The sequence below is a fragment of the Gobius niger genome (assembly GCF_951799975.1).
Source record: "Gobius niger genome assembly, contig: SCAFFOLD_31, whole genome shotgun sequence".
NCBI lineage: Eukaryota > Metazoa > Chordata > Actinopteri > Gobiiformes > Gobiidae > Gobius > Gobius niger.
The window spans coordinates 322,141-457,922 of NW_027639303.1; the positions used below are offsets into that span (position 1 = coordinate 322,141).

The 135,782-nt window shown below is 44.7% G+C and overlaps 3 protein-coding genes across 3 annotated transcripts in view; 2 read left to right on the plus strand and 1 right to left on the minus strand.

Annotated features, from left to right (window-relative positions):
- Positions 1–9,617, plus strand: part of LOC306982601 (uncharacterized protein) — a gene marked incomplete at its 3' end in the record, with an annotated part of 16,323 nt that extends 6,706 nt beyond the window's left edge. Inside the window, exons 2-4 of the mRNA XM_079583069.1 lie at positions 6,381–6,665; positions 7,144–7,258; positions 8,113–9,617. Of these exons, the coding sequence (XP_079439195.1) occupies positions 6,411–6,665; positions 7,144–7,258; positions 8,113–9,617 (1,875 nt within the window). The 5' untranslated portion in view covers positions 6,381–6,410. The remainder of the gene's footprint in view (positions 1–6,380; positions 6,666–7,143; positions 7,259–8,112) is intronic.
- Positions 9,618–25,313: 15,696 nt separating this feature from the next.
- Positions 25,314–59,541, minus strand: tmprss15 (transmembrane serine protease 15; the record flags this gene model as incomplete). Its single annotated transcript, XM_079583070.1, has 28 exons — positions 25,314–25,426; positions 25,514–25,568; positions 25,654–25,793; positions 25,895–25,993; positions 33,748–33,929; positions 41,374–41,704; positions 41,912–41,955; positions 44,491–44,583; positions 44,843–44,957; positions 46,686–46,796; positions 46,877–47,020; positions 47,380–47,505; positions 47,792–47,878; positions 48,292–48,433; positions 51,588–51,735; positions 52,115–52,220; positions 52,353–52,502; positions 54,104–54,244; positions 54,351–54,460; positions 54,528–54,630; positions 54,731–54,850; positions 54,940–55,107; positions 56,937–57,079; positions 57,960–58,078; positions 58,270–58,391; positions 58,700–59,155; positions 59,204–59,341; positions 59,433–59,541. The coding sequence occupies 28 exons, from the start codon at positions 59,539–59,541 to the stop codon at positions 25,314–25,316; spliced, it is 3,915 nt and encodes a 1,304-aa protein (XP_079439196.1).
- Positions 59,542–67,441: 7,900 nt separating this feature from the next.
- On the plus strand, positions 67,442–118,158 carry LOC306982603 (arf-GAP with Rho-GAP domain, ANK repeat and PH domain-containing protein 1; the record flags this gene model as incomplete). The annotated part of the gene is made up of 29 exons (XM_079583071.1): positions 67,442–67,502; positions 68,152–68,537; positions 68,791–68,903; positions 78,219–78,302; positions 78,467–78,525; positions 78,646–78,721; positions 78,806–78,987; positions 79,057–79,131; positions 81,744–81,840; positions 81,910–81,996; positions 82,699–82,866; positions 83,347–83,407; positions 83,972–84,092; positions 84,157–84,421; positions 86,735–86,937; positions 87,079–87,161; positions 89,422–89,604; positions 92,412–92,480; positions 92,543–92,642; positions 97,872–97,928; positions 97,994–98,117; positions 98,369–98,468; positions 106,709–106,892; positions 108,357–108,402; positions 109,851–110,095; positions 110,777–110,986; positions 116,133–116,238; positions 116,953–117,094; positions 118,039–118,158. 29 exons carry the CDS (start codon positions 67,442–67,444, stop codon positions 118,069–118,071), a joined length of 3,720 nt encoding a protein of 1,239 aa, XP_079439197.1. The 3' UTR covers positions 118,072–118,158.
- Between the last annotated feature and the right edge of the window lie 17,624 nt (positions 118,159–135,782).

Here is a 135,782-nt window from a genome sequence, read left to right on the forward strand (position 1 = left end):
CAGGTTATGTTTGAGTGAATAACAGGTTATGTTTGTGAATAACAGGTTATGTTTGAGTGAATAACAGGTTATGTTTGAGTGAATAACAGGTTATGTTTGAGTGAATAACAGGTTATGTTTGTGTGAATAACAGGTTATGTTTGTGAATAACAGGTTATGTTTGAGTGAATAACAGGTTATGTTTGAGTGAATAACAGGTTATGTTTGAGTGAATAACAGGTTATGTTTGAGTGAATAACAGGTTATGTTTGAGTGAATAACAGGTTATGTTTGAGTGAATAACAGGTTATGTTTGTGTGAATAACAGGTTATGTTTGTGAATAACAGGTTATGTTTGAGTGAATAACAGGTTATGTTTGTGTGAATAACAGGTTATGTTTGAGTGAATAACAGGTTATGTTTGAGTGAATAACAGGTTATGTTTGAGTGAATAACAGGTTATGTTTGAGTGAATAACAGGTTATGTTTGAGTGAATAACAGGTTATGTTTGAGTGAATAACAGGTTATGTTTGAGTGAATAACAGGTTATGTTTGAGTGAATAACAGGTTATGTTTGTGTGAATAACAGGTTATGTTTGTGTGAATAACAGGTTATGTTTGAGTGAATAACAGGTTATGTTTGAGTGAATAACAGGTTATGTTTGAGTGAATAACAGGTTATGTTTGAGTGAATAACAGGTTATGTTTGTGTGAATAACAGGTTATGTTTGTGAATAACAGGTTATGTTTGAGTGAATAACAGGTTATGTTTGAGTGAATAACAGGTTATGTTTGAGTGAATAACAGGTTATGTTTGAGTGAATAACAGGTTATGTTTGTGTGAATAACAGGTTATGTTTGAGTGAATAACAGGTTATGTTTGAGTGAATAACAGGTTATGTTTGAGTGAATAACAGGTTATGTTTGAGTGAATAACAGGTTATGTTTGTGAATAACAGGTTATGTTTGAGTGAATAACAGGTTATGTTTGAGTGAATAACAGGTTATGTTTGAGTGAATAACAGGTTATGTTTGAGTGAATAACAGGTTATGTTTGAGTGAATAACATGTTATGTTTGAGTGAATAACAGGTTATGTTTGAGTGAATAACAGGTTATGTTTGTGTGAATAACAGGTTATGTTTGAGTGAATAACAGGTTATGTTTGAGTGAATAACAGGTTATGTTTGTGAATAACAGGTTATGTTTGAGTGAATAACAGGTTATGTTTGAGTGAATAACAGGTTATGTTTGAGTGAATAACAGGTTATGTTTGAGTGAATAACAGGTTATGTTTGAGTGAATAACAGGTTATGTTTGAGTGAATAACAGGTTATGTTTGTGTGAATAACATGTTATGTTTGAGTGAATAACAGGTTATGTTTGAGTGAATAACAGGTTATGTTTGAGTGAATAACAGGTTGTGTTTGAGTGAATAACAGGTTATGTTTGAGTGAATAACATGTTATGTTTGTGAATAACAGGTTATGTTTGAGTGAATAACAGGTTATGTTTGTGAATAACAGGTTATGTTTGTGTGAATAACAGGTTATGTTTGAGTGAATAACAGGTTATGTTTGAGTGAATAACAGGTTATGTTTGTGTGAATAACAGGTTATGTTTGTGAATAACAGGTTATGTTTGAGTGAATAACAGGTTATGTTTGAGTGAATAACAGGTTATGTTTGTGTGAATAACAGGTTATGTTTGTGTGAATAACAGGTTATGTTTGTGTGAATAACAGGTTATGTTTGAGTTAATAACAGGTTATGTTTGAGTGAATAACAGGTTATGTTTGAGTGAATAACAGGTTATGTTTGAGTGAATAACAGGTTATGTTTGAGTGAATAACAGGTTATGTTTGAGTGAATAACAGGTTATGTTTGAGTGAATAACAGGTTATGTTTGAGTAAATAACAGGTTATGTTTGAGTGAATAACAGGTTATGTTTGAGTGAATAACAGGTTATGTTTGAGTGAATAACAGGTTATGTTTGAGTGAATAACAGGTTATGTTTGAGTGAATAACAGGTTATGTTTGAGTGAATAACAGGTTATGTTTGAGTGAATAACAGGTTATGTTTGAGTGAATAACAGGTTATGTTTGAGTGAATAACAGGTTATGTTTGAGTGAATAACAGGTTATGTTTGTGAATAACAGGTTATGTTTGAGTGAATAACAGGTTATGTTTGAGTGAATAACAGGTTATGTTTGAGTGAATAACAGGTTATGTTTGTGTGAATAACAGGTTATGTTTGAGTGAATAACAGGTTATGTTTGAGTGAATAACAGGTTATGTTTGTGTGAATAACAGGTTATGTTTGAGTGAATAACAGGTTATGTTTGTGAATAACAGGTTATGTTTGTGTGAATAACAGGTCATGTTTGTGAATAACAGGTTATGTTTGAGTGAATAACAGGTCATGTTTGTGAATAACAGGTTATGTTTGAGTGAATAACAGGTTATGTTTGAGTGAATAACAGGTTATGTTTGTGTGAATAACAGGTTATGTTTGTGAATAACAGGTTATGTTTGAGTGAATAACAGGTTATGTTTGAGTGAATAACAGGTTATGTTTGTGAATAACAGGTTATGTTTGAGTGAATAACAGGTTATGTTTGTGTGAATAACAGGTTATGTTTGAGTGAATAACAGGTTATGTTTGAGTGAATAACAGGTTATGTTTGAGTGAATAACAGGTTATGTTTGAGTGATTAAAGGTTATGTTTGTGAATAACAGGTTATGTTTGAGTGAATAACAGGTTATGTTTGAGTGAATAACAGGTTATGTTTGTGTGAATAACAGGTTATGTTTGAGTGAATAACAGGTTATGTTTGAGTGAATAACAGGTTATGTTTGAGTGAATAACAGGTTATGTTTGAGTGAATAACAGGTTATGTTTGTGTGAATAACAGGTTATGTTTGTGAATAACAGGTTATGTTTGTGAATAACAGGTTATGTTTAAGTGAATAACAGGTTATGTTTGAGTGAATAACAGGTTATGTTTGAGTGAATAACAGGTTATGTTTGAGTGAATAACAGGTTATGTTTGAGTGAATAACAGGTTATGTTTGAGTGAATAACAGGTTATGTTTGAGTGAATAACAGGTTATGTTTGTGAATAACAGGTTATGTTTGAGTGAATAACAGGTTATGTTTGAGTGAATAACAGGTTATGTTTGAGTGAATAACAGGTTATGTTTGTGTGAATAACAGGTTATGTTTGAGTGAATAACAGGTTATGTTTGAGTGAATAACAGGTTATGTTTGTGTGAATAACAGGTTATGTTTGAGTGAATAACAGGTTATGTTTGTGAATAACAGGTTATGTTTGTGTGAATAACAGGTCATGTTTGTGAATAACAGGTTATGTTTGAGTGAATAACAGGTCATGTTTGTGAATAACAGGTTATGTTTGAGTGAATAACAGGTTATGTTTGTGTGAATAACAGGTTATGTTTGAGTGAATAACAGGTTATGTTTGTGTGAATAACAGGTTATGTTTGTGTGAATAACATGTTATGTTTGAGTGAATAACAGGTTATGTTTGAGTGAATAACAGGTTATGTTTGAGTGAATAACAGGTTATGTTTGTGTGAATAACAGGTTATGTTTGAGTGAATAACAGGTTATGTTTGAGTGAATAACAGGTTATGTTTGTGTGAATAACAGGTTATGTTTGAGTGAATAACAGGTTATGTTTGTGAATAACAGGTTATGTTTGTGTGAATAACAGGTCATGTTTGTGAATAACAGGTTATGTTTGAGTGAATAACAGGTCATGTTTGTGAATAACAGGTTATGTTTGAGTGAATAACAGGTTATGTTTGAGTGAATAACAGGTTATGTTTGTGTGAATAACAGGTTATGTTTGTGAATAACAGGTTATGTTTGAGTGAATAACAGGTTATGTTTGAGTGAATAACAGGTTATGTTTGTGAATAACAGGTTATGTTTGAGTGAATAACAGGTTATGTTTGTGTGAATAACAGGTTATGTTTGAGTGAATAACAGGTTATGTTTGAGTGAATAACAGGTTATGTTTGAGTGAATAACAGGTTATGTTTGAGTGATTAAAGGTTATGTTTGTGAATAACAGGTTATGTTTGAGTGAATAACAGGTTATGTTTGAGTGAATAACAGGTTATGTTTGTGTGAATAACAGGTTATGTTTGAGTGAATAACAGGTTATGTTTGAGTGAATAACAGGTTATGTTTGAGTGAATAACAGGTTATGTTTGAGTGAATAACAGGTTATGTTTGTGTGAATAACAGGTTATGTTTGTGAATAACAGGTTATGTTTGTGAATAACAGGTTATGTTTGAGTGATTAAAGGTTATGTTTGTGAATAACAGGTTATGTTTAAGTGAATAACAGGTTATGTTTGAGTGAATAACAGGTTATGTTTGAGTGAATAACAGGTTATGTTTGAGTGAATAACAGGTTATGTTTGAGTGAATAACAGGTTATGTTTGAGTGAATAACAGGTTATGTTTGAGTGAATAACAGGTTATGTTTGTGAATAACAGGTTATGTTTGAGTGAATAACAGGTTATGTTTGAGTGAATAACAGGTTATGTTTGAGTGAATAACAGGTTATGTTTGTGTGAATAACAGGTTATGTTTGAGTGAATAACAGGTTATGTTTGAGTGAATAACAGGTTATGTTTGTGTGAATAACAGGTTATGTTTGAGTGAATAACAGGTTATGTTTGTGAATAACAGGTTATGTTTGTGTGAATAACAGGTCATGTTTGTGAATAACAGGTTATGTTTGAGTGAATAACAGGTCATGTTTGTGAATAACAGGTTATGTTTGAGTGAATAACAGGTTATGTTTGTGTGAATAACAGGTTATGTTTGAGTGAATAACAGGTTATGTTTGTGTGAATAACAGGTTATGTTTGTGTGAATAACATGTTATGTTTGAGTGAATAACAGGTTATGTTTGAGTGAATAACAGGTTATGTTTGAGTGAATAACAGGTTATGTTTGAGTGAATAACAGGTCATGTTTGTGAATAACAGGTTATGTTTGTGTGAATAACAGGTTATGTTTGTGTGAATAACATGTTATGTTTGAGTGAATAACAGGTTATGTTTGAGTGAATAACAGGTTATGTTTGAGTGAATAACAGGTTATGTTTGTGTGAATAACATGTTATGTTTGAGTGAATAACAGGTTATGTTTGAGTGAATAACAGGTTATGTTTGAGTGAATAACAGGTTATGTTTGAGTGAATAACAGGTTATGTTTGAGTGAATAACAGGTTATGTTTGAGTGAATAACAGGTTATGTTTGAGTGAATAACAGGTTATGTTTGAGTGAATAACAGGTTATGTTTGTGAATAACAGGTTATGTTTGAGTGAATAACAGGTTATGTTTGTGTGAATAACAGGTTATGTTTGAGTGAATAACAGGTTATGTTTGAGTGAATAACAGGTTATGTTTGAGTGAATAACAGGTTATGTTTGTGTGAATAACAGGTTATGTTTGAGTGAATAACAGGTTATGTTTGAGTGAATAACAGGTTATGTTTGAGTGAATAACAGGTTATGTTTGAGTGAATAACAGGTTATGTTTGTGTGAATAACAGGTTATGTTTGTGAATAACAGGTTATGTTTGTGAATAACAGGTTATGTTTAAGTGAATAACAGGTTATGTTTGAGTGAATAACAGGTTATGTTTGAGTGAATAACAGGTTATGTTTGTGTGAATAACAGGTTATGTTTGAGTGAATAACAGGTTATGTTTGAGTGAATAACAGGTTATGTTTGTGTGAATAACAGGTTATGTTTGAGTGAATAACAGGTTATGTTTGAGTGAATAACAGGTTATGTTTCAGTGAATAACAGGTTATGTTTGTGTGAATAACAGGTTATGTTTGTGTGAATAACAGGTTATGTTTCAGTGAATAACAGGTTATGTTTGAGTGAATAACAGGTTATGTTTGAGTGAATAACAGGTTATGTTTGAGTGAATAACAGGTTATGTTTGAGTGAATAACAGGTTATGTTTGAGTGAATAACAGGTTATGTTTGAGTGAATAACAGGTTATGTTTGAGTGAATAACAGGTTATGTTTGTGTGAATAACAGGTTATGTTTGAGTGAATAACAGGTTATGTTTGAGTGAATAACAGGTTATGTTTGAGTGAATAACAGGTTATGTTTGAGTGAATAACAGGTTATGTTTGAGTGAATAACAGGTTATGTTTGAGTGATTAAAGGTTATGTTTCAGTGAATAACAGGTTATGTTTGAGTGATTAAAGGTTATGTTTGAGTGAATAAAGGTTATGTTTGAGTGAATAACAGGTTATGTTTGAGTGAATAACAGGTTATGTTTGAGTGATTAAAGGTTATGTTTGAGTGAATAAAGGTTATGTTTTCTGACAGTAGTGAGCTGTTGATGGTGTGAGCCTCATCATGGACGAGGACCTGGAGAAGTTCGCGTTCTCGAACTGGAAGTACGCGCAGTATTTCGAGTTCCTCTCGGCCAGAGCCAAGAACATCGTGGTTCGCTGTCGTTTATGCGCCGGAAACAAGACTCTGTCCACGGCCAAGAACTCCACCTCCAACTTACTGAAGCACCTGAAGAGCCGGCACAAAGCGCTGAAGCTCCACAACCAGCCCAAGCAGAGGAGCGCGGCCCGGCAGGCGGCGGCGGACCCCACACGCCAGGTCAGGAGGCCTCACAGGGATCAGGGACCTGCAGGTGCTCAGAGCTCTGGGTCCAGACTGTAAAGTGCTTTATAAGTGGAGACAGTAACAATGTGTGACCTGCAGGTGTTCAGAGCTCTGGGTCCAGACTGTAAAGTGCTTTATAAGAGGAGACAGTAACAGTGTGTGTGTGTGACCTGCAGGTGTTCAGAGCTCTGGGTCCAGACTGTAAAGTGCTTTATAAGTGGAGACATTAACAGTGTGTGACCTGCAGGTGTTCAGAGCTCTGGGTCCAGACTGTAAAGTGCTTTATCAGTGGAGACATTAACAGTGTGTGTGTGTGACCTGCAGGTGTTCAGAGCTCTGGGTCCAGACTGTAAAGTGCTTTATAAGTGGAGACATTAACAGTGTGTGTGTGTGACCTGCAGGTGTTCAGAGCTCTGGGTCCAGACTGTAAAGTGCTTTATAAGTGGAGACATTAACAGTGTGTGACCTGCAGGTGCTCAGAGCTCTGGTGACGCAGCGTCTGACGGCGGCGGCTGAAGACATCCTGGTTCTGTTCGAACAAACCATCACGGAGCTTCTTCACAGCAGCTCCCTGCGACTGAACACGGGTTAGTCACGACAACCACACACTCACACCACTCCCATTTACTTGTATTATACTGCTTTTATTGTGAAAATCCCCATTTACTTGTATTATGCTGCTTTTAATGTGAAAATCCCCATTTACTTGTATTATGCTGCTTTTATTGTGAAAATCCCCATTTACTTGCATTATGCTGCTTTTATTGTGAAAATCCCCATTTACTTGTATTATGCTGCTTTTAATGTGAAAATCCCCATTTACTTGTATTATACTGCTTTTATAGTGAAAATCCCCATTTACTTGTATTTTACTGCTTTTATTGTGAAAATCCCCATGTACTTGTATTTTACTGCTTTTATTGTGAAAATCCCCATGTACTTGCATTATGCTGCTTTTATAGTGAAAATCCCCATGTACTTGCATTATGCTGCTTTTATAGTGAAAATCCCCATGTACTTGTATTATACTGCTTTTATTGTGAAAATCCCCATTTACTTGTATTATACTGCTTTTATTGTGAAAATCCCCATTTACTTGTATTATATTGCTTTTATTGTGAAAATCCCCCATGTACTTGTATTATGCTGCTTTTATTGTGAAAATCCCCATTTACTTTTATTATGCTGCTTTTATTGTGAAAATCCCCATTTACTTTTATTATGCTGCTTTTATTGTGAAAATCCCCATTTACTTTTATTATACTGCTTTTATTGTGAAAATCCCCATTTACTTGCATTATGCTGCTTTTATTGTGAAAATCCCCATTTACTTGTATTATGCTGCTTTTATTGTGAAAATCCCCATGTACTGGAGGTGATGAGTGATTGATATCTACCACTGAACTTCACTTACTCCATACGTTCACGCTGTGTCCTGCAGGTGTCCAGATCCACATCAAACAGGAGCTGGAGGAGGAGCAGCTGCAGGAGCCGTATGATCAGCTGCAGGAGGAGCCGGAGGAGGAGGAGCCAGAGGAGGAGGAGCCGGAGGAGGAGCCGGAGCTGCTGGAGCTCGGCTTCGCCCCCGTCTGCGTGAAGACAGAAGAGGACGAGTGGGAGCCTGATCCCCGAGCGGCTGAGGAGGACGGAGCGGAGCCTCACAAAGAGAAGAAGGAGGTCCTGGAGGAGGACAGCGAGGAGCCCGGCGACAGCTCCGACACCGACCGCTCAGAGGACTACAGTCGGACCCAGGCTCCGGTCAAACGGAGCTACGCCATGATCAGCCCCGAGCGCAGACCCTCCAGCCCCGAGCGCAGACCCTCCAGCCCCGAGCGCAGACCCTCCAGCCCCGAGCGCAGACCCTCCAGCCCCGAGCGCAGACCCTCCAGCCCCGAGCGCAGACCCTCCAGCCCCGAGCGCAGACCCTCCAGCCCCGAGCGCAGACCCTCCAGCCCCGAGCGCAGACCCTCCAGCCCCGAGCGCAGACCCTCCAGCCCCGAGCGCAGACCCTCCAGCCCCGAGCGCAGACCCTCCAGCCCCGAGCGCAGACCCTCCAGCCCCGAGCGCAGACCCTCCAGCCCCGAGCGCAGACCCTCCAGCCCCGAGCGCAGACCCTCCAGCCCCGAGCGCAGACCCTCCAGCCCCGAGCGCAGACCCTCCAGCCCCGAGCGCAGACGCAGACGCAGCTCCAAGGACGCCGAGTGGGTCCCTGAACAAACCAAACCTCCAGGTCCAGACGCCGCCGCCGCCGCCGCCGCCGAACCCTGCGAGTGCAGACCTTTCAGCTGCTCCGACTGTGGGCGGGGCTTCAAGAACAAGGCGGACCTGCGGCGCCATGCGGCCGTGCACACGGGCGACCGGCCGCACAAGTGCTCCGCCTGCGACAAGACCTTCAAGGACAAGTGGAACCTGAAGAAGCACGAGCGCATCCACACGGGGGAGAAGCCCTACAGCTGCCCCGTGTGCCCCGAGCGCTTCTGCTGGAAGTCTCTCCTGAACTTCCACATGACCCGGCACCTGGGGAAGCCTCTGGAGTGCGGGGTCTGCCAGAAACGCTTCACCAACAAGCAGGGCCTGGACACCCACATGAGGACCCACAGCGGGGAGAGGCCCTTCAGGTGCTCCGTGTGCAGGAACGACTTCACTCAGAGAGACCAGCTGAGGACACACATGATGAAGGAGCACACGGAGCTCAAGACACACGTGATGAGGGAGCACACGGAGCTCCAGACACACGTGATGAGGGAGCACACGGAGCTCAAGACACACGTGATGAGGGAGCACACGGAGCTCCAGACACACGTGATGAGGGAGCACACGGAGCTCAAGACACACGTGATGAGGGAGCACACGGAGCTCCAGACACACGTGATGAAGGAGCACACGGAGAGAAGCCCTTCAGGTGCTCCATTTGCAGGAACGACTTCACTCAGAGAGACCAGCTGAGGACACACATGATGAAGGAGCACACGGAGCTCAAGACACACGTGACCAACCCTAACCCTAACCCCAAACCTAGCCCTAACCCTGAGCTCCAGACACACGTGACCAAGGAGCACACGGAGAGAAGCCTTTCAGGTGGTCCGTGTGCAGGAATGACTTCAGTGAGAGAGACCAGCTGAGGACAGAGAGGAGGCGGAGACAAAGACAGAGGGGAGGCGGAGACAGAGAGGAGGCGGAGACAAAGACAGAGGGGAGGCGGAGACAGAGAGGAGGCGGAGACAAAGACAGAGGGGAGGCGGAGACAGAGAGGAGACGGAGACAGAGGGGAGGCGGGGACAGAGGGGAGGCGGAGACAGAGGGGAGGCGGAGACAGAGGGGAGGCGGAGACAGAGAGGAGGCGGAGACAAAGACAGAGGGGAGGCGGAGACAAAGACAGAGGGGAGGCGGAGACAGAGAAACATTCTGCTGTGACTTCAGTAACGCTCTTTTGTTTTGTGTCGGACTCAGACTCTGCTCCGCCCCCGCTCATCGAGGCCTGTGATTGGCTGATCCATTTGCACCGTGAGGAAACTGGGACAAACTCCTTCCTGTGAGGGCGGGGCCATGGGCGGGACCATGGGCGGGGCCACGCGGACCAACAGTCACATCCCCTCATGTTTACATTAGACATCGATGTACGAGATTTATCCCCATGTTTTTCCTCTAAGTCAGAGTCAAATACCAGTGTTTTTTATACATGTGTGTTTGTATTTACCCCATTTACTGTTAGTAACTTTCAGTTTTTACGTTCTGGGGGGTCAGCTGTGAGGGGGGGGGTCAGCTGTGAGGGGGGGGGTCAGAGGGGGGGGGTCAGCTGTGAGGGGGGGGGGGGGTCAGAGGGGGTTCACTTTTTTATGTTACTAAAATGTCCTAAAGAAAATGTATCATCATGTGACTGTAAACCAGGAGACAGAGCTAGCAGATGCTAACATGTAGCATCATGTTATTCATGTATTTATGGGCTGTTGAACCTCTTTGCTCCTCCCCATGTCTTTGTATCTTTATTTAGTAGACACTATATTTATAAATCAGCATTTGTTACAGTAGTTTTTGAATAATTAGAGAAAGTTTAGATTTTTTCCCCCTGAACTGTTTTCAAACATGACCATATATGGGCGACTCCAGAGATGTGTCTGTATCTGTCAGTATCTTCACCACAGGTTATTCAGACGACGTGCCACAGCAGCACAACATGTACAATAGGTTCATGAAAACGACCTCAGCGCCGCCGTTTCCCGCCGCTGCTCCTGAGTCAGAACTCTGTGAGTAATAAATGCTACTTCCTGTTTGAAAGTGACGTCTCTGTGAATAAACGTGCTTCACTGACACTGCTCTGCTTCGTCCTGAGAGAGAAAGAAGAAACTCTCTGATCTCAGTGTTTGAGCGTCTGCAGGATCAGGTCAAAAAGTCTCTGATCTCAGTGTTTGAGCGTCTGCAGGATCAGGTCAGAAACTCTCTGATCTCAGTGTTTGAGCGTCTGCAGGATCAGGTCAAACACAGAAACAGAACACGAACAATGCAGACGTGAAACTAATCATGTGAACTATAAACAGAACTGTGATCGAACATTAGAGCCGGAGGCCGACGGGAAACAAACACAAATACAACAAATACAACAAACACAAACACAGCAAACACAAATACAAGGATCTGTTTGGACCACACGTCAGTTAATAATCAGGTTAGCCTGGTTAGCCTGGTTAGCCTCGCAGTGACGCGGCCGTGGCTTTTGTCACTTTTTCATTGTGTTTTCGTCTCTTGTTTCTTTTTTTTTCATGTTATTCTACATCGCTCTTTTCATTGCTTTGTCGTCACGTTTTCGTCACGTTTTTGTCGCTTTTTTGTTGCTTGTCCAGCACATTTTTGTTTGTAGAGTTTTGTTTGATCTCCATCTGTGAGATCAATAAAGTACCATCTTATCTCTTATCTATCTTATCTTTTCTTTAAGCTTTTAGATTTGGGTAAAGGTAAAGTGAGAGGCCAAACCAGTGGCCCTTCTGTGCTCTTCCAGCAGAGATAAAGGCTAACGGCGCAGCAGCTACGCTAACCCGGGAGTATTAGCTTTAGCAAATATTACTGTTTCAGCAGCTACTCTAACCCGGGAGTATTAGCTTTAGTACATATTACTCTTTCAGCAGCTACGCTAACCCGGGAGTATTAGCTTTAGTACATATTACTGTTTCAGCAGCTAAGCTAACCCGGGAGTATTAGCTTTAGTACATATTACTCTTTCAGCAGCTACGCTAACCCGGGAGTATTAGCTTTAGTAAATATTACTGTTTCAGCACCTACGCTAACCCGGGAGTATTAGCTTTAGTACATATTACTGTTTCAGCAGCTACGCTAACCCGGGAGAATTAGCTTTAGTAAATATTACTGTTTCAGCAGCTACGCTAACCCGGGAGTATTAGCTTTAGTAAATATTACTGTTTCAGCAGCTACGCTAACCCGGGAGCATTAGCTTTAGTAAATATTACTGTTTCAGCAGCTACGCTAACCCGGGAGTATTAGCTTTAGTACATATTACTGTTTCAGCAGCTACGCTAACCCGGGAGCATTAGCTTTAGTAAATATTACTGTTTCAGCAGCTACGCTAACCCGGGAGCATTAGCTTTAGTAAATATTACTGTTTCAGCAGCTACGCTAACCCGGGAGTGTTAGCTTTAGTAAATATTACTGTTTCAGCAGCTACGCTAACCCGGGAGTGTTAGCTTTAGTAAATATTACTGTTTCAGCAGCTACGCTAACCCGGGAGTATTAGCTTTAGTACATATTACTGTTTCAGCAGCTACGCTAACCCGGGAGTATTAGCTTTAGTAAATATTACTCTTTCAGCAGCTACGCTAACCGGGGAGTATTAGCTTTAGTACATATTACTGTTTCAGCAGCTACGCTAACCCGGGAGTATTAGCTTTAGTAAATACTACTGTTTCAGCAGCTACGCTAACCCGGGAGTGTTAGCTTTAGTAAATATTACTGTTTCAGCAGCTACGCTAACCCGGGAGTGTTAGCTTTAGTAAATATTACTGTTTCAGCAGCTACGCTAACCCGGGAGTGTTAGCTTTAGTACATATTACTGTTTCAGCAGCTACGCTAACCCGGGAGTGTTAGCTTTAGTACATATTACTGTTTCAGCAGCTACGCTAACCCGGGAGTGTTAGCTTTAGTACATATTACTGTTTCAGCAGCTACGCTAACCCGGGAGTGTTAGCTTTAGTAAATATTACTGTTTCAGCAGCTACGCTAACCCGGGAGTGTTAGCTTTAGTAAATATTACTGTTTCAGCAGCTACGCTAACCCGGGAGTGTTAGCTTTAGTACATATTACTGTTTCAGCAGCTACGCTAACCCGGGAGTGTTAGCTTTAGTACATATTACTGTTTCAGCAGCTACGCTAACCCGGGAGTGTTAGCTTTAGTACATATTACTGTTTCAGCAGCTACGCTAACCCGGGAGTATTAGCTTTAGTACATATTACTGTTTCAGCAGCTACGCTAACCCGGGAGTGTTAGCTTTAGTAAATATTACTGTTTCAGCAGCTACGCTAACCCGGGAGTATTAGCTTTAGTACATATTACGGTTTCAGCAGCTACGCTAACCCGGGAGTATTAGCTTTAGTACATATTACTGTTTCAGCAGCTACGCTAACCCGGGAGTGTTAGCTTTAGTACATATTACTGTTTCAGCAGCTACGCTAACCCGGGAGTATTAGCTTTAGTACATATTACTCTTTCAGCAGCTACGCTAACCCGGGAGTATTAGCTTTAGTACATATTACTGTTTCAGCAGCTACGCTAACCCGGGAGTATTAGCTTTAGTACATATTACTGTTTCAGCAGCTACGCTAACCCGGGAGTATTAGCTTTAGTACATATTACTGTTTCAGCAGCTACGCTAACCCGGGAGTGTTAGCTTTAGTACATATTACTGTTTCAGCAGCTACGTTAACCCGGGAGTGTTAGCTTTAGTACATATTACTGTTTCAGCAGCTACGTTAACCCGGGAGTGTTAGCTTTAGTAAATATTACTCTTTCAGCAACTACGCTAACCCGGGAGTATTAGCTTTAGTAAATATTACTGTTTCAGCAGCTAAGCTAACCCGGGAGTGTTAGCTTTAGTACATATTACTGTTTCAGCAGCTACGCTAACCCGGGAGTATTAGCTTTAGTACATATTACTGTTTCAGCAGCTACGCTAACCCGGGAGTATTAGCTTTAGTACATATTACTGTTTCAGCAGCTACGCTAACCCTGGAGTATTAGCTTTAGTAAATATTACTCTTTCAGCAGCTACGCTAACCCGGGAGTATTAGCTTTAGTAAATATTACTCTTTCAGCAGCTACGCTAACCTGGGAGTATTAGCTTTAGTACATATTACTGTTTCAGCAGCTACGCTAACCCGGGAGTGTTAGCTTTAGTACATATTACTCTTTCAGCAGCTACGCTAACCCGGGAGTATTAGCTTTAGTACATATTACTGTTTCAGCAGCTACGCTAACCCGGGAGTATTAGCTTTAGTGCATATTACTGTTTCAGCAGCTACGCTAACCCGGGAGTGTTAGCTTTAGTACATATTACTCTTTCAGCAGCTACGCTAACCCGGGAGTATTAGCTTTAGTAAATATTACTGTTTCAGCAGCTACGCTAACCCGGGAGTATTAGCTTTAGTACATATTACTGTTTCAGCAGCTACGCTAACCCGGGAGTGTTAGCTTTAGTAAATATTACTGTTTCAGCAGCTAAGCTAACCCGGGAGTATTGGCTTTAGTACATATTACTGTTTCAGCAGCTACGCTAACCCGGGAGTATTAGCTTTAGTACATATTACTGTTTCAGCAGCTACGCTAACCCGGGAGTATTAGCTTTAGTACATATTACTCTTTCAGCAGCTACGCTAACCCGGGAGTATTAGCTTTAGTACATATTACTCTTTCAGCAGCTAAGCTAACCCGGGAGTATTAGCTTTAGTACATATTACTCTTTCAGCAGCTACGCTAACCCGGGAGTATTAGCTTTAGTACATATTACTGTTTCAGCAGCTACGCTAACCCGGGAGTATTAGCTTTAGTACATATTACTCTTTCAGCAGCTAAGCTAACCCGGGAGTATTAGCTTTAGTACATATTACTCTTTCAGCAGCTACGCTAACCCGGGAGTATTAGCTTTAGTAAATATTACTGTTTCAGCAGCTAAGCTAACCCGGGAGTATTGGCTTTAGTACATATTACTGTTTCAGCAGCTACGCTAACCCGGGAGTATTAGCTTTAGTACATATTACTGTTTCAGCAGCTACGCTAACCCGGGAGTATTAGCTTTAGTACATATTACTCTTTCAGCAGCTACGCTAACCCGGGAGTATTAGCTTTAGTACATATTACTCTTTCAGCAGCTAAGCTAACCCGGGAGTATTAGCTTTAGTACATATTACTCTTTCAGCAGCTACGCTAACCCGGGAGTATTAGCTTTAGTACATATTACTGTTTCAGCAGCTACGCTAACCCGGGAGTATTAGCTTTAGTACATATTACTCTTTCAGCAGCTAAGCTAACCCGGGAGTATTAGCTTTAGTACATATTACTCTTTCAGCAGCTACGCTAACCCGGGAGTATTAGCTTTAGTACATATTACTGTTTCAGCAGCTACGCTAACCCGGGAGTATTAGCTTTAGTACATATTACTGTTTCAGCAGCTACGCTAACCCGGGAGTATTAGCTTTAGTAAAGATTACTGTTTCAGCAGCTACGCTAACCCGGGAGTATTAGCTTTAGTACATATTACTGTTTCAGCAGCTACGCTAACCCGGGAGTATTAGCTTTAGTACATATTACTGTTTCAGCAGCTACGCTAACCCGGGAGTATTAGCTTTAGTACATATTACTGTTTCAGCAGCTACGCTAACCCGGGAGTATTAGCTTCAGTAAATATTAGTCTTTCAGCAGCTACGCTAACCCGGGAGTATTAGCTTTAGTAAATATTACTCTTTCAGCAGCTACGCTAACCCGGGAGTATTAGCTTCAGTAAATATTACTGTTTCAGCAGCTACGCTAACCCGGGAGTATTAGCTTTAGTACATATTACTCTTTCAGCAGCTACGCTAACCCGGGAGTATTAGCTTTGGTAAATATTACTGTTTCAGCAGCTACGCTAACCCGGGAGTGTTAGCTTTAGTAAATATTACTGTTTCAGCAGCTAAGCTAACCCGGGAGTATTGGCTTTAGTACATATTACTGTTTCAGCAGCTACGCTAACCCGGGAGTATTAGCTTTAGTACATATTACTGTTTCAGCAGCTACGCTAACCCGGGAGTATTAGCTTTAGTAAATATTACTGTTTCAGCAGCTACGCTAACCCGGGAGTATTAGCTTTAGTACATATTACTGTTTCAGCAGCTACGCTAACCCGGGAGTATTAGCTTTAGTACATATTACTGTTTCAGCAGCTACGCTAACCCGGGAGTATTAGCTTTAGTAAAGATTACTGTTTCAGCAGCTACGCTAACCCGGGAGTATTAGCTTTAGTACATATTACTGTTTCAGCAGCTACGCTAACCCGGGAGTATTAGCTTTAGTACATATTACTGTTTCAGCAGCTACGCTAACCCGGGAGTATTAGCTTCAGTAAATATTAGTCTTTCAGCAGCTACGCTAACCCGGGAGTATTAGCTTTAGTACATATTACTGTTTCAGCAGCTACGCTAACCCGGGAGTATTAGCTTTAGTAAATATTACTGTTTCAGCAGCTACGCTAACCCGGGAGTATTAGCTTTAGTACATATTACTGTTTCAGCAGCTACGCTAACCCGGGAGTATTAGCTTTAGTAAATATTACTCTTTCAGCAGCTACGCTAACCCGGGAGTGTTAGCTTTAGTAAATATTACTGTTTCAGCAGCTACGCTAACCCGGGAGTGTTAGCTTTAGTACATATTACTGTTTCAGCAGCTACGCTAACCCGGGAGTATTAGCTTTAGTACATATTACTGTTTCAGCAGCTACGCTAACCCGGGAGTATTAGCTTTAGTACATATTACTGTTTCAGCAGCTACGCTAACCCGGGAGTAATAGCTTTAGTACATATTACTGTTTCAGCAGCTACGCTAACCCGGGAGTGTTAGCTTTAGTACATATTACTGTTTCAGCAGCTACGCTAACCCGGGAGTGTTAGCTTTAGTACATATTACTGTTTCAGCAGCTACGCTAACCCGGGAGTGTTAGCTTTAGTACATATTACTGTTTCAGCAGCTACGCTAACCCGGGAGTATTAGCTTTAGTACATATTACTGTTTCAGCAGCTACGTTAACCCGGGAGTATTAGCTTTAGTACATATTACTGTTTCAGCAGCTACGCTAACCCGGGAGTGTTAGCTTTAGTACATATTACTGTTTCAGCAGCTACGCTAACCCGGGAGTGTTAGCTTTAGTACATATTACTGTTTCAGCAGCTACGCTAACCCGGGAGTGTTAGCTTTAGTACATATTATTGTTTCAGCAGCTACGCTAACCCGGGAGTGTTAGCTTTAGTACATATTACTGTTTCAGCAGCTACGCTAACTCGGGAGTATTAGCTTTAGTACATATTACTGTTTCAGCAGCTACGCTAACCCGGGAGTGTTAGCTTTAGTACATATTACTGTTTCAGCAGCTACGCTAACCCGGGAGTGTTAGCTTTAGTACATATTACTGTTTCAGCAGCTACGCTAACCCGGGAGTGTTAGCTTTAGTACATATTACTGTTTCAGCAGCTACGCTAACCCGGGAGTGTTAGCTTTAGTAAATATTACTGTTTCAGCAGCTACGCTAACCCGGGAGTATTAGCTTTAGTACATATTACTGTTTCAGCAGCTACGCTAACCCGGGAGTATTAGCTTTAGTACATATTACTGTTTCAGCAGCTACGCTAACCCGGGAGTATTAGCTTTAGTACATATTACTGTTTCAGCAGCTACGCTAACCCGGGAGTATTAGCTTTAGTACATATTACTGTTTCAGCAGCTACGCTAACCCGGGAGTGTTAGCTTTAGTACATATTACTGTTTCAGCAGCTACGCTAACCCGGGAGTGTTAGCTTTAGTAAATATTACTGTTTCAGCAGCTACGCTAACCCGGGAGTATTAGCTTTAGTACATATTACTGTTTCAGCAGCTACGCTAACCCGGGAGTATTAGCTTTAGTACATATTACTGTTTCAGCAGCTACGCTAACCCGGGAGTATTAGCTTTAGTACATATTACTGTTTCAGCAGCTACGCTAACCCGGGAGTATTAGCTTTAGTACATATTACTGTTTCAGCAGCTACGCTAACCCGGGAGTGTTAGCTTTAGTACATATTACTGTTTCAGCAGCTACGCTAACCCGGGAGTGTTAGCTTTAGTACATATTACTGTTTCAGCAGCTACGCTAACCCGGGAGTATTAGCTTTAGTACATATTACTGTTTCAGCAGCTACGTTAACCCGGGAGTATTAGCTTTAGTACATATTACTGTTTCAGCAGCTACGCTAACCCGGGAGTATTAGCTTTAGTACATATTACTGTTTCAGCAGCTACGCTAACCCGGGAGTGTTAGCTTTAGTACATATTACTGTTTCAGCAGCTACGCTAACCCGGGAGTATTAGCTTTAGTACATATTACTGTTTCAGCAGCTACGCTAACCCGGGAGTATTAGCTTTAGTACATATTACTGTTTCAGCAGCTACGCTAACCCGGGAGTGTTAGCTTTAGTACATATTACTGTTTCAGCAGCTACGCTAACCCGGGAGTGTTAGCTTTAGTACATATTACTGTTTCAGCAGCTACGCTAACCCGGGAGTATTAGCTTTAGTACATATTACTGTTTCAGCAGCTACGTTAACCCGGGAGTATTAGCTTTAGTACATATTACTGTTTCAGCAGCTACGCTAACCCGGGAGTATTAGCTTTAGTAAATATTACTGTTTCAGCAGCTACGCTAACCCGGGAGTATTAGCTTTAGTACATATTACTGTTTCAGCAGCTACGCTAACCCGGGAGTATTAGCTTTAGTAAATATTACTCTTTCAGCAGCTACGCTAACCCGGGAGTGTTAGCTTTAGTAAATATTACTGTTTCAGCAGCTACGCTAACCCGGGAGTGTTAGCTTTAGTACATATTACTGTTTCAGCAGCTACGCTAACCCGGGAGTATTAGCTTTAGTACATATTACTGTTTCAGCAGCTACGCTAACCCGGGAGTATTAGCTTTAGTACATATTACTGTTTCAGCAGCTACGCTAACCCGGGAGTAATAGCTTTAGTACATATTACTGTTTCAGCAGCTACGCTAACCCGGGAGTGTTAGCTTTAGTACATATTACTGTTTCAGCAGCTACGCTAACCCGGGAGTGTTAGCTTTAGTACATATTACTGTTTCAGCAGCTACGCTAACCCGGGAGTGTTAGCTTTAGTACATATTACTGTTTCAGCAGCTACGCTAACCCGGGAGTATTAGCTTTAGTACATATTACTGTTTCAGCAGCTACGTTAACCCGGGAGTATTAGCTTTAGTACATATTACTGTTTCAGCAGCTACGCTAACCCGGGAGTGTTAGCTTTAGTACATATTACTGTTTCAGCAGCTACGCTAACCCGGGAGTGTTAGCTTTAGTATATATTACTGTTTCAGCAGCTACGCTAACCCGGGAGTGTTAGCTTTAGTACATATTATTGTTTCAGCAGCTACGCTAACCCGGGAGTGTTAGCTTTAGTACATATTACTGTTTCAGCAGCTACGCTAACCCGGGAGTATTAGCTTTAGTACATATTACTGTTTCAGCAGCTACGCTAACCCGGGAGTGTTAGCTTTAGTACATATTACTGTTTCAGCAGCTACGCTAACCCGGGAGTGTTAGCTTTAGTACATATTACTGTTTCAGCAGCTACGCTAACCCGGGAGTGTTAGCTTTAGTACATATTACTGTTTCAGCAGCTACGCTAACCCGGGAGTGTTAGCTTTAGTAAATATTACTGTTTCAGCAGCTACGCTAACCCGGGAGTATTAGCTTTAGTACATATTACTGTTTCAGCAGCTACGCTAACCCGGGAGTATTAGCTTTAGTACATATTACTGTTTCAGCAGCTACGCTAACCCGGGAGTATTAGCTTTAGTAAATATTACTCTTTCAGCAGCTACGCTAACCCGGGAGTATTAGCTTTAGTACATATTACTGTTTCAGCAGCTACGCTAACCCGGGAGTATTAGCTTTAGTAAATATTACTGTTTCAGCAGCTACACTAACCCGGGAGTGTTAGCTTTAGTAAATATTACTCTTTCAGCAGCTACGCTAACCCGGGAGTATTAGCTTTAGTACATATTACTCTTTCAGCAGGTACGCTAACCCGGGAGTATTAGCTTTAGTAAATATTACTCTTTCAGCAGCTACGCTAACCCGGGAGTATTAGCTTTAGTACATATTACTGTTTCAGCAGCTACGCTAACCCGGGACTGTTAGCTTTAGTACATATTACTGTTTCAGCAGCTACGCTAACCCGGGAGTATTAGCTTTAGTACATATTACTCTTTCAGCAGCTACGCTAACCCGGGAGTATTAGCTTTAGTAAATCTTACTGTTTCAGCAGCTACGCTAACCCGGGAGTATTAGCTTTAGTAAATCTTACTGTTTCAGCAGCTACGCTAACCCGGGAGTATTAGCTTTAGTAAATCTTACTGTTTCAGCAGCTACGCTAACCCGGGAGTATTAGCTTTAGTACATATTACTCTTTCAGCAGCTACGCTAACCCGGGAGTATTAGCTTTAGTACATATTACTGTTTCAGCAGCTACGCTAACCCGGGACTGTTAGCTTTAGTACATATTACTGTTTCAGCAGCTACGCTAACCCGGGAGTATTAGCTTTAGTACATATTACTCTTTCAGCAGCTACGCTAACCCGGGAGTATTAGCTTTAGTAAATATTACTCTTTCAGCAGCTACGCTAACCCGGGAGTATTAGCTTTAGTAAATATTACTGTTTCAGCAGCTACGCTAACCCGGGAGTATTAGCTTTAGTACATATTACTGTTTCAGCAGCTACGCTAACCCGGGAGTGTTAGCTTTAGTACATATTACTGTTTCAGCAGCGACGCTAACCCGGGAGTGTTAGCTTTAGTAAATATTACTGTTTCAGCAGCTACGCTAACCCGGGAGTATTAGCTTTAGTACATATTACTGTTTCAGCAGCTACGCTAACCCGGGAGTATTAGCTTTAGTAAATATTACTCTTTCAGCAGCTACGCTAACCCGGGAGTATTAGCTTTAGTACATATTACTGTTTCAGCAGCTACGCTAACCCGGGAGTATTAGCTTTAGCAAATATTACTGTTTCAGCAGCTACGCTAACCCGGGAGTATTAGCTTTAGTACATATTACTCTTTCAGCAGCTACGCTAACCCGGGAGTGTTAGCTTTAGTAAATATTACTGTTTCAGCAGCTACGCTAACCCGGGAGTGTTAGCTTTAGTACATATTACTCTTTCAGCTGCTACGCTAACCCGGGAGTATTAGCTTTAGTACATATTACTGTTTCAGCAGCTACGCTAACCCGGGAGTGTTAGCTTTAGTAAATATTACTCTTTCAGCAGCTACGCTAACCCGGGAGTATTAGCTTTAGTAAATATTACTGTTTCAGCAGCTACGCTAACCCGGGAGTATTAGCTTTAGTACATATTACTCTTTCAGCAGCTACGCTAACCCGGGAGTATTAGCTTTAGTAAATATTACTGTTTCAGCAGCTACGCTAACCCGGGAGTATTAGCTTTAGTACATATTACTGTTTCAGCAGCTACGCTAACCCGGGAGTGTTAGCTTTAGTACATGTTACTGTTTCAGCAGCTACGCTAACCCGGGAGTATTAGCTTTAGTAAATATTACTGTTTCAGCAGCTACGCTAACCCGGGAGTGTTAGCTTTAGTAAATATTACTGTTTCAGCAGCTACGCTAACCCGGGAGTATTAGCTTTAGTACATATTACTGTTTCAGCAGCTACGCTAACCCGGGAGTATTAGCTTAGTACATATTACTGTTTCAGCAGCTACGCTAACCCGGGAGTGTTAGCTTTAGTAAATATTACTGTTTCAGCAGCTACGCTAACCCGGGAGTATTAGCTTTAGTACATGTTACTGTTTCAGCAGCTACGCTAACCCGGGAGTATTAGCTTTAGTACATATTACTCTTTCAGCAGCTACGCTAACCCGGGAGTATTAGCTTTAGTACATATTACTCTTTCAGCAGCTACGCTAACCCGGGAGTATTAGCTTTAGTAAATATTACTGTTTCAGCAGCTACGCTAACCCGGGAGTATTAGCTTTAGTGCATATTACTGTTTTAGCAGCTACGCTAACCCGGGAGTATTAGCTTTAGTGCATATTACTGTTTCAGCAGCTACGCTAACCCGGGAGTATTAGCTTTAGTAAATATTACTGTTTCAGCAGCTACGCTAACCCGGGAGTATTAGCTTTAGTACAAATTACTCTTTCAGCAGCTACGCTAACCCGGGAGTATTAGCTTTAGTAAATATTACTGTTTCAGCAGCTACGCTAACCCGGGAGTATTAGCTTTAGTAAATATTACTGCTTCAGCAGCTACGCTAACCCGGGAGTATTAGCTTTAGTACATATTACTGTTTCAGCAGCTACGCTAACCCGGGAGTATTAGCTTTAGTACATATTACTGTTTCAGCAGCTACGCTAACCCGGGAGTATTAGCTTTAGTAAATATTACTGTTTCAGCAGCTACGCTAACCCGGGAGTATTAGCTTTAGTACATATTACTGTTTCAGCAGCTACGCTAACCCGGGAGTATTAGCTTTAGTACATATTACTGTTTCAGCAGCTACGCTAACCCGGGAGTATTAGCTTTAGTAAATATTACTGTTTCAGCAGCTACGCTAACCCGGGAGTATTAGCTTTAGTAAATATTACTGTTTCAGCAGCTACGCTAACCCGGGAGTATTAGCTTTAGTACATATTACTGTTTCAGCAGCTACGCTAACCCGGGAGTATTAGCTTTAGTACATATTACTGTTTCAGCAGCTACGCTAACCCGGGAGTATTAGCTTTAGTAAATATTACTGCTTCAGCAGCTACGCTAACCCGGGAGTATTAGCTTTAGTACATATTACTGTTTCAGCAGCTACGCTAACCCGGGAGTATTAGCTTTAGTACATATTACTGTTTCAGCAGCTACGCTAACCCGGGAGTATTAGCTTTAGTACATATTACTGTTTCAGCAGCTACGCTAACCCGGGAGTATTAGCTTTAGTAAATATTACTGTTTCAGCAGCTACGCTAACCCGGGAGTATTAGCTTTAGTACATATTACTGTTTCAGCAGCTACGCTAACCCGGGAGTATTAGCTTTAGTACATATTACTGTTTCAGCAGCTACGCTAACCCGGGAGTATTAGCTTTAGTAAATATTACTGTTTCAGCAGCTACGCTAACCCGGGAGTATTAGCTTAGTACATATTACTGTTTCAGCAGCTACGCTAACCCGGGAGTGTTAGCTTTAGTAAATATTACTCTTTCAGCAGCTACGCTAACCCGGGAGTATTAGCTTTAGTAAATATTACTGTTTCAGCAGCTACGCTAACCCGGGAGTATTAGCTTTAGTAAATATTACTGTTTCAGCAGCTACGCTAACCCGGGAGTATTAGCTTTAGTACATATTACTCTTTCAGCAGCTACGCTAACCCGGGAGTATTAGCTTTAGTACATATTACTGTTTCAGCAGCTACGCTAACCCGGGAGTATTAGCTTTAGTAAATATTACTCTTTCAGCAGCTACGCTAACCCGGGAGTATTAGCTTTAGTAAATATTACTGTTTCAGCAGCTACGCTAACCCGGGAGTATTAGCTTTAGTACATATTACTGTTTCAGCAGCTACGCTAACCCGGGAGTGTTAGCTTTAGTACATGTTACTGTTTCAGCAGCTACGCTAACCCGGGAGTATTAGCTTTAGTAAATATTACTGTTTCAGCAGCTACGCTAACCCGGGAGTATTAGCTTTAGTAAATATTACTGTTTCAGCAGCTACGCTAACCCGGGAGTGTTAGCTTTAGTAAATATTACTGTTTCAGCAGCTACGCTAACCCGGGAGTATTAGCTTTAGTAAATATTACTGTTTTAGCAGCTACGCTAACCCGGGAGTATTAGCTTTAGTAAATATTACTGTTTCAGCAGCAGGTGCAGTACATGTGGCTCATGAGTCTGATACGTGAGTATGTTCAGTGACTCCGCTGAGTTTCACAAATATTCATGGTTGTTTTTTCTCACATATTTGCCAGTCTGCCTGTACCCGGAAGCGGAAGTCGCAATGCGCCGTCGCCCATAGCAACAGTTTTTTTATTTTTTTTTATTTAATTGTACACATACATTTTATTTTTCCTTTTTTTTTAAAGAAAAAAACAAAACAAAAACAAAAGGAAAAAAAGAACATAGCCAGGGGTTTACGAAACCAAACACTTGCAACACTTTGTCACATGTTTTTCTTTTCTTTTGAATACACATCTGGACCAGCAGCAGCACTATTTACTTAAAGGAAAAGATGGACTTTTTCCAGCTTTCCATCCTGTTATTCTGTCACTCCCTCATTAAAAACATGGCTGAAGTGTTGCCTTGGCACATTCACGTATTTCTGAGTAATCTGTAAAAACTCTGATGGCGGCCATTTTAGGGATAGGTTTGCCTGAGTCCTCCTAGGAACGCCCCCACCTCCTGGAGACGCCTCCGAGCTTTGGTCACCAGCCGAGTAACCAACCACTGCTCCTCAGCAGAACCCCCTCCCCACTGATGCCACAGACAGCGTGTGGAGGGGGCGTGTCTAAAGGCTCAGAGGTTCTTAAAGAGACAGAGGCCTATTTCAAGACATTCACTACAGCCAGTCGTAGCAAAACAGAAAAGGTATGAATTATAAAAAAGATCTTTAACATCAGTCACTGGTCCATCATCAGGTCCTCAATAAAAGAATCAGTTTCAGAGTTTGCTTTTGAAGGTTGGACGATTTGTTCTGCAAATAAAAAGGTAAGTATGGACATATTAACTTAGTTCTTTATTGGTTATATTTGTTTTTGTTTGTAGTTCGTTTTCTCCCTCATATATTTGTTCTTGTATTTGTCTACTTTAATTACCGTGTATTTTCTGTGTCTTAAAAAAAATGTACAATAAAAAAAACACATTGATTTTTGGATCGTTTCAAATAAAATTAAAATTAAGACCTCAGTGGTGCATTTATTATTTATTTACACATTAACCAGAATCATCACTTAATCCATTTAAAGGCATTTTGTAATTATACATTTCATTAATAATGTGCTTTATTTGACACCAAATCTCAAAGTGCTACAAGTGAAATGAAAACATTCATTATTTAAAATGATATAAAACATGTATCACTGACTGTGGCTAAATATGGATTAAAGTTCAATTCAGAAAATATATAGTTTTTCTTCCAAAATAATTATTAAAACATTAAAACAAACATTTAACAGATTATTATGAAACTCTGAGACTCTGCAGCCAGGGGGCGCTAGCTTCACTCAGGAAGGATTTCTGATAATAAACGCTGGAGCTGGGGAGCCGGGAGTTGTGGGAGTTGTAGTCCTGACACTGTGGGAGTTGTAGTCCTGATGTTGTGGGAGTTGTCGTCGTCGTCGCCCTACTCGTGGTGCGAGCGCCGGGTCTGGGCGATCCAGGCGCTGAAGGCAGACACCCGGGCATAGACCCCGGGACTGCGAGGGTTTCCACAACCGGCGCCGAATGACGTCACGCCTGAAAGAGCCAATCACAGCGCAGTAAACACACGGAGGAAACGACCATATATGGGTTCATGCCAGGACGCCATGTGGCTTCACCGACCAATGAGAGTCCAGTGTCCGTCCTGCTGCAGCATCAGGGGTCCTCCCGAGTCGCCCTGGAACACACGGCAGCGTCAGGAGGGGGCGCTACAGACACACAGGGGGCAGGAGGGGGCGCTACAGACACACAGGGGGAAGTACCTGGCAGGTGTCGACTCCGCCCTCCTCACGTCCCGCACAAACCATGAGCTCTGTGATGTTGTACTGAGGCAGCTGCTCCTGACACTGAGACCGAGGCACCAGGGGAACCAGCGCCTCCTGCAGGGCGTCCGGGGAAGAACCTACGACACACACGTGTTTAACTCCTCCCACTGACACCAGCGCCTCCTACAGGACGACTGAGAGAACCCCCCCCGCCCCGCCCCCCCCCCCCCCCCCTCACCTCCGCTCTCCAGTCGGCCCCAGCCGCTGATGGAGCAGTTTGTTCCTGGAGGAGGATCTGCTGCTCCGGGTTCAGGGAGACACAGCGGCTGCACGTGATCTGCACAGACAAGAGGCCCTAGTGTACATGTTTGTGACAGACCCTAGTGTACATGTTTGTGACAGACCCTAGTGTACATGTTTTAGACTCAGGCCCTAGTGTACATGTTTTAGAGTCAGGCCCTAGTGTACATGTTTGTGACAGGCCCTAGTGTACATGTTTTTGTCGGGCCCTAGTGTACATGTTTTAGACTCAGGCCCTAGTGTACATGTTTTAGACTCAGACCCTAGTGTACATGTTTTTGTCGGGCCCTAGTGTACATGTTTTAGACTCAGGCCCTAGTGTACATGTTTGTGACAGACCCTAGTGTACATGTTTTAGACTCAGGCCCTAGTGTACATGTTTTTGTCGGGCCCTAGTGTACATGTTTTTGTCGGGCCCTAGTGTACATGTTTTTGTCGGGCCCTAGTGTACATGTTTTAGACTCAGACCCTAGTGTACATGTTTTAGACTCAGGCCCTAGTGTACATGTTTGTGACAGACCCTAGTGTACATGTTTTAGACTCAGACCCTAGTGTACATGTTTTTGTCGGGCCCTAGTGTACATGTTTTAGTCGGGCCCTAGTGTACATGTTTTAGAGTCAGGCCCTAGTGTACATGTTTTAGAATCAGGCCCTAGTGTACATGTTTTAGACTCAGGCCCTAGTGTACATGTTTTAGACTCAGACCCTAGTGTACATGTTTTAGACTCAGGCCCTAGTGTACATGTTTTAGACTCAGGCCCTAGTGTACATGTTTGTGATGGGCCCTAGTGTACATGTTTTAGAGTCAGGCCCTAGTGTACATGTTTTAGAGTCAGGCCCTAGTGTACATGTTTAGACTCAGACCCTAGTGTACATGTTTTAGAGTCAGGCCCTAGTGTACATGTTTAGACTCAGACCCTAGTGTACATGTTTTAGAGTCAGGCCCTAGTGTACATGTTTAGACTCAGGCCCTAGTGTACATGTTTTAGACTCAGGCCCTAGTGTACATGTTTGTTACTGACCCTAGTGTACATGTTTTAGACTCAGGCCCTAGTGTACATGTTTTAGACTCAGGCCCTAGTGTACATGTTTGTGACTCAGACCCTAGTGTACATGTTTGTGTCAGACCCTAGTGTACATGTTTGTGTCAGACCCTAGTGTACATGTTTTAGACTCAGACCCTAGTGTACATGTTTTAGACTCAGACCCTAGTGTACATGTTTTAGACTCAGACCCTAGTGTACATGTTTAGACTCAGACCCTAGTGTACATGTTTAGACTCAGACCCTAGTGTACATGTTTTAGACTCAGACCCTAGTGTACATGTTTAGACTCAGACCCTAGTGTACATGTTTTAGAGTCAGGCCCTAGTGTACATGTTTTAGACTCAGGCCCTAGTGTACATGTTTGTGATGGGCCCTAGTGTACATGTTTTAGACTCAGGCCCTAGTGTACATGTTTAGACTCAGACCCTAGTGTACATGTTTTAGACTCAGGCCCTAGTGTACATGTTTTAGACTCAGGCCCTAGTGTACATGTTTGTGATGGGCCCTAGTGTACATGTTTGTGATGGGCCCTAGTGTACATGTTTGTGTCAGACCCTAGTGTACATGTTTTAGACTCAGACCCTAGTGTACATGTTTAGACTCAGACCCTAGTGTACATGTTTTAGAGTCAGACCCTAGTGTACATGTTTGTGATGGGCCCTAGTGTACATGTTTGTGTCAGACCCTAGTGTACATGTTTGTTGCTGACCCTAGTGTACATGTTTTAGACTCAGACCCTAGTGTACATGTTTTAGACTCAGACCCTAGTGTACATGTTTTAGACTCAGACCCTAGTGTACATGTTTAGACTCAGACCCTAGTGTACATGTTTTAGAGTCAGACCCTAGTGTACATGTTTGTGATGGGCCCTAGTGTACATGTTTGTGTCAGACCCTAGTGTACATGTTTGTTGCTGACCCTAGTGTACATGTTTTAGAGTCAGGCCCTAGTGTACATGTTTTAGACTCAGGCCCTAGTGTACATGTTTGTGATGGGCCCTAGTGTACATGTTTTAGACTCAGGCCCTAGTGTACATGTTTAGACTCAGACCCTAGTGTACATGTTTTAGACTCAGGCCCTAGTGTACATGTTTTAGACTCAGACCCAAGTGTACATGTTTGTGACAGACCCTAGTGTACATGTTTGTGATGGGCCCTAGTGTACATGTTTGTGATGGGCCCTAGTGTACATGTTTGTGTCAGACCCTAGTGTACATGTTTTAGACTCAGACCCTAGTGTACATGTTTTAGACTCAGACCCTAGTGTACATGTTTTAGACTCAGACCCTAGTGTACATGTTTTAGAGTCAGGCCCTAGTGTACATGTTTGTGATGGGCCCTAGTGTACATGTTTGTGTCAGACCCTAGTGTACATGTTTGTTGCTGACCCTAGTGTACATGTTTTAGACTCAGACCCTAGTGTACATGTTTTAGACTCAGACCCTAGTGTACATGTTTTAGACTCAGACCCTAGTGTACATGTTTTAGACTCAGGCCCTAGTGTACATGTTTGTGATGGGCCCTAGTGTACATGTTTAGACTCAGACCCTAGTGTACATGTTTTAGAGTCAGGCCCTAGTGTACATGTTTGTGATGGGCCCTAGTGTACATGTTTGTGATGGGCCCTAGTGTACATGTTTGTGTCAGACCCTAGTGTACATGTTTTAGACTCAGACCCTAGTGTACATGTTTTAGACTCAGGCCCTAGTGTACATGTTTTAGACTCAGGCCCTAGTGTACATGTTTTAGACTCAGGCCCTAGTGTACATGTTTTAGACTCAGGCCCTAGTGTACATGTTTGTGACAGACCCTAGTGTACATGTTTGTTGCTGACCCTAGTGTACATGTTTGGGACAGGCCCTAGTGTACATGTTTGTGACAGACCCTAGTGTACATGTTTGTTGCTGACCCTAGTGTACATGTTTGTTACTGACCCTAGTGTACATGTTTTAGACTCAGACCCTAGTGTACATGTTTGTGACAGACCCTAGTGTACATGTTTGTTGCTGACCCTAGTGTACATGTTTGTTACTGACCCTAGTGTACATGTTTTAGACTCAGACCCTAGTGTACATGTTTGTGACAGACCCTAGTGTACATGTTTGTGACAGACCCTAGTGTACATGTTTTAGACTCAGGCCCTAGTGTACATGTTTTTGTCGGGCCCTAGTGTACATGTTTTTGTCGGGCCCTAGTGTACATGTTTTTGTCGGGCCCTAGTGTACATGTTTTAGACTCAGACCCTAGTGTACATGTTTTAGACTCAGGCCCTAGTGTACATGTTTGTGACAGACCCTAGTGTACATGTTTTAGACTCAGACCCTAGTGTACATGTTTTTGTCGGGCCCTAGTGTACATGTTTTAGTCGGGCCCTAGTGTACATGTTTTAGAGTCAGGCCCTAGTGTACATGTTTTAGAATCAGGCCCTAGTGTACATGTTTTAGACTCAGGCCCTAGTGTACATGTTTTAGACTCAGACCCTAGTGTACATGTTTTAGACTCAGGCCCTAGTGTACATGTTTTAGACTCAGGCCCTAGTGTACATGTTTTAGACTCAGGCCCTAGTGTACATGTTTTAGACTCAGGCCCTAGTGTACATGTTTTAGACTCAGGCCCTAGTGTACATGTTTTAGACTCAGGCCCTAGTGTACATGTTTTAGACTCAGGCCCTAGTGTACATGTTTTAGACTCAGGCCCTAGTGTACATGTTTTAGACTCAGGCCCTAGTGTACATGTTTGTGATGGGCCCTAGTGTACATGTTTTAGAGTCAGGCCCTAGTGTACATGTTTTAGAGTCAGGCCCTAGTGTACATGTTTAGACTCAGACCCTAGTGTACATGTTTTAGAGTCAGGCCCTAGTGTACATGTTTAGACTCAGACCCTAGTGTACATGTTTTAGAGTCAGGCCCTAGTGTACATGTTTAGACTCAGGCCCTAGTGTACATGTTTTAGACTCAGGCCCTAGTGTACATGTTTGTTACTGACCCTAGTGTACATGTTTTAGACTCAGGCCCTAGTGTACATGTTTTAGACTCAGGCCCTAGTGTACATGTTTGTGACTCAGACCCTAGTGTACATGTTTGTGTCAGACCCTAGTGTACATGTTTGTGTCAGACCCTAGTGTACATGTTTTAGACTCAGACCCTAGTGTACATGTTTTAGACTCAGACCCTAGTGTACATGTTTTAGACTCAGACCCTAGTGTACATGTTTAGACTCAGACCCTAGTGTACATGTTTTAGAGTCAGGCCCTAGTGTACATGTTTTAGACTCAGGCCCTAGTGTACATGTTTGTGATGGGCCCTAGTGTACATGTTTTAGACTCAGGCCCTAGTGTACATGTTTAGACTCAGACCCTAGTGTACATGTTTTAGACTCAGGCCCTAGTGTACATGTTTTAGACTCAGGCCCTAGTGTACATGTTTGTGATGGGCCCTAGTGTACATGTTTGTGATGGGCCCTAGTGTACATGTTTGTGTCAGACCCTAGTGTACATGTTTTAGACTCAGACCCTAGTGTACATGTTTAGACTCAGACCCTAGTGTACATGTTTTAGAGTCAGACCCTAGTGTACATGTTTGTGATGGGCCCTAGTGTACATGTTTGTGTCAGACCCTAGTGTACATGTTTGTTGCTGACCCTAGTGTACATGTTTTAGACTCAGACCCTAGTGTACATGTTTTAGACTCAGACCCTAGTGTACATGTTTTAGACTCAGACCCTAGTGTACATGTTTAGACTCAGACCCTAGTGTACATGTTTTAGAGTCAGACCCTAGTGTACATGTTTGTGATGGGCCCTAGTGTACATGTTTGTGTCAGACCCTAGTGTACATGTTTGTTGCTGACCCTAGTGTACATGTTTTAGAGTCAGGCCCTAGTGTACATGTTTTAGACTCAGGCCCTAGTGTACATGTTTGTGATGGGCCCTAGTGTACATGTTTTAGACTCAGGCCCTAGTGTACATGTTTAGACTCAGACCCTAGTGTACATGTTTTAGACTCAGGCCCTAGTGTACATGTTTTAGACTCAGACCCTAGTGTACATGTTTGTGACAGACCCTAGTGTACATGTTTGTGATGGGCCCTAGTGTACATGTTTGTGTCAGACCCTAGTGTACATGTTTGTGATGGGCCCTAGTGTACATGTTTTAGAGTCAGGCCCTAGTGTACATGTTTTAGACTCAGGCCCTAGTGTACATGTTTGTGATGGGCCCTAGTGTACATGTTTGTGTCAGACCCTAGTGTACATGTTTGTGATGGGCCCTAGTGTACATGTTTTAGACTCAGGCCCTAGTGTACATGTTTGTGATGGGCCCTAGTGTACATGTTTTAGAGTCAGGCCCTAGTGTACATGTTTTAGACTCAGGCCCTAGTGTACATGTTTAGACTCAGACCCTAGTGTACATGTTTTAGACTCAGGCCCTAGTGTACATGTTTTAGACTCAGACCCTAGTGTACATGTTTGTGACAGACCCTAGTGTACATGTTTGTGATGGGCCCTAGTGTACATGTTTGTGATGGGCCCTAGTGTACATGTTTGTGTCAGACCCTAGTGTACATGTTTTAGACTCAGACCCTAGTGTACATGTTTTAGACTCAGACCCTAGTGTACATGTTTTAGACTCAGACCCTAGTGTACATGTTTTAGAGTCAGGCCCTAGTGTACATGTTTGTGATGGGCCCTAGTGTACATGTTTGTGTCAGACCCTAGTGTACATGTTTGTTGCTGACCCTAGTGTACATGTTTTAGACTCAGACCCTAGTGTACATGTTTTAGACTCAGACCCTAGTGTACATGTTTTAGACTCAGACCCTAGTGTACATGTTTTAGACTCAGGCCCTAGTGTACATGTTTGTGATGGGCCCTAGTGTACATGTTTGTGATGGGCCCTAGTGTACATGTTTGTGTCAGACCCTAGTGTACATGTTTTAGACTCAGACCCTAGTGTACATGTTTAGACTCAGACCCTAGTGTACATGTTTTAGAGTCAGGCCCTAGTGTACATGTTTTAGACTCAGGCCCTAGTGTACATGTTTGTGATGGGCCCTAGTGTACATGTTTGTGATGGGCCCTAGTGTACATGTTTGTGTCAGACCCTAGTGTACATGTTTTAGACTCAGACCCTAGTGTACATGTTTTAGACTCAGACCCTAGTGTACATGTTTTAGACTCAGGCCCTAGTGTACATGTTTTAGACTCAGACCCTAGTGTACATGTTTTAGACTCAGGCCCTAGTGTACATGTTTTAGACTCAGACCCTAGTGTACATGTTTTAGACTCAGGCCCTAGTGTACATGTTTTAGACTCAGGCCCTAGTGTACATGTTTTAGAGTCAGACCCTAGTGTACATGTTTTAGACTCAGGCCCTAGTGTACATGTTTGTGACAGACCCTAGTGTACATGTTTGTTGCTGACCCTAGTGTACATGTTTGTTGCTGACCCTAGTGTACATGTTTGTTACTGACCCTAGTGTACATGTTTTAGACTCAGACCCTAGTGTACATGTTTGTGACAGACCCTAGTGTACATGTTTGTGACAGACCCTAGTGTACATGTTTGTGACTCAGGCCCTAGTGTACATGTTTGTGACAGACCCTAGTGTACATGTTTTAGACTCAGACCCTAGTGTACATGTTTTAGACTCAGACCCTAGTGTACATGTTTTAGACTCAGACCCTAGTGTACATGTTTTAGACTCAGACCCTAGTGTACATGTTTTAGACTCAGACCCTAGTGTACATGTTTTAGACTCAGGCCCTAGTGTACATGTTTTAGACTCAGACCCTAGTGTACATGTTTGTGACAGACCCTAGTGTACATGTTTGTGATGGGCCCTAGTGTACATGTTTGTGACAGACCCTAGTGTACATGTTTGTGACAGACCCTAGTGTACATGTTTGTGACTCAGGCCCTAGTGTACATGTTTGTGACAGACCCTAGTGTACATGTTTTAGAGTCAGGCCCTAGTGTACATGTTTTAGACTCAGACCCTAGTGTACATGTTTTAGACTCAGACCCTAGTGTACATGTTTTAGACTCAGACCCTAGTGTACATGTTTGTGACAGACCCTAGTGTACATGTTTGTGACAGACCCTAGTGTACATGTTTGTGATGGACCCTAGTGTACATGTTTGTGACAGGCCCTAGTGTACATGTTTGTGATGGGCCCTAGTGTACATGTTTGTAACAGACCCTAGTGTACATGTTTGTGACAGACCCTAGTGTACATGTTTGTGACAGACCCTAGTGTACATGTTTGTGACAGACCCTAGTGTACATGTTTGTGACAGACCCTAGTGTACATGTTTGTGTCAGACCCTAGTGTACATGTTTGTGACTCAGACCCTAGTGTACATGTTTGTGACAGACCCTAGTGTACATGTTTGTAACAGACCCTAGTGTACATGTTTGTGATGGGCCCTAGTGTACATGTTTGTGACAGGCCCTAGTGTACATGTTTGTGACAGACCCTAGTGTACATGTTTGTGATGGGCCCTAGTGTACATGTTTGTTGCTGACCCTAGTGTACATGTTTGTGACAGACCCTAGTGTACATGTTTGTGATGGGCCCTAGTGTACATGTTTGTGTCAGACCCTAGTGTACATGTTTGTGATGGGCCCTAGTGTACATGTTTGTGTCAGACCCTAGTGTACATGTTTGTGTCAGGCCCTAGTGTACATGTTTGTTGCTGGCCCTAGTGTACATGTTTGTGTCAGACCCTAGTGTACATGTTTGTTCTCACCGCTGTAGCTGATTGGCTGCTGCAGCTGCATCAGGGCGATGTCGCCGCGTTTGGTTCGCCGGTTGTACAGCGGGTGCATGAAGACGCGTCTGATTGGCCGAGACTGGACCTCGGGGGCGGAGGCCTGTGATTGGACGGTCAGTCCCAGCAGCGCACGCCACCTCTCCACGTGCACGTTCTTCCTGAAACAGGAAACAGCTTTACCCAAATCTAAGCTTTACCCAAATCTAACGCTTTACCCAAATCTAACTCTTTACCCAAATCTAAGCTTTACCTAAATCTAAGCTTTACCCAAATCTACAGCTTTACCCAAATCTAAGCTTTACCCAAATCTAACGCTTTACCCAAATCTAACTCTTTACCCAAATCTAAGCTTTACCCAAATCTACAGCTTTACCCAAATCTAACGCTTTACCCAAATCTAAGCTTTACCCAAATCTAAGCTTTACCCAAATCTACAGCTTTACCCAAATCTAAGCTTTACCCAAATCTAACGCTTTACCCAAATCTACAGCTTTACCCAAATCTAACTCTTTACCCAAATCTAAGCTTTACCTAAATCTAAGCTTTACCCAAATCTACAGCTTTACCCAAATCTAAGCTTTACCCAAATCTAACGCTTTACCCAAATCTAACTCTTTACCCAAATCTAAGCTTTACCCAAATCTACAGCTTTACCCAAATCTAACGCTTTACCCAAATCTAAGCTTTACCCAAATCTAAGCTTTACCCAAATCTACAGCTTTACCCAAATCTAAGCTTTACCCAAATCTAACGCTTTACCCAAATCTACAGCTTTACCCAAATCTAAGCTTTACCCAAATCTACAGCTTTACCCAAATCTACAGCTTTACCCAAATCTAAGCTTTACCCAAATCTACAGCTTTACCCAAATCTAAGCTTTACCCAAATCTACAGCTTTACCCAAATCTACAGCTTTACCCAAATCTACAGCTTTACCCAAATCTAAGCTTTACCCAAATCTAAGCTTTACCCAAATCTAAGCTTTACCCAAATCTAAGCTTTACCCAAATCTACAGCTTTACCCAAATCTAACGCTTTACCCAAATCTACAGCTTTACCCAAATCTAAGCTTTACCCAAATCTAAGCTTTACCCAAATCTAAGCTTTACCCAAATCTAACGCTTTACCCAAATCTAAGCTTTACCCAAATCTAACGCTTTACCCAAATCTAAGCTTTACCCAAATCTAAGCTTTACCCAAATCTAAGCTTTACCCAAATCTACAGCTTTACCCAAATCTACAGCTTTACCCAAATCTAAAGCTTTACCCAAATCTAACGCTTTACCCAAATCTAAGCTTTACCCAAATCTAACGCTTTACCCAAATCTACAGCTTTACCCAAATCTACAGCTTTACCCAAATCTACAGCTTTACCCAAATCTACAGCTTTACCCAAATCTAAGCTTTACCCAAATCTAACGCTTTACCCAAATCTAACGCTTTACCCAAATCTAACGCTTTACCCAAATCTAAGCTTTACCCAAATCTAACGCTTTACCCAAATCTACAGCTTTACCCAAATCTACAGCTTTACCCAAATCTACAGCTTTACCCAAATCTAAGCTTTACCCAAATCTAAGCTTTACCCAAATCTACAGCTTTACCCAAATCTAAGCTTTACCCAAATCTAAGCTTTACCCAAATCTAACTCTTTACCCAAATCTAAGCTTTACCCAAATCTAAGCTTTACCCAAATCTAAGCTTTACCCAAATCTAAGCTTTACCCAAATCTAAGCTTTACCCAAATCTACAGCTTTACCCAAATCTACAGCTTTACCCAAATCTAAGCTTTACCCAAATCTAAGCTTTACCCAAATCTAAGCTTTACCCAAATCTAACGCTTTACCCAAATCTAAGCTTTACCCAAATCTAACGCTTTACCCAAATCTAAGCTTTACCCAAATCTAAGCTTTACCCAAATCTACAGCTTTACCCAAATCTAAGCTTTACCCAAATCTAAGCTTTACCCAAATCTAACGCTTTACCCAAATCTACAGCTTTACCCAAATCTACAGCTTTACCCAAATCTAAGCTTTACCCAAATCTAACGCTTTACCCAAATCTACAGCTTTACCCAAATCTACAGCTTTACCCAAATCTAAGCTTTACCCAAATCTAACGCTTTACCCAAATCTACAGCTTTACCCAAATCTACAGCTTTACCCAAATCTAACGCTTTACCCAAATCTACAGCTTTACCCAAATCTACAGCTTTACCCAAATCTAAAGCTTTACCCAAATCTACAGCTTTACCCAAATCTACAGCTTTACCCAAATCTAACGCTTTACCCAAATCTACAGCTTTACCCAAATCTACAGCTTTACCCAAATCTAAAGCTTTACCCAAATCTACAGCTTTACCCAAATCTAAGCTTTACCCAAATCTACAGCTTTACCCAAATCTACAGCTTTACCTAAATCTAAGCTTTACCCAAATCTAAGCTTTACCCAAATCTAAGCTTTACCCAAATCTACAGCTTTACCCAAATCTAAGCTTTACCCAAATCTAAGCTTTACCCAAATCTAACTCTTTACCCAAATCTAAGCTTTACCCAAATCTAAGCTTTACCCAAATCTAAGCTTTACCCAAATCTAAGCTTTACCCAAATCTACAGCTTTACCCAAATCTACAGCTTTACCCAAATCTAAGCTTTACCCAAATCTAACGCTTTACCCAAATCTAAGCTTTACCCAAATCTAACGCTTTACCCAAATCTAACGCTTTACCCAAATCTACAGCTTTACCTAAATCTAAGGCTTTACCCAAATCTAAGCTTTACCCAAATCTACAGCTTTACCCAAATCTAAGCTTTACCCAAATCTACAGCTTTACCCAAATCTACAGCTTTACCTAAATCTAAGCTTTACCCAAATCTAAGCTTTACCCAAATCTAAGCTTTACCCAAATCTACAGCTTTACCCAAATCTAAGCTTTACCCAAATCTAAGCTTTACCCAAATCTACAGCTTTACCCAAATCTACAGCTTTACCCAAATCTAAGCTTTACCCAAATCTAAGCTTTACCCAAATCTACAGCTTTACCCAAATCTACAGCTTTACCCAAATCTAACGCTTTACCCAAATCTAAGCTTTACCCAAATCTAAGCTTTACCCAAATCTAACTCTTTACCCAAATCTACAGCTTTACCCAAATCTACAGCTTTACCTAAATCTAAGCTTTACCCAAATCTAAGCTTTACCCAAATCTAAGCTTTACCCAAATCTAAGCTTTACCCAAATCTAAGCTTTACCCAAATCTACAGCTTTACCCAAATCTACAGCTTTACCCAAATCTAAGCTTTACCCAAATCTAACGCTTTACCCAAATCTACAGCTTTACCCAAATCTAACGCTTTACCCAAATCTAAGCTTTACCCAAATCTAAGCTTTACCCAAATCTAAGCTTTACCCAAATCTAAGCTTTACCCAAATCTAACGCTTTACCCAAATCTAAGCTTTACCCAAATCTAACGCTTTACCCAAATCTAAGCTTTACCCAAATCTAACGCTTTACCCAAATCTACAGCTTTACCCAAATCTAAGCTTTACCCAAATCTAACGCTTTACCCAAATCTACAGCTTTACCCAAATCTAAGCTTTACCCAAATCTAACGCTTTACCCAAATCTAACGCTTTACCCAAATCTAAAGCTTTACCCAAATCTACAGCTTTACCCAAATCTAAGCTTTACCCAAATCTAACGCTTTACCCAAATCTAACGCTTTACCCAAATCTACAGCTTTACCCAAATCTACAGCTTTACCCAATACTAACACTTTACCCAAATCTAACGCTTTACCCAAATCTAAGCTTTACCCAAATCTAAGCTTTACCCAAATCTAACGCTTTACCCAAATCTAAGCTTTACCCAAATCTAAGCTTTACCCAAATCTAAGCTTTACCCAAATCTAACGCTTTACCCAAATCTACAGCTTTACCCAAATCTAAGCTTTACCCAAATCTAACGCTTTACCCAAATCTACAGCTTTACCCAAATCTACAGCTTTACCCAAATCTAACGCTTTACCCAAATCTAACGCTTTACCCAAATCTAAGCTTTACCCAAATCTACAGCTTTACCCAAATCTACAGCTTTACCCAAATCTACAGCTTTACCCAAATCTACAGCTTTACCCAAATCTAACGCTTTACCCAAATCTAAGCTTTACCCAAATCTAACGCTTTACCCAAATCTACAGCTTTACCCAAATCTAAGCTTTACCCAAATCTACAGCTTTACCCAAATCTAACGCTTTACCCAAATCTAACGCTTTACCCAAATCTACAGCTTTACCCAAATCTAAGCTTTACCCAAATCTAACGCTTTACCCAAATCTAAGCTTTACCCAAATCTAAGCTTTACCCAAATCTAACGCTTTACCCAAATCTAAGCTTTACCCAAATCTACAGCTTTACCCAAATCTAAGCTTTACCCAAATCTACAGCTTTACCCAAATCTAACGCTTTACCCAAATCTAAGCTTTACCCAAATCTACAGCTTTACCCAAATCTAAAGCTTTACCCAAATCTAAGCTTTACCCAAATCTAAGCTTTACCCAAATCTACAGCTTTACCCAAATCTAAGCTTTACCCAAATCTAAAGCTTTACCCAAATCTACAGCTTTACCCAAATCTAACGCTTTACCCAAATCTAAGCTTTACCCAAATCTAAGCTTTACCCAAATCTACAGCTTTACCCAAATCTAACGCTTTACCCAAATCTAACGCTTTACCCAAATCTACAGCTTTACCCAAATCTACAGCTTTACCCAAATCTAACGCTTTACCCAAATCTACAGCTTTACCCAAATCTAAGCTTTACCCAAATCTAAGCTTTACCCAAATCTGACGCTTTACCCAAATCTAACGCTTTACCCAAATCTACAGCTTTACCCAAATCTAAGCTTTACCCAAATCTAACGCTTTACCCAAATCTACAGCTTTACCCAAATCTACAGCTTTACCCAAATCTACAGCTTTACCCAAATCTAACGCTTTACCCAAATCTAAGCTTTACCCAAATCTAACGCTTTACCCAAATCTAAGCTTTACCCAAATCTAACGCTTTACCCAAATCTAAGCTTTACCCAAATCTAAAGCTTTACCCAAATCTAACGCTTTACCCAAATCTACAGCTTTACCCAAATCTACAGCTTTACCCAAATGTACAGCTTTACCCAAATCTACAGCTTTACCCAAATCTACAGCTTTACCCAAATCTAAGCTTTACCCAAATCTAACGCTTTACCCAAATCTAACGCTTTATCCAAATCTACAGCTTTACCCAAATCTAAGCTTTACCCAAATCTAACGCTTTACCCAAATCTACAGCTTTACCCAAATCTAACGCTTTATCCAAATCTAACGCTTTATCCAAATCTAACGCTTTATCCAAATCTAACGCTTTACCCAAATCTAACGCTTTATCCAAATCTAACGCTTTACCCAAATCTACAGCTTTACCCAAATCTACAGCTTTACCCAAATCTACAGCTTTACCCAAATCTAACGCTTTACCCAAATCTACAGCTTTACCCAAATCTAACGCTTTACCCAAATCTACAGCTTTACCCAAATCTACAGCTTTACCCAAATCTAAGCTTTACCCAAATCTAACGCTTTACCCAAATCTAACGCTTTATCCAAATCTACAGCTTTACCCAAATCTAAGCTTTACCCAAATCTAACGCTTTACCCAAATCTACAGCTTTACCCAAATCTAAGCTTTACCCAAATCTAAAGCTTTACCCAAATCTAACGCTTTACCCAAATCTAACGCTTTACCCAAATCTAACGCTTTATCCAAATCTACAGCTTTACCCAAATCTAACGCTTTACCCAAATCTAACGCTTTACCCAAATCTAAGCTTTACCCAAATCTAAAGCTTTACCCAAATCTAACGCTTTACCCAAATCTAAAGCTTTACCCAAATCTAACGCTTTATCCAAATCTAACGCTTTATCCAAATCTACAGCTTTACCCAAATCTAACGCTTTACCCAAATCTACAGCTTTACCCAAATCTACAGCTTTACCCAAATCTAACGCTTTACCCAAATCTAACGCTTTACCCAAATCTAACGCTTTACCCAAATCTACAGCTTTACCCAAATCTAAGCTTTACCCAAATCTAACGCTTTACCCAAATCTACAGCTTTACCCAAATCTAAAGCTTTACCCAAATCTACAGCTTTACCCAAATCTAACGCTTTACCCAAATCTACAGCTTTACCCAAATCTAAAGCTTTACCCAAATCTACAGCTTTACCCAAATCTAACGCTTTACCCAAATCTACAGCTTTACCCAAATCTAACGCTTTACCCAAATCTAAGCTTTACCCAAATCTAAAGCTTTACCCAAATCTACAGCTTTACCCAAATCTAACGCTTTACCCAAATCTACAGCTTTACCCAAATCTAAAGCTTTACCCAAATCTACAGCTTTACCCAAATCTAAAGCTTTACCCAAATCTAAAGCTTTACCCAAATCTAAAGCTTTACCCAAATCTACAGCTTTACCCAAATCTAAAGCTTTACCCAAATCTACAGCTTTACCCAAATCTACAGCTTTACCCAAATCTACAGCTTTACCCAAATCTAAAGCTTTACCCAAATCTAAAGCTTTACCCAAATCTAAAGCTTTACCCAAATCTACAGCTTTACCCAAATCTAACGCTTTACCCAAATCTAAAGCTTTACCCAAATCTAAAGCTTTACCCAAATCTACAGCTTTACCCAAATCTATGACTTTACCCAAATCTACAGCTTTACCCAAATCTAAAGCTTTACCCAAATCTACAGCTTTACCCAAATCTAAAGCTTTACCCAAATCTACAGCTTTACCCAAATCTAAAGCTTTACCCAAATCTACAGCTTTACCCAAATCTAAAGCTTTACCCAAATCTACAGCTTTACCCAAATCTAAAGCTTTACCCAAATCTACAGCTTTACCCAAATCTAAAGCTTTACCCAAATCTAACGCTTTACCCAAATCTAAGCTTTACCCAAATCTACAGCTTTACCCAAATCTAACGCTTTACCCAAATCTACAGCTTTACCCAAATCTACAGCTTTACCCAAATCTACAGCTTTACCCAAATCTAAAGCTTTACCCAAATCTACAGCTTTACCCAAATCTAAAGCTTTACCCAAATCTACAGCTTTACCCAAATCTAAAGCTTTACCCAAATCTAAAGCTTTACCCAAATCTACAGCTTTACCCAAATCTAAAGCTTTACCCAAATCTAAGCTTTACCCAAATCTAACTCTTTACCCAAATCTAAAGCTTTACCCAAATCTACAGCTTTACCCAAATCTAAGCTTTACCCAAATCTACAGCTTTACCCAAATCTAAGACTTTACCCAAATCTAAGCTTTACCCAAATCTACAGCTTTACCCAAATCTAAGACTTTACCCAAATCTACAGCTTTACCCAAATCTAACGCTTTATCGACCCCGCGACCCCCTCTTTGGGAACCCCTGGTCTAGAACTGTGGCAAAAGGAGAACTGGTGTAAAAGTCGGGAAATATCCGAGATAAAACAAAATAAAAAGGGAAACATTAGAAAAATGGGGTAAAAAGCGAAAGGTTAAAGGTCAGACCCGTAGACGCAGTGGGCGGCGGTCAGGAGCCAGTCCCGGCCAATCAGAGTGGCCCCGCAAATGTGATTATTCGACCAATGAAGAGACACCATCCACGGCCACGCCCCTTTGTCCGCGTCGACTCCGCCTACGATCCTCCCCGCCCCTGAAACGCCGACCTCGCCGACCTCGCCGACCGCGCCTCCTCCGGGCTGTGATTGGCCGACCGCGCCTCCTCCGGGCTGTGATTGGCCGACCGCACCTCCTCCGGGCTGTGATTGGCCGACCGCACCTCCTCCGGGCTGTGATTGGCCAGACTCAGACGGGAGGTTGACCTGGCGGACTCCACAGGCTGAAAACAAAGACAGTGTATTTCTGTGGGGAGGGGGCAGCAGAGGGCGGGGCTTACTGAGGTCATGTGTGAGGTCATGTGTGAGGTCATGTGTGAGGTCATGTGTGAGGTCATGTATGAGGTCATGTGTGAGGTCATGTGTGAGGTCACGTACCTCCTGGACGACTGAGATCCCACTCAAACATATTTAACGTCATTTAGACTCACGTTTGTTGCTGCAGCTCAGGGACACCAGGCTCTCACAGCTCGACCTGCGGAGACACAGACAGCAGGGGGCGCTCTTACTCTGGTGTTATATTACAGTCACACACAGGGGGCGCTCTTACACTGGTGTTATATTACAGTCACACACAGGGGGCGCTCTTACACTGGTGTTATATTACAGTCACATACAGGGGGCGCTCTTACACTGGTGTTATATTACAGTCACATACAGGGGGCGCTCTTACACTGGTGTTATATTACAGTCACACACAGGGGGCGCTCTTACACTGGTGTTATATTACAGTCACACACAGGGGGCGCTCTTACACTGGTGTTATATTACAGTCACACACAGGGGGCGCTCTTACACTGGTGTTATATTACAGTCACACACAGGGGGCGCTCTTACACTGGTGTTATATTACAGTCACACACAGGGGGCGCTCTTACTCTGGTGTTATATTACAGTCACATACAGGGGGCGCTCTTACACTGGTGTTATATTACAGTCACACACAGGGGGCGCTCTTACACTGGTGTTATATTACAGTCACATACAGGGGGCGCTCTTACACTGGTGTTATATTACAGTCACACACAGGGGGCGCTCTTACACTGGTGTTATATTACAGTCACACACAGGGGGCGCTCTTACTCTGGTGTTATATTACAGTCACACACAGGGGGCACTCTTACTCTGGTGTTATATTACAGTCACACACAGGGGGCGCTCTTACACTGGTGTTATATTACAGTCACATACAGGGGGCGCTCTTACTCTGGTGTTATATTACAGTCACACACAGGGGGCACTCTTACTCTGGTGTTATATTACAGTCACATACAGGGGGCGCTCTTACACTGGTGTTATATTACAGTCACACACAGGGGGCGCTCTTACACTGGTGTTATATTACAGTCACACACAGGGGGCGCTCTTACACTGGTGTTATATTACAGTCACACACAGGGGGCGCTCTTACACTGGTGTTATATTACAGTCACACACAGGGGGCGCTCTTACACTGGTGTTATATTACAGTCACACACAGGGGGCGCTCTTACACTGGTGTTATATTACAGTCACACACAGGGGGCGCTCTTACTCTGGTGTTATATCACAGTCACACACAGGGGGCGCTCTTACACTGGTGTTATATTACAGTCACACACAGGGGGCGCTCTTACACTGGTGTTATATTACAGTCACACACAGGGGGCGCTCTTACTCTGGTGTTATATTACAGTCACACACAGGGGGCGCTCTTACACTGGTGTTATATTACAGTCACACACAGGGGGCGCTCTTACACTGGTGTTATATTACAGTCACACACAGGGGGCGCTCTTACACTGGTGTTATATTACAGTCACACACAGGGGGCGCTCTTACACTGGTGTTATATTACAGTCACATACAGGGGGCGCTCTTACACTGGTGTTATATTACAGTCACATACAGGGGGCGCTCTTACACTGGTGTTATATTACAGTCACATACAGGGGGCGCTCTTACACTGGTGTTATATTACAGTCACACACAGGGGGCGCTCTTACACTGGTGTTATATTACAGTCACATACAGGGGGCGCTCTTACACTGGTGTTATATTACAGTCACATACAGGGGGCGCTCTTACACTGGTGTTATATTACAGTCACACACAGGGGGCGCTCTTACTCTGGTGTTATATTACAGTCACATACAGGGGGCGCTCTTACACTGGTGTTATATTACAGTCACATACAGGGGGCGCTCTCACACTGGTGTTATATTACAGTCACACACAGGGGGCACTCTTACACTGGTGTTATATTACAGTCACACACAGGGGGCGCTCTTACTCTGGTGTTATATTACAGTCACATACAGGGGGCGCTCTTACACTGGTGTTATATTACAGTCACACACAGGGGGCGCTCTTACACTGGTGTTATATTACAGTCACACACAGGGGGCGCTCTTACTCTGGTGTTATATTACAGTCACACACAGGGGGCGCTCTTACACTGGTGTTATATTACAGTCACACACAGGGGGCGCTCTTACTCTGGTGTTATATTACAGTCACATACAGGGGGCACTCTTACACTGGTGTTATACTACAGTCACACACAGGGGGCGCTCTTACTCTGGTGTTATATTACAGTCACATACAGGGGGCGCTCTTACACTGGTGTTATATTACAGTCACACACAGGGGGCGCTCTTACACTGGTGTTATATTACAGTCACACACAGGGGGCGCTCTTACACTGGTGTTATATTACAGTCACACACAGGGGGCGCTCTTACTCTGGTGTTATATTACAGTCACACACAGGGGGCGCTCTTACACTGGTGTTATACTACAGTCACACACAGGGGGCGCTCTTACTCTGGTGTTATATTACAGTCACACACAGGGGGCGCTCTTACACTGGTGTTATATTACAGTCACACACAGGGGGCGCTCTTACTCTGGTGTTATATTACAGTCACATACAGGGGGCACTCTTACACTGGTGTTATACTACAGTCACACACAGGGGGCGCTCTTACACTGGTGTTATATTACAGTCACACACAGGGGGCGCTCTTACTCTGGGCTGGTGACGATGCTGTCGTTCGACACAGAGACAGAAATGAACGGTGCGTCCTCAGGCTCAGAGGAAACCGTCGTCCAGTTTCCGGACCTGCAGCAGAAACAGCCACATTTAGGAGGAACAGAGGCCCCGCCCTCTCACCTGTCTCCTAAGCCCCGCCCTCTCAGATGTCTCCTAGGCCTCGCCCTCTCACCTGTCTCCTTGGCCCCGCCTTCTCACCTGTCTCCTAGCCCCCGCCCTCTCACCTGTCTCCTAGGCCCTGCCCTCTCACATCTCTCCTAGGCCCCGCCCTCTCACCTGTCTCCTAGGCCCCGCCCTCTCACATCTCTCCTAGGCCCCGCCCTCTCACCTGTATCCCAGGTAACGGCAGGTGAAGTCCGACAGGGGGCGTGTCCAGTGGGAGGAGCAGACAGAGAAGTTTGAGGAGACGATCTGCATCTGGAGCCGATCCGAGTCCAAGAAAACTGAAACAGGAACAGGTTTAACCATCACGTACTCCTGGACTCCAACACATCTCCTGAGGAGCTCTGTTGTCGGGGGCTTTATGCCCCTGTAGGGTCTCCCATGTTAAACAGGTCCGAGGTGATGGGTCAGACGAAGAGCAGCTCAGAAGACTCTTATGGACGTACAATATATAAGGACCGATACGTGGTATATATATATTTATGGTGTTGCCGGGGCCCGAACGCGAGCGTCTGGTGGCCGGGTCTCTGCCCACGGGGTCCGGCCGGGCACAGCCCGTAGAGACGACCTGGGCCCGCCCTCCTGTGGACCCACCACCCGCAGAGGGATCCGTAGGGGTCGGTGCAGGGACTGGGGGGCAGTCAGAGGCAGTTGCCTCGATGACCTGGTCCACACGTGTTGGAGTTCAGCCCGGTGGACGAGAGGGTCGCGTCCCTACGCCTCCAGGTCGGGGACAGGTCTCTCACCGTTGTCTCGGCCTACGGGCCCAACATCGGTGCAGAGTACCCGGCCTTCTTGGAGTCCCTGGGAGGGGTACTAGATAGTGCTCCGACTGGGGACTCCATTGTTCTGCTGGGGGACTTCAACGCCCACGTGGGTAACGACAGTGAGACCTGGGAGGGAGTGATTGGGAAGAACGGCCTCCCCGATCTGAACCCGAGTGGTGTTCTGTTATTGGACTTCTGTGCTAGTCACAGTTTGTCCATAACGAACACCATGTTCGAGCACAAGGGTGTCCATAAGTGCACGTGGCACCAGGACGCCCTAGGCAGGAGGTCGATGATCGACTTTGTAGTTGTGTCGTCTGACCTCCGGCCGCGTGTCTCGGACACTCGGGTGAAGAGAGGGGCGGAGCTGTCAACCGATCACCACCTGGTGGTGAGCTGGATCCGCTGGCAGGGGAGGAAGCCGGTCAGACCTGGCAGGCCCAAGCGTGTTGTGAGGGTCTGCTGGGAACGTCTGGTGGATCCCTCTGTCAGTGGGGTCTTCAACTCCCACCTCCGGAAGAGCTTCACCCTGATTCCGGGGGAGGCGGGGGACATGGAGTCAGAGTGGACTCTGTTCTCCTCCTCCATTGTTGATGCGGCTGCTCGTAGTTGTGGCCGTAAGGTCTCTGGTGCCTGTCGCGGCGGCAATCCCCGAACCCGGTGGTGGCGCCCGGAAGTAAGGGATGCCGTCAAGCTGAAGAAGGAGTCCTACCTGGCCTTGTTGGCTTGTGGGACTCCTGAGGCAGCTGAGAGGTACCGGCAGGCCAAGCGTGCTGCAGCTCGAGCGGTCGCGGAGGCTAAAACTCGGGTCTGGGAGGAGTTCGGGGAGGCCATGGAGGAAGACTATCGGTCGGCCTCGAAGAGATTCTGGCAAACCATCCGGCGCCTCAGGAGGGGGAAGCAGTGCTTCACCAACACTGTTTACAGTGCGGGAGGGGGGCTGCTGACCTCGACTGGGGATGTCGTCGGGCGGTGGAAGGAGGACTTCGAGGACCTCCTCAACCCCGTCGTCACGTCTTCCAATGAGGAAGCAGAGGCTGAGGACTCGGAGGTGGGCTCGCCCATCATCGGGGCTGAAGTCACCGAGGTGGTGAGAAAGCTCCTCGGTGGCTCCGGGGGTGGATGAGATTCGCCCTGAGTACCTTAAGTCTCTGGATGTTGTAGGACTGTCTTGGCTGACACGTCTCTGCAACATCGCGTGGCGGTCGGGGTGTTTAAACTCCCCGGTCCAGTCGTACTCACCACACTGGTCCTCGTCGGCTCCGTCAGGACAGTCCAGTCGTCCGTCACACTCGGCGCTGGAGGAAACGCAGAGTCCGGAGCCGCACTGGAGCTGCAGGTCTGAGCACGGCTCTGCAACAACATTCAGACATGTGACCCCTGACCCCTGACTCAGACCCTGACCCCTGACCCGGACTGGTGTGGGCTCTGACCTGGTGACCCCAGATTGACCCCTGAGGTGAAGTTGGCCTTGAAGCCTCGCCAAGAGGTGGAGGCGTCCGTCAGGAACCAGAGAGAAATCTGATTGGTGGATGAGAAGAAGTCGTGGGCGGGACCTTTGTTTCCCGTGAAAACGCCTGAGGAACAAAGACAATGTTAGAACCTCTGACCCTCCTGAGGTCCAGAATCCTCCTCAGACTCTGACCCTCCTGAGGTCCAGCTCCTCCTCAGACTCTGACCCTCCTGAGGTCCAGCTCCTCCTCCTCAGACTCTGACCCTCCTGAGGTCCAGCTCCTCCTCCTCAGACTCTGACCCTCCTGAGGTCCAGCTCCTCCTCAGACTCTGACCCTCCTGAGGTCCAGCTCCTCCTCAGACTCTGACCCTCCTGAGGTCCAGCTCCTCCTCAGACTCTGACCCTCCTGAGGTCCAGCTCCTCCTCAGACTCTGACCCTCCTGAGGTCCTAGTCCTCAGACTCTGAACCTGTGACACACTGACCCAGCAGAGTGGAGTCTGGCTCTGGTCCGTCTCTGATCTCCAAAGTGTCGTAGGAAGATTCCAGATCGAAGTCTAGGAAGTGGAGCTGAAGGTTCTTCCCAACGTCAGCGTGAAGCCTCCACAGACCTGACGGGGGAACAGAAGATCATCATTCAGACAGAAGAACATCATTCAGACAGAGGAAAATCATTCAGACGGAGGAACATCATTCAGACAGAGGAACATCATTCAGACAGAGGAACATCATTCAGACAGAGGAACAGAGGAACATCATTCAGACGGAGGAACATCACTCAGACAGAGGAACATCATTCAGACAGAAGAACATCATTCAGACGGAGGAACATCATTCAGACAGAGGAACATCATTCAGACAGAGGAACATCAGAATGGTAACTCTTTAAACACTCACAGTTGGCCCTGTTGCCGTAGTAATCGGGGTATCCTGGCGAGCTGAAGGTGGCGCTGTGGAACAAATCAAAGGGTCCTCCACAGTCGGCTGAAAGACAACGATCGACCAATCAGACGACACCGGGGAGGAGCCGGCGTGACCTTAGGGGGGCGTGTCTTACCTGGGATGGGCGTGTCTTACCTGGGATGGGCGTGTCTTACCTGGGATGGGAGTGTCTTACCTGGGATGGGAGTGTCTTACCTGGGATGGGAGTGTCTTGCCTGGGATGGGCGTGTCTTACCTGGGATGGGCGTGTCTTACCTGGGATGGGAGTGTCTTACCTGGGATGGGCGTGTCTTACCTGGGATGGGAGTGTCTTGCCTGGGATGAGCGTGTCTTACCTGGGATGGGCGTGTCTTACCTGGGATGGGAGTGTCTTACCTGGGATGGGCGTGTCTTACCTGGGATGGGCGTGTCTTACCTGGGATGGGCGTGTCTTACCTGGGATGGGAGTGTCTTACCTGGGATGGGAGGGCGCGTGGTTGGGGGCGGGACGTTGGTGGGCTCTGGGGGGGCGGGGCCACAGGGCAGAGGCGTCAGAGTGATGTCATCGAGAGCGATGTCGTTCAACATCCCGCCTTTTTCCTGAGCCTCGAACACGATCTGCAGCAGAGGCCGTTAGTGACATCGCCATGGAAACAGGGGTGTGGTCACCTGTGTGTAGTCACCTGTGTGTAGTAGTCACCTGTCTGTGGGTGTGGTCACCTGTCTGTGGGTGTGGTCACCTGTCTGTGGGTGTGGTCACCTGTCTGTGGGTGTGGTCACCTGTCTGTGGGTGTGGTCACCTGTCTGTGGGTGTGGTCACCTGTCTGTGGGTGTGGTCACCTGTCCGTGGGTGTGGTCACCTGTCTGTGGGTGTAGTTCCGTGGGTGTGGTCACCTGTCCGTGGGTGTGGTCACCTGTCTGTGGGTGTGGTCACCTGTCTGTGGGTGTGGTCACCTGTCTGTGGGTGTGGTCACCTGTCCGTGGGTGTGGTCACCTGTCCGTGGGTGTGGTCACCTGTCTGTGGGTGTAGTTCTGTGGGTGTGGTCACCTGTCCGTGGGTGTGGTCACCTGTCCGTGGGTGTGGTCACCTGTCTGTGGGTGTGGTCACCTGTCTGTGGGTGTGGTCACCTGTCCGTGGGTGTGGTCACCTGTCTGTGGGTGTGGTCACCTGTCCGTGGGTGTGGTCACCTGTCCGTGGGTGTGGTCACCTGTCCGTGGTCACCTGTCCGTGGGTGTGGTCACCTGTCTGTGGGTGTGGTCACCTGTCTGTGGGTGTGGTCACCTGTCTGTGGGTGTGGTCACCTGTCCGTGGGTATAGTCACCTGTCTGTGGGTGTAGTCACCTGTCTGTGGGTGTGGTCACCTGTCCGTGGGTGTGGTCACCTGACTGTGGGTGTAGTCACCTGTCCGTGGGTGTGGTCACCTGTCTGTGGGTGTAGTCACCTGTCTGTGGGTGTGGTCACCTGTCTGTGGGTGTGGTCACCTGACTGTGGGTATAGTCACCTGTCTGTGGGTGTAGTCACCTGTCTGTGGGTGTGGTCACCTGTCTGTGGGTGTGGTCACCTGTCTGTGGGTGTGGTCACCTGTCTGTGGGTGTGGTCACCTGTCTGTGGGTGTAGTCACCTGTCTGTGGGTGTGGTCACCTGTCTGTGGGTGTAGTCACCTGTCTGTGGGTGTGGTCACCTGTCTGTGGGTGTGGTCACCTGAATGTGGGTGTGGTCACCTGTCTGTGGGTGTGGTCACCTGTCTGTGGGTGTAGTTCCGTGGGTGTGGTCACCTGTCTGTGGTCACCTGTCCGTGGGTGTGGTCACCTGTCTGTGGGTGTGGTCACCTTTCCGTGGGTGTAGTCACCTGTCTGTGGGTGTGGTCACCTGTCTGTGGGTGTGGTCACCTGTCTGTGGGTGTGGTCACCTGTCTGTGGGTGTGGTCACCTGTCTGTGGGTGTGGTCACCTGTCTGTGGGTGTGGTCACCTGTCTGTGGGTGTGGTCACCTGTCTGTGGGTGTGGTCACCTTTCCGTGGGTGTAGTCACCTGTCTGTGGGTGTGGTCACCTGTCTGTGGGTGTGGTCACCTGTCTGTGGGTGTGGTCACCTTTCCGTGGGTGTAGTCACCTGTCTGTGGGTGTGGTCACCTGAATGTGGGTGTAGTCACCTGAATGTGGGTGTGGTCACCTGTCTGTGGGTGTAGTCACCTGTCTGTGGGTGTGGTCACCTGTCTGTGGGTGTGGTCACCTGTCTGTGGGTGTGGTCACCTGTCTGTGGGTGTGGTCACCTTTCCGTGGGTGTAGTCACCTGTCTGTGGGTGTAGTCACCTGTCTGTGGGTGTGGTCACCTGTCTGTGGGTGTAGTCACCTGTCTGTGGGTGTAGTCACCTGTCTGTGGGTGTGGTCACCTGTCTGTGGGTGTGGTCACCTGTCTGTGGGTGTGGTCACCTGTCTGTGGGTGTGGTCACCTGTCTGTTGTCACCTGTCCGTGGGTGTAGTCACCTGTCTGTGGGTGTGGTCACCTGTCTGTGGGTGTGGTCACCTGTCTGTGGGTGTGGTCACCTGTCTGTTGTCACCTGTCCGTGGGTGTAGTCACCTGTCTGTGGGTGTAGTCACCTGTCTGTGGGTGTAGTCACCTGTCTGTGGGTGTGGTCACCTGTCTGTGGGTGTAGTCACCTGTCTGTGGGTGTGGTCACCTGTCCGTGGGTGTGGTCACCTGTCTGTTGTCACCTGTCCGTGGGTGTAGTCACCTGTCTGTGGGTGTGGTCACCTGTCCGTGGGTGTGGTCACCTGTCTGTGGGTGTGGTCACCTGTCCGTGGGTGTGGTCACATGTCTGTGGGTGTGGTCACCTGTCTGTGGGTGTGGTCACCTGTCCGTGGGTGTGGTCACCTGTCCGTGGGTGTGGTCACCTGTCCGTGGGTGTGGTCACCTGTCTGTGGGTGTAGTCACCTGTCTGTGGGTGTAGTCACCTGTCTGTGGGTGTGGTCACCTGTCTGTGGGTGTGGTCACCTGTCTGTGGGTGTGGTCACCTGTCCGTGGGTGTGGTCACCTGTCCGTGGGTGTGGTCACCTGTCCGTGGGTGTGGTCACCTGTCTGTGGGTGTGGTCACCTGTCCGTGGGTGTGGTCACCTGTCTGTGGGTGTGGTCACCTGTCCGTGGGTGTGGTCACCTGTCCGTGGGTGTGGTCACCTGTCCGTGGGTGTGGTCACCTGTCTGTGGGTGTGGTCACCTGTCCGTGGGTGTGGTCACCTGTCCGTGGGTGTGGTCACCTGTCCGTGGGTGTAGTCACCTGTCTGTGGGTGTAGTCACCTGTCTGTGGGTGTGGTCACCTGTCCGTGGGTGTGGTCACCTGTCCGTGGGTGTGGTCACCTGTCCGTGGGTGTAGTCACCTGTCTGTGGGTGTGGTCACCTGTCTGTGGGTGTGGTCACCTGTCCGTGGGTGTGGTCACCTGTCTGTGGGTGTGGTCACCTGTCCGTGGGTGTGGTCACCTGTCTGTGGGTGTGGTCACCTGTCCGTGGGTGTGGTCACCTGTCCGTGGGTGTGGTCACCTGTCCGTGGGTGTGGTCACCTGTCTGTGGGTGTGGTCACCTGTCCGTGGGTGTGGTCACCTGTCCGTGGGTGTGGTCACCTGTCCGTGGGTGTAGTCACCTGTCTGTGGGTGTAGTCACCTGTCTGTGGGTGTGGTCACCTGTCCGTGGGTGTGGTCACCTGTCCGTGGGTGTGGTCACCTGTCCGTGGGTGTAGTCACCTGTCTGTGGGTGTGGTCACCTGTCTGTGGGTGTGGTCACCTGTCCGTGGGTGTAGTTCTCGTGAATGTCCACCAGGCCGCGGTGCCAGGCGTCCCCGTAGTCGCCCTGTCTCTGGAACAGGACTCGCTCTGAGTCCAGGAGCACGAGGACCCTGAGGACGAACACGTCGCCTCCGAACATGTGGTACCTGAAACACACATGTGGTACCTAAACACACAATGAGGCGCAGGGGTCGGGCAGCGGCACATGTGCAGTGTGAGGCGCAGGGGTCGGGCAGCGGCACATGTGCAGTGTGAGGCGCAGGGGTCGGGCAGCGGCACATGTGCAGTGTGAGGCGCAGGGGTCGGGCAGCGGCACATGTGCGGTGTGAGGCGCAGGGGTCGGGCAGCGGCACATGTGCGGTGTGAGGCGCAGGGGTCGGGCAGCGGCACATGTGCAGTGTGAGGCGCAGGGGTCGGGCAGCGGCACATGTGCAGTGTGAGGCGCAGGGGTCGGGCAGCGGCACATGTGCGGTGTGAGGCGCAGGGGTCGGGCAGCGGCACATGTGCGGTGTGAGGCGCAGTTACCAGAAGGACAGGCAGGAGGCGCCGGAGGACGGTCTGAGGGGAAGACTCAGGATCCGGAAAGTCTTCAGCCACGAGCCCGGACTGAAGGGAGTCGACACGTAAAACCCTGAAACACCAGACCTGAGTTAGTCCTGACCTGAGTGAGTCCAGACCTGAGTGAGTCCAGACCTGAGTTAGTCCTGACCTGAGTTAGTCCTGACCTGAGATAGTCCAGAGTTAGTCCAGAGTTAGTCCTGACCTGAGCTGGTCCCGGTGGTGTGGTCCTCCTCGGGGCCGGTCTCTGGGGGGAAGGTGCCTCCTCTGGTCCTGATCCAGTCCTGGTCCTGGTCTGGGTCTTGTCTCCAGAGACACCAGCCATCCTCAAAGGAACAGCTGAGCCTCTGCTCGTCTACAAGACAGTCACGTGTGCTTAGCATGTACTTAGCATGAATGTAGCATGAACTTACCATGTGCTCAACATGAACTTACCATGTGCTTAACATGAACTTAACATGTGCTTAACATGTGCTTAACACGTACTTAGCGTGTGCTTAACATGTACTTAACATGTACTTAACATGTTCTTAACATGTACTTAACATGTGCTTAACACGTACTTAGCGTGTGCTTAACATGTACTTAACACGTACTTAACATGTACTTAACATGTACCTAACATGTTCTTAACATGTACTTAACATGTGCTTAACATTTGCTTAGCTTGTTCTTAAGATGTACTTAACATGTTCTTAACATGTATTTAATATGTGCTTAACATGTTCTTAACATGTACTTAACATGTACTTAACATGTGCTTAACATGTACTTAACATGTACTTAACATGTGCTTAACATGTGTTTGACATGTTCTTAACATGTGCTTAACATGTTCTTAACATGTACTTAACATGTACTTAACATGTGCTTAACATGTACTTAACATGTACTTAACATGTGCTTAACATGTGCTTAACATGTACTTAACATGTTCTTAGCATGTTCTTAACATGTTCTTAACACGTACTTAACATGTGCTAAACATGTACTCAGCATGTTCTTAAAATGTTCTTAACATGTTTTTAGCATTTACTTAGCATGTTCTTAACATGTGCTTAGTATGTTCTTAACATGTGCTTAGTATGTTCTTAACATGTGCTTAACATGTTCTTAACATGTGCTTAACATGTACTTAACATGGGCTTAAGATGTACTTAACATGTACTTAACATGTGCTTAACATGTACTTAACATGTGCTTAACATGTTCTTAACATGTGCTTAACATGTACTTAACATGTGCTTAACATGTACTTAACATGTGCTTAACATGTACTTAACATGTGCTTAACATGTGCTTAACATGTACTTAACATGTACTTAACATGTACTTAACATGTACTTAACATGTGCTTAACATGTGCTTAACATGTGCTTAACATGTGCTTAACATGTACTTAACATGTGTTTAACATGTTCTTAACATGTACTTAACATGTACTTAACATGTTTTTAACATGTGTTTAACATGTTCTTAACATGTGCTTAACATGTTCTTAACATGTACTTAACATGTACTTAACATGTGCTTAACATGTACTTAACATGTACTTAACATGTGCTTAACATGTGCTTAACATGTACTTAACATGTTCTTAGCATGTTCTTAACATGTTCTTAACACGTACTTAACATGGGCTTAACATGTACTTAACATGTGCTTAACATGTGCTTAACATGTACTTAACATGTTCTTAGCATGTTCTTAACATGTTCTTAACACGTACTTAACATGGGCTTAACATGTACTTAACATTTGCTTAACATGTTGTTAACATGTACTTAACATGTGCTAAACATGTACTCAGCATGTTCTTAACATGTACTTAACATGTTTTTAGCATTTACTTAGCATGTGCTTAACATGTGCTAAACATGTACTTAGCATGTGCTTAGCATTCATTTGTCATGATTTTTTACATAATAACATGTGCTTAAAGTGGGCGGGGCTTACCACTGACGTCTGATAAATTCACGGCGCTAAACGTGGCTCTGAAGCCCCGCCCCTTAAACAGGCCATCTGACACGAACTCCGCCGTTGATTGGTCGTTCAGCAGCCACACGTTTCCTGGAGGGGCGGAGCCTGAGAGTTCAGCTGAGAGAGAATCATCCAATCAGAGAAGAGCAGACGAATAATCCAACAATAGTTACATTTTCCAACAGTTTCTCTGTTTTCCTGCATGTTCGAGTCGAGCACGAACCAGTGAGCTTCCGGTCTGGCCCCACCCCCTCATACAGCCGCAGGAAGTCCCGCCCCTCTTCAGTCTGGAAAAACAGGATGTCGACTCTGACGGACAGGCCGCGCCCCACACTGGAACACACCGCCAAAATAAAACACGGCTGCAGACGCTAAAGTAAGAGCTTTTATTGTGACGGACCTGAGGATCCAGCGACAGGAAGTGGAGCTGTAGTTCCCGCCCACAGAGGAAGTGAAGGAGCCGTTTGGGCCGTGAAGCTGGAACTGACCGTCGCACGGCGTCGCTGACAGAGACAAACGGGGAAGAATGAAAACGTAAAGACAAAAAACTAAAACCATCTAAATGAGATAATATTTAAAAAAGAAAAACATGTTTATTTCTACCACATGTGCGCCCGTCCTCGTCAGATCCGTCCGGACAGTCGAGGAGCCCGTCGCAGAATCGTCCAATCAGAACGCAGGCTGAGCCGTCGGAGCAGGTCATGTGACCCTCGGGACAGGAAGCTGAGCAGAATGATTTCATAATAATAAGATCTAAATTCTTCATTATTCATTCATTAAAATCTGATGTTTGGGAAAAGCACGACACAGACCTGGAGAGGACGTCCCGTTTGGGGTCAGGGGCGTGGTCAGGGGCGTGGTCAGCGGCGTGGATGTCGGGCCTTGGCTGGAGGTGGGTCCAGGTGTGGGTCCAGATGTGGGTCCAGGTGTGGGTCCAGGTGTGGGTCCAGGTGTGGGTCCAGGTGTGGTCAGAACATTTTCTACAACACGTTTCCACTTTATTCTCATTTTCATATTTGAGTGATTTGCATTTGTGTATTTAATATATAAGTATTTGAATATTCTCCTTGAAGTCTTTAAAGAAGTAACTGAAGTAGTAAATATTCTTATTTAAATCATTAAATATGATGGTTGTTCCTCCAGCTGCCAGCAGGAGGAGCCCCTGTTACTGAGATGTTGTGTGTTGTGTGTTGTGTGTTGTGTTGTTGTGTTGTTGTTTTGTGTTGTTGTTTTGTTGTGTTGTTGTGTTGTTGTGTTGTTGTGTTGTTGTGTTGTTGTGTTGTTGTGTTGTTGTTTTGTGTTGTTGCGTTGTTGTTTTGTGTTGTTGTGTTGTTGTGTTATTGTGTTGTTGTGTGTTGTGTGTTGTTGTGTTGTTGTGTGTTGTTGTGTGTTGTTGTGTGTTGTTGTGTTGTGTGTTGTGTGTTGTTGTGTGTTGTGTGTTGTTGTGTGTTGTTGTGTTGTGTGTTGTGTGTTGTTGTGTGTTGTGTGTTGTTGTGTGTTGTTGTGTGTTGTTGTGTTGTGTGTTGTGTGTTGTGTGTTGTTGTGTGTTGTTGTGTTGTGTGTTGTGTGTTGTTGTGTGTTGTGTGTTGTTGTGTGTTGTTGTGTTGTGTGTTGTGTGTTGTTGTGTGTTGTGTGTTGTTGTGTGTTGTTGTGTGTTGTTGTGTTGTGTGTTGTGTGTTGTGTGTTGTTGTGTGTTGTTGTGTTGTGTGTTGTGTGTTGTTGTGTGTTGTGTGTTGTTGTGTGTTGTTGTGTGTTGTTGTGTTGTGTGTTGTGTGTTGTGTGTTGTGTGTTGTGTTGTTGTGTGTTGTGTGTTGTGTGTTGTGTGTTGTGTGTTGTGTTGTTGTGTTGTTGTGTGTTGTGTTGTTGTGTTGTTGTGTTGTTGTGTGTTGTGTTGTTGTGTTGTTGTGTGTTGTGTGTTGTGTTGTTGTGTTGTTGTGTGTTGTGTGTTGTGTTGTTGTGTGTTGTGTTGTTGTGTTGTTGTGTGTTGTGTGTTGTGTTGTTGTGTGTTGTGTGTTGTGTGTTGTGTGTTGTGTGTTGTGTTGTTGTGTTGTTGTGTGTTGTGTTGTTGTGTTGTTGTGTGTTGTGTGTTGTGTTGTTGTGTGTTGTGTGTTGTGTGTTGTGTTGTTGTGTTGTTGTGTGTTGTGTTGTTGTGTTGTTGTGTTGTTGTGTGTTGTGTTGTTGTGTTGTTGTGTGTTGTGTGTTGTGTTGTTGTGTTGTTGTGTGTTGTGTGTTGTGTTGTTGTGTTGTTGTGTTGTTGTGTTGTTGTGTTGTTGTGTGTTGTGTGTTGTGTTGTTGTGTGTTGTGTTGTTGTGTTGTTGTGTTGTTGTGTTGTTGTGTTGTTGTGTGTTGTGTGTTGTGTTGTTGTGTGTTGTGTTGTTGTGTTGTTGTGTTGTTGTGTTGTTGTGTTGTTGTGTTGTTGTGTGTTGTGTGTTGTGTTGTTGTGTTGTTGTGTTGTTGTGTTGTTGTGTTGTTGTGTGTTGTGTGTTGTGTTGTTGTGTGTTGTGTTGTTGTGTTGTTGTGTTGTTGTGTTGTTGTGTTGTTGTTGTGTGTTGTGTGTTGTGTTGTTGTGTTGTTGTGTTGTTGTGTTGTTGTGTTGTTGTGTGTTGTGTGTTGTGTTGTTGTGTGTTGTGTTGTTGTGTTGTTGTGTTGTTGTGTTGTTGTGTTGTTGTGTGTTGTGTTGTTGTGTTGTTGTGTTGTTGTGTTGTGTGTTGTGTGTTGTGTTGTTGTGTTGTTGTGTGTTGTGTTGTTGTGTTGTTGTGTTGTTGTGTTGTTGTGTTGTTGTCTTGTGTTGGGCTCTTTTCTCTCTCACCTGTGACGGTGACGCTGCTCGGGTCGATGACCAATCCCGAGCCTTGAACCAGCTGAAGCCCCTCCCTCAGCTGTAGCTCCGCCTCCCGAGCGCTGACAGGAAGTAGAAACCGCAGGTCAGAGGTCACCAGCACGCTGCCTTTTCTGAAAACAGGAAATACGTGAAAACAAACGGCTCGTTTTTGTTTTTACTGATGTTTAGGCTGAGTCCGAATGTCCACACTATTCACTATATACTGACTATATACGGACTATATACTGACTATATACGGACTATATACGGACTATATACGGACTATATACTGACTATATAGTGACTATATACTGACTATATAGAGACTATATAGTCAGTATATAGTCAGTATATAGTCAGTCGGACTATATACTGACTATATAGTCAGTATATAGTCAGTATATAGTCAGTATATAGTCACTATATAGTCACTATATAGTCACTATATAGTCACTATATAGTGAATAGTGTGGACATTCGGACTCAGCCTTAGTTTGTGTTTTTAATCAAACCTGAAGAAAATCACGGAGCACGACCTGAACTGGAGCCGGAGGTCAGTCAGAGAGAGGGCGGAGCCTACCTGCAGGTCAGAGGTCAGAGGTCAGAGGGAGGTCAGTGAGTTTACATGTACTCAAGTATTCAGGTCAGTACTCGAGTATCCAGGCCAGTACTCGAGTATCCAGGTCAGTACTCGAGTATCCGGGTCAGTACTCGAGTATCCAGGTCAGTACTCAAGTATCCGGGTCAGTACTCAAGTATCCGGGTCAGTACTCAAGTATTCAGGTCAGTACTCGAGTATCCAGGCCAGTACTCGAGTATTCAGGTCAGTACTCAAGTATCCGGGTCAGTACTCAAGTATTCAGGTCAGTACTCGAGTATCCAGGCCAGTACTCGAGTATCCAGGTCAGTACTCGAGTATCCAGGTCAGTACTCGAGTATCCATGTCAGTACTCGAGTATCCGGGTCAGTACTCGAGTATCCGGGTCAGTACTCGAGTATCCATGTCAGTACTCGAGTATCCGGGTCAGTACTCGAGTATCCAGGTCAGTACTCGAGTATTGGTTAGTAGTCAAGTGTCCAGTAGTCATATCAAGGATTTTCTTCTTGGCTTTACCCAAATCTAAAAGCTTCTTGAAAAAAGATGGTGAAAGTCACAGCAAAACCCAAAAGAAACGAGAATGAAAATGCAACAAATAAGCGTAAAAAACAACAACACAAAAGTCACCACAAAAGGATGCAGGTGCAACAGTTGTGTAGATTTGGGTAAAGCTGGACAGGCGGGTTAGTAGGTTAGTTCTTGAGAAACGTTCCTCAGCCTCACCAGGTTCTGCAGCTCGAAGGCCAGAGCTTTGAACTGAGCCGAGCTGGAGTTCAGGAGGTCTTCACTGAAGTCTGCTCCTCCAGAGATCTTCATCTGAGCCAGGAAGGACTGCTCCTCTGCGCCTGAAACACACAGTCTGTTACTGCTGTCTGCCCTGAACTCTGACCTTAACCCTGAACTCTGACCCTGACCCTGAACCCTGACCCTAACCCTGACCCCTGAGACCCTACCCTGACCCCTGACTGAAGGACCGCTCCTCTGCTCCTGAAACACACAGTCTTTTACTGCTGTCTTAGTGAGGACACTCATACACAACATGTGTTACCCGGACCCGGACCCTGACCCCAGACCCTGACCCCTGAACTCTGACCCGAACCCTGAACCCTAACGGTCAATAAGTCATCTAACAGTTACCTGATGCAGATGTTACCTGAGTCACTGATGCAGATGTTACCTGACTCACTGATGCAGATGTTACCTGACTCACTGATGCAGATGTTACCTGAGTCACTGATGCAGATGTTACCTGACTCACTGATGCAGATGTTACCTGAGTCACTGATGCAGATGTTACCTGACTCACTGATGCAGATGTTACCTGAGTCACTGATGCAGATGTTACCTGACTCACTGATGCAGATGTTACCTGACTCACTGATGCAGATGTTACCTGAGTCACTGATGCAGATGTTACCTGACTCACTGATGCAGATGTTACCTGAGTCACTGATGCAGATGTTACCTGACTCACTGATGCAGATGTTACCTGAGTCACTGATGCAGATGTTACCTGACTCACTGATGCAGATGTTACCTGACTCACTGATGCAGATGTTACCTGAGTCACTGATGCAGATGTTACCTGACTCACTGATGCAGATGTTACCTGACTCACAGATGCAGATGTTACCTGACTCACTGATGCAGATGTTACCTGAGTCACTGATGCAGATGTTACCTGACTCACTGATGCAGATGTTACCTGACTCACTGATGCAGATGTTACCTGACTCACAGATGCAGATGTTACCTGACTCATTGATGCAGATGTTACCTGACTCACAGATGTTACCTGACTCACAGATGCAGATGTTACCTGACTCACTGATGCAGATGTTTACCTGACTCACAGATGCAGATGTTACCTGACTCACAGATGTTACCTGACTCATTGATGCAGAGGAAGCTGATGACCCCCAGGCTGATGGAGCAGATGAGCAGAAGAACCACCATGAGGCTGAGGAGCAGCTCCAGAGACGAGAACTTCTTCATCTCCGCCGAGATCCGGCTCCTGGAGAAACATCTCAGAGGCTTCAGTGAGTCGCTTGTTTTGGCTCATGATCTTTGACAAACACTATGGAAGCTGCCTTCACTTTACTGTGAGTTAGCATCGGTAGCATCGAAGTTAGCATCGGTAGCATCGGCAGCTTCGTTAGCATCGTTAACATCCTTCTTATCGTTAGCATCGTTAGCATCGTTAGCATCGTTAGCATCATTGGCATCGTTAGCATCGTTAGCATCGTTAGCATCCTTGTTATCGTTAGCATCGTTAGCATCGTTAGCATCGTTAGCATCGTTAGCATTGTTAGCATCATTGGCATCGTTAGCATCGTTAGCATCGTTAGCATCGTTAGCATCGTTAGCATCAGTGGAATCGTTAGCATCGTTAGCATCAGTGGAATCGTTAGCATCATTAGCATCATTAGCATCGTTAGCATCGGTTGAATCAGTAGCATCATTAACATCGCTAGCATCGTTAGCATCAGTGGAATCGCTAGCATCATTAGCATCGTTAGCATCGGTTGAATCCCTAGCATCATTAGCATCGCTAGCATCGGTGGAATCATTATTATCATTAGCATTGTTAGCATCAGTGGAATCGTTAGCATCATTAGCATGGTTAGCATTGGTTGATTTCCTAGTATCATTAGCAGCGTTAGCATCGTTAGCATCGGTTGAATCCCTGGCATCGTTAGCATCATTAGCATCGGTTGAATCCCTAGCATTATTATCATCGTTAGCATCGTTAGCATCAGTGGAATCGTTAGCATCTTTAGCATCGTTAGCATCGTTAGCGTTACTGTGGGTTGTAGCAGGAGCTTTACGGTGAACAGATTCCTGTGTAGTTTGGGGGTCACTACGAAACAGCAGAATGACCTTTCACAGCATGAACTGTGATTTAAAGTTTATATTATTTTGTTTTTTTCTCACCATCAGATTTGCTTAATTTTCGGTTGACCAAACGTTCACGGCAGTTTGTGTCTCTGATGTTTTTTTTACTGATGATCAAAATGTGCTCATTAGGAAATAGGAATAATTAACATAAAACATTGGTGAACTTAAACAGAACAGGATCAGTCATGGAACAAAACATGATGGAAGGCGCCACCTACTGTCTGTACAGGTCAACTACAGGTCACAGCCTATTACAGCCTATTTCAATGAAAACTTCACCAAATATAAACGTGTATTTTTTAGAATATTGCATAAATATATAAATATCAAACTGTAATTAGAAACATCCTTAATCCTTATGATCAGACTGGCAGGTGTTGTTATGATGAGTTTGATCAGAACAGTTCCATGACATGACATCGGCTGCTTAAGAACATCTGCCGGACCAAGATGACGTCAGCGAAAAGACATCTGTCCTTTTTAAATCCACATCTGGACATTTGTCCTTTTTAAATCCACATCTGGACATTTGTCCTTTTTAAATCCACATCTGGACATTTGTCCTTTTTAAATCCACATCTGGACATTTGTCCTTTTTAAATCCACATCTGGACACATGGAAAGTTTCCCTGTTCAAACACAAACAGCTGAGCGGCAGAACTCACCTGGAGCAGTTTGAGTGTGAGCGTCCCGGAGGTCGGAGAGCGGCTGTGTACAAGTGTGTAAGTGTATAAGTGTATATGTGTATATGTATATAAGTCTATACAAGTATATAAGTATATAAGTGTATATGTCGATGTATTTCAGGAGCGGATCAGGGAGCGTCCGTCAGACTCACTGCTCCCTCTGCTCCTTCAGCTTTTATCCCTCACTCGTATCTGTGTTATCGAGAAACTGGCCCTAAAACAATCACAACAATCAGCACAAAGTGATAAATCAAACATCCGTCAATCATAAAGTCATAAACACGTCCTCCCGGAGGCGCCGCCAGGTCACGGAGCCGTGTTTTTAATGAACATGTGACACGCGTGTGGAGCGGAGGTCACAGAGGCCGAAGGTCAGCACTGAGAGTCACCAAGAGGAACTGTACATACATGTACATGAGTTTACATACATGTACATGTGTTTACATACATTTACATACGTTTACATACATGTACATGAGTTTACATACATGTACATGAGTTTACATACATGTACATGAGTTTACATACATGAGTTTACATACATGTACATGAGTTTACATACATGTACATATGTTTACATACATGAGTTTACATACATGTACATGAGTTTACATACATGAGTTTACATACATGTACATGAGTTTACATACATGTACATACGTTTACATACATGTACATGAGTTTACATACATGTACATGAGTTTACATACATGTACATGAGTTTACATACATGAGTTTACATACATGTACATGAGTTTACATACATGTACATACGTTTACATACATGTACATGTGTTTAAAATACATGTAAATGAGTTTACATACATGTACATGAGTTTACATACATGTACATATGTTTACATACATACACATGAGTTTACATACATGTACATGAGTTTACATACATGTACATGAGTTTACGTACATGTACATATGTTTACATACATGAGTTTACATACATGTACATGAGTTTACATACATGTACATGAGTTTACGTACATGTACATATGTTTACATACATGAGTTTACATACATGTACATGAGTTTACATACATGAGTTTACATACATGTACATACGTTTACATACATGTACATGAGTTTACATACATGTACATGAGTTTACATACATGTACATGAGTTTACATACATGAGTTTACATACATGTACATGAGTTTACATACATGTACATACGTTTACATACATGTACATGTGTTTAAAATACATGTAAATGAGTTTACATACATGTACATGAGTTTACATACATGTACATATGTTTACATACATACACATGAGTTTACATACATGTACATGAGTTTACATACATGTACATGAGTTTACGTACATGTACATATGTTTACATACATGAGTTTACATACATGTACATGAGTTTACATACATGTACATACGTTTACATACATATACATGAATTTACATACATGTACATGAGTTTACATACATGTGTTTACATACATGTACATACATTCACATACATGTAAATAGGTTTACATACATGTACATATGTTTACATGTGCATGTGTTTACATACATGTACATACGTTTACATACATGTGTTTACATACATGTACATGTGTTTACATACATGTACATATGTTTACATACATGAGTTTACATACATGTACATGAGTTTACATACATGAGTTTACATACATGTACATGAGTTTACATACATGTACATATGTTTACATACATGTACATGTGTTTACATACATGTACATGAGTTTACATACATGTACATATGTTTACATACATGAGTTTACATACATGTACATATGTTTACATACATGAGTTTACATACATGTGTTTACATACATGTACATGAGTTTACATACATGTGTTTACATACATGTACATGAGGTTACATACATGTACATACGTTTACATACATGTGTTTACATACATGTACATACGTTTACATACATGTACATGAGTTTACATACATGTACATGAGTTTACATACATGTACATGAGTTTACATACATGTACATACGTTTACATACATATACATGAGTTTACATACATGTACATGAGTTTACATACATGTGTTTACATACATGTACATACATTCACATACATGTAAATAGGTTTACATACATGTACATATGTTTACATGTGCATGTGTTTACATACATGTACATACGTTTAAATACATGTGTTTACATACATTTACATACGTTTACATACATGCGTTTACATACATGTACATACGTTTACATACATGAGTTTACATACATGTACATATGTTTACATACATGTACATGTGTTTACATACATGTACATGTGTTTACATACATGTACATATGTTTACATACATGAGTTTACATACATGTACATGAGTTTACATACATGAGTTTACATACATGTACATGAGTTTACATACATGTATATATGTTTACATACATGTACATGTGTTTACATACATGTACATGAGTTTACATACATGTACATAAGTTTACATACATGTGTTTACATACATGTACATGAGGTTACATACATGTACATACGTTTACATACATGTGTTTACATACATGTACATACGTTTACATACATGTGTTTACATACATGTACATACGTTTACATACATGTGTTTACATATATGTACATAAGTTTACATACATGTACATGAGTTTACATACATGTACATGAGTTTACATACATGTGTTTACATACATGTACATGAGGTTACATACATGTACATACGTTTACATACATGTGTTTACATACATGTACATACGTTTACATACATGTGTTTACATATATGTACATAAGTTTACATACATGTACATGAGTTTACATACATGTGTTTACATACATGTACATATGTTTACATACATCTACATGAGTTTACATACATGTACATACGTTTACATACATGTGTTTACATACATGTACATACGTTTACATACATGTGTTTACATACATGTACATACGTTTACATACATGTACATGAGTTTACATACATGTGTTTACATACATGTACATATGTTTACATACATCTACATGAGTTTACATACATGTACATACGTTTACATACATGTGTTTACATACATGTACATACGTTTACATACATGTGTTTACATACATGTACATACGTTTACATACATGTACATGAGTTTACATACATGTGTTTAAATACATGTACATGAGTTTACATACATGTACATGAGTTTACATACATGTACATAAGTTTACATACATGTGTTTACATACATGTACATGAGTTTACATACATGTACATGAGTTTACATACATGTACATGAGTTTACATACATGTACATATGTTTACATACATGTACATGAGTTTACATACATGTACATGAGTTTACATACATGTACATATGTTTACATACATGTCATTAATATTAAACTGTATATTTTGGGTCAATCGATTTGGATTTCCTTCACAATCGTTAGTGATTTTTGGTTCATTTCCTCCAAACAGAACTGGTGTCACTGAGACACATGTGGAGCCGCCTTGTGTGCCTATGCCTTTTCAGCTCTGGTACATTTAACCTGGACTGAGGTCAGGGAAAGTTTGTCTTTGCCCCCCTCCCCCTCCCCCACAGCATGATGCTGCCCCTCCCCCCCCCACAGCATGATGTTTTTTTTGGAATGTGCTAATGTGCCCTCTCGGTATATGACAAAGTTTTTGTCAGAAAAAAACAGTTTTTTGACAATACTGAGAACTCTGCTCTTAATTCATACATTATACAGAGAAATGTGACACCGCGTTCCACATTATTATGCAAATTAATTTTTTCTCTGATTTCCTAAATTGTCGACTCAAATGTGAGTCAGCGTCATGTTCAGGTCTTTCACTGGTCGAGGATCATTTAAATGTGGTGGAAAAAATCTCCCAATGAAAACAGTATTTTTGTCAAAAATAACTATAGTAAAAACCTCAAAATCCACTGTTCCAAGTTATTCTGCAACTCATCATTTCAATACATTTTAAAGCTTGTAATTAACTGAAAATGGTCATTTGTTGTGTTTGTAGCATTAGGAGGTCATATTTACTGAAATCAGAAGATATTTCAATCAAAAAAAATATTAACAGGTCAAGTTATATTTTACCATAGGACCTTCTTTGAGCAGCTTCAAAATTCTTAAATCCATTAAACTTGTGAGTTTTTGGACAGTTTCTGCTTGGATGTCTTTGCAGGATGTTAGAATAACCTCAGAGCTGCTGTTTGGATGAAAACTGCCTCCCCCCCTCATAGAAGTTTTTGTTGAGGCTCCAAAGGTTCTCAATAGGGTTGAGGTCAGGGGAGGAGGGGGTCCACATCATGAGTTTCTCTCCTTTTCTGCCCATAGCAGCCAGTGATGCAGAGGTTTTCTTTACAGCAGGACATGGTGCGTTGTCATGATGAAGAGGATCTTGTTCTTTTTGTACCATAGAAGAAAGTGGACCGACCAGCTCCTCTCACCATGATTCTGACTCCGCCCCCTCCTTACTGACGCCACAGCCTTGTTGGGACATGGTGGTCATTCACCTCCATCCACTCCTCCATCCATCTGACCATCCAGGGCTACACGGCCTCATCAGTGAACGAGACTGTTTGAAAATGAGTCCTCATGTATTTCTGAGCCACTGCAGCCGTTTCTGCTTCAGCTTCAATGATCAGTTTAGTGGAGGCCGGATAGAAGGTTTATGCACAACTGCAGCCTCTGGAGGGTCCTACACTTGTTCAGGAGACTCCAGAGGCACCAGCAGCTTCAAATACCTGTCTGCTGCTTTGTAGCTGCTGTTCTAATAATCTGATGTGTTTGTCTGGCAGAAACCGTCCTCATTGTGCCTTTATCTGCACAAACCCGAGTGTGTCTGAATCATCCACAAATCTCTTATCAGTTCGATGATTACGCTTCATCTTTCATGAAATATCGAAGGTTTTCATACCTAGACCAAGATATTCAACTATTTCACGCTTTTCATCAGCAGAGAGACCCTTTTTCTTTCCCATATTGCTTGAAAATGATGATCTGCTTAATAAAGCGGAACATCCTTTTCAGTAGTTTTTCCCTTAACTGGGCTTAACCTGAAAACTAATCATCCCAGGTCTCTGAGATTAATGTCAGTGATTCATAGAGCCCCAAGACACAAGACCATCCATGAGATTCATTGAAACTTTTTTTTTTAAACCTTTTTGACACAAAAATACAATTTGCATAATAATTTGGAGCGTGGTGTATGAATTTGTATCACACTATATCTGCAAACTGAAGCATATTTTTAAATTTTACTTAGGGTTGAAAATACTTTTAGTTGGTCCAAGTTCTTTGGATAGCCTTTGGTTTCTCACTTCTCTACATCTTCTTCACCAGGTTTTCCTCGGAGGAGATAGAAAAAGCACATGTTGCTGAATTATTGAGTTTAACATTTTTCCAGAATAAAATGGGACATTCTGGTCATCGCTACGGCAACACCGTGAAAAATATGGCATAGGTGTGATTGACTTTTCTGATCGGAGCGACTAAATAGAATTTTGTGCCAAATTATTTTAATTTTCGTAAAACTAAAAATTGTACTCACCATATAATTCCTATAGGGGGCGCTATCGTGCCAAATTAGAATTTTGCCTAATGAGAGTGTTCAGGACTGTGACTTTAACACCTGACAAAAAAATGATCTAAATCAGGCTTCATATGTGCGAATGGGAGCCATTTATTGTTTGCGAAAAATTGCAAAATACTTCGTCCAATTTGCGGCTTCGCCGCCTAAAAAACGCACAAGTTAGAAAAATAATTTGGATAACTTTTAAAGTTTTAAAGATTTTGATAGATTTTGTACGAAGTGAAAAATAGAGGCAGATTCCCGCTTCGCGGGCTGTCATCCAAAATGGCCGACATCTAATATGGCCGACGGCGTTGCCGTAATATTTTTTGCTCAACTTATGATGATGCACGTCTGTACCGATTTATGTGATTCTACGACAAACTTCATTTTTGCCCACGTTGTGTCTCGCAATGTTTAAAAAAACTGAGGTGGCGCTAACGCACCATTATTTTTATTTAAAAGTTTGGAAATAGTCAAAAGTTTCGTCGGATCGGGTTTGAATTTTGGGCCAAAATCTGTGACTTTTCGTCGATGTTCACTGGGTGAAAATTGCGACGGCGCGAAAGAAAGAAAGAAAGAAAGAAAGAAAGAAAGAAAGAAAGAAAGAAAGAAAGAAAGAAAGAAAGAAAGAAAGAAAGAAAGAAAGAAAGAATAATTTTCTCACACGAGAACAGTGTTTCCGCTTACGCGGGCGCCATAAACTATATATTTTCGGAAAGTGCTCGCGCATTCCTACCTCATGGTAGAGGTCCTGGGTCAGTCCGTCAGTGACCTGTCGCCCATTGACTTTTATGCGCTCTGTACAATTACAATGTTGATTTCTGCATTATACATGATGTGCACGGGACGTGCACGACAAGCAGAGTGCATTAGTGAGTGTTTGAGAGGAGGGGAGCGCTTCGCGCTCGTTTTTCTGTGCGCTCCGCGTTCTTGGGGTGAGTGTCTGTCCAATTACAATGTTTTTCATCTGATACATGTGCACGTGCACGGAACGTGCCCGACGAGAGGAGTGGGTTAGTGAGTGTTTGAGAGGAGGCGAGCGCTTCACGCTCGTTTTGTGCGCTATACGACTACAAGAGGCCCTTATCCAGCCCTGATGATGCTCGGGCCTGAAAACTCTTCTCTTTTGAAAATATAAATCATTGATAAAGTTGTGATTGACCTAAAAGACCTGGGCTTGTTTTTGTCCTTCACACTTTAAACACATTTGAAACAGTTACAGACACGAGTCTGAAGGTTCTGCTGACGGGACTTTAAATGACAAAGACGAGGCCCAGATGTTTCACGTCTCTGACCTGGTCCCAGATGTTTCACGTCTCTGACCTGGTCCCAGATGTTTCTCGTCTCTGACCTTTGACCTCTGTTGGGCAGATGTGGTTCTTCCAGAGGTGTGGATCTGGAAGGTGTTTTTGGAGACTCCCTGATAACTCTGACACTTTTATTGGACAGATGATGAGTCCAAACTTCAGGACCTGCTGTTTCCAGACCGAGTGGAGCCGCTGAGAGGAAATGCCAACGCCGCACGCCCACACGCCAACACGCCAACGCCACACGCCGCACGCCCACACGCTCACACGCTCACACGCCCACACGCCCACACGCCCACACGCCCACACGGCAACACGGCAACACGCCAACGCCACACGCCAACGCCACACGCCAACGCCACACGCCAACGCCACACGCCAACGCCACACGCCAACGCACCAACGCCACACGCCACACGCCCACACGCCCACACGCCCACACGCCAACACGCCGACAAGCCCACACGCCAACCCGCCAACGCAGCAACGCCACACGCCAGCGCCGCACGCTGCAGCAGGGCGGGCGCCGTCCGGCCCTCAGCACAGAACCTCAGGAGAAACATTATTTATTATTCCCTGTTAAAGTGTCAGTATTTTAAAATGTCCCGCTTGGTCATATATAATGTTAGTGATTCTCAACCGGGGGGTCGGGACCCTAAAGTGGGTCATGGAACCATTTTCAGTGGGTCGTGAGTCTATAGGGAACTTTTATTCAATATATTCCCTCTGGAACTGCACAGAAACACTGACTGTGTTATTGTGTTGTTTTTCTGTCTTAAAGGGAACGCCTCACCCTACAGGAACCACCTCGCACTGTAGGAACCACCTCACCCTACAAGAACCACCTCGCTTTGTAGGAACCAACACCTCCCCCTACAGGAACCACCTCGCATTGTAGGAACTAACACCTCACACTACAGGAACCACCTCGCACTGTAGGAACCAACATCTCACCCTACAGGAACCACCTCGCACTGTAGGAACCAACACCTCACCCTACAGGAACCACCTCGCACTGTAGGAACATACGCCTCACCCTACAGGAACCACTTCACATTGTAGGAACCAACGCCTCACCCTACAGGAACCACCTCGCATTGTAGGACCCACCTCACCCTACAGGAACCACCTCACATTGTAGGAACCAACGCCTCACACTACAGGAACCACCTCGCACTGTAGGAACATACGCCTCACCCTACAGGAACCACTTCACATTGTAGGAACCAACGCCTCACCCTACAGGAACCACCTCGCATTGTAGGACCCACCTCACCCTACAGGAACCACCTCACATTGTAGGAACCAACGCCTCACCCTACAGGAACCACCTCACATTGTAGGAACCAACGCCTCACACTACAGGAACCACTTCACATTGTAGGAACCAACGCCTCACCCTACAGGAACCACCTCACATTGTAGGAACCACCTCACACTACAGGAACCACCTCGCATTGTAGGAACCAAGGCCTGACACTACAGGAACCACCTCACATTGTAGGAACCAAGGCCTCACACTACAGGAACCACCTCGCACTGTAGGAACCAACACCTCACCCTACAGGAACCACCTCGCACTGTAGGAACTAACACCTCACCCTACAGGAACCACCTCGCATTGTAGGAACCAACGCCTCACCCTACAGGAACCACCTCGCACTGTAGGAACTAACACCTCACCCTACAGGAACCACCTCGCATTGTAGGAACCAACACCTCACCCTACAGGAACCACCTCGCACTGTAGGAACCAAGGCCTGACACTACAGGAACCACCTCGCACTGTAGGAACCAAGGCCTGACACTACAGGAACCACCCCCATTGTAGGAACCAACACCTCACCCTACAGGAACCACCTCACCCTACAGGAACCACCTCGCACTACAGGAACCACCTCGCACTGTAGGAACTAACACCTCACCCTACAGGAACCACCTCACCCTACAGGAACCACCTCGCACTACAGGAACCACCTCGCACTGTAGGAACTAACACCTCACCCCAGTGATGATGATTCCAGTGATGATGATGATGATGATGATGATTCCAGTGATGATGATGATTCCAGTGATGATGATGATGATTCCAGTGATGATGATGATTCCAGTGATGATGATGATGATTCCAGTGATGATGATGATGATGATGATTCCAGTGATGATGATGATTCCAGTGATGATGATGATGATGATGATGATGATTCCAGTGATGATGATGATGATTCCAGTGATGATGATGATGATGATGATTCCAGTGATGATGATGATTCCAGTGATGATGATGATGATGATGATGATAATTCCAGTGATGATGATGATGATTCCAGTGATGATGATGATGATGATGATTCCAGTGATGATGATGATTCCAGTGATGATGATGATGATGATGATGATAATTCCAGTGATGATGATGATGATGATGATGATGATGATGATGATAATTCCAGTGATGATGATGATGATGATGATGATGATGATAATTCCAGTGATGATGATTCCAGTGATGATGATGATGATGATGATGATAATTCCAGTGATGATGATTCCAGTGATGATGATGATGATGATGATGATTCCAGTGATGATGATTCCAGTGATGATGATTCCAGTGATGATGATTCCAGTGATGATGATGATGATGATGATGATTCCAGTGATGATGATGATGATGATGATTCCAGTGATGATGATTCCAGTGATGATGATGATGATGATGACGATTCCAGTGATGATGATTCCAGTGATGATGATTCCAGTGATGATGATGATGATGATGATGATTCCAGTGATGATGATTCCAGTGATGATGATTCCAGTGATGATGATGATGATTCCAGTGATGATGATCTTTCAACAATTGCTTCAGTTAAATTCTACATTTGAAGCGCTTTTGAAAAGCTCCACCAGGGGGAGCCACAAACCAGCATGAGCTCAGACTCTTTGTTCTCACACCTGCTGATCAGGTCCTTAGGGAGGTTTGTATAAATGATCCAATAAATCTCTTCAATTATCAACATATTGATTTGAACAACACTTTCAAAGGTCCTGTGGAGGGTCTCAGTGATGGTCTCAGTCTGAGTCCTGTGGAGGGTCTTCAGTCTGAGTCCTGTGGAGGGTCTTCAGTCTGAGTCCTGTGGAGGGTCTTCAGTGAGGGTCTCAGTCTGAGTCCTGTGGAGGGTCTTCAGTCTGAGTCCTGTGGAGGGTCTCAGTCTGAGTCCTGTGGAGGGTCTCAGTCTGAGTCCTGTGGAGGGTCTCAGTCTGAGTCCTGTGGAGGGTCTTCAGTCTGAGTCCTGTGGAGGGTCTCAGTCTGAGTCCTGTGGAGGGTCTTCAGTCTGAGTCCTGTGGAGGGTCTTCAGTCTGAGTCCTGTGGAGGGTCTCAGTCTGAGTCCTGTGGAGGGTCTCAGTCTGAGTCCTGTGGAGGGTCTCAGTCTGAGTCCTGTGGAGGGTCTTCAGTCTGAGTCCTGTGGAAGGTCTTCAGTCTGAGTCCTGTGGAGGGTCTCAGTCTAAGTCCTGTGGAGGGTCTTCAGTCTGAGTCCTGTGGAGGGTCTCAGTGAGGGTCTTCAGTCTGAGTCCTGTGGAGGGTCTTCAGTCTGAGTCCTGTGGAGGGTCTCAGTCTGAGTCCTGTGGAGGGTCTCAGTCTGAGTCCTGTGGAGGGTCTTCAGTCTGAGTCCTGTGGAGGGTCTCAGTCTGAGTCCTGTGGAGGGTCTCAGTCTGAGTCCTGTGGAGGGTCTCAGTGAGGGTCTTCAGTCTGAGTCCTGTGGAGGGTCTTCAGTCTGAGTCCTGTGGAGGGTCTCAGTGTGAGTCCTGTGGAGGGTCTCAGTGTGAGTCCTGTGGAGGGTCTCAGTCTGAGTCCTGTGGAGGGTCTCAGTCTGAGTCCTGTGGAGGGTCTTCAGTGAGGGTCTCAGTCTGAGTCCTGTGGAGGGTCTTCAGTCTGAGTCCTGTGGAGGGTCTCAGTGAGGGTCTTCAGTCTGAGTCCTGTGGAGGGTCTTCAGTCTGAGTCCTGTGGAGGGTCTTCAGTCTGAGTCCTGTGGAGGGTCTTTAGTCTGAGTCCTGTGGAGGGTCTTCAGTCTGAGTCCTGTGGAGGGTCTTCAGTCTGAGTCCTGTGGAGGGTCTTCAGTCTGAGTCCTGTGGAGGGTCTTCAGTCTGAGTCCTGTGGAGGGTCTCAGTCTGAGTCCTGTGGAGGGTCTTCAGTCTGAGTCCTGTGGAGGGTCTCAGTCTGAGTCCTGTGGAGGGTCTCAGTCTGAGTCCTGTGGAGGGTCTTCAGTCTGAGTCCTGTGGAGGGTCTCAGTGAGGGTCTTCAGTCTGAGTCCTGTGGAGGGTCTCAGTCTGAGTCCTGTGGAGGGTCTCAGTCTGAGTCCTGTGGAGGGTCTCAGTCTGAGTCCTGTGGAGGGTCTTCAGTGAGGGTCTCAGTCTGAGTCCTGTGGAGGGTCTTCAGTCTGAGTCCTGTGGAGGGTCTCAGTGAGGGTCTTCAGTCTGAGTCCTGTGGAGGGTCTTCAGTCTGAGTCCTGTGGAGGGTCTTCAGTCTGAGTCCTGTGGAGGGTCTTCAGTCTGAGTCCTGTGGAGGGTCTTCAGTCTGAGTCCTGTGGAGGGTCTTCAGTCTGAGTCCTGTGGAGGGTCTCAGTCTGAGTCCTGTGGAGGGTCTTCAGTCTGAGTCCTTTGGACGGTCTTCAGTCTGAGTCCTGTGGACGGTCTTCAGTCTGAGTCCTGTGGAGGGTCTTCAGTCTGAGTCCTGTGGAGGGTCTTCAGTCTGAGTCCTGTGGAGGGTCTCAGTCTAAGTCCTGTGGAGGGTCTCAGTCTGAGTCCTGTGGAGGGTCTCAGTCTGAGTCCTGTGGAGGGTCTCAGTGAGAGTCCTGTGGAGGGTCTCAGTCTGAGTCCTGTGGAGGGTCTTCAGTCTGAGTCCTGTGGAGGGTCTTCAGTCTGAGTCCTGTGGAGGGTCTCAGTCTGAGTCCTGTGGAGGGTCTTCAGTCTGAGTCCTGTGGAGGGTCTCAGTCTGAGTCCTGTGGAGGGTCTCAGTCTGAGTCCTGTGGAGGGTCTCAGTGAGAGTCCTGTGGAGGGTCTCAGTCTGAGTCCTGTGGAGGGTCTCAGTTTGAGTCCTGTGGAGGATCTTCAGTCTGAGTCCTGTGGAGGGTCTCAGTGAGAGTCCTGTGGAGGGTCTCAGTCTGAGTCCTGTGGAGGGTCTCAGTCTGAGTCCTGTGGAGGGTCTCAGTCTGAGTCCTGTGGAGGGTCTCAGTGAGAGTCCTGTGGAGGGTCTCAGTCTGAGTCCTGTGGAGGGTCTCAGTCTGAGTCCTGTGGAGGGTCTCAGTCTGAGTCCTGTGGAGGGTCTTCAGTCTGAGTCCTGTGGAGGGTCTCAGTCTGAGTCCTGTGGAGGGTCTCAGTCTGAGTCCTGTGGAGGGTCTTCAGTCTGAGTCCTGTGGAGGGTCTTCAGTCTGAGCCCTGTTTAGGGTCTCAGTCTGAGTCCTGTGGAGGGTCTCAGTCTGAGTCCTGTGGAGGGTCTCAGTCTGAGTCCTGTGGAGGGTCTCAGTCTGAGTCCTGTGGAGGGTCTCAGTCTGAGTCCTGTGGAGGGTCTCAGTCTGAGTCCTGTGGAGGGTCTCAGTCTGAGCCCTGTTTAGGGTCTCAGTCTGAGTCCTGTGGAGGGTCTCAGTCTGAGTCCTGTGGAGGGTCTTCAGTCTGAGCCCTGTTTAGGGTCTCAGTCTGAGTCCTGTGGAGGGTCTTCAGTCTGAGTCCTGTTTAGGGTCTCAGTCTGATTCCTGTGGAGGGTCTTCAGTCTGAGTCCTGTGGAGGGTCTTCAGTCTGAGTCCTGTGGAGGGTCTCAGTGAGGGTCTCAGTCTGAGTCCTGTGGAGGGTCTTCAGTCTGAGTCCTGTGGAGGGTCTCAGTCTGAGTCCTGTGGAGGGTCTTCAGTCTGAGTCCTGTGGAGGGTCTTCAGTCTGAGTCCTGTGGAGGGTCTCAGTCTGAGTCCTGTGGAGGGTCTCAGTCTGAGTCCTGTGGAGGGTCTCGGTCTGAGTCCTGTGGAGGGTCTTCAGTCTGAGTCCTGTGGAGGGTCTCAGTCTGAGTCCTGTGGAGGGTCTTCAGTCTGAGTCCTGTGGAGGGTCTCAGTCTGAGTCCTGTGGAGGGTCTCAGTCTGAGTCCTGTGGAGGGTCTCAGTCTGAGTCCTGTGGAGGGTCTCAGTCTGAGTCCTGTGGAGGGTCTTCAGTCTGAGTCCTGTGGAGGGTCTCGGTCTGAGTCCTGTGGAGGGTCTTCAGTCTGAGTCCTGTGGAGGGTCTCAGTCTGAGTCCTGTGGAGGGTCTTCAGTCTGAGTCCTGTGGAGGGTCTTCAGTCTGAGTCCTGTGGAGGGTCTCAGTCTGAGTCCTGTGGAGGGTCTCAGTCTGAGTCCTGTGGAGGGTCTCAGTGAGAGTCCTGTGGAGGGTCTCAGTCTGAGTCCTGTGGAGGGTCTCAGTCTGAGTCCTGTGGAGGGTCTCAGTCTGAGTCCTGTGGAGGGTCTTCAGTCTGAGTCCTGTGGAGGGTCTCGGTCTGAGTCCTGTGGAGGGTCTTCAGTCTGAGTCCTGTGGAGGGTCTCAGTCTGAGTCCTGTGGAGGGTCTTCAGTCTGAGTCCTGTGGAGGGTCTTCAGTCTGAGTCCTGTGGAGGGTCTTCAGTCTGAGTCCTGTGGAGGGTCTCAGTCTGAGTCCTGTGGAGGGTCTCAGTCTGAGTCCTGTGGAGGGTCTTCAGTCTGAGTCCTGTGGAGGGTCTCAGTCTGAGTCCTGTGGAGGGTCTCAGTCTGAGTCCTGTGGAGGGTCTTCAGTCTGAGTCCTGTGGAGGGTCTCAGTCTGAGTCCTGTGGAGGGTCTCAGTCTGAGTCCTGTGGAGGGTCTCAGTCTGAGTCCTGTGGAGGGTCTCAGTCTGAGTCCTGTGGAGGGTCTCAGTCTGAGTCCTGTGGAGGGTCTTCAGTCTGAGTCCTGTGGAGGGTCTTCAGTCTGAGTCCTGTGGAGGGTCAGTCTGAGTCCTGTGGAGGGTCTCAGTCTGAGTCCTGTGGAGGGTCTCAGTCTGAGTCCTGTGGAGGGTCTTCAGTCTGAGTCCTGTGGAGGGTCTTCAGTCTGAGTCCTGTGGAGGGTCTCAGTCTGAGTCACTTTAAAACATTCTGTAAAGTTTGGCCTCATTTCTTCAGTTTTTGGCCCTGAATCTAAAATCTATGGAAGTTTAATGTTTTGGAGTTATGGAAATAAATAAACTTTTCTCTGATGTCCTTATTGTTTGTAAAGGTTCTGTGTATAAACCACGGGGGGAAATGGGCCGCGTGCCCCTGGTTGGGAAACACTGTGTTAGAGCCTCTGAGGAAACACACTGAGGACACGCAGTGACGTAACCACCAGTCACGTGACCAGAGTCATGTGACCAGAGTCATGTGACTGAGGTCATGTGACTGAGGTCATGTGACTGAGGTGTGTCACAGGAATGCGCTCAAACAGGTCCCACCCAGACGCTTCATTCAGTCAGAGCAGCACAAGTGCAGGAACAAAACACAAACCGGAGCTAAAGGAACAAACAGGAGCTAAAGGAACAAACAGGAGCTAAAGGAACAAACCGGAGCTAAAGGAACAAACAGGAGCTAAAGGAACAAACCGGAGCTAAAGGAACAAACAGGAGCTAAAGGAACAAACAGGAGCTAAAGGAACAAACAGGAGCTAAAGGAACATAAAGGAACATAAAGGAACAAACAGGAGCTAAAGGAACAAACAGGAGCTAAAGGAACAAACCGGAGCTAAAGGAACAAACAGGAGCTAAAGGAACAAACAGGAGCTAAAGGAACAAACAGGAGCCAAAGGAACATAAAGGAACATAAAGGAACAAACAGGAGCTAAAGGAACAAACCGGAGCTAAAGGAACAAACCGGAGCTAAAGGAACAAACAGGAGCTAAAGGAACATAAAGGAACATAAAGGAACAAACAGGAGCTAAAGGAAGATAAAGGAAGATAAAGGAACATAAAGGAAGATAAAGGACTGATCAGAGCGACTCGAGACGAGGTAAGAACTTTTACACGCTGAGTTTACACTGAGTTTACTTTCTTTAGACTAAAAGCTTCATATGAACCTTTGACCTTCACTCTCAGTCACACCGGGGTCAGACACTGGAGGAGGGGGAAGTGTGTTGCTCCAGGACACAACAACAGTGCACCTGCAGGCTTCCAATATATGACGTATAAGTATGTTATTAGTGACGTGTTTCAGACACAAGCTGAATGTAGTAGTACTCATAGTAATATAATCAGTAGTAATAGTAGTAGTAATATATGTAAGGATTAAACAGCTCGGAGCCGCGTTAGCCGGTTCTAACGCCCGACACAGTGTTGTTCCTCCTGCATTATAACGTTGTTTAATCCGCTTATACCAGGGTCCCACAAACCTAACATTTATAATAAATGTGTTTTTCATTGACTAAAGTCACTAAATCTGCCAGACTACGGGACTATTTTGTGTGGGTTATTAGCCGGTCACTGAAGGCTGGTCTCAGAGCGAGTCATTCTCCGCAGCTATTACGAGGATCTCAGTCAGGCTCAACGACACAACATCAGCACAGAATCACAACACAACAGGACTAACCCGGAAACACTTTTCCCTGGAAGGAAACACCGATATGCGCCACTCGTGGGCACCAGTTATTTACCTTTTACAAGGTTTAACCTGAAGCTAAAGCTAGCTAGCTCAACCAGCTCAACTGTTTATGGAAACAGCTGCGGTGGAGTCGCTCACACCTGGGCCCCCCCAACTCAAACTTTTATGTTTGACTTTACTAATCCAGACAAAGATGCTTCAATGCAGGATCATTTTATGTACGGCTGAAAATGATGAATAGCCTTAACCGTTTCCAATAGAAATGTAAAGCTCATATGTTATTAACAGTAGCTAACCTAGCTGCTCACTCTCCTCTACAAACATTTAGCAAACACTAAATCCATCTCATACGTTCCTGTCAGTCACTAATTACGCCTTTATCTGACTCAGCTGTGTCATGCGTTGCTATGGCGACGCCACAGCGGAGTGATATCCCAGTGATTTAACTACCGGACTACGTGTGCGGTTACACCAAAATAATGCACCAGCCAATCAGAATCCAGTATTCACCCAGACCATGGTATAGATACAGATGCATCTCGTCATAGAAGGGGGAAGCTAGACCATGGTGTAATCAGTACTAATAGTAGTAGTAATAGTAATAGTAGTATAATCAGTAGTAGTAGTAGTAGCAGTAGTAGTAATAGTAGTATAATCAGTAGTAGCAGTAGTAATAGTAGTAGTATAAGCAGTAGTAATATAATCAGTAGTAATATAATCAGTAGTAGTAGTAGTAATAGTAATATAATCCTAACATCAACACTAACAGTTTGTTTAAGCCGCTGTTGCTCAAACGTGACTCCAGTGAAACTGTTTGTTCAGGATCAGGAGCTTTAGCCGAGTCTTTACGCAGCACAAACACGTCACACTGATGCTTTACCCAAATCTAAAGCTCCTCACAGCCTGTAGGCCACAGTGACGGCTCATTTGAAAGCTCAGACCTACAACGCTGAGGGAAACAGGTCCTTTTCGCTGCTTTTCACTCACTTTACTTTGTTTTTCTTTGGCTGCTTTTTTTCACTCGTTTTCTCAAGGCGCTTTTAGATTTGGGTAAAGCCAAACTGGAGAGAATGAGCTCGGTTCAGGCGGGGGTTAAGAGGTGAAGCCCTTCTCACGTGGGACCTCAGGTAAAAGTACAGCTACGCTTCCTACTAGTGTTGCCTTGGCACATTCACGTATTTCTGAGTCATCTGTAAAAACTCTGATGGCGGCCATTTTAGGGATAGGTTTGCCTGAGTCCTCCTAGGAACGCCCCCACCTCCTGGAGACGCCTCCGAGCCGAGTAACCAACCACTGCTCCTCAGCAGAACCCCCTCCCCACTGATGCCACAGACAGCGTGTGGAGGGGGCGTGTCTAAAGGCTCAGAGGTTCTTAAAGAGACAGAGGCCTATTTCAAGACATTCACTACAGCCATTTTGAGAGAGACATTTTATACAAGGCAGTTATTCTAATTTACTGCATTTACAGACCAACAGAAGGTTTGTCATCATTGTAGTGAGATGTAGACTGGTGCTATGGGACTGACCCCCCCCCCCCGGGTGAACTGACCTCACAGCAAAAAGCTCCAGTCAAACAGGTTCCTTTTGTGTCTTTTGTTTCAGCCTTTTCCCGCTTCAGGATGACATCACATCCTGAGACTCCGCCCGTGCCCAAACCCAGGACGTGTTACAGGAACAGCTTCAGCTCCGCCCCCTCAGACAGGTAACGGCCATTAGCTCCGCCCCCATCTGAGAACTTCTAATTTACATCTGGAAAAAAAGTTTTATTTGGTTCATTTATTTTTCGAATGAGACAAAAAAGCCACAAAAACACAAACACAACAAAAAGACAGACAGAAAAAACAAAGTATAAAGTGTGTTTTTCAGAGACGAGCAGGTCCGGAGCAGAACCGAGACCTGGACCGGGCCCAGGACCGAGACCAAAGGTGAGACTCCGCACCAGGAGGGGGCGCCACACTCACCAGCCAGACCCACTCTCACACTCTCCCTTTAACACATGTTCTGATCCACGACATTCCCTTAATGATGTCACTTCCTGTGTGCAGATGAAGCCCCGCCCCCTGTGCCGTCTCTGGGCGGAGTCAGTGATCTCATCTCCACCCACATCCCGTCTCTGTCGGGGTTCGCCATTTCCATCCGAGACTCCGCCCCCTCTGCTCCCCGGGCCCCGCCCCCCTCGGCCCCGCCCCCCTCAGCGCTCGCTAGCAGCATCGGAGCTAGCATCCCGAGCTTAGCGGAGGAGGCTAACGCTTTAGCCAACGCGCCGCTGGACGTCCGTGGCTTGGCCGGGCTGGTTAGCAATGTGGCTATTGCTAATGCACCTAAAGCCCCGCCCCCCACAGAGAAGCCCCTCCCCCTGCCAGGAACACTCCCCACAGGATTCACAGGTAAAAGAGGCGTGTTCCAGCGGTAGGCGGGGTTTGAATAAAACATAAGACTGTAACATGGTGTTTCAGATGTGGGAGCTCTGTCCAGCCTGGTCAAGTCTGTGCTGAAGCCCGAGAGGTCAGAGGTCACCACGGCTGAGGACGGTGAGTACCTTTGTCTGACCCCTGACCCTGAGTCATGTTTCTACACGCAATACTTTATATACTTTACATACTTTACATACTTTATACACTTTAGATACTTTATATACTTGATATACTTGATATACTTGATATACTTTATGTACTTTATACACTTTAGATACTTTATATACTTTACATACTTTATACACTTTAGATACTTTAGATACTTTAGATACTTTAGATACTTTAGATACTTTAGATACTTTAGATACTTTAGATACTTTATATACTTTAGATAGTTTAGATACTTTATATACTTTAGATACTTTAGATGCTTTAGATAGTTTAGATAGTTTAGATACTTTAGATACTTTAGATGCTTTAGATAGTTTAGATACTTTAGATACTTTAGATACTTTAGATGCTTTAGATAGTTTAGATACTTTAGATACTTTAGATACTTTAGGTACTTTATATACTTTATATACTTTATATACTTTTTATACTTTATGTACTTTATATACTTTATATACTTTATGTACTTTTTATACTTGATATACTTTATGTACTTTATGTACTTTATGTACTTGATATACTTTATGTACTTTATATACTTTATATACTTTATATACTTTATGTACTTTTTTATACTTTATATACTTTATGTACTTTATGTACTTTATGTACTTTATGTACTTTATGTACTTGATATACTTTATGTACTTTATATACTTTATATACTTTATATACTTTATATACTTTTTATACTTTATGTACTTTATATACTTTATATACTTTATGTACTTTTTATACTTTATATACTTTATGTACTTTATGTACTTTATGTACTTTATGTACTTGATATACTTTATATACTTTATATACTTTATGTACTTTATGTACTTTATGTACTTTATGTACTTTATGTACTTTACATACTTTATATACTTTATATACTTTATGTACCTTATATACTTTATGTACTTTATGTACTTTATGTACTTTATGTACTTTATATACTTTATATACTTTATATATACTTTATATACTTTATGTACTTTATTTACTTTATGTACTTTATGTACTTTATATATTTTATGTACTTGATATACTTGATATACTTGATATACTTTATATACTTTATATACTTTATATACTTTATATACTTTATATACTTGATATACTTGATATACTTGATATACTTTATATACTTTATATACTTTATGTACTTTATTTACTTTATGTACTTTATGTACTTTATATATTTTATGTACTTGATATACTTGATATACTTGATATACTTGATATACTTTATATACTTTATATACTTTATATACTTTATGTACTTTATGTACTTTATATACTTTATGTACTTTATGTACCTTATATACTTTATGTACTTTATATACTTGATATACTTTATATACTTGATATACTTGATATACTTTATGTACTTTATGTACTTTATGTACTTTATATACTTTATGTACTTTATATACTTTATATACTTTATATACTTTATATACTTTATGTACTTTATGTACTTTAAATACTTTATGTACTTTATATACTTTATGTACTTTATATACTTTATATACTTGATATACTTTATATACTTTATGTACTGTATGTACTTTATGTACTTTATGTACTTTATATACTTTATGTACTTTATGTACTGTATATACTTTATATACTTTATATACTTGATATACTTTATGTACTTTATGTACTTTATGTACTTTATATACTTTATATACTTTATGTACTTTATGTACTTTATGTACTTTATATACTTGATATACTTTATGTACTTTATGTACTTTATATACTTTATATACTTTATATACTTGATATACTTTATGTACTTTATGTACTTTATGTACCTTATATACTTTATGTACTTTATGTACTTTATGTACTTTATGTACTTTATATACTTTATATACTTTATGTACTTTATGTACTTTATGTACTTTATGTACTTTATATACTTTATATACTTTATGTACTTTATGTACTTTATATACTTTATGTACTTTATGTACTTTATATACTTGATATACTTTATGTACTTTATGTACTTTATATACTTTATATACTTTATATACTTGATATACTTTATGTACTTTATGTACTTTATATACTTTATATACTTTATATACTTGATATACTTTATGTACTTTATGTACTTTATATACTTTATATACTTTATGTACTTTATGTACTTTATGTACTTTATGTACTTTATGTACTTTATGTACTTTATATACTTTATGTACTTTATGTACTTTATATACTTTATGTACTTTATGTACTTTATGTACTTTATATACTTGATATACTTTATGTACTTTATGTACTTTATGTACTTTATATACTTTATATACTTTATGTACTTTATGTACTTTATATACTTTATATACTACTGTGTCTGTGTTTAGATACTGTAAACACTTTAGATACTTCTCTGAAAGTCCCAGATGAGTTATATACTTGATATACTTGATATACTTTATATACTTGATATACTTGATATACTTTATGTACTTTATATACTTTATATACTTTATGTATTTTATATACTTTATATACTTTATATACTTTATATACTTTATATACTTGTGTTCCAGCCTCCACACAGGCCAAAGTGGAGTACCTGACGATGCTCTCCCATTGGACGAGCCAGGAGGAGCTGGAGGCGGAGCAAGAGGAGGAGGAGCCAGCGCCGTAAGTGATGTCACTGTCGGCCAATCAGAGAGTCCGTGTCTATAACTAACCCCGCCTCCTCACCCGCAGCCCGCCTCCAGGACGCCCCACCCCCTCACGCCAGGCCCCGCCCCCTCCCAAACCACCCAGCCAATCACAGAAGCCCAAGATGCCCAGGTCAGTGTGTGGGCGGAGCTAAAGAATCATATCAGTAAAAAAGAGAGACAAAGGTCAGATATATAGGCCAGAGCCTCATTTGAAAGCTAAGACCTTCTAAACTGATCATAACTTTATGTTGTTTTTTCACCTCCTTTAGTCGTGTTTTTATCCCTTTTTTATTCTGTTATTGTTGCTTTTCTATTTTTTATTTTAGATTTGGATAGAGGATAATAACTGGAGAATATATATATATGTATATATATGTATATGTATATATATGTATATATATATATATATATATATATACATATATATATATATATATATATATATATATATATATACATATATATATATATACATATATATACATATATATACATATATATACATATATATGGTGTATATTATATATATTGTGTATATTGCCCTGATCCTGGAGCGTGGTTCAGTTCACTGTGATGGAGTAAAATGGCTCAGATCAAATAGTCCTGACCTGTCACTCAGACCGTCAGCACGAGACTAACATAGAAGCTGCAGTTACACGTATGACTTCCATGGAGCCCCTTTAAGGACTCTGTGCTTTTTTCCCCTGATGATGGTTTGATGTGTTTGAGCTCCAGGACTTTCCCTAAACAAACCCGTCACTGACACACAGAGCTCCACAGACCGGTTTGTTCTCCACGTCAGGGCATCTGACTCACTCCTGTGTCTCCACAGAACGGCCACGCTCAGGGTCTCCAGGAAGAGGGGCTCCGGGGGCTCCGGGGGCTCCGGGGGCTCCGGGGGCTCCGGGGGCTCCGGGGGCTCCGGGGGCTCCGGGGGCTCCGGGGCCAAACAGCTGTCAGTGTCGCGCTGCAGCTGGCTCGACGTGTGGAAGGGCTTCAGGTCAGACACACAAGCAGTTATTATATACATGTTATACGTTATATACATTAAATACATGATATACTATACATTATATACATTATATATATTATATACATTATATACATTATATACGTTATATACATTATATACATTATATACATTATATACATTATGTACATTAAATACATTATATACATTATTATATACATTATTATATATATACAATGTACATGATATACATTATATACGTATATACATTACATACATTATATACACACCAAATAAACACACAAACATTTATTATTTATTTATGATGGTGAATGTTATTTTATTTCCTGATGGTGAATGTTATTTTATTTCCTGATGGTGAATGTTATTTTATTTCCTGATGGTGAATGTTATTTTATTTCCTGATGGTGAATGTTGTTATTTTATTTCCTGATGGTGAATGTTATTTTATTTCCTGATGGTGAATGTTGTTGTACTTACCTGTTCCAGACACCAGGTGGTGTGGGCCACGTTTGACGGACAGGTCATGGCTTTGTGGAAGAAACGTACGGTGAGTTCTCGTCTGTTTCTGACTCGACTCAACAGCGCCCCCTCTAAACTATGGCCTTTTGGATAGTGGTCCCTCCACGGTACTGCAGTCAAGCACAGTCAAAGCAAACTGGGCCTTTTTAAACATGTTTGCATGTAATGAGTTTGTTATATTTCACAGTTTAAGTTGAACAGTAGAAATAAATGCACTTTTTCATCATATTCTAATTATATAACGAGCACCTGTAAAAGTGTCCCAGTGGAAAACCCGACCTGAGGCGGCGTTCATGTGTAATTTTCCACTCGACCAGTGGAATTTCCCATAATTACTGAGCACATGAAGGCAGCATTAGCATTGTGACGTGGGAAGAAGGTCAAAGGTCGTGCTGAGCTCGTGACAAAAGGCAGAAGTCACTTTTCAAACTCCTCCTCGTCAGGGAATGTTTCAGTCAGAGTTATTTTTAGCTCGTCCTGGTCATTAAAACAGTGAGTCAGAGAAACGTCATGGTTATAAAAACACAAACACACAAACGAACAGTGGGGTCAAAGGTCACAGGCTCTCACGGTGCTTTCCTCTGTGCTCCAGGACCGCTTCAGTGAGCTGATGTTCCACGTCTCAAACATCACCAACGTGAAGCAGCAGGACAAAGGCCGCTTCTCCATCTACTTCCGGAAGAAGCACTACGACTTCATGGCCCACAGTAACGGTGAGAGCGCCCCCCGCTGGACGCAGGACTGTGCAAGAGCTGATGTTTGATGTATACTCCGCAGACGTGCAGGAGGGGTGGGTCTCCTCGCTCCTATTGGCCCGCGGCTGCCCCGGCCCCGCCCCCCCGGAGCACCACGGCCCGATCACGCTGAAGGAGCCGCGCAGCCGGGCGTACGCCGCGGTGTCGGCCTCCGAGCTGTGGGTGTTTCCCAACAAGGACAGCTTCGCTCTGGGCGTGGCCTCCTTCACCGTCCCGCTCAACGTGGCGTCGGTGAAGAGCAGCGGGAAACACTCGCTCAGCCTCATCACGCCCTACAAGACCTTCAGGTGAGGGTGCACCTGATGAGGTCACGAGGTGGTGCTCTTAGCTTCACCACCTGATGATGTCACGAGGTGGTGTCTTACCTTCCACCACCTGATGAGGTCACGAGGTGGTGTCTTACCTTCCACCACCTGATGATGTCACGAGGTGGTGTCTTACCTTCCACCACCTGATGAGGTCACGAGGTGGTGTCTTACCTTCACCACCTGATGATGTCACGAGGTGGTGTCTTAGCTTCCACCACCTGATGATGTCACGAGGTGGTGTCTTACCTTCCACCACCTGATGAGGTCACGAGGTGGTGTCTTACCTTCACCACCTGATGATGTCACGAGGTGGTGTCTTAGCTTCCACCACCTGATGATGTCACGAGGTGGTGTCTTACCTTCTACCACCTGATGAGGTCACGAGGTGGTGTCTTACCTTCCACCACCTGATGAGGTCACGAGGTGGTGTCTTACCTTCACCACCTGATGATGTCACGAGGTGGTGTCTTAGCTTCCACCACCTGATGATGTCACGAGGTGGTGTCTTACCTTCCACCACCTGATGAGGTCACGAGGTGGTGTCTTACCTTCACCACCTGATGATGTCACGAGGTGGTGTCTTAGCTTCCACCACCTGATGATGTCACGAGGTGGTGTCTTACCTTCTACCACCTGATGAGGTCACGAGGTGGTGTCTTACCTTCCACCACCTGATGAAGTCACGAGGTGGTGTCTTACCTTCTACCACCTGATGATGTCACGAGGTGGTGTCTTACCTTCCACCACCTGATGAGGTCACGAGGTGGTGCTCTTAGCTTCCACCACCTGATGATGTCACGAGGTTGTGTCTTACCTTCCACCACCTGATGAGGTCACGAGGTGGTGCTCTTAGCTTCACCACCTGATGAGGTCACGAGGTGGTGTCTTACCTTCCACCACCTGATGAGGTCACGAGGTGGTGCTCTTACCTTCCACCACCTGATGAGGTCACGAGGTGGTGCTCTTACCTTCCACCACCTGATGAGGTCACGAGGTGGTGTCTTACCTTCCACCACCTGATGATGTCACGAGGTGGTGTCTTACCTTCCACCACCTGATGATGTCACGAGGTGGTGTCTTACCTTCACCACCTGATGAGGTCATGAGGTGGTGTCTTACCTTCACCACCTGATGAGGTCACGAGGTGGTGTCTTACCTTCCACCACCTGATGAGGTCACGAGGTGGTGTCTTACCTTCCACCACCTGATGAGGTCACGAGGTGGTGCTCTTACCTTCCACCACCTGATGATGTCATGAGGTGGTGCTCTTACCTTCCACCACCTGATGAGGTCACGAGGTGGTGTCTTACCTTCCACCACCTGATGAGGTCACGAGGTGGTATCTTACCTTCCACCACCTGATGAGGTCACGAGGTGGTGTCTTACCTTCCACCACCTGTTGAGGTCACGAGGTGGTGTCTTAGCTTCCACCACCTGATGAGGTCATGAGGTGGTGTCTTAGCTTCCACCACCTGATGAGGTCACGAGGTGGTGTCTTACCTTCTACCACCTGATGAGGTCACGAGGTGGTGTCTTACCTTCACCACCTGATGAGGTCACGAGGTGGTGTCTTAGCTTCCACCACCTGATGAGGTCACGAGGTGGTGTCTTACCTTCTACCACCTGATGAGGTCACGAGGTGGTGTCTTACCTTCCACCTGATGAGGTCACGAGGTGGTGTCTTACCTTCCACCACCTGTTGAGGTCACGAGGTGGTGTCTTAGCTTCCACCACCTGATGAGGTCATGAGGTGGTGTCTTACCTTCCACCTGATGAGGTCACGAGGTGGTGTCTTACCTTCCACCTGATGAGGTCACGAGGTGGTGTCTTACCTTCACCACCTGATGAGGTCACGAGGTGGTGTCTTACCTTCCACCACCTGATGATGTCATGAGGTGGTGTCTTACCTTCCACCACCTGATGAGGTCACGAGGTGGTGCTCTTACCTTCCACCACCTGATGAGGTCACGAGGTGGTGCTCTTACCTTCCACCACCTGATGAGGTCACGAGGTGGTGCTCCTGGTGTAACTCAGAGTCAAACAGCCCAAACTCTGTCTGATGTTTACTCTGAGATTTATCCAGGAAGTGACTCCAACATTACTGCGTCTGGTCTTTCCCACGCTTATTCATTCAAACTGACATGTCTGGTATCCACGTGTAGGATGCACATTATCTACAAACACTATGTCACAAAATAAACACACATTCACAAAATAAATCTTTGTGACGTTATGATGATATGAATGGATTAAGCATTAAGTGAAGCTGTTATTTCTCTCCGTCCTCGTCAGCCTCTCCCTGGATTCGTCCAAAGAGCTGCCCGTCTGGATGGACACTCTCTCCTCCGGCATCAGCAGTTCCCTCGGCAGCAGCAAGGTGGCGCTGCGAGTGTGGGACAAGAATCCCAGCACCAAACTGTGTGCGGACTGCGGCGCCGCTAACCCTGAGTGGGCGTCGGTCAACCTGCTGCTGGTGCTGTGCCAAACCTGTGCAGGTAAGACGCCGCCTTCCTCTGGGCGTGAGGATTATGTCACACGTGTCACATGAGGATGATGTCACACGTGTCACATGAGGATGATGTCACACGTGTCACATCTGTCCTGGGCGTGAGGATTATGTCACATCTGTGTTACAGGAGTCCACAGGTCTCTGAGAAACATGACAAAGATCAAGAGTCTGACCATGGACAACAAAGTGTGGAGCGAGGCGCTGATCCAGGTCAGATACCCATTATCTCCACAGTTATCCTTATCCTGACTATCCTGATACTATCCTGATATTATCCTGACAATATCCTGATATTATCCTGATATTATCCTGATATTATCCTGATATTATCCTGATATTATCCTGACATTATCCTGACATTATCCTGACATTATCATGATATTATCCTGATATTATCCTGATATTATCCTGATATTATCATGATATTATCCTGATATTATCATGATATTATCATGACATTATCCTGACATTATCATGATATTATCCTGATATTATCCTGATATTATCCTGATATTATCATGACATTATCCTGATATTATCCTGATATTATCCTGATATTATCCTGATATTATCCTGACATTATCCTGATATTATCCTGATATTATCATGACATTATCCTGACATTATCATGATATTATCCTGATATTATCCTGATATTATCCTGATATTATCCTGATATTATCATGATATTATCCTGATATTATCCTGATATTATCCTGACATTATCCTGATATTATCCTGACATTATCCTGATATTATCCTGACATTATCCTGATATTATCCTGACATTATCCTGATATTATCCTGATATTATCCTGATATTATCATGACATTATCATGACATTATCCTGACATTATCCTGACATTATCCTGACATTATCCTGATATTATCCTGATATTATCCTGATATTATCATGATATTATCCTGACATTATCATGATATTATCCTGATATTATCCTGACATTATCCTGACATTATCCTGATATTATCCTGACATTATCATGACATTATCCTGATATTATCATGATATTATCCTGATATTATCCTGATATTATCATGATATTATCCTGATATTATCCTGATATTATCATGATATTATCCTGACATTATCCTGATATTATCCTGATATTATCCTGACATTATCCTGATATTATCATGACATTATCCTGATATTATCCTGATATTATCCTGACATTATCATGACATTATCCTGATATTATCCTGATATTATCCTGATATTATCCTGATATTATCCTGATATTATCATGATATTATCCTGACATTATCCTGACATTATCATGATATTATCATGATATTATCATGATATTATCCTGACATTATCCTGACATTATCCTGACATTATCATGATATTATCATGATATTATCATGATAATATCATGATATTATCATGACATTATCCTGACATTATCATGATATTATCCTGATATTATCCTGATATTATCCTGATATTTTCCTGATATTATCCTGATATTATCCTGATATTATCATGACATTATCCTGACATTATCCTGATATTATCCTGATATTATCATGACATTATCATGACATTATCCTGATATTATCGTGATATTATCCTGATATTATCCTGATATTATCCTGATATTATCCTGACATTATCCTGATATTATCGTGATATTATCCTGATATTATCATGATATTATCCTGACATTATCATGATATTATCCTGACATTATCCTGATATTATCATGACATTATCATGATATTATCCTGATATTATCCTGACATTATCCTGATAATATCATGACATTATCCTGATATTATCCTGATATTATCCTGATATTATCCTGATATTATCCTGACATTATCCTGATATTATCCTGATATTATCCTGATATTATCATGACATTATCATGACATTATCCTGACATTATCCTGACATTATCCTGACATTATCCTGATATTATCCTGATATTATCCTGACATTATCCTGACATTATCCTGACATTATCATGACATTATCATGATATTATCCTGACATTATCCTGATATTATCCTAACTATCCTGACATTATCATGACATCATCCTGACATTATCCTGATATTATCCTGATATTATCCTGACATTATCCTGACATTATCCTGACATTATCATGACATTATCATGATATTATCCTGACATTATCCTGATATTATCCTGACTATCCTGACATTATCCTGATATTATCCTGACATTATCCTGATATTATCCTGACATTATCATGATATTATCCTGACATTATTCTGATATTATCCTGACATTATCCTGACATTATCCTGATATTATCCTGATATTATCTTGATATTATCCTGATATTATCCCTAATGTGAATAAAGTGTGAGAAAATTGAGACAAAGATGACAAACTGGAAAATGTGGGGTGAAAATGAGAGAGAAGAAAAACATCCCCCGATATTTTCCCGATCATAATTTTGTGTCATGTGACTCCAGCTGTTCGTGTCTTACGGCAACCGAGCGGCCAATCAGATCTGGGCTCCTGTTGTCCCGGCGATGGAACAGCTGAGCCCTGATTCGTCAGACGAAGAGCGCTCAAAGTTCATCCAGGACAAATACGGCAGGGGGCGCTACAGACGTCTGCACGCACTGTCGTCCAGCCAGGACCTCATGGACCAGGTGCTTACTCTGTCCTGTACTCTGAAGTATCTGTGCTGTGTACTCTGAGGTATCTGTGCTGTGTACTCTGAAGTATCTGTGCTGTGTACTCTGAGGTATCTGTGCTGTGTACTCTGAAGTATCTGTGCTGTGTACTCTGAAGTATCTGTGCTGTGTACTCTGAAGTGTCTGTGCTGTGTACTCTGAAGTATCTGTGCTGTGTACTCTGAAGTATCTGTGCTGTGTACTCTGAAGTATCTGTGCTGTGTACTCTGAAGTGTCTGTGCTGTGTACTCTGAGGTATCTGTGCTGTGTACTCTGAAGTGTCTGTGCTGTGTACTCTGAAGTATCTGTGCTGTGTACTCTGAAGTATCTGTGCTGTGTACTCTGAAGTGTCTGTGCTGTGTACTCTGAAGTATCTGTGCTGTGTACTCTGAGGTATCTGTGCTGTGTACTCTGAGGTATCTGTGCTGTGTCCTCTGAAGTATCTGTGCTGTGTCCTCTGAAGTATCTGTGCTGTGTCCTAGTATATACTTTGTGTCCTCTGTAGTATTTGTGTAGTATGTATGTTGTGTCCTCTGTAGTATTTGTGTAGTATGTATGTTGTGTCCTCTGTAGTATTTGTGTAGTATATATGTTGTGTCCCCTGTAGTATTTGTGTAGTATATATGTTGTGTCCTCTGTAGTATTTGTGTAGTATGTATGGTGTGTCCTCTGTAGTATTTGTGTAGTATATATGGTGTGTCCTCTGTAGTACTTGTGTAGTATATATGTTGTTTCCTCTGTAGTACTTGTGTAGTATATATGTTGTGTCCCCTGTAGTATTTGTGTAGTATATATGTTGTGTCCCCTGTAGTATTTGTGTAGTATATATGTTGTGTCCTCTGTAGTATTTGTGTAGTATGTATGTTGTGTCCTCTGTAGTTTTTGTGTAGTATATATGGTGTGTCCTCTGTAGTATTTGTGTAGCATGTATGTTGTGTCCTCTGTAGTGCTTGTGTAGTATATATGTTGTGTCCTCTGTAGTATTTGTGTAGCATGTATGTTGTGTCCTCTGTAGTGCTTGTGTAATATATATGTTGTGTCCTCTGTAGTATTTGTGTAGTATATATGTTGTGTCCTCTGTAGTATTTGTGTAGTATATATGTTGTGTCCTCTGTAGTATTTGTGCAGTATATATGGTGTGTCCTCTGTAGTATTTGTGTAGTATATATGTTGTGTCCTCTGTAGTATTTGTGCAGTATATATGGTGTGTCCTCTGTAGTATTTGTGTAGTATGTATGTTGTTTCCTCTGTAGTATTTGTGTAGTATGTATGGTGTGTCCTCTGTAGTATTTGTGTAGTATGTATGGTGTGTCCTCTGTAGTATTTGTGTAGTATATATGTTGTGTCCTCAGTAGTATTTGTGTAGTATGTATGTTGTGTCCTCTGTAGTATTTGAGTAGTATATATGCTGTGTCCTCTGTAGTATTTGTGCAGTATATATGTTGTGTCCTCTGTAGTATTTGAGTAGTATATATGTTGTGTCCTCTGTAGTTTTTGTGTAGTATGTATGTTGTGTCGTCTGTAGTATATGTGTAGTATATATGTTGTGTCCTCTGTAGTATTTGTGTAGTATGTATGTTGTGTCCTCTGTAGTATTTGTGTAGTATATATGTTGTGTCCTCAGTAGTATTTGTGTAGTATGTATGTTGTGTCCTCTGTAGTATTTGTGCAGTATATATGTTGTGTCCTCTGTAGTATATGTGCAGTATATATGTTGTGTCCTCTGTAGTATATGTGTAGTATGTATGTTGTGTCCTCTGTAGTATTTGTGTAGTATGTATGTTGTGTCTTCTGTAGTATTTGTGTAGTATGTATGTTGTGTCCTCTGTAGTATTTGTGTAGTATGTATGTTGTGTCCTATGTAGTATGTGTGTAGTATATATGTTGTGTCCTCTGTAGTATTTGTGTAGTATATATGTTGTGTCCTCTGTAGTATTTGTGTAGTATATATGTTGTGTCGTCTGTAGTATTTGAGTAGTATATATGTTGTGTCCTCTGTAGTATTTGTGTAGTATATATGTTGTGTCCTCTGTAGTATATGTGTAGTATGTATGTTGTGTCCTCTGTAGTATTTGTGTAGTATGTATGTTGTGTCTTCTGTAGTATTTGTGTAGTATGTATGTTGTGTCCTATGTAGTATGTGTGTAGTATATATGTTGTGTCCTCTGTAGTATTTGTGTAGTATATATGTTGTGTCCTCTGTAGTATTTGTGTAGTATGTATGTTGTGTCCTCTGTAGTATTTGTTTAGTATATATGTTGTGTCCTCTGTAGTATATGTGTAGTATGTATGTTGTGTCCTCTGTAGTATTTGTGTAGTATGTATGTTGTGTCTTCTGTAGTATTTGTGTAGTATGTATGTTGTGTCCTATGTAGTATGTGTGTAGTATATATGTTGTGTCCTCTGTAGTATTTGTGTAGTATATATGTTGTGTCCTCTGTAGTATTTGTGTAGTATATATGTTGTGTCGTCTGTAGTATTTGAGTAGTATATATGTTGTGTCCTCTGTAGTATTTGTGTAGTATATATGTTGTTTCCTCTGTAGTACTTGTGCAGTATATATGTTGTGTCCTCTGTAGTATTTGTGTAGTATATACGTTGTGTACTCTGTAGTATTTGTGTAGTAAGTATGTTGTGTCCTCTGTAGTATTTGTGTAGTATGTATGTTGTGTCCTCTGTAGTATTTGTGTAGTATGTATGTTGTGTCCTCTGTAGTATTTGTGTAGTATATACGTTGTGTACTCTGAAGTATTTATTTTATGTTTACATTGCGTCTCCTGTAGAGGCTCCGGGAGGTCGTGTGCAGTGATGACCTGGAGGAGGCGCTGTTGCTGATCTGCTCCGGAGCAAAGGTCTGTTCATTTGTGACCTTTCACCCCAACCCCTGAATCTGACCCTGACCTCTGACCCTCAGGTGATCCAGACTGACCTGCTGAGTCCCGCCCCCATCCAGCTGGCTGAGAGGGCGGGGCAAACACTGCAGGTGGAGCTTCTGCGGCTGAACGAGTTCACAGGTCTGTCCCAAAGCTAACGCTAATGCTAACCAGGACCAAATAACACTAACCCTGATGCTAACCAGGACCAAATAACGCTAACCCAGATGCTAACCAGGACCAAATAACGCCAACCCTGATGCTAACCAGGACCAAATAACGCTAACCCTGATGCTAACCAGGACCAAATAACGCTAACCCTGATGCTAACCAGGACCAAATACTGCTAACGCTAGCCATGATGCTAACCAGGACCAAATAACGCTAACCCTGATGCTAACCAGGACCAAATAACGCTAACCTTGATGCTAACCAGGACCAAATTACGCTAACCCTGATGCTAACCAGGACCAAATAACACTAACCCTGATGCTAACCAGGACCAAATAACACTAACCCTGATGCTAACCAGGACCAAAAAACGCTAACCCTGATGCTAACCAGGACCAAATACTGCTAACGCTAGCCATGATGCTAACCAGGACCAAATTACGCTAACCCTGACGCTAACCAGGACCAAATACTGCTAACGCCAGCCATGATGCTAACCAGGACCAAATAAAGCTAACCCTGATGCTAAACAGGACCAAATAACGCTAACCCTGATGCTAACCAGGACCAAATAACGCTAACCCTGATGCTAACCAGGACCAAATAACACTAACCCTGATCTTGCAGGATGCAAGATGGCGCCGGTGTGTCTGGTGCGCCGCTTGGCTCTGCTCACTTTTATTTGTTTTATGCTGATTTTAACATCTGTCACAAGGACCATCGACTCACTGCTGGTGTATAATCGTCAAGAATTGCTAAAAATAAAAGAAACGGTGCAATCATGTACTATTCGTGATGCAAACAACAAGTCAGGTTCATTCTACCTGGCCGACCTGCCTGAGCACCTCCGTAGGGTGAATGCGCCGTTGCCCAGGAAGCGTAAACGCCGAGGGGTCCGATCCGGCCGGCTCGTGAAGCTGAAAGCCTGGTTGGCTCTTTCTCCCACTGCGGTGTGGTCCTCGGATCTTCCACGGGATTACAGAGACTGTTTTCACCGCTATGTCTCGCGACGCACACTCGCTCCAGTTGGTGCTTGGCTGGTGCCCATTACCGGACAACGGGAGGATTTCTGCGCGCTGCGCCCTCGCCGCTCTTCTTTCCGTGTTTCTGGCGGTGTGTCCCCGGCTAACCTCAGGCCGCTGAGCCGGGCAGCTCAGGCGGCTACTTCAGCTTCCACGAGGTGTGCACTCGTGAACGCGAGGTCTGTGGTGAATAAAACTTTCATCCTCCAGGACTTCTTTACATCGCGCGCTTTGGATGTACTGTTTTTAACAGAGACTTGGATCAGCACCGGTGAGTCTGCTGCTTTCTCAGAGTTATTACCTCCAGACTGTACTTTTATCAACGCACCGAGAACCACTGGTCGTGGCGGAGGTATAGCTACTGTTTTAAAGAACTGCGTTTATCACAAAGTGGTCTCTGAGTGGTCTTTCTCTTCATTTGAACTGAGCTGTTTTGAGCTGCGACAGGCTAACCCAGTACTGTGCGCTGTCATTTACAGACCACCGAAGCACAACAAGGATTTTATTAGAGACTTTTATGAATTTGTTTCTTGTGTGCTCACGCGTTATGACAGGGTTTTAATTGTCGGAGATTTTAATGTGCATGTATGTTGCCCTTCTAAGCCCATGGCCAGAGAGTTTTTGGACTTGGTGGAAGCTTTTAATCTGACGCAACATGTCACTGGCCCAACGCAAGTGCACGGGCACACGCTAGACATCGTGTTGTCTTGTGGTTTTCCTGTTCACAATGTCGTTGTTGGGGATGCTGTGTTCTCTGACCACAGCCCTGTCATGTTTGATTTTATGTTGGACTTGGAGGTGAAGCCGTCTTGCGTGCGCTATGGCCGTGTTATTAAGCCTGACACAGCCGCTGCTTTTTCTCCTCTTTTTACTGAATCGCCTGTGGATCATCTAAACTCCGCTGCATTTATGGACACGGAGCAATTGATGAACTCTTTTATTTCCACCTGCTCTGAAGTCCTGGACAGTGTTGCACCCCTCAAAGCCTTATGTCCTAAACCTAAGCAGGAGCCGTGGCTCAATGACACTACGCGCACAGCTCGGCGTGAGTGTCGGAGGGCGGAGCGAAGGTGGAAGAAGGATCATTTGGAGGTTTCGCACCAGATTCTTAGAGAATGCTGGAGAAATTATCAAAGTGTTGTTAAAGCTGAAAAAACTCAGTATTTCTCAAACTTGATTTTGAATAATGTCGGTAAGCCTCGAGTTCTTTTTAAAACGATTGGTTCTGTTTTTAATCCGAGTCCGTCCACTTCATTGGAGATGACAAGTGAAACTTGTGAAAAATTCCTCTCCTTTTTTAATAACAAGGTTGCTGCTATTAGGGCCAACATATGTCCCTCTTCATTGTGGAGTTCTGTATCCACTCAATGCTCAGCTGTTTTTTGTCAGTTTGAGTCTGTGTCATTGTCTGTGCTCACCGGGATTGTTAAAACACAGACCCGGTCCCTCCTCGCTTTTTTAAAGAGGTTTGGGACACCATTGGCTCTTCTGTTAGGGACATCATCAACAGCAGCTTAGCTTCTGGCATTGTCCCCTCCTTTTGTACGACAGCTGTTGTTGAGCCTTTGATTAAAAAGCCTAGCCTCGACCCTGCAAATCTGGCAAATTATCGCCCAATCTCCAAACTACCCCTGGTATCGAAAATCTTAGAGAAATGCGTTTTTGCACAGTTGCAACCTTTTTTAGATGAAAATGGCACTTTAGACCGATATCAGTCAGGCTACAAAGCTTTGCACAGTACTGAATCTGCACTTTTAAAGGTTTTTAATGACCTGTTTTTAATGACTGATTCTGGAGGCTCTGCCATTTTAGTGCTTTTAGACCTGACGGCTGCTTTTGACACAGTCGACCACACAGTTCTTTTAGATCGCCTAAGAGATCGTGTGGGTGTCAGGGGGACCGCGTTGGAGTGGTTTAGGTCATTCTCCGTCAGGCTGGGGGACTCCACTTCATCTTCTGCCCCGCTTCACTGTGGAGTCCCCCAGGGATCTATCCTGGGACCCATTCTTTTTGCTCTTTACCTCCTCCCACTTGGAGAGATTTTTAAGAAGCATGGCATGTCTTACCACCTTTACGCAGATGACTGTCAAATTTACATGCCCATTACCAAGAATGACCACAGCCATTACCAAGAATGACCACAGCCCCCTGACACCCCTGCTCGACTGTCTAGGTGACGTCAAGGCTTGGCTAGCCCAGAATTTTTTTAAAACTGAATGAGGGGAAAACAGAAATCATAACATTTGGATCTACCCTCACGGACTTGGGATCTCTACAAAATTATTTGCGTCCCAAAGTCACCAGCCTTGGCGTCATCCTAGACAGTGATTTTAAATTTGATAAACAGATCAATGGCGTTTTAAAATCGGGTTTTTATCATCTTCGTCTTTTATCCAAAGTTAAGCCGTTTTTATCTTTTAATCTTTTTGAGCAAGTCGTGCACGCTTTTATTTCAAGCCGTCTGGACTACTGCAACGCACTTTACTCGGGCATCAGCCATAAAGCACTTTCCCGATTGCAGTTAGTCCAGAACTCCGCGGCACGACTTTTAACAGGGACCAAAAAGCGTGAACATATCACCCCAATCCTCGCGTCTTTGCACTGGCTCCCTGTTCATTTTAGAATTGATTTTAAAATTTTGTTGTTTGTTTTTAAAGCTCTAAATGGACTGGCCCCGCAGTACATCACAGACCTCATCCAAATTTACCGCCCCCCACGCGCTTTGAGGTCTGAGGGCCAGCTCCAGCTCGTTGTTCCGAAGACGAACCGAAAAACCAGAGGGGACAGAGCGTTCGCCGTTGTCGGCCCTAAGCTGTGCAACGCTCTGCCCCTTCACGTCCGTACGGCCCCCACCCTGGAGTGTTTTAAATCTCGTCTTAAGACTCACTTTTATTCTCTGGCTTTTAGCACCGCGTAAGTTGTGTGGTCCTCTGTGTCTTTTTATTTATTTTTATATATTTTTTTTATTTTTTTTTATTGAGTTTTATTCTTATTTATAGTTTTTAATGTGTTTTTATTTATATTTATTCTTTTAACCTGTTTTATTTATATCTATTGTTTTACACTCATAGCGGTAGAGCTCATTTGCATTGTTTTGGTTTTATTGATTTTGTTGCATGTGCAGCACTTTGGAAACGTTTTGTTGTTTAAATGTGCTATATAAATAAAGTGGATTGGATTGATTGGATTGGATGCTAACCAGGACCACATAACGCTAACACGGATGCTAACCAGGACCAAAATACTGCTAAGGCTAGCCATGATGTTAACCAGGACCAAATTACGCTAACCCTGATGCTAACCAGGACCAAACACCGCTAACCGTGATGCTAACCGGGACCAAATAACGCTAGCCCGGATGCTAACCAGGACCAAATAACGCTAACCCTGAGGCTAACAATGACCAAATAACGCTAACCCAGATGCTAACCAGGACCAAATAACGCTAACCCTGATGCTAACCAGGCTAACGCTAGCCATGATGCTAACCAGGACCAAATAACGCTAACCCTGAGGCTAACAATGACCAAATAACGCTAACCCTGATGCTAACCAGGACCAAATAACGCTAACCCTGATGCTAACCAGGACCAAATACTGCTAACTCTAGCCATAATGCTAACCAGGCTAACGCTAGCCATGATGCTAACCAGGACCAAATAACGCTAACCCTGATGCTAACCAGGACCAAATACTGCTAACCCTGATGCTAACCAGGCTAACACTAGCCATGATGCTAACCAGGACCAAATTACGCTAACCCTGATGCTAACCAGGCTAACGCTAGCCATGATGCTAACCAGGACCAAATAACGCTAACCCTGATGCTAACCAGGACCAAATTACGCTAACCCTGATGCTAACCAGGACCAAATTACGCTAACCCCGATGCTAACCAGGACCAAATAACGCTAACCCTGATGCTAACCAGGACCAAATTACGCTAACCCTGATGCTAACCAGAACCAAATTACGCTAACCCTGATGCTAACCAGGCTAACACTAACCATGATGCTAACCAGGACCAAAAAACGCTAACCCTGATGCTAACCAGGACCAAATAATGCTAACCCTGATGCTAACCAAGACCAAATAACGCTAACCCTGATGCTAACCAGGACCAAATACGCTAACGCTAACCCAGATGCTAAATCAAAAACACCTGTTTATTTTGCAGAGGTTCCACCCCCACATCCAACCATGGCCAATGAGACCAAAGACTCCGCGCCGTCAGGTAACGTTTCTCACGATGCCGCCTCCTGATTGGCTCAGACCTGACCGGCTGATTTACCTGTGCAGGTGAGGAGGAGGAGCTTCACGGGAAACTCGAGGACGACCGCTTCCTGTTTTCACTAGAGAACGACTCAGCGGCATGTGACGTGATGGATCTGAAGGAAGTGCACGCCGTGTGTCTGCAAAACGGGTAACTTTCAGACCAACTAACGAATTAACTAACAAACTAACCAACCAACTCACTAACTAGCTAACCATACTGTAACGTGATGACCTATAACCATACGGCTATAGGAAAACACATTGAGCAGGCTAATGCTAGCGGCTATAGGAAAAACTGCAGAAGGGGCAACTATCTACTACTAACTAACGAATTAACTAACTAACCAACCAACCAACCAACTAGCTAACTAACTAACTGTGTCCTGTGGTTTGTTGCAGAGACAGTCCTCAGTTCCAGCTCCTGACGCTCAGTGGAGCTCTGATCTGTGCAGCCGACACCGAGGAAGATCTGCTCACGCATTTCCAGCACATTCTCAAGGTAAACGCTAGCTAACTAACCCAGCTAAACCAGGACTAAACCAGGACTAAACCAGGACTAAACCAGGACTAAACTAGGGCTAAACCAGGGCTAAACCAGGGCTAAACCAGGACTAACCCAGCTAAACCAGGACTAAACCAGGACTAAACCAGGACTAAACCAGGACTAAACCAGGACTAAACCAGGACTAAACCAGGACTAAACCAGGGCTAAACCAGGACTAAACCAGGACTAACCCAGCTAAACCAGGACTAAACCAAGACTAAACCAGGACTAAACCAGGGCTAAACCAGGACCAAACCAGGGCTAAACCAGGACTAAACCAAGACTAAACCAGGACTAAACCAGGGCTAAACCAGGGCTAAACCAGGACTAAACCAGGACTAAACCAGGACTAAACCAGGACTAAACCAGGACTAAACCAGGGCTAAACCAGGACTAAACCAGGGCTAAACCAGGACTAAACCAGGTCTAAACTAGGGCTAAACCAGGACTAAACCAGGACTAAACCAGGACTAAACCAGGGCTAAACCAGGACTAAACCAGGACTAAACCAGGACTAAACCAAGACTAAACCAGGACTAAACCAGGTCTAAACCAGCACTAAACCAGGACTAAACCAGGACTAAACCAGGACTAAACCAGGTCTAAACCAGCACTAAACCAGGACTAAACCAGGACTAAACCAGGACTAAACCAGGACTAAACCAGGGCTAAACCAGGACTAAACCAGGACTAAACCAGGACTAAACCAAGACTAAACCAGGACTAAACCAGGTCTAAACCAGCACTAAACCAGGTCTAAACCAGCACTAAACCAGGACTAAACCAGGACTAAACCAGGACTAAACCAGGACTAAACCAGGGCTAAACCAGGACTAAACCAGGACTAAACCAGGACTAAACCAGGGCTAAACCAGGACTAAACCAGGGCTAAACTAGGACTAAACCAGGACTAAACCAGGACTAAACCAGGTCTAAACCAGGACTAAACCAGGGCTAAACCAGGACTAGACCAGGGCTAAACCAGGACTAAACCAGGGCTAAACCAGGACTAAACCAGGGCTAAACCAGGACTAAACCAGGACTAAACTAGGGCTAAACCAGGACTAGACCAGGGCTAAACCAGGACTAGACCAGGGCTAAACCAGGACTAAACCAGGGCTAAACCAGGACTAAACCAGGGCTAAACCAGGACTAAACCAGGACTAAACCAGGACTAAACTAGGGCTAAACCAGGACTAGACCAGGGCTAAACCAGGACTAGACCAGGGCTAAACCAGGACTAAACCAGGGCTAAACCAGGACTAAACCAGGACTAAACCAGGGCTAAACCAGGACTAAACCAGGACTAAACCAGGACTAAACCAAGACTAAACCAGGACTAAACCAGGTCTAAACCAGCACTAAACCAGGGCTAAACCAGGACTAAACCAGGACTAAACCAGGGCTAAACCAGGACTAAACCAGGACTAAACCAGGGCTAAACCAGGACTAAACCAGGACTAAACCAGGACTAAACCAGGGCTAAACCAGGACTAAACCAGGGCTAAACTAGGACTAAACCAGGACTAAACTAGGGCTAAACCAGGACTTAACCAGGACTAAACCAGGACTAAACTAGGGCTAAACCAGGACTAAACTAGGGCTAAACCAGGACTAAACCAGGACTAAACCAGGACTAAACCAGGACTAAACCAGGTCTAAACCAGGACTAAACCAGGGCTAAACCAGGTCTAAACCAGGACTAAACCAGGGCTAAACCAGGGCTAAACCAGGACTAAACCAGGGCTAAACCAGGACTAAACCAGGACTAAACCAGGTCTAAACCAGGACTAAACCAGGTCTAAACCAGGACTAAACCAGGACTAAACCAGGTCTAAACCAGGACTAAACCAGGTCTAAACCAGGACTAAACCAGGACTAAACCAGGACTAAACCAGGACTAAACCAGGACTAAACCAGGTCTAAACCAGGACTAAACCAGGGCTAAACCAGGTCTAAACCAGGACTAAACCAGGACTAAACCAGGTCTAAACCAGGACTAAACCAGGGCTAAACCAGGACTAAACTAGGGCTAAACCAGGACTAAACCAGGTCTAAACCAGGTCTAAACCAGGACTAAACCAGGTCTAAACCAGGACTAAACCAGGACTAAACCAGGGCTAAACCAGGACTAAACCAGGACTAAACCAGGACTAAACCAAGACTAAACCAGGACTAAACCAGGTCTAAACCAGCACTAAACCAGGGCTAAACCAGGACTAAACCAGGACTAAACCAGGGCTAAACCAGGACTAAACCAGGACTAAACCAGGGCTAAACCAGGACTAAACCAGGACTAAACCAGGACTAAACCAGGGCTAAACCAGGACTAAACCAGGGCTAAACTAGGACTAAACCAGGACTAAACTAGGGCTAAACCAGGACTTAACCAGGACTAAACCAGGACTAAACTAGGGCTAAACCAGGACTAAACTAGGGCTAAACCAGGACTAAACCAGGACTAAACCAGGACTAAACCAGGACTAAACCAGGTCTAAACCAGGACTAAACCAGGGCTAAACCAGGTCTAAACCAGGACTAAACCAGGGCTAAACCAGGGCTAAACCAGGACTAAACCAGGGCTAAACCAGGACTAAACCAGGACTAAACCAGGTCTAAACCAGGACTAAACCAGGTCTAAACCAGGACTAAACCAGGACTAAACCAGGTCTAAACCAGGACTAAACCAGGTCTAAACCAGGACTAAACCAGGACTAAACCAGGACTAAACCAGGACTAAACCAGGACTAAACCAGGTCTAAACCAGGACTAAACCAGGGCTAAACCAGGTCTAAACCAGGTCTAAACCAGGACTAAACCAGGGCTAAACCAGGACTAAACTAGGGCTAAACCAGGACTAAACCAGGACTAAACCAGGTCTAAACCAGGACTAAACCAGGGCTAAACCAGGTCTAAACCAGGACTAAACCAGGACTAAACCAGGTCTAAACCAGGACTAAACCAGGGCTAAACCAGGACTAGACCAGGGCTAAACCAGGACTAGACCAGGGCTAAACCAGGACTAAACCAGGGCTAAACCAGGACTAAACCAGGGCTAAACCAGGACTAAACCAGGACTAAACCAGGACTAAACCAGGACTAAACCAGGACTAAACCAGGACTAAACCAGGGCTAAACCAGGACTAAACCAGGTCTAAACTAGGGCTAAACCAGGACTAAACCAGGACTAAACCAGGACTAAACCAGGGCTAAACCAGGACTAAACCAGGACTAAACCAGGACTAAACCAAGACTAAACCAGGACTAAACCAGGTCTAAACCAGCACTAAACCAGGGCTAAACCAGGACTAAACCAGGACTAAACCAGGGCTAAACCAGGGCTAAACCAGGACTAAACCAGGACTAAACCAGGACTAAACCAGGGCTAAACCAGGACTAAACCAGGACTAAACCAGGGCTAAACCAGGACTAAACCAGGACTAAACCAGGACTAAACCAGGGCTAAACCAGGACTAAACCAGGGCTAAACTAGGACTAAACCAGGACTAAACCAGGACTAAACCAGGTCTAAACCAGGACTAAACCAGGGCTAAACCAGGACTAAACCAGGACTAAACCAGGGCTAAACCAGGGCTAAACCAGGACTAAACCAGGACTAAACCAGGACTAAACCAGGGCTAAACCAGGACTAAACCAGGACTAAACCAGGGCTAAACCAGGACTAAACCAGGACTAAACCAGGACTAAACCAGGGCTAAACCAGGACTAAACCAGGGCTAAACTAGGACTAAACCAGGGCTAAACTAGGACTAAACCAGGACTAAACCAGGGCTAAACCAGGACTAAACCAGGGCTAAACCAGGACTAAACCAGGACTAACCCAGGACTAAACCAGGTCTAAACCAGGACTAAACCAGGACTAAACCAGGACTAAACCAGGGCTAAACCAGGGCTAAACCAGGACTAAACCAGGACTAAACCAGGACTAAACCAGGACTAAACCAGGACTAAACCAGGGCTAAACCAGGACTAAACCAGGACTAAACCAGGACTAAACCAGGACTAAACCAGGACTAAACCAGGTCTAAACCAGGACTAAACCAGGACTAAACCAGGGCTAAACCAGGACTAAACCAGGACTAAACCAGGACTAAACCAGGACTAAACCAGGTCTAAACCAGGACTAAACCAGGACTAAACCAGGGCTAAACCAGGACTAAACCAGGACTAAACCAGGACTAAACCAGGACTAAACCAGGGCTAAACCAGGACTAAACCAGGACTAAACCAGGGCTAAACCAGGACTAAACCAGGACTAAACCAGGACTAAACCAGAACTAAACCAGGACTAAACCAGGGCTAAACCAGGACTAAACCAGGACTAAACCAGGGCTAAACCAAGACTAAACCAGGACTAAACCAGGACTAAACCAGGACTAAACCAGGGCTAAACCAGGACTAAATCAGGACTAAACCAGGACTAAACCAGGACTAAATCAGGACTAAACCAGGACTAAACCAAGACTAAACCAGGGCTAAACCAGGGCTAAACCAGGACTAAACCAGGACTAAACCAGGACTAAACCAGGTCTAAACCAGGACTAAACCAGGACTAAACCAGGACTAAACCAGTACCTTTGACACTCGTTTGGGCCGTGTTAGTTTCCTTGATGTGCCCATTTAAATCACAGAAATTGAGCAGGCTGATGCTAACGGCTATAGAGAAAACACATTGAGCAGGCTGATGCTAACGGCTATAGAGAAAACACATTGAGCAGGCTGATGCTAACGGCTATAGGGAAAACACATTGAGCAGGCTAATGCTAACGGCTATAGAGAAAACAAATTGAGCAGGCTAATGCTAACGGCTATAGAGAAAACACATTGAGCAGGCTGATGCTAACGGCTATAGAGAAAACACATTGAGCAGGCTAATGCTAACGGCTATAGAGAAAACACATTGAGCAGGCTGATGCTAACGGCTATAGAGAAAACACATTGAGCAGGCTGATGCTAACGGCTATAGGGAAAACACATTGAGCAGGCTAATGCTAACGGCTATATGGGAAACACATTGAGCAGGCTGATGCTAACGGCTATAGAGAAAACACATTGAGCAGGCTGATGCTAACGGCTATAGGGAAAACACATTGAGCAGGCTAATGCTAACGGCTATAGAGAAAACACATTGAGCAGGCTGATGCTAACGGCTATAGAGAAAACACATTGAGCAGGCTGATGCTAACGGCTATAGGGAAAACACATTGAGCAGGCTAATGCTAACGGCTATAGGGAAAACACATTGAGCAGGCTAATGCTAACGGCTATATGGAAAACACATTGAGCAGGCTGATGCTAACGGCTATAGGGAAAACACATTGAGCAGGCTGATACTAACGGCTATAGAGAAAACACATTGAGCAGGCTGATGCTAACGGCTATAGAGAAAACACATTGAGCAGGCTAATGCTAACGGCTATAGAGAAAACACATTGAGCAGGCTGATGCTAACGGCTATAGAGAAAACACATTGAGCAGGCTAATGCTAACGGCTATAGGGAAAACACATTGAGCAGGCTGATGCTAACGGCTATAGAGAAAACACATTGAGCAGGCTGATGCTAACGGCTATAGGGAAAACACATTGAGCAGGCTGATGCTAACGGCTATAGGGAAAACACATTGAGCAGGTTGATGCTAACGGCTATAGGGAAAACACATTGAGCAGGCTGATGCTAACGGCTATAGGGAAAACACATTGAGCAGGCTGATGCTAACGGCTATAGAGAAAACACATTGAGCAGGCTGATGCTAACGGCTATAGAGAAAACACATTGAGCAGGCTGATGCTAACGGCTATAGGGAAAACACATTGAGCAGGCTGATGCTAACGGCTATAGGGAAAACACATTGAGCAGGCTGATGCTAACGGCTAGAGGGAAAACACGTTGAGCAGGCTAATGCTAACGGCTATAGAGAAAACACATTGAGCAGGCTGATGCTAACGGCTATAGAGAAAACACATTGAGCAGGCTAATGCTAACGGCTATAGAGAAAACACATTGAGCAGGCTGATGCTAGCGGCTATAGAGAAAACACATTGAGCAGGCTGATGCTAACGGCTATAGGGAAAACACATTGAGCAAGCTAATGCTAACGGCTATAGAGAAAACACATTGAGCAGGCTGATGCTAACGGCTATAGAGAAAACACATTGAGCAGGCTGATGCTAACGGCTATAGGGAAAACACATTGAGCAGGCTGATGCTAACGGCTATAGGGAAAACACATTGAGCAGGCTGATGCTAACGGCTATAGGGAAAACACATTGAGCAGGCTGATGCTAACGGCTATAGGGAAAACACATTGAGCAGGCTGATGCTAACGGCTATAGGGAAAACACATTGAGCAGGCTGATGCTAACGGCTATAGAGAAAACACATTGAGCAGGCTGATGCTAACGGCTATAGAGAAAACACATTGAGCAGGCTGATGCTAACGGCTATAGGGAAAACACATTGAGCAGGCTGATGCTAACGGCTATAGAGAAAACACATTGAGCAGGCTGATGCTAACGGCTATAGAGAAAACACATTGAGCAGGCTGATGCTAACGGCTATAGAGAAAACACATTGAGCAGGCTGATGCTAACGGCTATAGAGAAAACACATTGAGCAGGCTGATGCTAACGGCTATAGAGAAAACACATTGAGCAGGCTGATGCTAACGGCTAGAGGGAAAACACATTGAGCAGGCTAATGCTAACGGCTATAGAGAAAACACATTGAGCAGGCTAATGCTAACGGCTATAGAGAAAACACATTGAGCAGGCTGATGCTAACGGCTATAGAGAAAACACATTGAGCAGGCTGATGCTAACGGCTATAGGGAAAACACATTGAGCAGGCTGATGCTAACGGCTATAGAGAAAACACATTGAGCAGGCTGATGCTAACGGCTATAGAGAAAACACATTGAGCAGGCTGATGCTAACGGCTATAGGGAAAACACATTGAGCAGGCTGATGCTAACGGCTATAGAGAAAACACATTGAGCAGGCTAATGCTAACGGCTATAGAGAAAACACATTGAGCAGGCTGATGCTAACGGCTATAGAGAAAACACATTGAGCAGGCTGATGCTAACGGCTATAGGGAAAACACATTGAGCAGGCTGATGCTAACGGCTATAGAGAAAACACATTGAGCAGGCTGATGCTAGCGGCTAGAGGGAAAACACATTGAGCAGGCTAATGCTAACGGCTATAGAGAAAACACATTGAGCAGGCTGATGCTAACGGCTATAGAGAAAACACATTGAGCAGGCTGATGCTAACGGCTATAGGGAAAACACATTGAGCAGGCTGATGCTAACGGCTATAGAGAAAACACATTGAGCAGGCTGATGCTAACGGCTATAGAGAAAACACATTGAGCAGGCTGATGCTAACGGCTATAGAGAAAACACATTGAGCAGGCTGATGCTAACGGCTATAGAGAAAACACATTGAGCAGGCTGATGCTAACGGCTATAGAGAAAACACATTGAGCAGGCTGATGCTAACGGCTATAGAGAAAACACATTGAGCAGGCTGATGCTAACGGCTAGAGGGAAAACACATTGAGCAGGCTAATGCTAACGGCTATAGAGAAAACACATTGAGCAGGCTAATGCTAACGGCTATAGAGAAAACACATTGAGCAGGCTGATGCTAACGGCTATAGAGAAAACACATTGAGCAGGCTAATGCTAACGGCTATAGAGAAAACACATTGAGCAGGCTAATGCTAACGGCTATAGAGAAAACACATTGAGCAGGCTAATGCTAACGGCTATAGAGAAAACACATTGAGCAGGCTGATGCTAACGGCTATAGGGAAAACACATTGAGCAGGCTGATGCTAACGGCTATAGAGAAAACACATTGAGCAGGCTGATGCTAACGGCTATAGAGAAAACACATTGAGCAGGCTGATGCTAACGGCTATAGGGAAAACACATTGAGCAAGCTAATGCTAACGGCTATAGAGAAAACACATTGAGCAGGCTGATGCTAACGGCTATAGAGAAAACACATTGAGCAGGCTGATGCTAACGGCTATAGAGAAAACACATGGAGCAGGCTAATGCTAACGGCTATAGGAAAACACATTGAGCAGGCTGATGCTAACGGCTATAGAGAAAACACATGGAGCAGGCTGATGCTGAATCTGGTGAATCTGATTGGTCCTCAGGTGATCCTGCCCTCAGGTGTGCCAGAGGAGGTTGTGGGCGGGGCCTCTGCCGTCAGCAGGGGCTGTGTGGTGGAGATGGGCGTAAGTAGCAGCCAATCAGACGCCTGGATCCTGCTGTGGGCGGGCGGAGTCAGTCTCTACCAAAAACAGAAGTGTGTCCATCTGCACCCAATCACACGCCACGGTAAGACCACGCCCACACGGCTGTCCAATCACACGCCACGGTGAGACCACGCCCACACAACTGTCCAATCACACGCCACGGTAAGACCACGCCCACACGGCTGTCCAATCACACGCCACGGTAAGACCACGCCCACACGGCTGTCCAATCACACGCCACGGTAAGACCACGCCCACACGGCTGTCCAATCACACGCCACGGTAAGACCACGCCCACACAACTGTCCAATCACACGCCACAGTAAGACCACGCCCACACAACTGTCCAATCACACGCCACGGTAAGACCACGCCCACACAACTGTCCAATCACACGCCACGGTAAGACCACGCCCACACAACTGTCCAATCACACGCCACGGTAAGACCACGCCCACACAGCTGTCCAATCACACGCCACGGTGAGACCACGCCCACACAGCTGTCCAATCACACGCCACGGTAAGACCACGCCCACACAACTGTCCAATCACACGCCACGGTAAGACCACGCCCACACAACTGTCCAATCACACGCCACGGTAAGACCACGCCCACACAGCTGTCCAATCACACGCCACGGTAAGACCTCGCCCACACAACTGTCCAATCACACGCCACGGTAAGACCACGCCCACACAGCTGTCCAATCACACGCCACGGTAAGACCACGCCCACACAACTGTCCAATCACACGCCACGGTAAGACCTCGCCCACACAACTGTCCAATCACACGCCACGGTAAGACCACGCCCACACAGCTGTCCAATCACACGCCACGGTAAGACCTCGCCCACACAACTGTCCAATCACACGCCACGGTAAGACCACGCCCACACAGCTGTCCAATCACACGCCACGGTAAGACCACGCCCACACAACTGTCCAATCACACGCCACGGTGAGACCACGCCCACATGCCACGGTAAGACCACGCCCACATGCCACGGTAAGACCACGCCCACACGACTGTCCAATCACACGCCACGGTAAGACCACGCCCACACGGCTGTCCAATCACACGCCACGGTAAGACCACGCCCACACGACTGTCCAATCACACGCCACGGTAAGACCACGCCCACACGGCTGTCCAATCACACGCCACGGTAAGACCACGCCCACACGGCTGTCCAATCACACGCCACGGTAAGACCACGCCCACACGACTGTCCAATCACACGCCACGGTAAGACCACGCCCACACGACTGTCAATCACACGCCACGGTAAGACCACGCCCACAGGGCTGTCCAATCACACACCACGGTAAGACCACGCCCACACGTCACGGTAAGACCACGCCCACAATGCACTGGGAGGGTGTGGTCAGACAGGTGTTGAACATGAATAGGTGGAAACAGTCTTAAACACGTGAATAAACCGTTGAAAGGTAAATGTTACGGTGAACAGGCTAAGCGGTTATGTATAGCGCCCCCTTCAGGCTAAAAGGCAATAATCCAAACGTTTTTCTTATTATTTTCAGAGATGGATCCGTCTGAGAGCACTGTGACCCTCGACACCAGAGACAGGTCAGTCCCTCCTCTGTGTCCCCCCAAGGCTCATTTTTAGGCCCTTCATTGTTTTCGATGGTGTCCAGATGTCCAGATGTGCAGATGTCCAGATGTGCAGACCTAAACCTTTGGAGCCAGTGGTTTGTAATGTTTGTGATTGTTCTGCTTCAGACCCTCTGAGGCAGCTCTAACACGAGCAGTCAGAGGGTCTGGTTATTGACAGGTCATGTTGGATCAGCAGCTCGAGAGTTTCGGCGTTTACCAGATCACCACACCCTGATGTGGAGCGTGTGGGCCAGGCCCTCCTCTCCTGCCAGTGTGACGACTGTAACTGTTATAAGTAAGGACTAAACACCTCGGAGCCGCGTTAGACGGTTCTAACGCCCGACACAGTGTTGTTCCTCCTGCATTATAACGTCTAACGCGGCTCCTCGTTGTTTAATCCGCTTATACCAGGGTCCCACAAACCTAACATTTATAATAAATGTGTTTTTCATTGACTAAAGTCACTAAATCTGCCAGACTACGGGACTATTTTGTGTGGGTTATTAGCCGGTCACTGAAGGCTGGTCTCAGAGCGAGTCATTCTCCGCAGCTATTACGAGGATCTCAGTCAGGCTCAACGACACAACATCAGCACAGAATCACAACACAACAGGACTAACCCGGAAACACTTTTCCCTGGAAGGAAACACCGATATGCGGCACTCGTGGGCACCACTTATTTACCTTTTACAAGGTTTAACCTGAAGCTAAAGCTAGCTAGCTCAACCAGCTCAACTGTTTATGGAAACAGCTGCGGTGGAGTCGCTCACACCTGGGCCCCCCCAACTCAAACTAACATGTTTGACTTTACTAATCCAGACAAAGATGCTTCAATGCAGGATCATTTTATGTACGCCTGAAAATGATGAATAGCCTTAACCGTTTCCAATAGAAATGTAAAGCTCATATGTTATTAACAGTAGCTAACCTAGCTGCTCACTCTCCTCTACAAACATTTAGCAAACACTAAATCCATCCCATAATTACGCCTTTATCTGATTCAGCTGTGTCAGGCGTTGCTATGGCGACGCCACAGCGGAGTGACATCCCAGTGATTTAACTACCGGACTACGTGTGCGGTTATACCAAAATAATGCACCAGCCAATCAGAGTCCAGGATTCACCCAGACCATGGGATAAGAAAGAAACCTGGCCTCCTGCTCTGGCTCCAGTGAACCACAGGACCACTTTAAGGCCCTATTGCTGGTTTTGAAGTGTCTAAATGGGACGACCCGTCTTACCTCAGAGCTTCTGTCCTTCATGTCCCAAAGAGGACATGAATCAAAGATGAAGACCAGGGTGACTTTGGAACATCTTCTCACGAGCATCACAACAGTCTGAATGTTTTGAACCCATTTGTTTACACAGGATTATGGTCCCGCCTCTGCATGATGTTCTTCTCTCTCATTGGTCGGTTTCAGGAGCGTCTCGTTCCGATTCGAAGATGAAAGCAGCTGCACTTCCTGGTTCGGTCACCTGAACTCCGCCCTCAACGCCCAGCAGACCAATCCCAGCGCTGTGCCCTTCCCATCGCCCTATCAGATCCCAGGGTCGTCCCCGAGGGCCAATCAGAGCGGAGGAGGAGGAGGGCTGTACCCGGTGAAGTCCCTGAAGGGCCGAGTCCCCGCCCCCATCGAGCGCTGCATCTCCCACATCACGAACCACGGTAACGGTCGCCGCGGCAACCACTGACCCCATGACATCACCTCCTGGGGGCGGGTTTAAATGACAGCGGGTCGGGTTGGTGCGGGTCTTAAGCCCCCGTGCTGCACAGCGAGACGGTCCCGGGTTCGATTCCCGCCTTTCTGTGAGGAGGTGCATGTTCTCCTCATGTCTGCTTCAGGTTCCTCCGGGTACTCCGGCTTCCCCCACCACTAAAAACATGCACAATAGGTGAATCCCCAGTGGCAGCGAAGGATGGGTCAAATGCAGAGGACATGTAGATTAATACATTTCCCAAAGTTTCCATAGATTTCCACATTTTTACCTAAATTTCCCCAATTTTTTCAGTTTTTTTCCCCAATTTTTCGACGTGTTTTTCCTCAATTTGAATTTTTTTAAAATATTTTTTCAGAATTTCACCCAAGTTATTTAAGTTCATTCCACGTTTTTTCCCCCAAACTTTCCAAATTGTTTCCCCAATTTTTAGAAATTTTTCTCCAAATATTTTTCAACTTGTTTCTCTTTGAAGATTTGATGATCAACAGAACTTTAATATAAGATTTATTCTTTAATATTGTTATATAAGTATATTTGGTTCCTGCTCTCAATACTTGCATTCCTGTGAAACCAGTAGAAGCCCCGCCCCCGTCACCATGGTAACCACTCCCCCCCCCCCCCCCCCCAGGGCTGAAGGTGGAGGGCGTGTACCGACGCTGCGGACTCGCCACCAAAGTCAGCCGATTGGTGGAGGCGCTGACCAGGTCTCCAGGCTCCGCCCCCCTGGAGAGCGACGAGCAGGGCGTGCTGGACGCGGCGGCGGCGCTCAAACGCATCGTCCGCCAGACGCCCGAGCTGGTCCCTGAACGCAGCACGGCCCGGTGGATCCAGGCGGCAGGTGAGTGTCCCTGAACGCAGCACGGCCCGGTGGATCCAGGCGGCAGGTGAGAGTCCCTGAACGCAGCACGGCCCGGTGGATCCAGGCGGCAGGTGAGTGTCCCTGAACGCAGCACGTGTCCCTGAACGCAGCACGGCCCGGTGGATCCAGGCGGCAGGTGAGTCCCTGAACGCAGCACGGCCCGGTGGATCCAGGCGGCAGGTGAGTCCCTGAACGCAGCACGGCCCGGTGGATCCAGGCGGCAGGTGAGTCCCTGAACGCAGCACGTGTCCCTGAACGCAGCACGGCCCGGTGGATCCAGGCGGCAGGTGAGTCCCTGAACGCAGCACGGCCCGGTGGATCCAGGCGGCAGGTGAGAGTCCCTGAACGCAGCACGGCCCGGTGGATCCAGGCGGCAGGTGAGTGTCCCTGAACGCAGCACGGCCCGGTGGATCCAGGCGGCAGGTGAGAGTCCCTGAACGCAGCACGTGTCCCTGAACGCAGCACGGCCCGGTGGATCCAGGCGGCAGGTGAGTCCCTGAACGCAGCACGGCCCGGTGGATCCAGGCGGCAGGTGAGTGTCCCTGAACGCAGCACGGCCCAGTGGATCCAGGCGGCAGGTGAGTCCCTGAACGCAGCACGGCCCGGTGGATCCAGGCGGAAGGTGAGTCCCTGAACGCAGCACGGCCCAGTGGATCCAGGCGGCAGGTGAGTCCCTGAACGCAGCACGGCCCGGTGGATCCAGGCGGAAGGTGAGTCCCTGAACGCAGCACGGCCCGGTGGATCCAGGCGGAAGGTGAGTCCCTGAACGCAGCACGGCCCGGTGGATCCAGGCGGCAGGTGAGTCCCTGAACGCAGCACGGCCCGGTGGATCCAGGCGGCAGGTGAGTCCCTGAACGCAGCACGGCCCGGTGGATCCAGGCGGCAGGTGAGTCCCTGAACGCAGCACGTGTCCCTGAACGCAGCACGGCCCGGTGGATCCAGGCGGCAGGTGAGTCCCTGAACGCAGCGGATGCTTAATGACCAGACAGTAGCTCAGTGTCAGGAGGACTCTTTGAAGCTCCTCAGATGTTCTTCTGTTTGTTCCTCAGATGTTCTTCTGTTTGTTCCTCAGATGTTCTTGTTTGTTCCTCAGATGTTCTTGTTTGTTCCTCAGATGTTCTTCTGTTTGTTCCTCAGATGTTCTTCTGTTTGTTCCTCAGATGTTCTTGTCTGTTCCTCAGATGTTCTTGTCTGTTCCTCAGATGTTCTTGTTTGTTCCTCAGATGTTCTTGTTTGTTCCTCAGATGTTCTTCTGTTTGTTCCTCAGATGTTCTTGTCTGTTCCTCAGATGTTCTTGTCTGTTCCTCAGATGTTCTTGTCTGTTCCTCAGATGTTCTTGTCTGTTCCTCAGATGTTCTTGTTTGTTCCTCAGATGTTCTTGTTTGTTCCTCAGATGTTCTTGTTTGTTCCTCAGATGTTCTTGTTTGTTCCTCAGATGTTCTTCTGTTTGTTCTTCAGATGTTCTTGTTTGTTCCTCAGATGTTCTTGTGTTTGTTCCTCAGATGTTCTTGTTTGTTCCTCAGATGTTTTTGTTTGTTCCTCAGATGTTCTTCTGTTTGTTCCTCAGATGTTCTTGTTTGTTCCTCAGATGTTCTTGTTTGTTCCTCAGATGTTCTTGTTTGTTCCTCAGATGTTCTTGTTTGTTCCTCAGATGTTCTTCTGTTTGTTCCTCAGATGTTCTTGTTTGTTCCTCAGATGTTCTTCTGTTTGTTCCTCAGATGTTCTTGTTTGTTCCTCAGATGTTCCTCTGTTTGTTCCTCAGATGTTCTTGTTTGTTCCTCAGATGTTCCTCTGTTTGTTCCTCAGATGTTCTTGTTTGTTCCTCAGATGTTCTTGTTTGTTCCTCAGATGTTCTTGTTTGTTCCTCAGATGTTCTTGTTTGTTCCTCAGATGTTCTTCTGTTTGTTCCTCAGATGTTCTTGTCTGTTCCTCAGATGTTCTTGTCTGTTCCTCAGATGTTCTTGTTTGTTCCTCAGATGTTCTTGTTTGTTCCTCAGATGTTCTTCTGTTTGTTCCTCAGATGTTCTTCTGTTTGTTCCTCAGATGTTCTTCTGTTTGTTCCTCAGATGTTCTTCTGTTTGTTCCTCAGATGTTCTTGTTTGTTCCTCAGATGTTCTTGTTTGTTCCTCAGATGTTCTTGTTTGTTCCTCAGATGTTCTTCTGTTTGTTCCTCAGATGTTCTTGTTTGTTCCTCAGATGTTCTTGTTTGTTCCTCAGATGTTCCTGTTTGTTCCTCAGATGTTCTTGTTTGTTCCTCAGATGTTCTTGTTTGTTCCTCAGATGTTCTTCTGTTTGTTCCTCAGATGTTCTTGTTTGTTCCTCAGATGTTCTTGTTTGTTCCTCAGATGTTCTTGTTTGTTCCTCAGATGTTCTTCTGTTTGTTCCTCAGATGTTCTTGTCTGTTCCTCAGATGTTCTTCTGTTTGTTCCTCAGATGTTCTTGTTTGTTCCTCAGATGTTCTTCTGTTTGTTCCTCAGATGTTCTTCTGTTTGTTCCTCAGATGTTCTTCTGTTTGTTCCTCAGATGTTCTTGTCTGTTCCTCAGATGTTCTTCTGTTTGTTCCTCAGATGTTCTTCTGTTTGTTCCTCAGATGTTCTTGTCTGTTCCTCAGATGTTCTTCTGTTTGTTCCTCAGATGTTCTTGTTTGTTCCTCAGATGTTCTTGTTTGTTCCTCAGATGTTCTTCTGTTTGTTCCTCAGATGTTCTTCTGTTTGTTCCTCAGATGTTCTTGTTTGTTCCTCAGATGTTCTTCTGTTTGTTCCTCAGATGTTCTTCTGTTTGTTCCTCAGATGTTCTTCTGTTTGTTCCTCAGATGTTCTTGTCTGTTCCTCAGATGTTCTTGTTTGTTCCTCAGATGTTCTTGTTTGTTCCTCAGATGTTCTTCTGTTTGTTCCTCAGATGTTCTTCTGTTTGTTCCTCAGATGTTCTTGTTTGTTCCTCAGATGTTCTTGTTTGTTCCTCAGATGTTCTTCTGTTTGTTCCTCAGATGTTCTTGTTTGTTCCTCAGATGTTCTTCTGTTTGTTCCTCAGATGTTCTTGTTTGTTCCTCAGATGTTCTTCTGTTTGTTCCTCAGATGTTCTTGTTTGTTCCTCAGATGTTCCTCTGTTTGTTCCTCAGATGTTCTTGTTTGTTCCTCAGATGTTCTTGTCTGTTCCTCAGATGTTCTTGTTTGTTCCTCAGATGTTCTTCTGTTTGTTCCTCAGATGTTCCTCTGTTTGTTCCTCAGATGTTCTTGTTTGTTCCTCAGATGTTCCTCTGTTTGTTCCTCAGATGTTCTTGTTTGTTCCTCAGATGTTCTTGTTTGTTCCTCAGATGTTCTTGTTTGTTCCTCAGATGTTCTTGTCTGTTCCTCAGATGTTCTTCTGTTTGTTCCTCAGATGTTCTTGTTTGTTCCTCAGATGTTCTTGTTTGTTCCTCAGATGTTCTTGTCTGTTCCTCAGATGTTCTTCTGTTTGTTCCTCAGATGTTCTTGTTTGTTCCTCAGATGTTCTTGTTTGTTCCTCAGATGTTCCTCTGTTTGTTCCTCAGATGTTCCTCTGTTTGTTCCTCAGATGTTCCTCTGTTTGTTCCTCAGATGTTCTTGTTTGTTCCTCAGATGTTCTTGTCTGTTCCTCAGATGTTCTTGTTTGTTCCTCAGATGTTCCTCTGTCTGTTCCTCAGATGTTCCTCTGTTTGTTCCTCAGATGTTCTTGTTTGTTCCTCAGATGTTCTTCTGTTTGTTCCTCAGATGTTCTTGTTTGTTCCTCAGATGTTCTTGTTTGTTACTCAGATGTTCTTGTTTGTTCCTCAGATGTTCTTGTTTGTTCCTCAGATGTTCTTGTTTGTTCCTCAGATGTTCTTGTTTGTTCCTCAGATGTTCTTGTCTGTTCCTCAGATGTTCTTCTGTCTGTTCCTCAGATGTTCTTCTGTTTGTTCCTCAGATGTTCTTGTTTGTTCCTCAGATGTTCTTGTTTGTTCCTCAGATGTTCTTGTTTGTTCCTCAGATGTTCTTGTTTGTTCCTCAGATGTTCCTCTGTTTGTTCCTCAGATGTTCTTGTTTGTTCCTCAGATGTTCCTCTGTTTGTTCCTCAGATGTTCTTGTTTGTTCCTCAGATGTTCTTGTTTGTTCCTCAGATGTTCTTGTTTGTTCCTCAGATGTTCTTGTTTGTTCCTCAGATGTTCTTGTTTGTTCCTCAGATGTTCTTGTTTGTTCCTCAGATGTTCTTGTTTGTTCCTCAGATGTTCCTCTGTTTGTTCCTCAGATGTTCCTCTGTTTGTTCCTCAGATGTTCTTCTGTTTGTTCCTCAGATGTTCTTGTTTGTTCCTCAGATGTTCTTGTTTGTTCCTCAGATGTTCCTCTGTTTGTTCCTCAGATGTTCTTGTTTGTTCCTCAGATGTTCTTGTTTGTTCCTCAGATGTTCTTGTTTGTTCCTCAGATGTTCTTGTTTGTTCCTCAGATGTTCTTGTTTGTTCCTCAGATGTTCTTCTGTTTGTTCCTCAGATGTTCTTGTTTGTTCCTCAGATGTTCTTGTGTTTGTTCCTCAGATGTTCTTGTTTGTTCCTCAGATGTTCTTCTGTTTGTTCCTCAGATGTTCTTGTTTGTTCCTCAGATGTTCTTGTTTGTTCCTCAGATGTTCTTGTTTGTTCCTCAGATGTTCTTCTGTTTGTTCCTCAGATGTTCTTCTGTTTGTTCCTCAGATGTTCTTGTTTGTTCCTCAGATGTTCCTCTGTTTGTTCCTCAGATGTTCTTGTTTGTTCCTCAGATGTTCCTCTGTTTGTTCCTCAGATGTTCTTGTTTGTTCCTCAGATGTTCTTGTCTGTTCCTCAGATGTTCTTGTTTGTTCCTCAGATGTTCCTGTTTGTTCCTCAGATGTTCCTGTTTGTTCCTCAGATGTTCTTGTTTGTTCCTCAGATGTTCTTGTCTGTTCCTCAGATGTTCTTGTTTGTTCCTCAGATGTTCCTGTTTGTTCCTCAGATGTTCTTGTTTGTTCCTCAGATGTTCTTGTTTGTTCCTCAGATGTTCTTGTTTGTTCCTCAGATGTTCTTGTTTGTTCCTCAGATGTTCTTGTTTGTTCCTCAGATGTTCTTGTTTGTTCCTCAGATGTTCTTGTCTGTTCCTCAGATGTTCTTCTGTTTGTGTTGCAGTGATCTCAGACGAGCGCTCCAGGTTCGTGGCCTACAAACAGCTGCTGCGAAGTCTGCCCGACGACAACAGGGCCACGCTCTGCGCCATCTTTGGACACTTCTACATGTGAGACTTTTGAGAAACTAGAACGTGAGAGCCGTCAGGTGCAGCTCTATAGTGACAGGTGTCTGTACTGTCAGGTGTCTGTACTGTCAGGTGTCTGTACTGACAGGTGTCTGTACTGACAGGTGCAGCTATATAGTGACCGGTGCAGCTCTATACTGACAGGTGTCTGTACCGTCAGGTGTCTATACTGACAGGTGTCCCCTCTGTACCGTCAGGTGCAGCTCTATAGTGACAGGTGCAGCTCTATAGTGACAGGTGCAGCTCTATAGTGACAGGTGCAGCTCTATAGTGACAGGTGCAGCTCTATAGTGACAGGTGCAGCTCTATAGTGACAGGTGCAGCTCTATAGTGACAGGTGTCCCCTCTGTACCGTCAGGGTGCAGCTGTATAGTGACAGGTGTCTGTACCGTCAGGTGCAGCTCTATAGTGTCAGGTGCAGCTCTATACTGACAGGTGTCCTATAGTGACAGGTGTCCTATAGTGACAGGTGTCTTATACTGACAGGTGTCCTATAGTGACAGGTGTCCTATAGTGACAGGTGTCCTATAGTGACAGGTGTCTGTACTGTCAGGTGTCCTATAGTAACAGGTGTCCTATAGTGACAGGTGTCTGTACTGTCAGGTGCAGCTCTGTACTGTCAGGTGTCTGTACTGTCAGGTGTCTGTACTGTCAGGTGCAGCTCTATACTGACAGGTGTCCCCTCTGTACCGTCAGGGTGCAGCTGTTCTCGCAGGTGAACCGCATGTCGGCCCAGAACCTGGCGTTGGTCTTGGTCCCGACGCTGTTCCAGACCCTGAACCAGGACCTGGTGCGACTGCTGCGAGAGTTCATCATCCACCACACGCTGCTCTTCCTGGTTAGTGTTTCCTCTTCCTGGTTAATGTCTCCTCTTCCTGGTTAGTGTTTCCTCTTCCTGGTTAGTGTTTCCTCCACACGCTGCTCTTCCTGGTTAGTGTTTCCTCTTCCTGGTTAGTGTTTCCTCTTCCTGGTTAGTGCTTCCTCTTCCTGGTTAGTGTTTCCTCTTCCTGGTTAGTGTCTCCTCTTCCTGGTTAGTGTTTCCTCTTCCTGGTTAGTGCTTCCTCTTCCTGGTTAAGTGTTTCCTCTTCCTGGTTAGTGTTTCCTCTTCCTGGTTAGTGCTTCCTCTTCCTGGTTAAGTGTTTCCTCTTCCTGGTTAGTGTTTCCTCTTCCTGGTTAGTGTTTCCTCTTCCTGGTTAGTGTTTCCTCTTCCTGGTTAGTGTTTCCTCCACACGCTGCTCTTCCTGGTTAGTGTTTCCTCTTCCTGGTTAGTGTCTCCTCTTCCTGGTTAGTGTTTCCTCCACACGCTGCTCTTCCTGGTTAGTGTCTCCTCTTCCTGGTTAGTGTGTCCTCTTCCTGGTTAGTGTTTCCACTTCCTGGTTAGTGTTTCCACTTCCTGGTTAGTGTTTCCTCTTCCTGGTTAGTGCTTCCTCTTCCTGGTTAGTGTCTCCTCTTCCTGGTTAGTGTTTCCTCTTCCTGGTTAGTGTTTCCTCTTCCTGGTTAGTGTTTCCTCCACACGCTCCTCTTCCTGGTTAGTGTTTCCTCTTCCTGGTTAGTGTCTCCTCTTCCTGGTTAGTGTTTCCACTTCCTGGTTAGTGTTTCCTCTTCCTGGTTAGTGTTTCCTCTTCCTGGTTAGTGTTTCGTCTTCCTGGTTAGTGTTTCCTCTTCCTGGTTAGTGTTTCCTCTTCCTGGTTAGTGTTTCCTCTTCCTGGTTAGTGTTTCCTCCACACGCTGCTCTTCCTGGTTAGGTTATGATCATTAACTGATATTTTTTTCTTTTTTCAGGCGGGGGCTGAAGATGAGGTCACCTTTCTCTGATGTTAAAGCAGATGTTTTTATATCTGAGTCTTTATATTTGAGTCTTTATATTTGAGTCTTTATTTGTGAGTCTTTATATCTGAGTCTTTATATTTGAGTCTTTATATTTGAGTCTTTATATCTGAGTCTTTATATCTTAGTCTTTATATTTGAGTCTTTATATTTGAGTCTTTATATTTGAGTCTTTATATCTGAGTCTTTATATCTGAGTCTTTTTATCTGAGTCTTTATATCTGAGTCTTTATATCTGAGTCTTTATATCTGAGTCTTTATATTTGAGTCTTTATATTTGAGTCTTTATATCTGAGTCTTTATATCTGAGTCTTTATATCTGAGTCTTTATATCTGAGTCTTTTTATCTGAGTCTTTTTATCTGAGTCTTTATATCTGAGTTTTTATATTTGAGTCTTTATATCTTAGTCTTTATATCTGAGTCTTTATATCTGAGTCTTTATATCTGAGTCTTTTTATCTGAGTCTTTTTATCTGAGTCTTTATATCTGAGTCTTTTTATCTGAGTCTTTATATCTGAGTCTTTATATTTGAGTCTTTATATCTGAGTCTTTATATTTGAGTCTTTATATCTGAGTCTTTATATTTGAGTCTTTATATCTGAGTCTTTATATTTGAGTCTTTATATCTGAGTCTCGGCTGCGGGAACTTCCTCTGTTGAAAATGAAATAAAACTAAACATTTCAAACTCTTTGTTCTTACTTTTTACTCTACATTAGAGTGTGTGTGTTAGCATGTGGGTTAGCGCGTGTGTGTTAGCATGTGTGTTAACGTGTGTGTTAGCATGTGTGTTAGCATGTGTGTTAACGTGTGTTAGCATGTGTGTGTTAACGTGTGTATTAGCATGTGTTTGTTAGCATGTGGGTTAGCGCGTGTGTGTTAGCATGTGTGTTAGCGCGTGTGTGTTAGCATATGTTTTTTAGCTTGTGTGTTAGCATGTGTGTTAGCTTGTGTATTAGCATGAGTGTTAGCATGTGTGTTAACGTGTGTGTTAGCGTGTGTGTTAGCATGTGTGTTAGCGTGTGTTTGAGTGTGTGTGTTAACGTGTGTGTTAGTATGTGTGCTAGCATGTGTGGTAGCATGTGTGTGTTAGCATGTGTGTTAGCGTGTGTGTTAGCGTGTGTGGTAGCATGTGTGTGCTAGCATGTATGTGTTAGCTGGTGTGTTAGCTGGTGTGTTAGCATGTGTGTTAGCATGTGTGTGTTAACGTGTGTGTTAGCATGTGTGTTAACGTGTGTGTTAGCATGTGTGTGTTAACGTGTGTGTTAGCGTGTGTGTGTTAGCATGTGTATTAGCATGTGTGTCTTAACGTGTGCGTTAGCATGTGTGTTATCATGTGTGTTAATGTGTGTGTTAGCATGTGTGTTAGCGTGTGTGTTAGCATGTGTTAACGTGTGTGTTAACGTGTGTGTTAGCGTGTGTGTTAGCGTGTGTGTTAGCATGTGTGTCTTAACGTGTGCGTTAGCATGTGTGTGTTAATGTGTGTGTTAGCGTGTGTTAGCGTGTGTGTTAACGTGTGTTAGCATGTGTTTAACGTGTGCGTTAGCAAGTGTGTTAACGTGTGTGTTAATGTGTGTTAGCTTGTGTGTTAGCGTGTGTGTTAGCATGTGTGTTAACGTGTGTGTTAACGTGTGTTAGCTTGTGTGTTAGCATGTGTTAGCGTGTGTGCTAGCATGTGTGTTAGCGTGTGTGTTAGCGTGTGTGTTAGCGTGTGTGTTAGCATGTGTGTTAGCGTGTGGGTTAGCATGTGTGTGTTAACGTGTGTGTTAGCGTGTGTGTTAGCATGTGTTAGCATGTGTGTTAACGTGTGTGTTAATGTGTGTGTTAGCTTGTGTGTTAGCGTGTGTGTTAGCATGTGTGTTAACGTGTGTGTTAACGTGTGTTAGCTTGTGTGTTAGCATGTGTTAGCGTGTGTGCTAGCATGTATGTTAGCGTGTGTGTTAGCGTGTGTGTTAGCGTGTGTGTTAGCATGTGTGTTAGCATGTGTGTGTTAACGTGTGTGTTAGCGTGTGTGTTAGCGTGTGTGTTAGCGTGTGTGTTAGTGTGTGTGTTAGCATGTGTGTTAGCGTGTGTGTTAGCATATGTGTGTTAACGTGTGTGTTAGCATGTGTTAGCGTGTGTGTTAGCTTGTGTGTTAGCATGTGTTAGCGTGTGTGATAGCATGTGTGTTAGCGTGTGTGTTAGCGTGTGTGTTAGCGTGTGTGTTAGCATGTGTGTTAGCGTGTGTGTTAGCATGTGTGTGTTAACGTGTGTGTTAGCGTGTGTGTTAGCATGTGTTAGCATGTGTGTTAACGTGTGTGTTAACGTGTGTGTTAGCATGTGTTAGCGTGTGTGTTAACGTGTGTGTTAGCATGTGTGTTAATGTGTGTGTTAGCTTGTGTGTTAGCGTGTGTGTTAGCATCTGTGTTAACGTGTGTGTTAACGTGTGTTAGCTTGTGTGTTAGAATGTGTTAGCGTGTGTGCTAGCATGTATGTTAGCGTGTGTGTTAGCGTGTGTGTTAGCGTGTGTGTTAGCATGTGTGTTAGCATGTGTGTGTTAACGTGTGTGTTAGCGTGTGTGTTAGCGTGTGTGTTAGTGTGTGTGTTAGCATGTGTGTTAGCGTGTGTGTTAGCATATGTGTGTTAACGTGTGTGTTAGCATGTGTTAGCGTGTGTGTTAGCTTGTGTGTTAGCATGTGTTAGCGTGTGTGATAGCATGTGTGTTAGCGTGTGTGTTAGCGTGTGTGTTAGCATGTGTGTTAGCGTGTGTGTTAGCATGTGTGTGTTAACGTGTGTGTTAGCGTGTGTGTTAGCATGTGTTAGCATGTGTGTTAACGTGTGTGTTAACGTGTGTGTTAGCATGTGTTAGCGTGTGTGTTAACGTGTGTGTTAGCATGTGTCTTAACGTGTGTGTTAGCATGTGTGGTAGCGTGTGTGTTAGCGTGTGTGTTAGCATGAGTGTGTTAGCATGAGTGTGTTAACGTGTGTGTTAGCATGTGTGTTAGCATGTGTGTTAGCATGTGTGTGTTAGCGTGTGTGTTAGCGTGTTTGTTAGCGTGTGTGTTAGCATGTTTGTGTTAACGTGTGTGTTAGCATGTGTGTTAGCATGTGTGTGTTAGCGTGTGTGTTAGCATGTGTGTTAGCATGTGTGTTAACGTGTGTGTTAGCGTGTGTGTTAGCATGTGTGTTAGCATGTGTGTTAGCGTGTGTGTTAGCATGTGTGTGTTAGCGTGTGTGTTAGCATGTGTGTTAGCATGTGTTAGCGTGTGTGTTAACGTGTGTGTTAGCTTGTGTGTTTGCGTGTGTGTTAGCATGTGTGTGTTAGCGTGTGTGTTAGCGTGTGTGTTAGCGTGTGTGTTTGCGTGTGTGTTAGCATGTGTGTTGGCGTGTGTGTTAGCGTGTGTGTTAGCGTGTGTGTTAGCATGTGTGTTAGCGTGTGTGTTAGCGTGTGTTAGCGTGTGTGTTTGCGTGTGTGTTAGCGTGTGTGTTAGCATGTGTGTTAGCGTGTGTGTTAGCGTGTGTGTTTGCGTGTGTGTTAGCGTGTGTGTTAGCGTGTGTGTTAGCATGTGTGTTAGCGTGTGTGTTAGCGTGTGTGTTAGCTCGTGTTAGCGTGTGTGTTAGCTCGTGTGTGTTTGCGTGTGTGTTAGCGTGTGTGTTAGCGTGTGTGTTAGCATGTGTGTTAGCGTGTGTGTTAGCGTGTGTGTTAGCTCGTGTTAGCGTGTGTGTTAGCTCGTGTTAGCGTGTGTTTTAGCGTGTGTGTTAGCGTGTGTGTTCGCGTGTGTGTTAGCATGTGTGTTAGCATGTGTGTTAGCGTGTGTGTTAGCTCGTGTTAGCGTGTGTGTTAGCTCGTGTTAGCGTGTGTGTTAGCGTGTGTGTTCGCGTGTGTGTTTGCGTGTGTGTTAGCGTGTGTGTTTGCGTGTGTGTTAGCATGTGTGTTAGCGTGTGTGTTAGCGTGTGTTAGCGTGTGTGTTTGCGTGTGTGTTAGCATGTGTGTGTTAGCGTGTGTGTTTGCGTGTGTGTTAGAGTGTGTGTTAGCGTGTGTGTTAGCGTGTTTGTTAGCGTGTGTGTTTGCGTGTGTGTTAGCATGTGTTTGAGCGTGTGTGTTAGCGTGTGTGTTAGCGTGTGTGTTTGCGTGTGTGTTAGCGTGTGTGTTAGCGTGTGTGTTAGCGTGTGTGTTTGCGTGTGTGTTAGCATGTGTGTTAGCATGTGTGTTAACGTGTGTGTTAACGTGTGTGTTAGCGTGTGTGTTAACATGTGTGTGTTAGCGTGTGTGTTAGCATGTGTGTTAGCATGTGTGTTAACGTGTGTGTTAACGTGTGTGTTAGCGTGTGTGTTAGCATGTGTGTGTTATCGTGTGTGTTAGCATGTGTGTTAGCATGTGTGTTAGCGTGTGTGTTAGCATGTGTGTGTTAGCGTGTGTGTTAGCATGTGTGTTAGCATGTGTGTTAACGTGTGTGTTAACGTGTGTGTTAGCGTGTGTGTTAGCATGTGTGTGTTAGCGTGTGTGTTAGCATGTGTGTTAGCATGTGTGTTAACGTGTGTGTTAGCGTGTGTGTTAGCGTGTGTGTTTGCGTGTGAGCTAGCATGTGTGTTAGCATGTGTGTTAACGTGTGTGTTAACGTGTGTGTTAGCGTGTGTGTTAGCATGTGTGTGTTAGCGTGTGTGTTAGCATGTGTGTTAGCATGTGTGTTAACGTGTGTGTTAACGTGTGTGTTAGCGTGTGTGTTAGCATGTGTGTGTTATCGTGTGTGTTAGCATGTGTGTTAGCATGTGTGTTAGCGTGTGTGTTAGCATGTGTGTGTTAGCGTGTGTGTTAGCATGTGTGTTAGCATGTGTTAGCGTGTGTGTTAACGTGTGTGTTAGCTTGTGTGTTTGTGTGTGTGTTAGCATGTGTGTGTTAGCGTGTGTGTTAGCGTGTGTGTTAGCGTGTGTGTTTGCGTGTGTGTTAGCATGTGTGTTGGCGTGTGTGTTAGCGTGTGTGTTAGCGTGTGTGTTAGCATGTGTGTTAGCGTGTGTGTTAGCGTGTGTTAGCGTGTGTGTTTGCGTGTGTGTTAGCGTGTGTGTTAGCATGTGTGTTAGCGTGTGTGTTAGCGTGTGTGTTTGCGTGTGTGTTAGCGTGTGTGTTAGCGTGTGTGTTAGCGTGTGTGTTAGCATGTGTGTTAGCGTGTGTGTTAGCGTGTGTGTTAGCTCGTGTTAGCGTGTGTGTTAGCTCGTGTTAGCGTGTGTTTTAGCGTGTGTGTTAGCGTGTGTGTTCGCGTGTGTGTTAGCATGTGTGTTAGCATGTGTGTTAGCGTGTGTGTTAGCTCGTGTTAGCGTGTGTGTTAGCTCGTGTTAGCGTGTGTGTTAGCGTGTGTGTTCGCGTGTGTGTTTGCGTGTGTGTTAGCGTGTGTGTTTGCGTGTGTGTTAGCATGTGTGTTAGCGTGTGTGTTAGCGTGTGTTAACGTGTGTGTTTGCGTGTGTGTTAGCATGTGTGTGTTAGCGTGTGTGTTTGCGTGTGTGTTAGAGTGTGTGTTAGCGTGTGTGTTAGCGTGTTTGTTAGCGTGTGTGTTTGCGTGTGTGTTAGCATGTGTTTGAGCGTGTGTGTTAGCGTGTGTGTTAGCGTGTGTGTTTGCGTGTGTGTTAGCGTGTGTGTTAGCGTGTGTGTTAGCGTGTGTGTTTGCGTGTGTGTTAGCGTGTGTGTTAGCGTGTGTGTTTGCGTGTGTGTTAGCGTGTGTGTTAGCGTGTGTGCTAGCGTGTGTGTTAGCGTGTGTGTTTGCGTGTGTGTTAGCGTGTGTGTTAGCATGTGTGTTAGCGTGTGTGTTAGCATGTGTGTTTGCGTGTGTGTTAGCATGTGTGTTAGCTTGTGTGTTAGCTCGTGTTAGCGTATGTGTTAGCGTGTGTGTTTGTGTGTTTGTTAGCGTGTGTGTTAGCGTGTGTGTTAGCGTGTGTGTTAGCGTGTGTGTTAGCGTGTGTGTTTGCGTGTGTGTTAGCGTGTGTGTTAGCATGTGTGTTAGCGTGTGTGTTAGCGTGTGTGTTTGCGTGTGTGTTAGCATGTGTGTTAGCTTGTGTGTTAGCTCGTGTTAGCGTGTGTGTTAGCGTGTGTGTTAGCGTGTGTGTTAGCGTGTGTGTTAGCATGTGTGTTAGCGTGTGTGTTAGCGTGTGTGTTAGCATGTGTGCTAACGTGTGTTTTAGCGTGTGTGTTAGCGTGTGTGTTAGCATGTTTGTTAGCGTGTGTTAGTGTGTGTGTTAGCGTGTGTGTTAGTGTGTTTAATGTTTTCCATGAGAACATTGTGATGAACAGAACTGACTTTTTAAAAAGTGCTGCTTTAATTTGTAAACATTTCGGAGGTTCTGCCCCGGTGTTTTCACCGTGAAGACGAGTTTAAAATAAACACGAACTCAGGAGTTTTTTCACCCTGTTTTGTTTCTGATGATCCTATTTGTTTATTCAGAGTTTAATGTAGGAAAAGGTGAAACTATGTCCTTTGTTCATCACATAAATATTACAGGCAGCGCTGGCCACAAGGAGGCGCTAAAGGACCTCAGACTCACTGTATACAGGGAAGAAAGAGAAGAGGAGGAGAGGAGGAGAGGGAGGAGGAGAGGGAGGAGGAGAGGGAGGGGGGAGAGAGGGGGAGGAAGAGAGGGAGGAAGATGAGGAGAGACGAGGAGAGGGGGAGAAGGAGAGGGAGGAAGAGGAGGAGAGGGAGGAAGAGGAGGAGAGGGAGGAAGAGGAGGAGGAGAGGGAGAGGGGGAGAAGGAGAGGGAGGAAGAAGAGGGAGGATGAGAGGAGGAAGATGAGGAGAGGGAGGAAGAGAGGGAGGAGGAGAGGGAGGAAGACGAGGAGAGACGAGGAGAGGGAGAGGGAGGAGGAGAGGGAGGAAGAGGAGGAGAGGGAGGAGGAGAGGGAGGAAGAAGAGGGAGGATGAGAGGAGGAAGAGGAGGAGAGGGAGAGGAGGAGAGGGAGAGGAGGAGAGGGAGAGACAGTGATGGCTTTAGTTTTCCGGAGCCTGAGTTCCTCTAAACGACACGTCCTCAGTGACACAAACATTTGTGTTTGTGGGACGACAGAGAGAGGAGTTAATACTTACATGTGAGCCGGACGGGCAGGTGTAAGGGGGGAGGGGGGGGAGGAGGGGGAGGAGGAGGGGGGGGGAGGGGGAGAGGAGGGGGAGGGGAGGGGGGGAGGGGGAGGAGCTGACTCAGCGTTTTGTTCCTGAATCAGCACTATTCCTGTTTCCAACATCTGAAACTTTAATGAGACACATCAATAATTCACTCACTCTTCATCCCCCCCTCCCCCTCCTCACGGTGACATCATCCTCACGCCCTCCGTCTGACAGCAGCGGGGGGGGGCTCGGATCGATATGTCTCCCATGATCCTCTGCTCCAAGGACAGGTCCTCCAGATGCCCTTCCACACAGCTCATTATATAACACGCAAACAACACACACGTATGTACAGAGCCTCTCGTGAGTATTCATACACCTGGAACTTCTGCACATTTTGTCATGTTTACAACCCTAAACATAAAGATTTTATTTAGATTTTTTCACTTTTCACTTTTCTATTTTCTGAAAAATAACAGAATCATGAATCATTTTGCTTTCACTTCACAGTCGTCTGTTACTTGTGTGTGAACGTTCAGTAAAAAAATAAAAATAAAATCGTTATGTTTAGGGTTGTAAACATGACAAAATGTGCAAAAGTCCAAGCTGTATGAACACTTACGAGAGGCTCTGTATCTTTGATTTCAGTAAATATGACCTCCTAATGCTACAAATACAACAAATGACCATTTTCAGTTAATTACAAGCTTTAAAATGTATTGAAACGATGAGTTGCATAATAATTTGGAACAGTGGATTGAGTTTTAAAGACCGTTTTCACTGGGAGATTTTTTCAACCACATTTAACCCTTGTTGCCCCATAAAGCAGAGTTACACTCGTGGACCCATTTTGTTTCTCTAATATCTCAGTCATAAAATAACCTTTTTCAACAAGTTTGGGTTCTATCTTTAGTGTAGCTTCAGACTAATGGCCTGATACAAAAAAAATGTGTTTTTTATTTTTTTTCAGTGTATATGTCATGTCTGGTTAAGTTCTTGTTTTGTGTTATTTAGTCATTCTGTTTTATTTTGAAATCTTACTTTTTGTTTCTCGTTTCAGACTTCCTTCCCGCCCTTCCCTGTTTCCCCGCCTGTGTGATTACCTGCCTCCCCCCTAATGTGTGACACCTGTTGCCCCTTTAGTATTGTCTGAGTCTTCCCCTTTGTCTTTGTCCTTGTGCAGGTAATCATGTCATTTTGTTCTGGTATGTGTTACGTTTTTGACACTTGTGTTTCTTTGTCCTTGTGCAGCTCCTGTGGGAATTCTTTGTTTGCTTGGGCAATAAAAGATTTTGAGCCACGCATTTGGGTCTCTGTGCTGAACGTGATAGCATAGGCCTCGTTTATGTAAAAAAACACCAAATCCTGAATAAACAACAGTCAGAAAATATCAAAAATCTACTTCTGAGGAAAACTCGGACTCTCTGGTCAGTTTCCAAGTGGAAATAGTCAAACTTTTGTGTTAATGCAATTTTTGAATTTTCTCATTCATTTTAATGAGAACAAATAGTGACACTCGTGGTCACCATATTGTTTCTCTAATATTCACTCATAAAATAACATTTTGAAATAAATGTGGTTCTATCTTTAGTTTGACTTCATACAAATGCACTGATAGTAAATTTACCAGTTTTTATTATGTTTTGAGTCGGTGGGACATGTTTATGTAAAAAAAGTCAAATTTTGAGCCAAAAATGTCCCTGTAACACTGAAAATCCTGAAGTGGATGTAACTGGAAGTATTTGGTGAATTGGGCACTGGGAGAGGCTCAAAGGTAGAGCAGGTTCTGTTTTGAATGAGAGCAAATAGTTACACTCGTGGTCTCTGGGGCAAAACCCCATTCATTTCAATGGACATGAGCCGATCCTCCATGTTTTCTGTCTTTGACCTTTTGTACCGACTTCATTTGTGCTTCAGATATGAAACCATTATTATGTTTCCATCCCAGAGGACCTCCTCTACATGCACATTCACCAGATTTAGAATTCACATATTTTTACAATAGTTACAGGCCCTAAAGCCTGAAAACAGCAGCAGCTCTCCATTCATTTCAATGGCAGTGTCCTCCATGTCTGTGATTCCAGCTATATTTTTGACTTTTGCCTTTCATACCAACTTCATTTCAACTCCAAATCCATAACTTTTTTAAACATACACTCCACAGAGCCTCCTCTACATGCACATGTGCCACATTTTGAATTCAGTCATTTTTTCACAGTTTTAGGACCAAAAACCAGTGCTATAGCCCAGTTTCGAAATACAGCCAAACTGTGATTCTCACTCTGTTATTTCAGGAAAGTCTCTATATTCTCATCAAAAATCTGTTCAAAGCAGAGTTTACATCTTAATTCATGAACTTTTATCAAAATATTAAATGTTCAGTGCAGTTTGACAGTGAAAGTAAAGTACAGTAGAGCAGAATGTGTTTGGTTCAGGTGACGTTTATAAACTCAAACTAAACTGTACCAAATACAGCTTCAGCTCCAACACAGAGACAACACATCACAGTGAACATGTTCCTGGACCTTTAGAACAAATAAAAACACAATTCAAACACAGACACATCGTCCAACACAGACGTTCCTCCATCACAGCTCAGTTAGAAAAACAAACGTCCAAAAGAGAATCTCTCAGGTCAGTCCCGACCCACAGTCCACATCTGCACCAGCTGCTCTAAGAAACATCTATTCATATTCCATTTTATATGTCCTGTTATTTTTGTGAATATTTATAATGCTTTCATTGTGTTTTTTTCTGAATTTGACCATATTTCCACATTCTGAGGCTGTATTTGACACAGTTAGTCCGAGGGTTCACACAGGTTTACATGAACATAACACAGGCTGTTCACCTGCAGAGACAAAAGGCTGTAAACACTCAAAACTTTATCACAGATCATAAGATCTGATGCACATCAGTGTCTGAGTAGTTTTAGGAGAGATCATGATCAAAAAAGATGATTTTGTATAAATAAATGTGCATTTGTTTGGTGTTTATAGAATATCAGTTGTTTGTAAAACTTTTACAGCTTTGTTTTTCCAAACACATTCTGCTCTACTGTACTTTACTTTCACTGTCAAACTGCACTGAACATTTAATATTGTGATAAAAGTTCATCCAGAGTCACAGAGTCACACAGAGAGTCAGAGCGTCAGAGAGTCAGAGAGTCAGAGAGTCAGAGAGTCAGAGAGTCAAAGAGTCAGAGAGTCAGAGAGTCAGAGAGTCAGAGAGTCAGAGCGTCAGAGAGTCAGAGAGTCAGAGAGTCAGAGAGTCAGAGAGTCAGAGAGTCAGAGAGTCAGAGAGTCAGAGAGTCAGAGAGTCAGAGCGTCAGAGCGTCAGAGAGTCAGAGCGTCAGAGCGTCAGAGAGTCAGAGCGTCAGAGAGTCAGAGCGTCAGAGAGTCAGAGAGTCAGAGAGTCAAAGAGTCAGAGAGTCAGAGAGTCAGAGCGTCAGAGAGTCAGAGCGTCAGAGAGTCTGAGAGTCAGAGAGTCAGAGCGTCTGAGAGTCAGAGAGTCAGAGAGTCTGAGAGTCAGAGAGTCAGAGAGTCAGAGAGTCAGAGAGTCAGAGAGTCAGAGAGTCTGAGAGTCAGAGCGTCTGAGAGTCTGAGAGTCAGAGCGTCAGAGAGTCAGAGAGTCAGAGAGTCAGAGAGTCAGAGAGTCAGAGCGTCTGAGAGTCAGAGAGTCAGAGAGTCAGAGAGTCAGAGAGTCAGAGAGTCAGAGAGTCAGAGAGTCAGAGAGTCAGAGAGTCAGAGAGTCTGAGAGTCAGAGAGTCAGAGAGTCAGAGCGTCTGAGAGTCTGAGAGTCAGAGAGTCAGAGCGTCAGAGCGTCTGAGAGTCAGAGAGTCAGAGAGTCAGAGAGTCAGAGAGTCAGAGAGTCAGAGAGTCAGAGAGTCAGAGAGTCTGAGAGTCAGAGAGTCAGAGAGTCAGAGAGTCAGAGAGTCAGAGAGTCAGAGAGTCAGAGAGTCAGAGAGTCAGAGAGTCAGAGAGTCAGAGAGTCTGAGAGTCAGAGAGTCAGAGAGTCAGAGCGTCAGAGAGTCAGAGAGTCAGAGAGTCAGAGAGTCAGAGAGTCAGAGAGTCAGAGCGTCAGAGAGTCAGAGAGTCAGAGAGTCAGAGAGTCAGAGCGTCAGAGAGTCAGAGTCAAAGAGTCAGAGAGTCAAAGAGTCAGAGAGTCAGAGAGTCTGAGAGTCAAAGAGTCAGAGAGTCAGAGAGTCAGAGAGTCTGAGAGTCAAAGAGTCAGAGAGTCAGAGAGTCAGAGAGTCAGAGCGTCAGAGAGTCAGAGAGTCAGAGAGTCAAAGAGTCAAAGAGTCAGAGAGTCAGAGAGTCAGAGCGTCAGAGCGTCAGAGAGTCAGAGAGTCAGAGAGTCAAAGAGTCAGAGAGTCAGAGAGTCAGAGCGTCAGAGCGTCAAAGAGTCAGAGAGTCAGAGAGTCAGAGAGTCAGAGAGTCAAAGAGTCAGAGAGTCAGAGAGTCAGAGAGTCAGAGAGTCAAAGAGTCAGAGAGTCAAAGAGTCAGAGAGTCAGAGCGTCTGAGAGTCAGAGCGTCAGAGAGTCAGAGCGTCAGAGAGTCAGAGAGTCAGAGAGTCAGAGAGTCAGAGAGTCAGAGAGTCAGAGCGTCTGAGCGTCAGAGAGTCTGAGAGTCAAAGAGTCAGAGAGTCAGAGCGTCTGAGAGTCAGAGAGTCTGAGAGTCAAAGAGTCAGAGAGTCAGAGCGTCTGAGAGTCAGAGAGTCTGAGAGTCAGAGAGTCAGAGAGTCAGAGAGTCAGAGAGTCAGAGAGTCAGAGAGTCAGAGAGTCAGAGAGTCAGAGCGTCAGAGAGTCAGAGAGTCTGAGAGTCAGAGAGTCAGAGAGTCAGAGAGTCAGAGAGTCAGAGAGTCAGAGCGTCAGAGAGTCAGAGAGTCAGAGAGTCAAAGAGTCAGAGAGTCAGAGAGTCAGAGCGTCAGAGAGTCAGAGAGTCAGAGAGTCAGAGAGTCAGAGCGTCTGAGAGTCAAAGAGTCAGAGCGTCAGAGAGTCAGAGAGTCAGAGAGTCAGAGAGTCAGAGCGTCAGAGAGTCAGAGAGTCAGAGAGTCAGAGAGTCTGAGAGTCAAAGAGTCAGAGAGTCAGAGAGTCAGAGAGTCAGAGAGTCAGAGAGTCAAAGAGTCAGAGAGTCAGAGCGTCTGAGAGTCAGAGAGTCTGAGAGTCAAAGAGTCAGAGAGTCAGAGAGTCAGAGAGTCAGAGAGTCAGAGAGTCAGAGAGTCAGAGAGTCAGAGAGTCAGAGCGTCAGAGCGTCAGAGAGTCAGAGAGTCAAAGAGTCAGAGAGTCAGAGAGTCAGAGCGTCAGAGAGTCAGAGAGTCAGAGAGTCAGAGAGTCAGAGCGTCTGAGAGTCAAAGAGTCAGAGCGTCAGAGAGTCAGAGAGTCAGAGCGTCAGAGAGTCAGAGAGTCAGAGCGTCAGAGAGTCAGAGAGTCAGAGCGTCTGAGAGTCAGAGAGTCAGAGAGTCAGAGCGTCTGAGAGTCAAAGAGTCAGAGAGTCAGAGAGTCAGAGCGTCAGAGAGTCAGAGAGTCAGAGAGTCAGAGAGTCAGAGCGTCTGAGAGTCAAAGAGTCAGAGAGTCTGAGAGTCAAAGAGTCAGAGAGTCAGAGCGTCAGAGAGTCAGAGCGTCAGAGAGTCAGAGCGTCAGAGAGTCAGAGAGTCAGAGAGTCAGAGAGTCAGAGAGTCAGAGAGTCAAAGAGTCAGAGAGTCAGAGAGTCAGAGCGTCAGAGAGTCAGATAGTCAGAGAGTCAGAGAGTCAGAGCGTCAGAGAGTCAGAGAGTCAGAGAGTCAGAGAGTCAGAGAGTCAGAGAGTCAGAGAGTCAGAGAGTCAGAGCGTCAGAGCGTCAGAGCGTCAGAGCGTCAGAGCGTCAGAGAGTCAGAGAGTCAGAGCGTCAGAGAGTCAGAGAGTCAGAGAGTCAGAGAGTCAGAGAGTCAGAGCGTCAGAGCGTCAGAGAGTCAGAGCGTCAGAGAGTCAGAGAGTCAGAGAGTCAGAGAGTCAGAGAGTCAGAGCGTCAGAGAGTCAGAGCGTCAGAGAGTCAGAGAGTCAGAGAGTCAGAGAGTCAGAGAGTCAAAGAGTCAAAGAGTCAGAGAGTCAGAGCGTCAGAGAGTCAGAGCGTCAGAGAGTCAGAGAGTCAGAGAGTCAGAGAGTCAGAGAGTCAGAGAGTCAAAGAGTCAAAGAGTCAGAGAGTCAGAGAGTCAGAGAGTCAGAGCGTCAGAGAGTCAGAGCGTCAGAGAGTCAGAGAGTCAGAGAGTCAGAGAGTCAGAGAGTCAGAGAGTCAGAGAGTCAGAGAGTCAGAGAGTCAAAGAGTCAGAGAGTCAGAGAGTCAGAGCGTCAGAGAGTCAGAGCGTCAGAGAGTCAGAGAGTCAGAGAGTCAAAGAGTCAGAGAGTCAGAGAGTCAGAGCGTCAGAGAGTCAGAGAGTCAGAGCGTCAGAGAGTCAGAGAGTCAAAGAGTCAGAGAGTCAGAGAGTCAGAGCGTCAGAGAGTCAGAGCGTCAGAGAGTCAGAGAGTCAGAGAGTCAAAGAGTCAGAGAGTCAGAGAGTCAGAGCGTCAGAGAGTCAGAGCGTCAGAGAGTCAGAGAGTCAGAGAGTCAAAGAGTCAGAGAGTCAGAGAGTCAGAGCGTCAGAGAGTCAGAGAGTCAGAGAGTCAGAGCGTCTGAGAGTCAAAGAGTCAGAGAGTCTGAGAGTCAAAGAGTCAGAGAGTCAGAGAGTCAGAGAGTCAGAGCGTCAGAGAGTCAGAGAGTCAGAGCGTCTGAGAGTCAGAGAGTCAGAGAGTCAGAGAGTCAGAGAGTCAGAGAGTCAGAGAGTCAGAGAGTCAGAGCGTCAGAGAGTCAGAGAGTCAGAGCGTCTGAGCGTCAGAGAGTCAGAGAGTCAGAGCGTCAGAGAGTCAGAGCGTCAGAGAGTCAGAGAGTCAGAGAGTCAGAGAGTCAGAGAGTCAGAGCGTCAGAGAGTCAGAGCGTCAGAGAGTCAGAGAGTCAGAGAGTCAGAGAGTCAGAGAGTCAGAGAGTCAGAGAGTCAGAGAGTCAGAGAGTCAGAGAGTCAGAGAGTCAGAGCGTCTGAGAGTCAGAGCGTCAGAGAGTCAGAGAGTCAGAGCGTCTGAGAGTCAGAGAGTCAGAGAGTCTGAGAGTCAGAGCGTCAGAGAGTCAGAGAGTCTGAGAGTCAGAGCGTCTGAGAGTCAGAGAGTCAGAGAGTCAGAGCGTCTGAGAGTCAGAGAGTCAGAGCGTCAGAGCGTCTGAGCGTCAGAGCGTCAGAGCGTCAGAGCGTCAGAGAGTCAGAGAGTCAGAGAGTCAGAGAGTCAGAGAGTCAGAGCGTCAGAGAGTCAGAGAGTCAGAGAGTCAGAGAGTCAGAGAGTCAGAGAGTCAGAGAGTCAGAGCGTCAGAGCGTCAGAGCGTCAGAGCGTCAGAGAGTCAGAGAGTCAGAGAGTCAGAGAGTCAGAGAGTCAGAGAGTCAGAGAGTCAGAGAGTCAGAGCGTCAGAGAGTCTGAGAGTCTGAGAGTCAGAGAGTCAGAGCGTCAGAGCGTCAGAGAGTCAGAGAGTCAGAGAGTCAGAGAGTCAGAGAGTCAGAGCGTCTGAGAGTCAGAGAGTCAGAGCGTCAGAGAGTCAGAGAGTCTGAGAGTCAGAGAGTCAGAGCGTCAGAGAGTCAGAGAGTCTGAGAGTCTGAGAGTCAGAGAGTCAGAGCGTCAGAGCGTCAGAGAGTCAGAGAGTCAGAGAGTCAGAGAGTCAGAGAGTCAGAGAGTCAGAGCGTCAGAGAGTCAGAGAGTCAGAGAGTCTGAGAGTCAGAGCGTCAGAGAGTCAGAGAGTCAGAGAGTCAGAGAGTCAGAGAGTCAGAGAGTCAGAGCGTCAGAGCGTCAGAGAGTCAGAGAGTCAGAGAGTCAGAGAGTCAGAGAGTCAGAGAGTCAGAGAGTCAGAGCGTCAGAGCGTCAGAGAGTCAGAGAGTCAGAGAGTCAGAGAGTCAGAGAGTCAGAGCGTCAGAGCGTCAGAGAGTCAGAGAGTCAGAGAGTCAGAGAGTCAGAGAGTCAGAGAGTCAGAGAGTCAGAGAGTCAGAGCGTCAGAGCGTCAGAGAGTCAGAGCGTCAGAGAGTCAGAGCGTCAGAGAGTCTGAGAGTCAGAGAGTCAGAGAGTCAGAGAGTCAGAGCGTCAGAGCGTCAGAGAGTCAGAGAGTCAGAGCGTCAGAGAGTCAGAGCGTCAGAGAGTCAGAGAGTCTGAGAGTCAGAGAGTCAGAGAGTCAGAGAGTCAGAGAGTCAGAGCGTCAGAGCGTCAGAGAGTCAGAGAGTCAGAGAGTCAGAGCGTCAGAGCGTCAGAGAGTCAGAGAGTCAGAGAGTCAGAGAGTCAGAGAGTCAGAGAGTCAGAGAGTCAGAGCGTCAGAGCGTCAGAGCGTCAGAGAGTCAGAGAGTCTGAGAGTCAGAGAGTCTGAGAGTCTGAGAGTCAGAGAGTCAGAGAGTCAGAGCGTCAGAGCGTCAGAGAGTCAGAGAGTCAGAGCGTCAGAGAGTCAGAGCGTCAGAGAGTCAGAGAGTCTGAGAGTCAGAGAGTCAGAGAGTCAGAGAGTCAGAGAGTCAGAGCGTCAGAGAGTCAGAGCGTCAGAGAGTCTGAGAGTCAGAGAGTCAGAGAGTCAGAGAGTCAGAGCGTCAGAGCGTCAGAGAGTCAGAGAGTCAGAGCGTCAGAGAGTCAGAGCGTCAGAGAGTCAGAGAGTCTGAGAGTCAGAGAGTCAGAGAGTCAGAGAGTCAGAGAGTCAGAGCGTCAGAGAGTCAGAGCGTCAGAGAGTCTGAGAGTCAGAGAGTCAGAGAGTCAGAGAGTCAGAGAGTCAGAGAGTCAGAGCGTCAGAGCGTCAGAGAGTCAGAGAGTCAGAGAGTCAGAGAGTCAGAGAGTCAGAGAGTCAGAGCGTCAGAGCGTCAGAGAGTCAGAGAGTCAGAGAGTCAGAGAGTCAGAGAGTCAGAGAGTCAGAGCGTCAGAGCGTCAGAGCGTCAGAGCGTCAGAGAGTCAGAGAGTCAGAGCGTCAGAGAGTCAGAGAGTCAGAGAGTCAGAGCGTCAGAGAGTCAGAGAGTCAGAGCGTCAGAGCGTCAGAGCGTCAGAGAGTCAGAGCGTCAGAGAGTCAGAGCGTCAGAGAGTCAGAGAGTCAGAGAGTCAGAGAGTCAGAGCGTCAGAGAGTCAGAGCGTCAGAGAGTCAGAGAGTCAGAGAGTCAGAGAGTCAGAGAGTCAGAGAGTCAGAGAGTCAGAGCGTCAGAGAGTCAGAGAGTCAGAGAGTCAGAGAGTCAGAGAGTCAGAGAGTCAGAGAGTCAGAGAGTCAGAGAGTCAGAGAGTCAGAGAGTCAGAGCGTCAGAGAGTCAGAGCGTCAGAGCGTCAGAGAGTCAGAGAGTCAGAGAGTCAGAGCGTCAGAGAGTCAGAGCGTCAGAGCGTCAGAGAGTCAGAGAGTCAGAGAGTCAGAGAGTCAGAGAGTCAGAGAGTCAGAGCGTCAGAGAGTCAGAGCGTCAGAGCGTCAGAGAGTCAGAGCGTCAGAGCGTCAGAGAGTCAGAGCGTCAGAGCGTCAGAGAGTCAGAGAGTCTGAGAGTCTGAGAGTCAGAGAGTCAGAGAGTCAGAGCGTCAGAGAGTCAGAGAGTCTGAGAGTCTGAGAGTCAGAGAGTCAGAGCGTCAGAGAGTCAGAGAGTCAGAGAGTCAGAGAGTCAGAGAGTCAGAGAGTCAGAGAGTCAGAGAGTCAGAGAGTCAGAGAGTCAGAGAGTCAGAGAGTCAGAGCGTCAGAGAGTCAGAGCGTCAGAGCGTCAGAGAGTCAGAGCGTCAGAGCGTCAGAGAGTCAGAGAGTCTGAGAGTCTGAGAGTCAGAGAGTCAGAGAGTCAGAGCGTCAGAGAGTCAGAGAGTCTGAGAGTCTGAGAGTCAGAGAGTCAGAGCGTCAGAGCGTCTGAGAGTCAGAGAGTCAGAGAGTCAGAGCGTCAGAGCGTCAGAGCGTCAGAGCGTCAGAGAGTCAGAGCGTCAGAGAGTCAGAGAGTCAGAGAGTCAGAGAGTCAGAGAGTCAGAGAGTCAGAGCGTCTGAGAGTCTGAGAGTCTGAGAGTCAGAGCGTCAGAGCGTCAGAGAGTCAGAGAGTCAGAGAGTCAGAGAGTCAGAGCGTCAGAGCGTCAGAGCGTCAGAGCGTCAGAGAGTCAGAGAGTCAGAGAGTCAGAGAGTCAGAGCGTCAGAGAGTCAGAGAGTCAGAGAGTCAGAGAGTCTGAGAGTCAGAGAGTCAGAGCGTCAGAGCGTCAGAGTCAGAGAGTCAGAGCGTCAGAGCGTCAGAGAGTCAGAGAGTCAGAGAGTCAGAGAGTCGAGAGTCAGAGAGTCAGAGCGTCAGAGAGTCAGAGAGTCTGAGCGTCAGAGAGGTCAGAGAGTCAGAGAGTCAGAGAGTCAGAGCGTCAGAGCGTCAGAGAGTCAGAGAGTCAGAGAGTCAGAGAGTCTGAGCGTCAGAGAGTCAGAGAGTCAGAGAGTCAGAGAGTCAGAGCGTCAGAGCGTCAGAGCGTCAGAGCGTCAGAGAGTCAGAGAGTCAGAGCGTCAGAGAGTCAGAGCGTCAGAGCGTCAGAGCGTCAGAGAGTCAGAGAGTCAGAGCGTCAGAGAGTCAGAGCGTCAGAGCGTCAGAGAGTCAGAGAGTCAGAGAGTCAGAGAGTCAGAGCGTCAGAGAGTCAGAG